Source organism: Pteropus vampyrus, unplaced genomic scaffold, assembly GCF_000151845.1.
Source record: "Pteropus vampyrus isolate Shadow unplaced genomic scaffold, Pvam_2.0 Scaffold11, whole genome shotgun sequence".
Lineage (NCBI taxonomy): Eukaryota > Metazoa > Chordata > Mammalia > Chiroptera > Pteropodidae > Pteropus > Pteropus vampyrus.
This window is the reverse complement of record NW_011888792.1, coordinates 15,360,871-15,483,172: the sequence shown is the minus strand read 5'-3', so window position 1 is coordinate 15,483,172 and position 122,302 is coordinate 15,360,871. Positions and strand designations below refer to the sequence as shown.

The 122,302-nt window shown below is 33.8% G+C and overlaps 1 protein-coding gene and 2 pseudogenes across 2 annotated transcripts; 1 reads left to right on the top strand and 2 right to left on the bottom strand.

The window, feature by feature from the left end:
• Nucleotides 1-15,481: 15,481 nt before the first annotated feature.
• LOC111731956 lies at nucleotides 15,482-15,599 on the bottom strand (annotated as a pseudogene).
• Nucleotides 15,600-28,831: 13,232 nt separating this feature from the next.
• Nucleotides 28,832-100,254, top strand: CHD1 (chromodomain helicase DNA binding protein 1). 2 transcript variants are annotated; one of them, XM_023523550.1, is made up of 37 exons: nucleotides 28,832-29,647; nucleotides 31,717-31,916; nucleotides 50,825-51,026; nucleotides 52,020-52,148; nucleotides 54,077-54,141; nucleotides 56,129-56,278; nucleotides 56,416-56,687; nucleotides 58,136-58,361; nucleotides 58,727-58,827; nucleotides 59,050-59,228; nucleotides 60,091-60,218; nucleotides 60,942-61,158; nucleotides 61,826-61,915; nucleotides 62,952-63,142; nucleotides 63,854-64,042; nucleotides 65,570-65,732; nucleotides 66,572-66,724; nucleotides 69,031-69,102; nucleotides 69,548-69,697; nucleotides 72,255-72,403; nucleotides 72,816-72,912; nucleotides 73,037-73,132; nucleotides 74,889-75,065; nucleotides 78,004-78,164; nucleotides 79,481-79,522; nucleotides 80,535-80,665; nucleotides 81,567-81,705; nucleotides 81,918-82,068; nucleotides 82,601-82,723; nucleotides 83,453-83,578; nucleotides 84,038-84,298; nucleotides 84,657-84,797; nucleotides 89,393-89,571; nucleotides 95,775-95,871; nucleotides 96,874-96,925; nucleotides 97,434-97,644; nucleotides 98,342-100,254. In XM_023523550.1, the coding sequence occupies exons 2-37, from the start codon at nucleotides 31,864-31,866 to the stop codon at nucleotides 98,685-98,687; spliced, it is 5,409 nt and encodes a 1,802-aa protein (XP_023379318.1). In that variant the 5' UTR covers nucleotides 28,832-29,647; nucleotides 31,717-31,863; the 3' UTR covers nucleotides 98,688-100,254. The 2 variants fall into 2 exon arrangements, with proteins under 2 accessions (XP_023379318.1, XP_011376747.1); XM_011378445.2 differs by lacking the exon at nucleotides 84,038-84,298 and having other exon boundaries at nucleotides 28,834-29,647; nucleotides 98,342-99,550.
• On the bottom strand, nucleotides 68,107-68,225 carry LOC111732005 (annotated as a pseudogene).
• Nucleotides 100,255-122,302: the final 22,048 nt, after the last annotated feature.

Below are 122,302 nucleotides of genomic sequence, written 5' to 3'. Positions count from 1 at the left end.
ATACATTTTTTAAAAAAGGAAAAATATAATAATTTGCTCTTGCTGGTCAAAGTAGTAATTTCTTTATCTGTCAATTATATCTCATTCATTTTTGTAACCTTTGCACCTAGGACCAAGTACACCCATGCTAAATTTTTTTTTAATTAATGGCTTCAAAATTATTCCAAGTAGGTGCTAGAGGAGTATAAAGCAGAAAGCAATACTGCAAGGAAAAAGGAAAGCAAAGAAAAATAATATATAATGAGCTCTTACCATATTATATATTCTTCTAAACAGCCTATGCGATAGAAATCATTATTCTAATTTCATAGGCTAAAAAGTAAAGTGATGACCAAGTGCATACAGCTTAAAAGTGGCAAGCCAAGAGTCAATAGCAAGTCTCAATATAAAATCTTTTTACTTCTTTATTTTTTTTGGTCATCTATTTTGAATCATGAGTATTGGTTTCTCAGCTGATAGAGAAGAACGAATTCTGTTACAGAAAACAGTATGAAGAAATAGGTACATGTACATGGGGCATTTGATAAAATTTGAGTTGTCAACTATTTTTGGAGCATAGTTCTATCATCACTTCCTTTGGTGGATCTGGTAGACAGATCGAGAAACCTGTCTACCAGGTGGTCTGGAGCAGGACTTGGGGCAGAGGGTAGAATCACTCATTAAGCAGTTAACCATGATAGTTAACCTGTGTTACCTGATGTGTTCTAAAGCAAGATGGAACTACTATTCTAACTTCTAATGTTTAGTTTCTGAAGTTTATATTAATGGAATCATGAAATTATATTATTTGATGTCTTTTATTGCGTTAAGAACAGTTAACATGAGCTTTATCTTCTTAACATTTTAATACTGTACAATACAGTATTGCCGACTATAGGTGTAATATGGTACAACATAACTGTAGAACTTATTCATCTTACTTAACTGAAACTTAACACCTGTTGATTAATTACTCTCATTTCTCCATCTACCCAGCCTCTGATAACCACCATTCCAATCTTTGACTTTATAAATTTGACTATTTTAGATACTTCATGTAAGTATAATCATGTAGTATTTGTTTTTCTGTATTTGGTTTATTTTGCTTAGCATAATGTCCTCAATGTCCATCTATATTGTTATATATTGCAGGATTTCCTTCCTTTTAAAGGTTGAATAATATTCCACTGTGTGCGTGCATGTATATATATCACATTTTCTTTTCGTTAATCCATTCTAATTCTATTTGAGTTGCTTCCAGTTTATAGTCATAATAAATAATGCTGTTATGAATTTCTAGTATAGTTTTGATGTGTGTATTTCTGTTGGGTGTGTACGTAAGACTGAAATTGCTGTTCACTGAGTGTGTATATGTTCAAGTCTATATATTTATTAGCAAAAGCATATATTGAGGGAGTGTAACCTAGTGGTAATAAACACAGGTTCTAGATCCAGATTGCCTAGGTTCAAATCTTGGCTTTAACATTAGCTGTGCAACTTTGGGTGAGATATTTAGCCTTGTTTACCTCATCTCTAGATTGGGGATAATAAATGTCAGCCTTGCCTCTATGGTGTTCTTGTGAGACTAAATGATTGTGTAATTAATTAACATATAGCAATTGGCTCAACTAATATTATCTAGCCATATCTAGATTCTGCTTTCCTCTGCATTAACTTCGATCTCAGATAGGCTCTCTTTAGGCAGACTCTCCACAGATGGTAGCAAAATTGCCACTAGGAGCTCAAGATTTTTATTATTAGGTTTAAATTTGGTGTAAGGAGAATTCTTCTGACCCCAACAATTCCTACATATAGCTCAGAAATGATCTTCCTCATTTCTATTGCATAGTTTACCTATGACCCAAGCTCTGTGGCTAGGCTAATATTATTCTCTGACTGAATCATGTTATCACTCCTGGATCAAAGCTGGTGGGATCAGTCCCAAACTAACAATGTGGATCGACAATGGAAGAGAGGCAATGCCCTTAAAAAAGCTGATGCCTTTATTATAATAAAGGAGAATGGGCTGGCTAAGCTAAAACAGCAAATGTCCAAGAGCAGAGGAGATACTGTAGGTTTTCTTGAGCAGCTCATCCATGTTTCAATCAGAGATTGCTCTTAGAGGGGCAGGAGACAGGGAAGTAGGGATGGAAGCTATGATAGCAATGAATGTTGTGATTAGCTGAATGGGTAGAGCAATACACTCTTTGAAAATTTCCACTGTAGTAGATCATGCCTTGGGTCTTTATAATATGTAACAGTGGAAATGATATTCTAGAATATAGTTAGTACAGTAATTAGTCTAAAATGGTAGCTGGTGGACAATTGGATACAGAAATGGAAAACTTCGAGCATTGACTGCTGGAAGCATGAAGAGAAAGGTCTCAAATGGGTATGTTATCAGTGTTAGGCAGTTTTTCATAATAAATCATATGACAATGACTAGGGGAATTGGAGGTTTGGTAAAGAGAATGAAGCCTGCCATTTTGTGAGTGCATCTACCAAGACTGTGATGTAATCTTTGAAGAGATGCAAGTATTTTATGAAATCTAGGGTGATGGTTTTACAGAGGGGCTAAGGAGTTAGAGTAGATGAAGAAGATCTTCCAGAATTTCCTAATCTCAAAGAAGTAGACGACTGGGTGGTGCTATAGCATAGAGCATTGTGTCAGAAAACGGAGCACATGAAATTTCTAAGAGCAACAGGAGCATGAGGGTACCATTAAAACCCATGTTTGTATTGCCTTGTTTGAATCATGGGGCAAGATATTTTTTTGACTAGTTTAAGACCTGATTGGGGTTGTGTCTGGATCACACTGCAAGATACTAAAAGGCATAATCTCCACTTGCTATTTCTGCCTAACTGTCTCTGTTATTGCAAACACTGATCAAACAGTGGACTCACAGTCTGGGCCAGCTATCCAGTCAGTGCTCTCTTTAGGTCCTCCTGATTTAAGGCATAAGTGTGGACTAGTTGCTGCTAGAAGAACCTAAATTTTACCATACCCTCCAAGACAGACATGCTAAATTGTTCTGTTAGGGTAGTTAGACTCTTCAAACATAGTCTAGAATATGGCCAGAAACCCCTACATAATTCTCCAATGGGAAATGCCAGGTTATCTAAATAAAATTATTCATATATGTATGCTTAATTAGCAAGAGAGTTTAAAATGTCACTTTTTAGATTCTATATTCACTCACTAAAAAATATTTATTGAGTATTTATGTGCCAGGAAAACTTTTTAAGGTGCTGAGAATACTTTTGTGAATACAGCAAATAGAAATTGTTGCCCTCACACAGCTCACATTCTTCTAGTGAGGTAAAGCAGACATTAAACAAAATAAATAAAAAAACAGTATAGATGGAAATGCCACAATGTCTGAGACTTGCTTTAAAATGTACCAGAAATAAAAGTAGTGGGGGTATAGGTTAAATAAGATAAAATATTAATAATTATTGAAGCTTAGTCATGAAACATGGTGCTCATTATGCCACTCATACACACACACAGACACAATTGTTCATTTGTGATAAATGCTATATAGAAAAGTAAAGCAGAACAGGAGAATAAAAATTAGGTGGGGTACAATTATAAACAGAGTAGTCAGGGAAGGCCTGCTGAAAGGGGACATTTGAACAAAGATCATATGAAATGAGTCAAACATTTACTCATTACATTCAGATGTATATGGCAATGAGGTCTTTTTATTTTCTATAATCTATCTGATCTTCTTTGTGAGCCCCTAACCTTTTGTAAGGCAAGTAAGAAAAAAATATAAATTTAATCCAACCTAGGAAAACTTCAGCCTAATCTACTTGTTGCCTCAAAAATGTAGGATGAGACACAGTCATGAGGCAATGTGGAGACACAAACTATTATCTATAGTAAACACCACCTTGTCAGTTGATTATAGCAGGCCTAAGGCACCCAAGTATTTTCTATAAGTGTGCAAATCTTTACATTTTTATGCCTAGCCCAAGTTTATCATTTTTATGTTCTCATCTTTCTTGCACAATTTCCCTTCTCCTCACCCCTATAACTGCTCTCTGGATTTTCCTCAAAGTGACTCTAACTAGACCACAGGTTGCACTGTTTAACAATTAGTTCATTTTCTTATTGAAATATCATTATCATGAAGAGCGATTCCATTGCCTAGGCCATCTGGAGTGGGGCCTATACAGTGTACCATCAGTTATAGCTTGTCTTTCTTTGGTCATATTCCAATTGTGGTTTTAGCTCATTCTGTGCTTATCATTATAAGAATGTAAACATTCTGCAGTTTCCTCATCCTTATCTATTTTTCACAATGTCTTGGTGACCTGGATTGAATGACTTGATACATTTTGCTTTTTATAACTTACATTAATACAATTTCATTCTCCAACATAAGATATTTTCCTTCCAATCAATTCTACACACCAAGTTGAACACTGATCCTTCAGAGATGAGTCTCTCCCTAAGCACTGCTCCCAACTCCTGTCCATCTCCTCCAGAAACTGACTTAACCTCCTTTTTGCCTCATTGAATCTCTTTTGAAAAATTCCTAGGCTAGTTTTTTTCTTTTTCTTTTTTCTTTTTAGCTCTGATCATAGTTCAGTGTGTTGTAAATAGTGTATTAAAAAGAAATGAAATTGTAGTGGATAGAGTATATCAAAATACATTACAAATTATAAGTTTTTTTATATGAAAGTTTTTATTTCAGCAAAAACATACATATACTGAATATTATACATACACATGAACTGGGTCATAACACAATATTTCCTATTGGGGTTACTGGTGCTTTGAAAGCCTAGGCTTAGCTTTTGATATGTTAAATGCAAGTAAAAGGACTTTGGGAAAACCTTTCGCTCTCTAGGTTTTTGCAAGACAATTATCTTCTTAGAGAGGTCAGGAAAGTCAGCTTTAGAGCCTAAAGCTCATCAATGTCCTTTTTGGTGTATTTTCTTTTGTGTAATAATAGCCTTTGGCTCCTTTTGTGTAATAAGCCTCAAATCTAGGGAGAGGAAGGCTGCAAAGAAGCACCAGGTTGTATCAGTATAATATTGTAAAATATTGCCCTATTAAACATACCAGTTATAAGTCTTGGGCTTCCATATGGATTTGCAGTTGCTTAAGCAAGAAAGACAGTTTTTCTTATTGACCCCAAGACATGTTTGAGAAGATGAAGCAGTGATGGCTTGCAGATCCCTTGGACAGCTGTGGGAGGAAATGCTGGTACCTACAGAACACGCTGTTTCTCTTTTTAACAAACTAGTTCAGCCAGGTGTTTATGTATAAATATTGTGGTCAGCATTCCCCGCCACCCCCATCTCTGGGTTTCAACAGATGTACTTATTCCACTAGAGTGTAAGGATTTTTGTTGACAGCTATACCATTAGTAGCCAGAACAGCATCTAGCATATAATGTGCGCTCAAAAAGTATTTCTTGAAAAGGTTGTTGCTACAAAGTATATTTTTGCATGTATCTTCAAGAAAAGTATGTTCCTAGAATCAACAGTTAGGAGCAAAATTTCCATTGTCCCCACACAGGGATTGAGTGTTAGGTTGTCTGGGATGCAGGCCACTGGGAATGAGAATGACAATGGTGACTGCATTACCTAAAGATGTCAGAACACAGAAATCCAAGTCAGGATCTCAATACTCAAGATTTAAGAACCAGAACTTAGAAATAAATGCTAAGTTTAGGAAGTAAAAGAGGTGAAATGAAGACTCGGGATACATATAATAAATGAACCAGAAATAAGGAATGGGGGCCCAAAATGGTTTCCGCAAATACCATTGGGTGCTTTCTTTTAAAAGCCTACAATTAAGTGGTACACAGTGAGTTGGACTACTTAAGAGGTAAAGGGTTGAAAGAGAAAATAGGAGAATGGTTAAAGGAATAAAATTAGATACGTAGGTAGGTAGACTTTGGGGTAAAAATAGAAAAAAAAAAGTGAGGGCCTGAATAAAGCAGAGGAAAAAATAGATTTTAGACACATTTCTGATAAGAATTTTCAAGACTTGGTGACAAATTGTTAGCACGATATAGAGGAAGAATAACAATAATTAAGGTAATATACTTTGGGGAACTGGGAAAATAGTGATTACATTAAAAAGAGATGGAGGTTCTGTGGGGGAGCAGCTTTGTTACCCTCATGGACGCATTATCTTTAGGATTAGTTTTGAACACAATGAATTTGAAGTGTCTGTAGAAAATTCAAGTTGAGAGTTCAAAAAAATCTTTGGAAATTTTCGTCTAGATCTCAGAAAAGAGGTTAGAGTTAAAGATTTAGGAATCCATTTGTGTGTAAGTATTATTTAATTTTATAGGACTAATTTGAATGCAAAGATTGCTCATGGAATCATATAGGGAAAAGAGAGTGGAGGATGGAAGGATGAGGTTGTCTAAAATTTAGGGATAAATGGAAGAAGATAATCCAGTAAAAGGAATATAGATAAAATAGTACCCAGTGGTATTTAAGAAAATGAATTTCACATCGAACTCTTGTTTTCTTATTGTTTCCCCCATGATTATGCCACATGTGATAGCCCAAATTAATCAGCTCATTCAAATTTCTTTTGTTCTCTTCCTTTATTTCCATATATACATATCTTTTTACTGTTGCACATTGGAATCCCAGGAAACAGACCCTAAGATTCTAAGATCTGCAGGTAGGAGGTCTGTTGGGAGGTGTGGGTTACTCTTGGGAACAAGATCTGTGAGAGGTATGAGAAGTAGGATTGGATAGAGGAAGAAGCTAAACTGTGATGCAGTTGTAACAGAGGACTCAGTTGACCTCTGGGAGCTCTGAAGCCCTTTGGAGAAGTTATGATTATAGCAAGGGTGCCTCGTCCTCGTATCCCACATGGACAGAGAGCGTTTAAACTTGGATGCAATAGCTTCTTTAGTCAAAATCATGTAGCTATGAGCAGTCAGCAGCCAACACTCTAGGCAGGTGTGGCATGAGTGTCTCAGTACTTTAGGAGTTGGAATCTGGGTGTCATAGCACAATATCCACTTTAGATTCACATTTACATTTTTATAGGGTGTGTGTGTGTGTGTGTGTGTGTGTGTGTGTGTGGTGTGTCTCTGTGTGTGTTTGTGTGAGATTTTGTGTGTGTATGTGTATGATGAAAACGATTACTGATAACAGAAGTATTCTGGTGATGTAACAAATATGTTGAGTAAACTGACTAAACCTGCTGTTGTTGCTGAATCTCCTAGTAAGAACAATTTTCCAACTCTATCCCAGACACAGAGACAGCATAGATCTGGATGGAAGAAGCAAATTTGAGGGTATTCATCTCTTCCCTAAAAGAAACATGTCAATACAAAGTCTTTCCTATGCTTCTGATATTTACAGTTTCCTCATATTGCAGCATTATGCTGGGAACTATGTTATATTACTTAGAATGATTTAAATAATAACAAATATAATTTTTTGCCAGAAAATTTCAAAGCCTATCAAAGTTCTTGCTAAGGATAATTTTAATAGACATATAGAGGTCACCATAGTGTACTGGAAGTAACGATTTCTATAGATCCTCTTAACAATACTATATAGTGCAAAACAAACCTAAGAATTTTATGTTTTTTAAAAATATCTTTCTGGGTTGTCTCAAGTCTTCTTTGTAAAGAATTCACATGTATATAACTATTAATATATTAATAGAAAAATAGTTAATGAAAGCTAGGTAATAGGACCGGGAAAAGGCATCCGATTTGTGAATCCAGATAATGTAAATTAATAATTTTTCTATTAGTAATTTTTATTAAGTAATTCTGAGGGGGTAAACCTGACCTTACTCAAGCCTAAATTTCTTCAGATGTCTTCTAAATCCACTACCAAGTTCATAAATAGTTTCCATTTCATGGACACATTAAAGAAATGGTTTGTTGTGGAAATGGGAATGATAGTAAGGACAAAATTAAACCAACTCTGCCATCAAGTGGTTAGGTAAACTTGGAAACATCATGTAAGCTCTTCAGGCTTTCATTTTCTTACCTATAAAATGAGGGGGCTAGATAATTATTAAGGACCCTTCATGCTCTAAGGAATACATTGGAGATATAAATTATTCATTAGCAATGAGTTCAAGTAGCATGTAGCACGTTGATGAAGGAAGTGCTTTTAAAGCAGAATTATAGGATTTTGCCTCTGAAATATATATAAACTATAGGATTCTTGAAAGTAGTCTATGACTGCCCTCTCCTGTTAATTATATGGTGAAGATAAGAAATAAACCAGATACAAAACATTTTTATTTTAAGCTAACATAAGATTCCTACCTCTCCTCTCAATAAATATTCATTTACTCAGAAAGGAAGACATATATTAAAATACTACATTCAGGTGAGTTTGAGCAAACATTGTAAATTTTTACAGTTATTGAGAAAGAAAGCACATGGCTATCATTGCATTAAGAAATTGACCCAAGGAAATAATATAAAACATATTAGACATCATGAATCCATGTATTTAAAGGTAAGTGTAATACTTACAAAACATAAAAATATTTTTAAATGCCATAAAGGAGCAGAGCTGGTTTAGTCACTATTCTGCCTCTGAAAAAGCAGCAAGAAAATGTCTATTATTGCTTGGCAAAATCTCCAAGTTCAAAGATGTATCCCAAATATCTTTAATGTGTCCTGACAACTAATGGTGCTATTAGGTATTTGATTTAAATGTATTTTGTTTTTATTTTTAATTTTTTTGGTGGTTGTGGTGGTTTTATTCCAAGCATCAGAAATCAGCATTTTAAAATTGCAACATGAATTCTCTTACTTCTACATTCAAAATATAACTATTTCATTCATTCATATACTTCTTTTAAAATTGAGATATAACTCACATACAGTAAAATTCACCCTTTCAAAGTGTACAATTCAGTGTTTTTTAGCATAGTCACAAGAGATGACAACTGTTTATTGAATGCCTTCTATGTGCCAGGTTTATGTTCCATTTGATATTTATGTACCAGAAATCAGAGTATTCAATTTACAACATAAACATTCCTTACCTGTGCCAGATAAATCAGGAAATGTTGGGATAATTCCTGACCAGAGCTGAATTTAGCCAATGTGGAAAATGGAATGTGCTTCTAGAGTTAAAGACAATGCAGAGTGCAGAGGCAAGAATTGTTTCCCCTTTGGCATAGCCTGGCTTGTTCATGAACTTAGATTAAATCTCTGGTATTTGCCGGACAGATGTTGAATGGTTTGTCACCAGGTAGAACTGGAGATCATAGAATTTTAGAGCTGGGAGGTGCCTTAGAGATCTATATCTTACATCTCTACTGTACAGATCACGAAACCAAAGACCAGAGAGAGTTAATGACCCCCTCAAAGTCACAAAGTCAGAGCGAAGCTTTCAGATTCTTAGCTAGTACTTGTTCCACAATTTCCCAGCTGTGTTTCTCAGGCACCCAGGATTCTTAGAACTGCCTACAGGACTTCTAGGATGATGGAGGGGTGCTGACTGAAAGAACCTCTGTATCCCACCCTAACTTCAAGTCTAGCATCTCTACTTTTACTTCTTTCACTTCATAAGACTCTAAACAAACTTTTGTTTAAAGAGCGCTTCACTGCTAAAGGATAAATACATGAAAAAATTTAGAATTGCTAAACTAACCCATATTGTCCAGAGGAGATACGTGCCTATTACTACACACAGTTTAAATATTCTATCTTGAAAAGTGCTCAACACCACCTACATACTTAACAAATTTCTTAGTAAATGGTACATGTTTTAGGAATTGTTCCTTTTTCATGTTAGCAGAATTTAAAGATATATATTGTACATGTTTGAAGGACCAGAAAAAAAAGCATTTTTCATTTACTGACTTCACATTTAGGTATCAAAACTACACAAAAAAAAGTACATGTGAGCAGATGATTGTATTTATAAACTGAATTCAAATCTTGTCTATCCACATTTCAAAAACGTGTTTCTGAGCATAGTTTCTATAATATTAAACTGAATGGAAAAGAGTAGCATATGCCCTAAAATACTTTGTTTTTAAAAATGCAGTATTTATAAACAGTTTAAAGTCAAATTATACCTAAAGGAGTAATAAAAATGCTTTTCCAATAGTCTACACAAATATATATTCTAGTACTAGCATAGTCCTCCTAGTAGCATAATATTTATTTCTTGGGAGGAACTGGTCTTTAAGGAGTACAAAAGTCTGACTTGGCATCTGGATTGCCCAACCGGTTATTAAGTGTCACCAAAATGCAGTTGGGTCAAGACAGTGGGGTGCAGACACTATGTCAAAGCTCGTTGAAAGTCTTTTCAATACATTTACTTCTGTAAGAACTTTGATACTTTCTTGGATCACTTACTATATTAGTTTTCTAGCACGGCCATAACAACATACCACAGACTGGGGGCTCAGACAGCAAGAAATTTTTTTTTTTTTCAGAGTTCTGTGATGTTAGGAGCCTGAGATCAATGTGTCAGCAGGATTGATTTCTTCTGAAGCCTCTCTTCTTGGCTTGTCCATGGCCATCTTCTTCCTGAATCTTCACATGGTCTTCCTTCTGTATCTGTCTCTTTCCAAATTTCTTATAAGGACATGAGTCATATTTCATTAGGGTTCACCCTAATGACCTCATTTGAACTTAATTATCTCTTTAAAGACCCTATCTCCAAATGTAGTCACATTCTGAGGTACTGGGGGTTAGTACTTCAGCATAGGACTTTTGGGTGGACACAGTTCAGATCACAACACTTACCGTGTAGCAATAAATACTGCTGGTAAATGTTTAACAAGCAGCAGCTCTTCAAAAAGAAAAAGACGTGAATTGTAGCATTTGCTTATGTCTGTAGTAAAAATTCTCCTTCACAGCCAGTTTCAAGTTGCCAACATGATTCCTCTGAATTCAGAGTTGAGAAGAGATATGTAGCAGCACACCATTTTATAGTATTTGTACCACAGAAATACAAAGATATAAATAAACTTAAGAGCACAGATCAAGAGTCAGCAAACTTTTCCATATAGGGGCAGGTAGTAAATACTTCTGATTTGCTCAACTCTATTGTAGCATGAAAGCAGCCACAGATATGTGTAAACAGATGGGCATGGCTGTGTTCCAATAAAACTGCAGTTTGCAGTTGTCCTTTGCCTAGTGATAATGAGTTGGGGTGATCTAGTGTTCCAATTGCTTCTTCAGCAGCTTTCAAACAGCCCTCCATGTTTCAGCCTTCCTCTCCACCACCTTGATCAAGTTCTAGTTATTAGTTGGTGGCAACCCCTGAGCTTTCTCAGGCTAGATCAGTAGGGAAGTGCACTATTTAGACGTCCCTTTAAGATAGAACTTGCCATTAGGTTGCAATGAGTGCTACTAAGCTAACTGCCTCCATCTGTAGCATTTTCAAGATCTGCTCTTGTTTTCCAGTTGAGGCGACCTCTTCCCTGGTAGCCCTGAGCCAGCGACTAAGCATGATAGCGGTACTAGGGCCTAGCCATTTCTGCCCAATGTAGGATTTCACTAACAGGTAATATTTGCTTCAGAGCTCCACATTCTGTTGGCTGAGATTTCATCAGTTCTGTACCACATCTGAAGCTTTCCTTTCCCAATCTTGCTTCCTCTCTCTTCATCTTTTTTTTCCCCAGTAGACTTCATGTATTCCTAATTTCATGTCATCTTCTGTTTCTTAGAATACCCAAAGTGACACGATCAGTAAAAGGAGTAGTCTGAAAATATAGACAGTAAATGGGGGTTTGGGGAGTTAGATCAGAACTGTCCCACTTCATCAGAACTGTCAATGAACTTCTCATCATAGGTGATATTTGGTAGAATGTGTTGACTCTGTTACTAAAACTTTCACCAGTTTTGACTTGGGAGCTTATTCTGATGCAGAGGAATGCCCTGGCAGTTCAAAAGTGTATATATGTGTATGAACAATGGATACAAGCTATCATTACATTGCACTGAGGCCTACAGAAGGTTAACAAAAACCTGAGAGCAATTAACAAATGAGTGAAAACTCGCTTTGTAGGCCAGATGGCTTCTTTTTTTTCCTTTTACTTTTTTTTTTTCCCCCCCTTGGCTTCTTTAGTAGTTTCCAAAGAAGCTCTTATCTCTTACTCTGGGAAAATAGAAAAAACTTGGACACTGGACTCAGAACTTAACCATAAAGAAGCTTCAAAAACAATTTAAGTCAAGGATAGGTAACTTGTTGGAAAACTTGGGACCCTGACACATGGGATGGGGACAGCTTGGGTGTATGTCCCCCAAAATTCTGGCTCCTGAGATTCCTCTGAACACTCAGAGTCTACAGAGGTTGCCCACCTTTCTTATTAACAGCTATAGCACAGCAGAGAGCCATTGCAGAAAGCACTTCTGAGCAAGGCAACAGAGGGCCCTCTCAGAAACTTACCCCACATCCTCTCATGGCTGCCACGCCAATGACTAGGGTTAAGTCACATGAGAAGGTGCTACGCCTGACCTGTACCCCAAAGAAGCTGCTGCAAGAATTAGTCAGCATATACTGGCCGGAAACAAGGGAGTATTTGAGACTGGATTTTGAGGGTACTTGATCAAAAGAGCTAGAATGAAAGACTGAATGAGGGTGAGCTTATTGATTTGGGGGCATTCTTGGGATATGGGATTTAACACCCTATCCTGGCAGGGTCCCAGAGGATGGTACAAACTCCCTGTTAGGATGGTTCCTTAAAAAAAAGTAATGGTCCCTGCCGAGAGATTTTGAAATGCCTGAATTGCCATGGCAGATAGTGAGGGATGAAATTAAAAAGCTCAGGTAAGTATGCTGGCTAGAATAGATATATAACATCAGAAGCCCAAAGGGAGGAGGATTATGTTCTATGCAAGGGGCCAGAGGATACACCATTCACCAAGGCCACCAGAAATGCCCTGGTGAGACAAAAGACTCACTAAGAAGTTCAGTGACAACCCACCTCTGAAGGCCAGGGCTCACAGTAGAAGATGCTGTCATAGAACCTGGCTTATTAATTGCAGTAGGAATACTGAGACCAGAAGCACATTAGATCCAGTAGGCAAAACTTAATGCCAGAGTCAGGGGGAATCACTGTTATCACAATGATTGGCAAATCACACCGAGACCCACCCTCCCAGTTCACAATGATTGGCAAATCAGAATGACAGCCATGGGAACTCAACCTGGAAAGAGTTGTGGAGACGGTTTATAGAACCTAGTGTCCTAGTGGTAAAATAGATGGGCGAGGGTGTTGCCTAACACTTGTAATCAAAGAAAGCAAGAATGGATGAGGAGACTGAGGGTGGTCACTACAATAAAAAGTGTCATGATCCCTTGCCCAATTCAGAGATCTGAGCCAATTTTAGACCCAGAACCTGTCGACTATAGAGATAGCCAGGTAATGTAAGAAAGGACAGCACAACATTATGACAAGTATACATTATAATGGCTCTCCTAGTCTTTCCCCAAAATTTTTCTCAAATTTTAAGTGGTAATGACAGAGATTAGTGCCACTTATAAGAATCATAAGGATGCCTGGGTGGTGGTCTGTGATGGTTAATTTTATATGTCAACTTGACTGAGCCACGGGCTACCCAGATATTTGATTAAACATTCTAGGTGTGTCTGTGAAGGTGTTTCTAGATGAGATGGGTGGGCCTCATCCAATCTGTTGAAGGCCTGAACAGAACAAAAGGGCTGAGTAAGGGAGAATTTTCCTTCTCTGCCTGACTGTCTTTGAGCTGGGACATGTCTTCTCCTGTCTTCAGACTCAGATTCGAATGAAACCTATACCATCAGGTTCTCCAGGTTCTCAGGTTTTGGACAACGACTAGAACTCTACCATTAGCTCTGCTAGATCTCCAACTCGCTGACTGCAGATCTTGAAACTTCTCAGTCTCTACAATGTGTGAGCTAATTCTTTATTATAAATTTCCTTTTATATATATCCTATTGGTTCAATTCTCTGGAGAACCCTGACTAATATATGATCCCTAGCATATCTTCATTTAATTTACCTGTCTGCCCCTGCAAAACCTGGATGAATCCTGAAGAATGACCATAGACTAGTACAAGCCTAACCAAGTAGTAGCCCTGATTGTAGGTGCCAGACTCAACCCGTTTTTCAAAAGCATTTCATGAAATTTTCATAGAAATTGTTTGCCTTCTTCATTAGTTTACATAATTTTTCAATTATATAATTGCAATAACAAGTACAATCAGCATTAACAGATTTAAGAACAAACATATAATTTCTTTAAATACACATTTCAACTTATAGGAGCAGAAATGTAGGTTGTACTAGAGTAGCTTACCACCTGTAAGCATTTAGAGATTCAACATGCCAATGACATCAGTCAGTGTGTTTTACAGATGGAATGGAGAGAGTTGGTTATTCATTCCAAAGAGTTACAGTGGCCTTAAGATTAAGTGGAGCTCAGTTATGAGTGTGTTTATACTCAAAAAGGACATGATTCTCTTCTCTTTTTTCCTAGCCCCATATGTGTGGGTCGGGGCAGGGCAAAACATGGAAGGTAGTGTTTGCTCTTTTCAACACTAAACAAATCTGATCTTATCATTTGCCTGACACCAAAACTATCATCAGTTCAGGAGTTTTTATTTGTTTGAAAGGCTAACAATCAAAAAGAATAGATTGTGCCTCATCTTTCTTCTCTTTATCCCTAGTCCTTGTTTTCCAGAGGCAAAGACTTTTTCTAAAAAAGTGTTTGGAGTGTTTAAAGCTGTTTCTTATGCTAGCAAGTTCCATTTTTCTAAATAATATATATTAACAGCTTAGATAATATCCAATTTTTGTTAAGAGAGAGTAGGATTTTGTCAGTTAGGATGCCTCAACTTCTATTAATCCTAATCTCAGCCAGTTTAAGACATAAGAAATGCATTGATTTCCACAGTTTCTGATGAACCCGAGTCAGCTTTGTTCAGCGGCTCTAGCTCCATTTCTCTGTGGTTCTCTTAGTTCCCTTCTCCCTTGTGTGATGGTTCCAACCTTAGACTGCTTCTCTTGTGGGGCTAACAATCTATAACAGTTCCTGGTTTCACACTGACACACCCAACATCCAGAGGAAGAAAGAGGTTCATTCTCTGATCTTTCACATTACAATAAGGACATCCCTTTTCTGAATTCCTTGACAAACTCTTAGATCTCTATACTATAGACTGAGTAATATGTTCATTCCTGAACCATCCCCTATGGTCTAGGGAATACCATAAATTTTTTGGCTTAGGCCTGCCCATCTATCAATTTATTAGAGTGGCAAAGGGATTGGATTACACTAATGAATTTAGATTAATGAGCCCAACCGCTACACCTGGACTATGTAGCCATATGCAAAGGGGGAAAGGTGGTGGATGTTGGATCAATAATGCCCACTTCCACAGGGGCATTTAGCATTCACATACTGCTTTCACCCCTACCACTCCAATAAAATTATGTCACTATAATATATTGAAATCGATAATAATGTGGCAATAGGATACTATGATTTTATTTCCTTTCTGTAGAACTTATATGCTTTACTAGTAATTTTTTTTTTTTTTTTTACACCTGTCTTCCTAGGTGGTCTCTCATCCAAGTACTAACCAGGCCCAACCCTGCTTAGCTTCCGAGATCAGATGGGATCGGGTGTGTTTAGGGTGGCATGGCCACAGACACTTTACTTATAATTTTTAATTGCTTTTTAAAAATCCTACAAAATTTACTTTTAACAAAATTCTTAACTTTTCCAAATCTTTCATCATGTCAGCTTATGAAGGAGCTTACCTTCCAGTGGGAGAAAAGACAGAAGAAAAGTAAGACAAGTAAAATGAGGTAATTGTAAATTATGATCATTACTCTGAAGAAAATAAACACAGTAACTAGAAAAAGTAACTGAGGAAGGCCTCTTTAGAGAATGTTGTTTAGAAGGCCTCTCTGAGGAAGTGACATCTAGACCGAAGGTTAACAAATAGCCTGCATGAGAGGAGCTGAGAAAAGCATTCCAGGCCTAGAAACCACCAGAGCAAAAGCCTGTTAGTGCAAAAGAATTTGGCAGGTTTCAGAAAAGAAAGGAGGCCAAGTGGCTGGAACATAATGAGTAGAGGGGGGAGGATGATGGGAGTAAGACTTTGGAGAGTTAAACTGAAGTGAGATTATGCAGGCTCTTGGAAGACCATGGAAAGAAGGTTGAATTTTCCATGAAAGGGTGTTAAACAGTGGAGCAATATGATTTGTTTTATGTTTTTAAAGGCCCCTCTGGTTTCTATGTTGAGAATAGATTTGGGGGTCAGGGGAATAGGGCAGAAATGAAAGTATGAAACACAGGCAGGAAACTATTGCCACTCTCTTCCTTGTAGCAGTTTTACTGGACTGTACTTTTTGTCTTATAAAGATAGTTTTTTAAAAAGAAGTTTGTTTGAACAGTTTTGAAAATATCTAATGAGTTTTACTTATCAATATATCATCATTTAAAATTAGATGTTAGTTTAACTATGAAGACCCATAGGATGTCAAACTTAGACAAAGTACTTGTACTTATTTTCCCTTCCTTTAAATATATCTATTTGTCTTGGCTAATTATTTCAAATGAATCATACAGGCTCATCTATCATTTCACCTAGAAGTTTTGTTAATGATATATATGAGACAATAGCTTCATGTAATTTTTACTTACATTTTTCTAATTAAAGTGATATTAACTAGTCAGAGAAAAAAAATAGGTGATCCGCAATAACAAATAATATTAAGAAACCATAAAGTCAAATTGATTTTAAAATGTTTTTAAAAATAAAGCATTTATGCCTTATTATAAGTGTTATACCAAGTCTCCAAATACTTCAAATTTCAAGTTGAAAAATTACAATCTATGGAGAATTTAAATATGAAAGACTCAGAGAAGTTTCTAGCTAAATGAACATTCTTACTTCCTGAAATTAATTCAAAAATTAGTATAATTTTAAAAATTTAATATGAGAATGCTCACTCCACTGAAGTATCATTAGATTCTGTGCTGTTCCACAAACATAATAAGCATACTCCAGCCTTGAGGCTTTTGTCCTTTCTCTTCATTCTATGTGGAATGCCCCTGCCCCTGCCCCTGCCCCTGCCAAATATCTGCAAATCTCTTATCACTTTATTCTGTTGTAGGCTCACACATCTATTACCTTATCAGAGAAACTCTCCGTGACCTTGTTTAAAATACCATCCCCATGACCTTCTATCCCTCCCAATGTATATATATTTTTCTTCATAGCACCTACCACTACCAGATTTAACATATTTATTTTCTGGCTGCCCTCAAAGGAATATAAGTTCCAAAAAAACGCAGAGATCTTTTTTGTTGCTATTGATTGCTCTATCTCAGACACCTAAAACAAATGGCACAATACACAAATATTCAACATATAGTTGAATAAAATATCTTTATTGAATTAAGACCTATATTCGTAGAATTAACTGATTCTAGGTTGTTTAATAATGATTCGACTATATCTTTTTCAAGTGAAGACTTTCTTTCCTCCTACATTATGAATCCCAGGATCAGGATCTGGGGCCTGTGTCTTCCTTGCCTTCAAGAATATAAGGGCCTTCAAAGCTAATGCCATTGGTTCTACCACTTGTCAGTCCTCTATAGCTGTCTATTTCTAGTCACTCCCTTGCTTATAGCCAATTTTAGTTCCTGGTTTACTATCATATTTTCCCTTTCCAAGACTATACATAATCATTCTCAGTGACTTACAAAATATATATAGATGACCTATCTAACGACAGTCTCCCAATTTTTTTTCCATTACAGTGGTTTTTATTTTTTTCTGGCATTTCTTTTTGGTTCTTTCTTAGAATTCCCATCTCTCTGCTTACACTATCCACCTGTTCTTTTACATGCCATCTGCTTTATCTATTAGAGCTCTTAGCATATTAAATATTGTTTTAAATTCCTGATGTGGCCATTCCAACATTCCTGCCATGTCTAGTTCTGATGCTTCCTCTGTCTCTTCCAATTGTGGTGTTTTGGGTTTTTGTTTGTTCGTTTGTTTGTTTTGCCTTTTGGTATGCCTGGTAATTTTTTCCAGATAGCTGGATTTGTCGTACTGGGTAAAAGGAACTGTTGTAAACAGGCCTTTAGTGATGTGGTGGTGAGATGTGAGGGGAGGGGAAGCATTCACTAGTCCTATGATTAGTCTCAGTCTTTTAGTGTGCCTATGTCTCTGGACTGTGACTCTCACAAGTGTTTCTCAGGTTTGGTTTTGTTTTGTTTTTCTCCTTTAGGACAGGGTAGCTAGAGTCAGCTGGAGTTGGGTATTTCCCTTCCCCTAGGTCAGTCAGACTGATAATACTGTATGTAGCAAGTTAGGTTTTGGTCAACTAGTTTCCACTGAATTCAGGCCTTGTTTAGAAAAGAGTGCTCTGATATATTTCAAAATAATTCCTTTTATAATCCCCCCTGAAGCACAGGGGATTTTGTCAGATATTTACTATGGGAATCGAGTTGAGCTCCTAGAGGTAAATATCACCATATTGTGTGGGCCCCTCTGTTTGATTGAGTCTCCTGAAGTTTTTAGCTCTGATTTGTCTGCACTGAGCCTCCAGCAATTCATCAGTTATACAGTTCAGATTTTCCTATCCTGGACTGGTTCCTACAGTGATTTCTGCTTGTTTCTGCTCAGGTAAACTATGACTACCTATACTTGCCTGTATATCCAATCCCGTGGGCAGAGGTTTGTCCTGTGTCCTCCCCTCTCTTATTCATCCAAGAAGATTTGTTGATTTTTCAGTCTGTTAGGACAGAGTGGCAACTTCCAAGCTGTTTAACATAAAATTGGAAAAAGCTTAATTCTTTAACTTCACCACCTCCAAAAACTATTACTTAACTTCATTCATACCCCGGACTGACTCTGGACCATGTAAAGACTGATAATTGCAGTATCTGTGAAATATCGATTTTGAACTACTATTTAGTCCACTCTCTCCTGTCTGCCCAGCTCACTTTAGCTTAGAAGCCAACCTGGAATTCCTACTGTACTTGCCTAGGAAGTTCATCGTTACATTCTCTGAGGTGAAAATGTCATATTTTTTTCCTGTTATTGCAAACTCCTTCACTCTACAGCTTTTCAATGGATGATCCTACTCCATAAGTGAATACAGAAACCATCAGAAAGGATTTATTTCATTTTCATTCTAACAAGTATTCAAATCTCTCTGCATCTGTATGCACTCATCTTCTCGCCCTTCTTTTCTCTTAAAATTGAAAGAGTGTCATTTTTCCTATCATGGGAAACTCTTGACAGCTATATTTTCTCCTCTTCTCAATATTTTGCTTCTTCAGTTATTTCATTTGTCTACTACACATCATCAAATTTTATTCTCTGCTTATTATTCATGCCAGTCCACCAATATAGTATTTTCTACTTAAAACAAAAGTCCTTCTTTGACTTCCTCCACCTACCATCACACATCTCTCTAGCCTTTCACAGCAAAGCTTGCACACACACACTCACACACACACACACACTTACATATACACATATAATTTTTATAAGAAAATAATATTGAATGTTTATAATTAAAAACAGTAGTCCCCTTTTCACTCTCAACTACCTTCAATATTTCTAGTTTTTTAATTTTTATGTCCTCATTTCCAAATAATATGCTCGTATTATTTATTAATATATTTAAATATTGTATAGTAATAGAAGGACCTTAACTCAAGTGTAACTTTTACTTCCCAAATTTATTTTGGATTCCATCTTCTCTACATCTACTCCAAAGCTACTCCTGTAATCCTAACGGCCATTTATATAGTAGAATAACTTCTTAAGTGGAGACCTAGAGAGTAGAGAACCACTTTCACTCTTGCTAATATTATTCATTTTCTACATAGCAGCTAGGACAATCATATAGAAAGTAAATCAGATTATGTTATCTTTGGTGTAAAAACTTCCAATGGTATCCTCTTGTGTTTGCAGTTAAACCCCAAATATTCCACAAGACTCTGGATCAAAGGAGGTTCCTTGACTGTTTCTTCAATCTAATATCAACTCAAGTTCTCTATGCTTTTCCTAAATTTTAACTATACTTGCAGCTCATCATATGTAACAAACTCTTTCTTAACTTACGGTCTTTGCTCTTGTTCTCCTTCCTGTCCTCCCCATTATTCTTCCGACAATAGACTTCACCTCATTTTTCCAGTTACAGCTCAAAGAAGCTTTCTCTGACCACTCTACTGCTCTTCCCATTTATTGTTCTTTACTCTGATAATATCCTATCTTTTCTTTACAGAATCCATCCCACTTTGTAACCTTATTTCCTTATTCTTCTCTTTTCTCCCTCTCCCCAAATAGTTTTTCTCAACTCTAAGTGAGGAAAACTCTTATCCATCTTAATACTGTTTTCATGTACCTAGCCTGAGGATAGGCATATAAAGTACATCTAAGAAATATCTGAATTAATTCTGCAATCTGTGGATTAAGTATAAATTTAACTAGCTCAACTAGAGTATATGTTGTATACAGCTGGAGTGGGATAGTAAATAACAGGCCCACGGAAGTCTTATAGAGCATGAGTTAATTGACTCACTTCTAGACAGTTTTAGAAAATCTGGCTGCACCCAATTTGGATCCTCTTTTACAGACTCCTTGAAGGCCAGTCCTGACAAAGGACACTAAGGTTCCTCATTTGGGGCAAGGGTACCCACTTTTGGATGGTGCAGATTCTTTTGTACTCAAGAACAGGAAGCGCTTGAGGGGTTGAGATAGCCTGTGGTCTGAGTCTACTTCAGAATTTTATGGCATGCGACTGCTCTACTGTGGAGAATGGCCTGCCAATTTTCTTTTAGGGAGATTCCTTTTGTATTTAGCTAACGCTTAAAACCTTGGTGGGTCAGGTTTCTCCTTAAGTTGTCAATTCTTCTGAACTTCTGTTTCTTAGCAACAGCTGGGACTCTGCCCATCCTCATTGTTCTCTGCTTTAGCCTCAAAGCAAAGAGAAAAAATGGGCATGGCAGCTTGCAGTTTGCCATTTAGTAATATTCTCAGACATAGTGCATTCCAATCCTAGTGGCCAGTAATAGACAATGTGACGGATAAACACACTTTTGTGAGGTATGGAAGGGGATGGGCAGTGGAAAATGTTTTGGAAGAAGCTAAGGAATTAGAGTTCTTTTATATCATTTGCTCCTCCTTGTGAAAGTCTTATTCCTATTGCTGAAATTTCACTTTCTGGTTTTCAATGTAAAAAGTCATTAGAAACAAGATGGCAAAAAAAAAAAAAAAATTGTTGCAATTCATTAGCTCCTTGAATAATTTCTGGATCTCGTTATATATTCCCAGATCAAAGGCAAATTGGCTTCTAATAATTGCCAAATTTGCTCCAATCTTTCATCTGAAAATTTTGTTTCAAATTCCTCATTCCTAATGTATTTTTCAAAACTCCACATATAGTAAACCAATGTACTTGGCATTTTTTATATTTGGCTACCAAGTTCTCTAATGCCTCACCTCAGTGCCTGTATAGTCTGAGTTCTAAGACATCATTGGAGAAAATCTGAATAAAAGATTTACTATTGCATAACAATGGGTAACAAGTTCTCATTTTAGGGCGACAAATTCTTCATTACCTGCTACTGGACCTTAACCCAGCCAGTTTGTTTCTTTGAGGTTTGTTATTCACAGCCCCATTCATAGTCAAACTGAAGCAAGACTCTTCCAATCGCAAATGGATGAAATCCAATTCAGTCAGCTTAAGCAAAGACATTAAATTTTATTATAAGGGTAAATTATGATAAATAATTCAAAGATAGGGAGTAGACTCAATCTTCTAAGGGAACTGAGTTCAGGAACTGGAAAGCTATCAGGAACCAAGACAATTATATCTATGTTTGATGTCAGCACTGCTTCATGAAAGCATTGACTATGAAGTCAAACTGCCTAAGTTTTATTTTAGCTTTAGCACTTACTTTAGTCAAGCTTCTCAGTTTCCTTATCTGTAAATTAGGGATAATAGTACCAACCTCAGAGAGTTATAACACTTAGAACACTGAGTGACATAGTAAGTAATCTGAGATTATTCCTGTTCTGCAACATAACTCTCATTCTCCATGTGCTGCTCCCAAACAAAGTAGCCCTGATCTAACTTAACATGTTTCTCAGATCAGATCGGCGGTCTGATAAACTTTCTCAATCCCAATTGTAAATTCTCAGGACCATCTGATTGGTCCAGATAGGATTCAGTTGTTCATCCTAGCCAAAGCCAGAATTGTTAAATCACCTCATACATATATAGCTGCTGTGGCCCACTCTTAAATATCTGTAAATATTTCTCAGTAGTGGGAGATCATGAATAAAGGCTAAAAATTTTTTAAAGGTTTTTCTATACTTCTGTCAACTCACTGATCCTCTTGTTCTTCCAGTCATAAAAAAATCCCAATATAAGTAACTTGCCCAATGTCATATAGCTAATAATGGATCAAGTTGTGGTTTAAAATTAGGTCTGACTCAAAATCTGAAGTTAACTTTCTAAATAATGCATTAGATTTGTTTATATTTATTGAGAATATATTGAGTAGGACTTGAGATATGACTTCAAGCAGTCTAAAATTAGGTTTCCTTTTTTCCCCTAATTTTTAATTAAAAAAAAATTGGGGCACAGCACATATACACAGTAAAGTTCAAAAATTTAATGTTCAGCTCGATGGAGTTTTTCGTATGAATACACTTATATAACCATCACCCAGATCAAGATATAGTACATTTCCAGTATTTTATAAGGCTTCCTTATGCCCCTTCTAAATCAATACCCATGCCCAGAAAGGATACTACAATCCTGACTTATATCATCATTAGTTTTGTTTGTTCTTGAATTTCATATAAATGGAATTATACAAGATGAATTCTTTTGTGTCTATTTCACTCAACACAAAGATCAACCCGTTACAGTGTGTAGCAGTTTATTCTTTTCTATTGCTAGGTAGTACTCCATTGTATGAATAAACTTCAGTTTGTTCCAGTTTGAGGCCATAATGAATTAAAGTGTTATGAACATTCCTATACAAGACTTTTAGTAGACATTTGCATTTGTCTTGAATAGACTCGAGAAATTGCTGAATTATCGAATAGGTACAAAATCAGCTATAATGGATACTGCCTATCAATTTTCTAAAGTATCTATAACCGATTTGTACCCCACCAGCAATTAGTTTCAGTTACATTCTAATTTTTTTTAAACAAAGAAAATAATGTAGTCTATTTCAACAACCACATCTTAGTTCTGCAAATGTACTGGCTCTTTTTTTACTGGTTTTAAGCAAGGCTGAGTTTAGGCTAAGTTGTTAGGTAGAGTAGATCCTCATTCATTAGCACCCTTACCAAACCACAACCCCCACCCATTAAGATTTCACTAAAAAATACTACCTAGAGCTTGCCATCCTTGATAGTACAGTTTCTCTCAACAATGGGACTATTGTCATTTTGGGCCAGATAATTCTTTGTTGTGGCAGACTGCCCAGTGCATTGTGGGATCTTTAGCGCTATCCCTGGCCTCTAACCACTATATGTCAGCATCATTCCTACTTCACTGTGACAACTAAAAATGATTTCACATTTTGTCAAATGTCCCCCACGTGGCAAAATCTTCCCCTGCCCTATTAATAACCACTTTTTTCAAAATACGTCTCTTTGCTTCTCTCTGTATTTCATCTAAACTAATTGTTACGAGTCAATGCAGTGTTACTACAATGATGTCATAGCCTTTCAATACTAACGGCACACTAGAATTATCTTTTAAAAAGGGAAGCTTTTAAAGAATGCATATATCAAGGCCCCACCTCAGAGCAAAGGAATGGAATCGAAGTAGGACTTGAGCATTTTTAGTGTAAAACTTCTCAGGTAACTCTAAATTTTGGCAGTTGAGAACTACCTTAACATACTACTCTTCCAAGGAATATATGCTTTCAAATAGATTTCTATAAATTACTTTTCAGACATTAGTAGAGCATAAGGCATATATTTGAGAAGTAGAAAGCTTACAGACACTCTCAATCATACCAATTAAGTGACCACTTAGAGCCCATAACTATAAACAGTGGCATCTCATTCCCGAACTAGTATTTTTTAAATATTTATTTCCCTTTTTGAATGATTAATAGTGTTAATTCTTTCAGCTAATTCTTATTGCTAACTCTAATATATCCAAAAGGGCATTTATAATTTTTTAAACACATTAAGTCCATTACCTAAACAAATAAAAATCTGCCCCTCCCCCTAATTCATATTCTCTTTCAAGTCAAAGTCAACTCATCTGAGAAATTTAGACTCATTGATTCAATTTCTTCATTTATTACATTCCACTCTGATCTGGCTTCTGTAACTATTACTCCAACAAAATAATTCTTGCTAAGGTAACCAATGACCATTATATTACTAAATCCAGTAGATATTATTCAGGCCTTATTTTATGTGACTTTTCAACACCACAGAATACTATTCATCACTTCTTCTTTGAAGCACTTATGCCTTTGTCCTCCACTGCACACCACCATTCTGACATCTGCAACTCCTGATCCAGGTTATCTTCCTGTACCTAGCCAAAAATTAATTGAAAGTTTTTCACCGCACACACCAAGGCTGTCTTCAAATCTACTTCACGTATACACAATACTTCATAATTTCGCCCTACACACTTAGTGGTTTTAAATATCAGTCAAGATCTCCCTTCTCAGTTCTAGACTTCTATCTGAGTCTCGTGGATGACTCAAAGGCATCAAAAACTCAGTAAGTCCTAAATTTGTTTCCATACTTACCCATCTTCAAACCTATTACCCTTTAAGTGGATGTCATTAAGTTCCATTTCATTTCATTGTATTTACAGCTTCCCTCCTTGTCCTAACCCTGAATCTGATTCAGAGGAACCAACAAATGCAATGAATATTTTTTTATTCACTCTCTCCACTTTCATAACACTATCTTGGTCCATCAAATTATTTCTAATCTTTTGACTACCTCCTACTGCATTGAAGAATATTGTATCTATTTTGACCTCCTAATCCATTTTTGGAATTTACACCTAGAGTAAAAACTTCAGGTAGTAAATTCCATCATTACTATCCAGTTTAAAATCTTTCAAAGGTTTGTTTCCACTTGTTCCAAGGAAATAACCTACTTTTGTCCCTAGCCTCTGGTTCCTTAATGGCCTGGCCTCCATGCAGCTTCATTGTCCTCAGTTCTGTCTTCTCCAATAGTATTATGCTTCTTGTAGTCCCTTATAGGTATGGTGACAATGTAACTTATCATCCAAACAAGGACACTTCCAAAAGTAAAAAAAAGGCCTATCCTTGGCAAACTGGGATGTAAATTGACATCATCATCTCTCTGGCCCCAGAATTTTTGCCCATGCTTTTACCTGGAAAGCTCGTTACTTCCTTTTTGCCTAACTCATACTAATTCTTCATTTCTCAAATCACATCACTTCCTTTGGGTAGACTTTTCCAACTAGGGTGCTCCATGAATTCCCACAGCACATGCTTCTCCATACTATTTTTGTTATAACTTTGCAGTGTGATTGTTTCCTGCATTAGACTTTAGCTATTGAAAGTATCTGTTTTTGCACTATTATAATTCCTAGTCACCTTCCCCAGCAGTGTTTAGTATGCAACTTATTGAATGAATGTCAATGCACTGGGGACACACAGAGTCTGTGCTCAAGGAGCTCACGATGTAGTATTAAAAAAAATGCTTTATTATAATACAATGACATGTTGCATTTACAGAATACACAATTCGATATCCTAAAAGGAAGGTGAGAGAGCTGACATGTCTCATAGGGTGTCAGTACGACTGTATCAGGGAATTCAAGCAGTTCTTGATAATTTACTTAACCAAATCACACTACAAGAAACTGATTCATAAGATAGATAGACTATATACATTTACAATGAGGATACCTTTCTAGTGACCTGAAGGATGTGTGTGACTAGAGTGTAAAGCGTCTGCTAAGAATGGAGGGAAGACATGTTGGGGTCAAATTGTGAAAAGACTAAAATATTACATATGTAAATATATGTGGTATATTTAAATATATTTATTTAAATCAAGTAAGTGATTTCAGAAGATCTCAAGTTTGAAGGAAACCTACAGAGTCAGCTGGAAACAAGCCCTAATGAACAAAGTGGTGGGGATTAAGAATAAAAGCTGAAGACAATAAATGGTAAAATGGACAGTAAATAAAGGATTTGGGAGAGGAGGAATGATATACCATCAATGCACCAATTTGATATTCTGAAGTTAGCTACTTTTTTTTTTTTTTACTCTATAAGTACACTTAATTTTGTAAGTAGGGAAAGCAGAATCTTTGTATCTACTTAACGCCTATTAGATTTTATCCAAAGTTGCCTCTTAGTATCATCTGCAAGAATCTTTAGTAAAAATCCCTAAACGCACTGGCCATTAACAAGGTAGATGAGCTGTTGGTGGATATCAGAATAAACTAGGAAATTTTCCCAAACACTACCTAGAACCTAGAAATTCTGCTTATCAGAAGAGGGAAGAATAAAAGTGTCAGGCATGTGTAGCCAGGAAAAAATTTCCTAGGTGACTGACTCTTACTCTCTACCCAATAGTGAGAACCATAGTGTCTTAGTTTCTCCTATAAAATTTATGATTAAGAAAACAGAAAATCTACAGTAAATTTTCACTATAAAGTGACTTGGATTTCTCTACAGGTTCTATTTATAGAAGACTTGATAAATTTAAGTATCATATTTGGAAAGCTCTTCCTCTGTTTGGCAAGGACCTGGGGGTTGATGTTGAAGGTTCAGATTCTAGGGTATTTTCATATTGTCCTGATTGTTTTAGCAGTTTCTCATAGGCAAATCTTCTAGGGAACAAGAACATAATTATAAAATTAAAATCCTATCTTGGCATCCAAACATTAACGGAAAAGCAGAGTAATCACTGTTTTCATGTTACAATCTCACAATTACAGATAAGTGGTTTTCAATCTATCTCCACCTAAAGGTACCCACTGGTAACTTGCCCTAGTAAAGCATATCAGAATTCAGGACCCAGAAAGTGCTGTCCCAGATTTTGTAAAAGAAAGTCTTTTCAGAGAATATGATATTTCCCAAATAGGAAATCAGAGAGTAATAAAGACCACCTGATTGATGTTAATTCTCAGGAATTTTTGCAAGTCATGTGTTGAGATTATCAACTTTTTCTATTGTTTTCAGTACCAGTAGGTTGAGATAAAAATGAAACTGAGAATTTAACTGTGCAGATAACAAATGGTAAAAAGATTGTTCCAATTTTTCTCTTACCTTGTATTTCTCTACATTCTCAACAGTCATTCTAAAGGTCTGTGGAGTCATAAAGTATACTAGGATTTTACCAAATATATAAATCTCCAGCAAACCATATATGTATATATGTAGCATACCACATCTAAATGGCAAATCAGTACTTTAAAGAGGTTTGAGATGTGCCTTCAGAAAATATGTAAAATAGGTTATATCCAAACAGTAATGATAAAAATGTAGTATAATTATATTTGAAAACTTATCTGAATACTTCTGATTACAAAATTCTTTATCTCCCACGGTTACTGCTTTTCTGGGGCTTTCATTTTTTTACTTACCACTCTAGTAATCCAAGAAAGAAATCAGTAGGAGGTATAGGAAGTTCATATCATTAAGGTAATTTTATTATACTTTTAAAGCATAATATTAAAAATTAGAAATCAGTTCCTACTTTTATGGACTTCAGAGATAGAGATTTGCAAGACTCTGTTATTCCTCACTACCCGCTATAACTGGGGAAAAAAGAAATAAAGAGACTGAGCACAGGTAACTTTGGAAACTATGGTACTGTTTCAATTTTCACTATTCATTGCTCAGGGACATACATTTTTTTGAATAGACCATGTCTATCTGTTTGCCTTCCCCTACTCCCCAAGGGTGAAGACACCTTTCCATATAATGAATACATTCTTGGAGTTATGTTGTGAGATCTTTTTGACGGTTTTAAACCGAACTGTTTAAAAAGCAAGTACTAAAACCTGAGTATTTCCCACACGTTGAAAAGAATTATTTTGGCAATGTAGTTACCACATTCAAATTCATCTGACTTGGAAAGTGGGCCTTTACGCCAAATCCAATAATTTAAGAATGGGATTAGAAAGTTTCAAAAATTAACTTCGAGTGATTCAAGATTGACTTGTGGACCAGAAAAATAATGATGTGTAAAAGATTTCTGATTAAAAAAAAAATGCTTTCAAAGAGTGAACAGGACACCACCATGCTTGAAACGTAGTGTTTCCTTCGACACGTCTCAAGGGTTGTATCGGAGGCCCGCAGTTACAGTTATGATAGAAACGGTCAACTAAATTGCAGAACGTTAAACTAATATACAGTTACTAATGTCCCTCGAATTGCTTTTTTTGTAGCCATTCTGCACCGTACCCTCTACTCCGTCCTCCAGAGAGGGGTTCCTAGAAAGGTTGTAATAGGTTTTTTTTTTCTGAACCAGGTTTGGGCTACCCACAAACGAATCTGGGAACTGCACAAGAAGTCAACAATTCGGTCTCTATTTTCTCTCAGTCTTCTCAAGTGCCCCGCCCACGCGGAGCATTAGGCCCCGACGGAGCCTCTGTTGTAGGCCGCCTAAGCGTAGAAGGCTGCGGGAAGTGACCACAGTTGCCCAACAGTTGGGTTCCCAGGCCGTCCGGTGTGACGCAGCAGTCCCCTCCCCGCCCCTCAGGACAGACGCTCAGACCCGGCCGAGGCCTGGACGACCGGCCTCAGGCACGATCCGGCTCCCGGTTTAGTACTGCGTTCCTTCTAAGGCTCCCCAAACCCCATCGTAGTCTTCAGCATCTCCCTACCCCCCTGCTTCTCCAGTTCCTTCTCAGTCTCTCCACTGCGACATCCTTGCGCAACCGTCCCGAGTTACAGTAGCGTCCATACCGGCACGGAGCGAGCCTGCAGCTCCCACTTCCCGGAACTAAACTCAGGGCGGCTAAGGGAGGGCGCCCAAGCAAGGATCAGCGGCCCACAACCGTGACCAGAGTCCGGCGGACTTCGCGCGATCGGCGTGCGCGCTCCCATCAGTGCGCGTGCGCGCACTCGCTCGCCGCCCGGCATCAACACCAATCGCTTTCTTCCTACGTCCCACGACTTCACAACGTAGCCCCTCCCACCGCCCGCGCGCGCCAGTCCGAGGGGTTCGGCGTGCTCGCGCCCGCTCACTCGCCCGCTTTCCTCGCGCTGAGTGGGGAAGGGGAGTGAGCAGAGGAGCTTACGTCGCGCGGGAGGTGGAGGCGACGGCGACCTCGGTAGCGGCGGCGGCTACGACGGAGACGGTTACGCTCGGTCTTTCGCGTCATGGCGGCTGCCGGGAGCCGATAAGCGGCGGGAGCGGGAGCGCGCGCGTGGCCGCGGCGACGACGACGGCTGGTTACTTCTTGCTCTTGCTGCCCTCGCCGTTGGTGCTTCAATAATGAATTGATTGTTGGATCCGCTCCGCAGGGGATCGCGCGTTGGTGCCGCGGGCTGGGGCTTCCCCTTCCCCTTCCCCTCCGCGTCCTTCTTGTTCTCCCTCCCTTTCACGGACTTCTGCTTACCCCGAGACTCCCGGAGCCCGAGGACTCACTCGGCGGCGGAGACCGCGGGCCCGGCCGCGGGGGAGGCCGCCGATCCGAGTCGGCTCCCTCCGCCCCACGAAGCCTGCACGCTAGCCGGTAAGAAAGGGGGCGGCGGGCAGGTCAGGATGTGGCGAGGAGGACGGGAACCGGCCAGGAGGAGGGCGGAGGCGGCGCGGTGCCCGGGCGGCGGCCCAGCGGCCAGGCGCCGGGCGAAGGCCGGGGCGGCTCAGCGAGGCCGGCGGCGGCGGACGGGCTCGGCGTGTAGGGGGCGTGTGAGTGGCGAGCGCAGGCCGGCGTTGCCGAGTGCATCCCTCCTCCGGACTGGCCGGCAGCTAAGCGGTCGATCCCCGGCCGCCTTGGCGTGGGGCTGGCGGGGCAGCGAAGGGAGAGCTACGAGGCTCCGGTGGCGAGCATTTGGCTGGTGCGTGGGTCCCACTGCGACCCGGGCTCCCTGCACGTGGGGAACGGTGGGGAGGGGGAGGGGGAGGCGGCCCAGGCGAGCCTGGGAGGGCGCGGGGCGGGTTTGCGGGAAGTTTGAGGCGGGAAGAGAGAGTACGCGACCGGGATGGAGGCCCTGGGAGTCAGGCGGGCGGGGGTGGGGGGGGTGGTGCGTTGGGGTGGGAGGCTGATAGGAGCGAAGCTGCGATGGAGAGATGAGAGAGGAGGAGGAAGGTTTACAACCTATCGAGTAGCGCTTCGAAAACTTAGGAGAAGCAAAGCAACTGCTAAAAGACGGGACATAGAAGAGAAAAGAAGAGGTTTGACGGTTTAGGGAAGTCATTGTTAAGACGCTTGAAAGGCTGGAGAGAGCTGCGTGCGCTTGGAACTTCAGAACTTATGGTTATGAGAAGAGTCTCAGAAGGAGGACTTATTCGGAGAAGGAAGATGCGGGGGGAAAAGGAAGTTGCAGTGTACAGAAAGCCATTTTGAGAGGCTAAAGGAAGGTGAAAAAGAACGAAAAATGAACTTTTTCAAGGAAGAGACTTTTCAGGAAAGAGGCAGTTTGTTAGAATACTTAGATTTTCAAGACTTGTTTAACAGTAAAGCTTTTTGACTACTTGGAATGAATATTTAACCTTAGGAATAAATGTTGCGTGGAATGGTTACTTTTTAGATAACCAGTTCTTGGAGAGTACTTAGTAGTCGTCTCTGGAGAATTAAAATCCCAATCTAGCTGCAGAGTTTGCCATGATTGAGTTGTCAACGTCCTATTTTCCTCTCTCTTTTGTGGAATGGAAATAATCGTAAGAGTGAATTCTCTTTTCTTGAGGTCGGAGGACAGCTCTGCTCTCAGTTGGCTCTCGGTACTTTCTGGCTGGGGAAGGATCTGACGTCTCCTTCCCCCGCTTCTTCCTCTCCCTCCCCTGCCAGAGATCTCCTTTGTTTATTCGTTGATGGCTTGTAGGTGACTTTCCAGTGTTGTGCTGAAATCTTGAAAGGTGGAAATGCTGTGTCTTGGTCCATGATTTTTGCCTCAAACCCCTGACTTAAAAAATATTAGTGTATATTCTGTTACTTTTTTAAAATGGAATCTCTGCAAGTCCAAGCTGGATATATATTTTTTCAGTCCACTGTCGGTTTACCTATAAAAGAACATTTATTTTGACCTATACATTTTTTTTTTCCGGTTAAGATTATAATACCCTTTTATTCTTTTCTCATGTGATCGTTTCAAAACTTTCATTTGAGTATATGAAGTTCTTGGTGATAGGAATTAGTGCTTGATTAAAGCTAACCTTTTTCCTCCTTTCATTTGTTTGATAAAATATTTAACAAGATTCCTTTTTCTATTATTGGGTGTTATATACTACCACTTTTCTTTAGTTATCAATTACATATATTTACATATTTGGTATAATTTGTCTAAAAGTTTTATCACGCCACAAATATTTTAATTTTTTCTGTCAAAAATAAGCAGTTAGTCTAAAAGTTTTATCACTCCAGAAATATTTTAATTTTTCTGTCAGAAATAAGCAGTGGTGTGTTAAATTTTAGTAGTCAGGAATGTAATTAATAGAAGCCTAGGTATTTTGAGTAAAAGACCTCTACCTCTTCCTTACCACCTCTAATCTAAGTGGCTTAGATAGATTTGTGTAAGTTCTAAATAGACTATCTTTTTCTCTATGGGAAATTGTCTTACTTTCTTAATATTTTTTTTTTTTTAGGTGAATCAAAAAGGGTCCCAGGAAGCCTGTGAATGTTGAAGAAAATTCATCTGTGAATTTTTGATATTCAAGGAGGAGTCAGTATTTATATTCATCTTTTAAAGTGGGAAGATTTATATTTTATTTTAGAACTTGTTAATATTTACAATGAATGGACACAGTGATGAAGAAAGTGTTAGAAACAGTAGTGGAGAATCAAGGTAAGCACTTTTATTATCAAGTACTTATTATGAAGAGAATTGAAAACTCGTCTGATTCTTTTTAGTTTTCCTAATAGGCAGCAGAGTTTGCAGATTCAGATACTTTTTCTCTTAGCTATCCAAATGGTAAAAAGTTTCATATACATGAAGCTTTGTTGATAATACAGATTTTAATTATTTTTTTTCCATTGCAATACACAAAGAACAATTTAAATATAAAAAGTTTGTCTTAAATTTCTTTGGAGCCTTGTATAGTGTGGGTTAATAATTGAAGCTAGAGCAAGTAAAAAAAGACATTGAAATTGATTTGACTGGTAGTATACTTTCTAAATAAAGGCAGTACAAATTTCTATGCTCATCTTTTCCTGGCAGTTTGTTTTCTATATCTGTTCTGTCTAATATCTAGTAACAACTAGCCACATGTGGCTATTTAAATTAAAGTGACAAAATATCGAAAATTCATAAGTCAGACTAGACACATTTCAAGTGCTGAATAATCAGTTGTGGCTAGTGGCTACCACGATGGACAGTGCTGATAGAAAACATTTCTATTACTGCACAAGTTATTTTGGATAGTGCCGATGTATTGTTAAAGTATTGCTGCGATGCTCTTTCCCCCTATTTTCTCTCAAATTTGAGTTTTAATTATATACGAATGGGTTAAGAGTCCTTAGGCCATGTGTTTGCAAAGAAGATATAGTTTATGGGAATAAACCATATTATTTTAATGAATAAGAAACCTCTTTAAATACAGAGGCACTACATTCTTCTATAGACCCCATAGTTTGAGTTATCTGCACATTAATAACACAATCCCTGTAGTTACGTACACTTACATGTAGAGATCAAGAATACGAATGTTGGAGTCAGACTCCCTGATTACTCCAGTTCTATTTCTTAGCTGTGTGAATTAGGGCAAATTATTTAACCTCTGAGGCTTTGATTTTTGTACTTCTAAAATAGGAGTTACAGTATTATTTATCTTAAAGTGAGATGCTACACGTAAAGGGCTTAAAATAGTACCTTTCACAGGCACAGTATTTGGATAACAACCATCATAGAAGAAAAGGAGCAGTTATGGAAAACAGCATGATTTAGTTGAACAAGTATAGGTCTAGGAGCTTGAAAACCTGAGTTGACACTATCTCTGCACTAGTTCCCTGAATGATTTCTTAACTGTAAAATAAGGAGAGTGGAAGTAAATGTAGGATGAAGTTTCATCCTATGACGTAATTTACAAAATATAAGGTTTCAGATGAGAGTTTACGTAGAATCAGAGCTGAGAGGCTAAATTAGAAAACTTGAATCTCACTTTTGATTCATATCTCTGCAGGTAGATTGACCTGTAGTAAGTAAATAGTAGAATCACTTTGTCCACATTCTTTTATTCTTTAGTGAACAATGAAATGGTTAATAGGTAGAAATATCTAGAGGAAACATAGGAACCAAACTACCCACAAAATAGGAAATAAGAGCAAATCCTCTAGGTGAGTATACAAAGAAATCACATGCTGTTATATTCTGACCCCTTACCTACTACAGTAATCTATTTATTTTTCTGCCACATCTAGAGCAAATAGGAGTACAGTAAGTAGTAAGTGAAATTTGATAGTATAGATGAAAAAAACTCTGAAATCAGATTTACTTAAAGGACTCTTTCACAGCACACACTTATTTTAAATAGTTCCAAAGCATATTCTCTAATAATTCTGAGTCATTATCTCATATATGGGTTTTATGTACTTTTGAGAAGTGTGGTTGTCGAGTTATCTAGTTCTTCCAACTGCTTTGGTGTTTATCAGGAGGAGGACCTTCTTCTATTTTGCTTTCATTTTCTTCCTTACTGCTGTTATGCTATCCTTTTTCTTTTCTCTCCTGTCATAGTCACTAACCCTCAGGTTCTCACCCAACATTCTCAAGCTTTCATAACAAGACAGTACAGAGAAGGGAGATTGTGCCTAGTTGAAAAAGTGAGAAGGTGAACTTTATAGATATAGGGATTTTTTTTTAAAAAAAACAAAAGTTACCATAGCTATGTGAGGAGAGGAGAAATATGCTCTGCTTTTAAAATTGATAAACATTGAAAATTTGATTTTTATTGGCTAGAATTTTTAAAGGTATTTTTCCTTGGTTAAGTTTATGAAATGAAATAAAGAAGTAATTTGGCATTTTTGGTTGGTATAATTAGCTTTCCACTAAAAAATGCTTTTATGATTCTTTTCATGTGAAAAGCTTATAACCATTGACTGAAAGGAAGAAGAATATACAGGAAAATGTTTCTTAGTCTATGTTGTAACTGTCAGTTTTGAAACTTATTTACTAAGAATGTGGGTCAGGATGCACCTGTACGTCAGTTTCAACTCAGCACAAACTTTATTATTTAACTGAAGTTAAACTTTATAAAGATACTACTGGAAAATTTCAAAACATCATTCCCAGCTGTAAAGATTTGTGTTGTTATTTGCAACTAAGTTTTTCAAATTCTACTTAGATATTTTTTATTTTAAATTTATCTTACTTCAGGAATAGATGTATAGGTAAAGACCAGAAATATATAGTCACATTTTGCTAATTTTTGAATGATTGATGATATGCTTAATACTCATTTGAATCTCTCTTGCCTATAGATTAAATTTTCAATAATGTAATTTAGTCCATGTAAATTTGAGAATTTATTTGAATCACTGTAAGTATATATTATGCTTTTGAAAAATTCTTTCACAGCAAAGAAACTTGGTGATGTGCAGTAATGCCCTTAACCACTTAGAATTAATCTATAGTTGGCAACTGATCTTTGTCAACCTGATTCTTAGAATTCTTTTTTTTACTATAGTTTTTTATAGCATTAATAATGCTTGATTTAGTATATTTACATATGTTTTAAATATATATATGTATGCAAGTTTTATATTTATTTAGAGGGACTCTGTTGCACTTAAATTTCCTTGGCTTATGGAAAATATTTTCATTGTTTTATACAAGAACCTTTGGATCTCAACTTTTAAGGTTTTCTTTGTGCAGGCAGTAAGTAGGAATTAGGATCAATGGAATGTTCTAATGAAAATCTCCTTTTTAGAAATTCAGTCTTTAAAAGGCTTTTTAAAGGCTTTGAGAAGCCCTATAGTCCAAGTGATCTGTTAACTTTAGGAAACACCAAGTCAAAGTTAAATTGAACACAGGCCCCATTTTTCACCATCTATTTCTTAGTGTACAGATGAATGCTACTATGGTATACCATTTTGGAAAACATTGCATTGACGTGGACACATACCAGCAAGATTTCTTGCCATCAGAACCAGTTCATTTCTTTCACTAAATTTGAACAGTTTTTAAAGGCAATGTCAGTTAAAGTAATGTTTCCTGAGCCTGCTTTGCAGTTGCCTCAGTTTTCAAAAAAAGTCAATTCATTCTTAAAAGTCAAAAGTTTATACTAAGAAGCATTTTAAGGAAGATGGGAAAATGTGAAATTACAAAGAATGGCTAGAAATCACTCAGCTAAGGAAACCCATTTTAGAAATTTTCTGTGATGTCATTATTTGCAGTAAAGTATGACTTTTCCATCTCATTTTTTGTTAATTCCTATTTCTCAGTTCAGTATGTGCTTTCTTCATCTTTTCCTATTAGTTTTCTCTTTCTTCAAAAATCCTGTGCATGCTACTGAATCTAAGATCATTTCTTATGCGCTGAAAACTCAAACTGTTAAGCAGGAGCTTTAGTAATAGATTACTCTCTCTCCAAATAGAATTTACAAAGTTAAAGTTTTCACAGAATTTCTTAGGATTGTGGTTAAGCTCAATTACTGTATTTAGACCTTTAACTGGTAAGGATAAGATAATTGTGTACGACTTGACTTTCAAACATACTACTTTTATCTACACAGGCATGAGATAATGTGGGGGCAAACATTAATGTGTAGTTGCCCCTTTTTTAATACTGCCTAAGTATTGCTTATTATAAGATCTTGATGGCTGGTGGCTTACATTTGGTACAGTTCTGTGTTTAAAAATAAAAGTACTTTTTTGTGGCAAAGAGATGAAGAATACATGAAGAAAACATTTCTTTTATGGATAATTTAAAAATATACAGAAATAGAAAAGTTCGAGCTCCAGTTGTGGTCCTTGGACTAGCAGCATTGGCTTTATCTAGGAATTTGTTCAAAATGTACAACCTTGGGTCCCACCCCGTACTTACTGAATCAGAATCTTCATTTTAACTGGATTCCCAAGTGATTTGTTTTCATATTAAATTTATATGCATATATGTGAAGCTGTTTGCCTGAAGTCATTAAGTAGTACCTTGTCACTCTTTTTTGTTATTGATGCTATTATTACATACACTTTTTATTTTTGGGGAATCCCCCACCCCCAAAATGGTGTCATAGGCCATTCCAGCAAGAGGACAGGTACATTTCATTTTTCTAAAAACAATAATACTGGCAAATAATAATTATCGAGCCCTTATTCTGAACCAGGCATGATACACACAGCGCACAGTGCATTACATGAATTTATCGTAGTTCATCATAAAACTCCTGTGGTGTACACAGTATTAATGATTCCCACTTGCCAGAAGGGGAAACCAGATTTATAGCCACTCTTTAATACCTTTTTGAAAAAACTTAACTAAATTCTAGATTTTACTTGGATTTCATTGGTTTTTCCATTCATGTGCTCTTTTTATTATAGGATTCAGTCCAAGCTACCATGTTGCATTTAGTTGTTAACTCTGCCCAGTGTCCTCTGGTCTGTCAGAGTTTCTAAGTCTTTCCTTGATTTCCTTAACAGTCTTGAGAAGTATAGGTCAAGTATCCTGTAGTATGTCCCCCAATTTGGATTTGTCTGATGGTTTTATTAGGATAAACTAGGATTATCAGTTTTTAGAAAGAATATCACAGAGAAGTCCTCTTCTAGTCGCATTGTATGGGGAACATAACTTCCACATGGTATTACTGATCACTTGGCCATGGTAGTATTTGCCAGGTTTTTCCACTGTAAAATTACTGTTTTTTCTCTTTCATATTGTATTCTTTGGAAGCAAGTCACTATGTCTAGCCAATGCTTAAGTGGGTAGGCGTTGGGGCTGGGAATTAAGTTCCATCTTCTGTTGAGATGGAGTATCTACATATATTAAATAGAATTCTTCTGTGAAGAAGTCATTTGTCTTCCATTCAGTCATTCATTTCTATAAGCATGGACTTACATATATGTATTTTGTACTTCGGGTTATAACCCGATAAGTTATTTATTTTGTTGCTCAAATTGTTCTAGGCTTGCCCATTGGGAGCTCTCTTTCAAGATGGCTTCTGTGTCTTTTTATAAACTCCATCCATTTTTGCTCTAGAATCAGCCATTTCTCCAAAGAACCCTGATTGCTTTTGTTGGAGAAAAGAGTATTAGAAAACAAGATTTGGGTGCTAGATATGTTTGTTGCCACCCAGGTGTCACTGTTTCTAGGCCCTTTCAGCAGACGAAGTGGACAGAGCTAGGTAATACAGATATATATACTAAATCACATATATCTACGTATCTGTAATTGTTTCTGTATCTGTCCATCTGTGTAAGGTAAACACAAGTTTCTACTGATGTCTCCAACTCTAATCCTGTACTACAGAATTCATCCCAACTTTCCTTTCTTGCTCTTTTATAACTTCCATCTCCAACAGAGAGAAACCTGGCTCCCACAGTCCACCACCCATGTACTTTAACCTCAGTATACAAGTAAAGAAGAAATAAATTACCAGCTAGAATACAATGTTCATATTTAGTATACAGTTCCTATTATATTTAGCCTTACAGTTCTAGTCAAGATACAGATCCACTGAATCAGAATTTTCATTTTAACAGAATTCCCAGGAAATTTGTATGCATGTCAAATTCATATGCATCTGTATGAAGCTATTTACCTAATAATAGCTTATTATTTAAGCTATTAGTATCTTGCCATGTTTTAAAATTATAAATTTACTTGAAGAAAGATTATGATCTAAAGGTGATAATAGCCAGGTTTAAATTAAATAGTCAGGAATAAATATATTCAAATTGATGGGGCCATATAGGTATGCAAGTGAAATGGAAGGAAATGGAATTAGGCAAATTATTAGAGTAATGTAATGGGCTATATGGGAAGTATACTTATGGAGCTCTTAACTTTGTAATCTTAATGATAAGAAATGATGTAGTTTGGAAAGAAAGTTAGAACAAATGTTATATATTTAGCAGTGTGATAGAGAGAAAGGTTTTTACAGAAGTCATAATCTCCCAGTAAAGAAGTGCAAGTTCCCTAATAAAGAGAATGTATTTGACATTCTAGCTTTACAGTTTTTTACCCTGAGGTTTATTCATTATTATGGTGAAGTTTTTTTATGGTTTAGTCCCAGTTGGAGAAATGAGAAAAAAGAAAACATAGCTGAATAAATGCTGCATGTTTTGAGAGATACCCATGAGAGGAGTGTATACCCACCCATGTGATTGGACTGTTAAGAATGACCAGTTTTAGGTAGAGACTCTAGAAATCTATATTGTTCCAGAATCAAGTTCTTATATATGAATGACTGAGAATATTGCTGTGTATATTTGTGAGTATATTATCTGTTACTGATATGAAGTGACAGCTTATTCGAAAAGTCAACTTTAAGTAACTGTTAAATTGCATCCAAAAATTTCTTTAGTGTGAATGGATTAAGTGAGATCTAAGTTATCATTGAGATTAAAATATAGAGACACTCAAAGTTTTTCGACCTAACAGTACTGGCTTCTGGGATCTAATATCTACAGTATCTCTCAGAGTTGAGGCATAAAGCACAAAAATTGTGGGGAACTCTTTTCTTAATGAAAACCATTCTTATTAGCTATTTTACATTTCTCCTGTTGCTGCTTTCAGAAATACAGTTCTCTGTTCTCAGATAGTTATTTTATCATGATAGAGTAACTGCTATGTGCTAGTACCCTAAAGTACTAAAATTTTAGATTCTCCTCTAAAGTCTTTAATTAAGAAAGAGACCTTAAATATTTATGGTATCAGATAGATATGGTAAATACAGAGAGATACAGTCTGCAGCATTTCAAAGGTAGGAAACAGAAGTTTGATCATAAAACAAATGGTTAATTTCTGTGTCAAGCCCAATATCAGAATGACGTTTAAAAAAATTGTTTTTTTGAGAGATCATTTAAAACCCCAGTAATTGTATGTGCGTTAAAAGTCTTGGCAATGTGACTTTTATAAGGTAAGGCATTTCGATAGGCTTAGGCAAAAAGCAAAGAGTAATTTTTATACCCAGGAAAAATGATGTTAAAAGGTAATAAATACTATGCTGAAAAGTTTTTATGTAAAAGAATAAGGACATTGGAAAAGAGTGGCATTATAGTCTAAATTCCCTCAGCTAAGACTATTCTTGTTTTTGTGCTTGAAGTAGATTATTATTTGATGATTGCCATTTGATGCAAGTACTATAGTATGACTGAATTCTGGGTTACATTAATAAAAGGAAAAAGTTTGATCTGAAAGAAGATTTTATGAGGAAAGAAGAGTTACAATTGTTCATGAGTACTCAAAATATAAATCTCTTTATTCCTTTTTTAGTATGTATTTTATACCAGAGGATTGGCCTAGTGTGCAGTAGCTTATATGTCACACTGCACTACATTGGTCATTTCACTTTTTTTACTAAATGACTCAGGACATGGAGGTGGTTCTTATGTGCAGCACACTCCCATGGGTATATGCAGACTTAGGAGATGCCAAATTACATATAATTTTGTTAGAAAGTAAAGCATATAGTGCTGGGAACTTTGTATTTTTGTGACAGCGTTCATTAAAGTAATTTAAAAGCATATAAATATTTTAAAAATCTTTTAAAAAAACAAATGGATAATCTTTAAAATTGATCTATTAAATTTAGACATTTATTTTGTTTGTGCTAACTTAAATAGTGTGGTTAATTTTAAGCATATGCAAAAGTAGTGACAACAGTAAAAATGAACCCTCATGTACACATCATCTAGCTTCAAAATATTTTATCTCCTGGCCAATCTAATTTCTAAATTCTACCTACTACCAGTCCCTCCCACTCAATTATTTAAACGATTACTTGAAACATCATATATTTCTACATGAGTTAGACTTCCACATGATAGGTAATACCAATGAGAAAAAAAGTTATTAATCTTTACCTACTTGTTATAAGTTATATAATTAGAAGTTTATCATGTCATTAATATAATAAATTGCATTTGTTTTATCGAACTATTAGTGACTTTCAAGTGAATATATGCCCCTATTTCTCATATGATTCCTGAATGAGTACTAAACTTTGAATTTATTATCTTTACCTCATATTCAACATGACTAAACCCAGTCATCTTTGATGCTGAATGCTACCCTTCTTAGCACCTATTTCTAGCAGTTTTATTCTCATTTATTCAGTTAGAGACTTTAAGATGAGAGAATCATATGGTACTTTAAGAAAGTTTATAAGAGAATATTGCCTTGGATTGGTGATCTAGAATGCCAAACGGAATTGTTGTGTTTGTTCAGTTCCTAATAAAGCAGTGATACTGTTTTTCAGAACCATACAAGTAGATACATGCTTTCTAGATTTTTCTGAAATCTTTAATAGTTATTTTTGGTTTGTAGCAAAAGATAAAATGGATAACAAATGTTAACATAATGTAATTTTATAGTATATAAAGGTGGTCTGTCTGATCTTAGTTATCTAACTGAACCCTTCTCATTTCCTAAGTGACTTGCTCTAGGCTAATATATTTTAAGTAGTGAGTTGCAACACATTAGAGTATCATGGTCAGGTATATTTTTTAAGTGAAAGTAAATAATGTAAACTAGAATAAAAATACAGTGTTTTTCTTATAGAGTATTATTTCATCAAACTTTTGTTATGTTTTTACATGTGTGCTTACCTGTGTACTGCATCATGATATAAAATATATTTGTTATATAAGTCATGGTTCAGAGAAGGCTAAGTGAAGAAAACATACCAATACTATGTTAAGTGTACAAATTATGAATACAGATGAAGAATCGAAATAAAATTCAAAAACATGAAAGTGCCTCATTTTTAGGATGATAGGAGTGTTTTATTTTAAAATAATATTCTTTTATGTTTGTATCATATATATGTTGTCTCATTGCCCCTCCCCATTCACCCTGTATCCATTTTCTGTTTGTTCTTTTGTATTACGTAACTGTCCCTCTGCTTTTCAATGGCACATGCCTACCCAGCTATAGATTACATTTCTTAGAATCTCTTTCAGCTAGATATGGCCATGTGAGCAGGTTGTGGCCAATGAGAGATGACTAACGTGGAATTTCAATGTCAGCTCTTACTATATGTCAGGCAGTATGCTTTACATCTTTTAATCTTCGCAATAATCCTTAAATATGTTTATTATTTCCATGTGGCAGAAACCTGAGCCTCATCTAATGAGCATACAGATTTAAATATAATTACGAGATGAAAGGGCTCAAAAGCTAGGAGAAAATAAATCAGGTTTGAACTTCAGAACACCATCAAATTAGCCCTGAATTTTCCCACAAGTGTCTGTCAAAAAATTTTTTTCAAAAACTCTCCCAAGAAGTTCTTTTGAGTGGTGTTGACATTTAAGCAGTCGTTAAGGGAGAAGAAAGCAAAGCATAAAGTGAGAATTTAGTGCAGTATGCTTGTTCCTTAGCATAATCAATACAATTCCTTATATACGTGTTTACTGTATTTATCAGTCACACAGTTCTCTGTTATTTTTGTGGAAAATCAGTTTACCTTCTGTTAATGTATGATACAGCATTCCTACTCCTCCCCAGAGTCTTAATCCATCTATATACTATTACCCATTAAAAAAAAAGTATTCCAGAAATGGCATAAACTAGAAAGAAAGTCTTTATGTACTAGGGACAAAAGAAGTAAATAAATGGATACATTATTTAATAGAATTAAAATGATAAATCATTGATCTAAGACTTTGATACAGGTAGTCTAATTTACATGACATGATTACTCTTTTTTTTTTTTCTTTAGTGCTACTGTTTTGAGATCTTCTTTCATTCTCAGTACTCCTACACCCACTCCAATATCAGTTTCATGACCTTTTTGATCTATTCCAAAATTTATCAGTGTCAGTTTCTTTTATTAGTGATCCGATGATCCGATAGTCAGGAGAGCTCTATACAGTTTTTATACTTTCATTGCCACCATTTTTTTAGAAGGTCACTTATTTAATTTAGTCTTCCTTTATGTTCTATTGCAGATTGGTTTTCAATTCCTATGGTTAAAAAGCAAAGAATACTTGAAAGCTTTTTTTCTTTTGTAATATAGAAGAATCTTTGTTTATTCATTTGAGAATACTTCATTCTCATGTATCTAGTATAGGTTTTCTTTAGTTCAAGGGACCAATTTGAGTGGAGAGTTGTGTACAGAGAAAGGAGGTTGCTATTCTGTCATATGCTGGTTTAGACTAATATAGACTCACTCAAGCACTTTCTACCCACGAACAGATGAAAATGCTAAATAAAATAGAGCATAGGGAAAACAAGTAGGTGCATGGCTGAACTTTAAAGAAAACTTTCACATGCCAACAACAAAAGGGAACACAGCAGTAAGAAGCAGTAAGCTCTGAGCAAACATGGTAGCACGGGATATTTTGAGGGATATAGGCCTTCAGGACAGGAGGTTGGGGTTGGGATTGGAACTAATTTGACTAGAGTTAGATCTCTTTAAAGCTGAGACTTTGGAAGGGTATAGAAAAACTGCCTATACGTGCCTTCAAAGACAGTTTTGTTGTTGTTGTGAGGATAAAATGGAATACATTATGAAAATATTTTGGAGGCTATAAAGAAGTATTTTAAATTTTGTCTTAATTGGAGCGTAAGTGAGAGGCAATAATAAGGGTCAAGCAGATAACAAATAAATGAAACTCTCCAGGTATGAGAAATTTGTTGGGGTTGGGGCACAACAGGTGGCTTGGAGATCATATGCATCATGGAAAGGAACCAGTGCTACTTAGGTACAGATAATTGTGACCATGGTGGGAAGTGAACCCCATGTTTTCAGATTTTTCTGATTCTTCAAAAGAAGCTTTTTAAAATCATTTCCCCCTAATTTTAAATTAAATGACTTGGAGAAAGGAAAAATAGAAAAGAAGAAAAGTAGAAGAAGAGAAACCAAAACCAGTAGGAAAGAAAATTTTGTATGAAAAACTTAGGTTTATGGTGTTTTTGAATAAAAAGCAAAGAAGAGGTAGCATTAATCATTCATTAATTCACAATTATGTGTATTTTCAAAGTCTGTCTAGTAAAACGCTAGAAAGTAGAGATACAGTTGTTGAGTAAAATACTCTTATGCTTATACTAGCTTATGTTAAGCACATACTACTAAATGCTAGGCATTGTTCTAGGTGTCTTATGTAGTCTAGGGGGAGGAGGTCTAGGAAAAGACCAGTTTGAGAAGTGAAGGATGAGTAGAGTTAGGAGTACGAGGGAAGAAGGTGGGGTGAGGCTTAACAAACTTTCCAGGTAGGCAGAAGTGCTTTTACTAAGGTTATAAGGTAAGAAAGCATGGTTGATTCAAGGGCTAAAGGAAATCAGTGAGGCTAGGATACAGAATATAGAGTGGTTTTAAGATGAAGTTGAAGAGGTAGGCAGAGATCAGATTTTAGTCATTTTATCCCAGGAACAAAGATAAGTCATTAAAACTCTCAAGGTAAGCTTTAGGCTGGCTTCACCACAGGATATGGAATGGGGCCCAGGCATATTCAATTTAAAAAACTGGAGAGGGCTCTTGATGTTAGAGTTTGAGAATCAAATGGATAGATACATAGAGTCGTACGTAACATTTTAGTTACATGGAACTCATGAGAAAGTACCATTGATGACAGCTGCACTAAAGCACCTAAAAATGTAACTTGAAAAAACAATTTAAAAATGGATTACATGTCTTTATTATTGAACAGAATATTAATTTTTTCTGGTCACTCAAGTTATTAAAGACATTTGCTTATAATAACCTTGAGGATACTGGGAAAAAATAATGACCTCTATACTAAAAGAACCTGTGCAGATGTAAATTTTGAGAACTTTTTTGATCTTTTTCTTTTGTCAGCTGTAAACCTTGAAGGTAAATCAGAAGGGCCATAAAAGAGGGGTACCTCCTAGCTTGATGAGCCCCCCTGAACAGCCTTCTGGGAAGTACAACCCAACATTTCTGCTTATGTCTCATTTGTCAGAACTTAAGCTGATAGTCACACTTAGTTTCAGGGAGTTTATGCTGTATATACTCTTGTACCAGGTGACCATAACATTAGAATTTATCTTGTTAAAGAGAAGATGACATGCTGAGTTAGGCAGCTAGCAGTTTCTGAGGCAGCTGTTACATACAATTGGTTTTTAATTTCCCTTAATATTTTACCTTTCCAGGTTTCTTCGGAAAAGCTCTATGCAGTTTTTGTATTTCCATCTGTCTAGTCTGTCCATTTTATTGGCCGATTGTATAATAGATACTTTTATTTTTCAAGCTACTGAATGTTTACTTACTTGCCTGTTTCATATTCATTTAGCTTCCGTGGCTTTTAAATTTCCTGGTCTTTGTACCTTTTTACTGCCTGCAAACAAGATTTCACATTATTGAATATTAACGACAAAAGCTTGTGGTATTGGAATAATATTTTTTTCTTATTAACATTTTTACTTTGAACTAATTTCCAATTACAGAAGAGTTACAAGAATAGTACTAAGAACTTGTTTATATACCTTTTGCCAGATTTAACTTTAAAATTTTTGCCACATCTCTATATCTATATATATTTAATATACACAATATATATGTAGTACATATTTTTTCCTGAATTATTTTAGAGTAGGTTGCAAAAATCATGCCCCTTTACACATTAATACTTCAGTATATCTTTTTTAAGGATAAAGGTATTCTCTTACATAAGCCCTGTATAATTATTAAATTCAGAAAAATTTACACTGAAATAATACTTTAACTTCAGTCTGTATTCCAGTTTGGGCAGTCATCCCAGTCATCTTTCAGTATAGGGTCCGGTCTAAGAGCACATACTGCGTTTGGCTATCATGTCTTTTTAATCTTTGATTAAAAATCCCTTTAATCTGGAACAGTTCCTCTGTCTTTGTCTTTCATGACATTAGCATTTTGAAGATTATAGGCTAGTCATTTTATACACTGTATTTCTCAGTTTGGGTTTGTCTTGTGTTTGTTTATGATTACATCCAAGTTATGCGCCCTCCTACCCTATGCACTCTGGCTAGAATATGTATAAGTGGTGATATGTCTTTCTCAAAGGTATCATGTCTGTATTGTTTGTTCGTCCCCAATAGTGGTGATACTAGTTTTGATCAACAGAACAAGTTGGTTTCTGATTTTTCCACTGTAGTTTCTAATTTTTTACCTATTATAGCTAGTAAGCAATTTTTGAGAAGATACTTTGAGACCATGCAAATGTCTTACTCATCAAACTCTCTTCCTAGGTTTAGCATTTCTTGATGATTCTTGCCCAAACCAGTATTTTCTGTGATGTTTGCAAAATGGAAGTTTTCTAAAACCACTACCCCGTTCATATTTACCAGTTGGCATTTAGAGTTCTATCAGAGTCCTCATCTGTCTGTCTGTCTATTTACCTACCTACCTGTCATCAGCATGGACTTGAGGAATCCTGTTTTATTTACTAGTTAATAATTTTTGCTCTTTTTTGAAATCAGATTTGGCCAATGGAAGCCCTTTCAAATTGTCTCCTATGCCCTGTTCCTCCCCACCGTCCTTTTGATATGCTCCCATCTTTTTCTTTTTTCTTTTCTTTTAATATTTTGCTTTTGGCACAGCAAGATTGATTAGGTTCCTTCTGTGCCTTCCCTGCCCCAGCCTTAGAATCTACCGTTTCTCAAAGGACTCCTAGTTTATGTAAGTGTGGAATAATATTTAGAAATCACGATCTGGGTGCTAAATAATTGTAAATTTAAAGCTTCAAAGAGGATATGCTTACATTTGTTGATAAACAACAAATCAAGAGATACACTGCCATAAATGCAAAAAAATTTATGCAAGGGGCCATTTTTTAGTATCACTATTTGCAATAAAAAAACTGGGAGCAAACATCATCATCATTGAGGGTCAAGTTGAAACTATTTTGTGTCTGCAAAATAGTGTATATAGTTGCATAAAGAAATGGGGGCTGTATCTACTTCTGTGAAATGATCTCCAGGATACAATGTGTGACAGATGCTCCTCAACTTATGATATGATTTAATCTCAGTAAACCTATCGTAAGTGGAAATTAGCATAAGCTGAAAATGCATGTAATATGCCCAACCAGTCGAGCATCATAGCTTAGCTTAGTCTACCTTAAAAATGCTTAGAATACTTACATTAGCATTTAATTGGGCAGTTATCTCACTGCCACTGCCAGGTGTCATACCACATATTGCTAGCCCGAGAAAAGATCAAAATTCAGAATTTGAAGTACAGTTTCTTCCGAATACTTAACATTTTTGTACCATTGTGAAGTTGAAAAATTGTAGGTCAAACCATTGTAAGTGTGAGACCATCTATTACATATCATTTATATAAGTGTAAATATGATTATGAAAGGGGATATAAGCAATCTTATTCATAATTTGCTTGTATTGAAAAAAGGGGAAATAAAACTTTTAAAAATAATTACTAAAAGGGAGAGAGGACGTAATGTAGAGGAGACAAAGATAGAAGCTGGACTTTGACTTTAACTTTTGTAGCTCTCAAGTTGGATCCAAGTAAATAATCAACATTAAATCACTGAATAAAAAGCAGTTTCTAAAAATGAAAGCAAATGACCCCAATTATACCAAATTGATAGCCAGACAGAAATAAATTATTTCAGTTGAATTTATAGCAGTGATTTGATTATGGCAGTATTCCTGAAGGACAAAAAGAATGGTAATTTTAATATTTAGTAATCATATTGTTAGTAATAATGATATTGTTATTTTGAAACTATTATACATCTTTAAGATAAAGCAAATAGTTTTACTAGTGTCATTTGGAACCAAACAACTTCAACCTGAGTGATGCTTAACTATAAAATCAGAGAAGTAAAAATCCTAGAAATATGAATTGAAAATACTAGTATAAATTCTTAATGCATTGTCTCTAAAAATACTAATATCCTAGCTCATTCCATTGGAAAAAAATCTTAAAAATAATGACTAATCCAGTAGTAACAGGCTCAGCTAGTACTCAGCTTGCAATTTAATTTCCTATTTAAATAAAGCAAGGTTTTTAGGGCTTTTTTGATGAAATGGCAGAGTTACAGTCTGAGGCAAGAAATACACAAGATGAGCCTAGTTCATCTTGTCAAACCAGAAAGTGAGGAAGCTGTCAAAAGCTACTTTGAAGTCTTTTTCAAAAGGATTCAGGAACTAATAAAAGGTTTCCTATTGACTAAAGATGGGACAATTTGGGCATCCACAGTGATACTGATAATGGATTAAACTAAAACTCATCAAATAATTTTACATCCTTGAGTTCATAATAAGACTTGAAAACAACATAATTTTATCTAAGTACTCATGATAGTAGATTTTCTTTCGTGAGAAAGGTGAAAAAAATTAAGTATTTTTAATCTATAATTTATTACTATTGTACTATAGACATTTAATATAATTAATAAGGATAACTCTTAATTACATACAGATACTTATTTTGTATAAAATGTGTCCCTAGTCCCTGGGCTGCGGACTGATACTGGTCCGTGGCCTATTAGGAACTGGGCCTCACAGAAGGAGGTGAGCAGTGAGTGAATGAAGTTTCATCTGTATTTGTAGATGCTCTTCAGTGCTAGCATCACCGCCTCAGCTCCACCTGAGATCATCAGGCATTAGATTCTCATAGGAGCACTGGTCCCTGGTGCCAAAAAGGTTGGGGACCGTTGAATTGTATATGCATCCATCCAACCATGAGTCATGTATTAAGCTCTTCATTTAGCCCTCAACATACAAAGAGCAACAAGTGAAAACTCTAGAAACATATGGTAGAATACCAAAGGTGTAGGATACAAAAAAAACCAAAATTACAGCGATTACTACGATGTGTTCTCATAGCCAAGATGATAGTATGAATAGGATGTTTGTGGAGTGCTGAGAAAGGATACCTAATTTCATGTTCATTTGAGAATGGAGTCAGGAGATACTTGTTAGAGAAGTACCTGTGAGGTGAGCTCAAGTAGGAATTATATAGTGGGGGGAGAGGGAAGTATTATGCAGAAGTGGAAAGTGGAAAGAGAAACTGGCTCTTAGAGAATTATAAGTAGTTTGCTATCACTAGAACTAAACATTTAAATGGGAAACTGGCAGACACAAATTACTGAAAGGCCTCATAGATCTTTGAACTTTGTTATAGAAACACTGAAGACTTACAAAAGAAATTTACACCACTCTCAGGCTTTTAATCTAGAAATAGAATTATTTTGTTAGGAAGAAGCTTTTTATCTATTTAGCTCAAAATTTTATGTTTGAATATAGATCCGCCCCCCCAACCTGTATACAATTTTCTTTCAATTTTTAGGATTTTCTTTTTAAATAAACAATGTAAAACATTTACGTGGTTCAAAAACTGATGACTTATTTCAATCCGTGTTCCCTCCCTTCCCTTCTCTGTAGGTAGCCATTTTTAACTTAATTGTTGTTTCATGCTACCATTATTGCTTTTTTTTTTTTAAGTATAAGCAAATATGTATAAATGTTTTCCCCTTATACAAAGGAAGCATACTGTAAACATTGTTTTGTATCTTGTTTTTTTCTTCACTATATCCTGGAGACCACTCTATTGCAGTATATAAGGTGTTTTTTTACTGATTCTTTATTCTTAATCCTACTAAGATAAATGCTTCATACTTTTAATGTCTAAGATAAAGACATTCTAATAATAAACTTATGCCATTAGAGTAGCCTAGATTCAGGCTATTTGCTTTTATCTCCAGGCAGAACTACTTGTGACTAAAGAAAATGAAAGATTCCTACATTCACTTAAGAATTTTGATTTATTAACAAGGAATTTTGACAAGCTGTTCATTCTGAAAGGCTAATCAAGATATAATTAAGAATATAGGCTCATAATAGGTCTCCAAATTCAGTCATTTAACTACTTTTTAAGTATTTATTGAGCACCCACTTATGAAAGGTGCTATGGTAGATACTCTGGAAAAAATAAACAGTACCCTCAAGAAGCTGATAGGCAAATAAAGTGATACCGCTTTGGCCTAGGTCTTCTTTCCTAAAGATTAGTTCAACTGCACTTTCTTCTAAATGTTCCCCTGTTATTGTACCAACTTGGTTATATCTTCAGTGCTCGCCATACACCTGGATCAATTATCTTAAACATAACACAGAATGGTATTTATTGATTGACACGATGGTCTCTCCATACCAGGCTAGAAGTTTTTTTAATGTTAAAGACTGTCTCATCTTAGTCTTCCCAGTGCCTAACATGATAGTTCTCAGTAAAGTTTATTGAATAAGTGAAAGATGTCTCTTACATAGTGGGTTGAAGGAGAAATGAAATAGTGTGTCAGGAAAAATATCTAATTTAATTCTTGCTGAAATTTCTCTCAAGGGACCCAAGTAAAATATGGAAAGCTTTTTGTTTTTAAATTAAAAGGCACTTTGTCGTTTTTGGATCTCAGGACCATGTGATCAGAGGGTAGACGTGGCAAAAATGATTTTGATAATCAGAGCCTTTAAGAGACATATTTTTACCATTTCTATGAAGAAAAATAGTCCACTAGATTTCCAGATTTTAAAAATATGCATATATTTGTTTACCCTTTAAGCATTTTGATTTATACCTAACTTTTGGAATCAAAGGTCTTCTTGCATATTTTTAGGTCTGTATTTTCATGTAGAAACTATTAACTCCTTGCTTTAGAAAAGGAGAAATTATTTTTAGAAAGGAATTATTTTTAATATTGCAGTCTATTTTTATAGAGTAATACCTCCATCTGGTGGTTTTTCTGAAAATTACAGCAGAGGACGTGAAGCTTGAGTTTTCTACATATACTTAAACTACCTCTTGTTCCTCATAAAGCCAGATAAAATAACATCAAAAGCTGTCTACCATGTGTATCAAAAATTTAATGCCCAAGTTTTCAACAAGTCAAATGCGAATACCACGTGACCACATTGCTTTGAGGATAATAATACTTTAAACAATCTACTGTTTAGTTCAGACCATGTCTAGACTTCCCTGTACTGAAAATTAGTAATAGAGAAAATGATACTTTCTCAACTATTCATTGCTTTCAAGTATGTGAACGTGTATAGAAGTCAAGAAGATCATGAGAATTTGCTGTTATTTCAGATTTATTACTGTAGAACCATGACAGAATCAATGATATTCTCAGAGAAGTAATTACTGATTTGATTTTTTAATACATTGTATTTTATCATAGCCTAATTATAACAAATTATATTTCCCTGGAATGATAGAACATAAACTTGAAGTAGAAACTAAATATAAATTTATTTTCTACCTGTATGAGAATTTTCAACATGTTTTTTAACCTTTCCTTCATATAATTTCTACTTTAGATTTACCACAGCTAAAAGCCTTTTAAGGATATTCCTGTGGCTTAAACTTCCCAAGTTTCTAGCCCAGGATTTTGTACTTGGTATACTATGCTCATTGTCTTGGAGGAAGATTGTGATCCGATTGCTTATGTTTTAGCCCAAACTATTCAAAATCTATTAACCATGCCAGTTATTACTATAGTAAACACTAATTCCTTTTTCTATTTGTTTAGCTATAGAAGATTGAAATATGAAATAATGTTTAATGATTTGGGACTCTCTGCTGACTTTTAAGAAAAATTCAGTTCCTAATGAATTTTGTTTGAAATCTGTTTATTTTCAAATTGTAGCCAGTCGGATGATGATTCTGGGTCAGCCTCAGGCTCGGGATCTGGTTCGAGTTCTGGAAGCAGTAGTGATGGAAGCAGTAGCCAGTCAGGTAGCAGTGACTCTGACTCTGGATCTGAATCGGGCACTCAGTCAGAGTCTGAGTCAGACACTTCACGAGAGAACAAAGTTCAAGCAAAACCACCGAAAGTTGATGGAGCTGAGGTAATAAATAAAGAATCTAATGAAAGGTAGATTTCTTGTATTGCTTTGGGAAAATTTATAACATTAATTCATAGCATTCTTAATCTAGCTTTTAGAAAACATTAATTTTAAATGTTAAAATTTACTTTCAGTGATTCTTAAACTTCTGGTTAAATAGTTGAGAATAATTGACTTGGAAGAGAAGCAGTCTGTAACTATAAAACAGCAAGTACCAAATAAACACATACAATTAAACCCTTTTCTTCGACTTTCTGAGGCAGAAATGTGTTTCATAAATATTTGATGTCTCACAGGTAAAATTAAAGGCTTCGTGAGGTCTTTATTTAATCTTACAGTGTCTAATCTCTGCTTTCAAGATCATCAAAGGAAATACTTTATTGATATAGCAGGAAAACTCTGCTTTCCTAAAGGTGGTAGAATAGGCTAAGGGACATTCTGTTTGTAAAAAGCTACTACAAGATTTACTAAAACTTGTCTGCACCTCATAATAGTATACAGTAGTGTTACTTAGGCTACCAGTCATGATAAGATTCTTGGGCCAGAATAGAAATCAACACATAGTTTCCATCATGGAGAAAATATTAATACCAAAAAATAAAAAATGAAAGTCAGCAGAACTAAAATTGTGCTTAGTGACATGGTTAATTTACATTCTGACTCAAGCTCTTCATCTTCATCTCACACCAATTAAAAAAAAATAGGTAGCCACACTTTGAGTAAAACTGGTGTCTCATATTATCACTTTGTTTTTGAAAATAATATTTGTAACACCAAAGGGCATGTTGATTAATATTATCTACGAAGCTCACAAATTTTTTATATGCAACTAAAGCTCAACATTTTATATTAATTATATTGCATTAATGTTGTATTGCATATAATGTAAAGAAGATAGTGTTAATTTATTATTTGGAGGCACTGCTTTTCAATAAATTAACCTCTTTTCAGCTTTTTCAAAACTTTATCCTTCACTGGTTCATATTTCTATTATAGTTTTGGAAATCTAGCCCTAGTATTCTGGCTGTTCAGAGATCTGCAATGCTCAAGAAGCAGCAGCAGCAGCAGCAGCAGCAGCAGCAGCAACAACAACATCAAGCTTCATCTAATAGTGGATCAGAAGAGGTGAGTTTTCATTATGAACACTATTATTTTAAAAGTAGACATGCTCAATCATTAAAGTAGGTGGGTACTTATGAAATTAATTAGAAGCGTTACATTTTTAAAAAATAGGAAATAATGATATTTAAATATATTTATCAAGAGTCTTGAAGTATAGACATACTTTAACCAGTAATTCCACTTTTAGAGATTGATCCAAAACAGGAGGTAGAAATTTGTGTGCATTGGCTCATCAGAGCAAAACTAGAAGTAAACTAGATGTGAATACTAGGAAAATAGACATAGACAAACACATGTATGCACACATATATGAAGAAATATTGTATTTAAGTCATATTTGTACAGGTTAACAGAATTCTCAACGTACTTTTAAAAGAATAGGCTACAGCTGTAAACAGTGTAGTTGCTGTGTGTGTATGAGTACATATACACATGTGTTTGCACAAAAACATTGAAGAACTATATTAAAACATATCCAGTAGGAAAGAAAAACATTAAAATTCGATGTACCAATAATTAGGGTTTCTTTTCAAGGCCATACTAGGCAACAATAATGATCTCCAGAGATGATTGACATTTTTTTAAAATTGCAGTTGACATTCAATATTTTATTAGTTTCAGGTGTACACCATAGCAATTAGATGTTGACGTAACTTATGAGGTGATGATCTGGATAAATCTAGTACCCACTTGGCATCATACATAGTTATAATTGCCTATATTCCCAATGCTTTACATCCCTGTGACTATTTTGTAACTGCTAATCTGTACTTCTTAATCCTTTCATCTTTTTTACTCAGCTCCCCCCGCCCCAATCCGAAAACCATCAAAATGTTCTCTATATCTGTGAGTTTGTTTCTGTTTTGATTGTTCGTTTGTTTTTTAGATTTCACATATAAGTGAAAGAAATCATTTGGTACTTGTCTTTTTCTGTCTGACTTTTTTCACTTAGCATAGTTCCATCCATGTTGTTGCAAATGGTAAAACTTCATTCTTTTTTATGGCTGAGCAGTATTTCATTGTACATATGTACCCACATCTTCTTTATCCAGTTGTCTATAGATGGACTTTTAGGTTGCTTCCATATTTTGGCTATTTGTGAAATGTTCTTCTTTGTCTCTTGTTATAGTCTTTGTTTTAAAGTCTATAACTTTATAGACTTTATATAAGTATTGCTACTCCTGCTTTTTTTTATTTGCAAGGTATTTCATTTCCATTTGCATGATATATCTTTTTCATCTCCTTACTTTCTGTCTGTGTGTGTCTTCCAATCTCAAGTTCAGTTCTTTTGTAGGCAGCATTTTGTGTGAGTCTTGTTTTCTTCTCCATTCAGCTTTTGATGGGAGCATTTACCTCATTTGCATTTAAAGTAACTGTTGATAGGTATATAGTTATTGGCATTTTATTATATTTTTTACCTTTTTTTCCCTTCTTAAAGAAGTTCCTTTAACTTTTCTTGTAATAATGGTTTGGTGGTGATGAACTCTTTTAGCTTTTTCTTGTCTGGGAAGCTCTTTATCTGTCCTTCAATTCAAAATGATAGCTTTGCTGGGTAGAGTAAACTTGGTTGTAGGGCCTTTCTTTTTATCACTTTGAATAGTTCATGCCAATCTTTTCTGGACTGCAAAGTTTCTGTTGAGAAATCAGCTGACTATCTTATGAGAAGTTCTTGTATGACTTTAAAGTTTTAAACAAAATGCCGACATTGTAATATTTACCTAATTTCACTGGCTGTGTTATAAATTTCCAATAAAAGCGATATTAATAACTTTGTGTGCTGATGGTATAATTATAACAAAAAACATGGGAGAAAAAAGTTTTTACAGTTACTGTTATTAGCAAAGTGAACGTGAGTATGGCAACAGAAATTTGATGTCGTGGTTAAATTGTAATCATTAATAATATTAATTTTATTATTATTTTTTCTACAGGATTCCTCTAGCAGTGAAGATTCTGATGACTCATCGAGTGAGGCCAAAAGGAAAAAGCATAAAGAGTATGTCACTTTATTCAACTGATAATTTACTTTCATATCAGGAAAATTCTAATGATTTTGTATTTCATTCTTTATGAGAAATTGTTGCCATAAGTGGACTTTTGTAAATTCTTGGTTCATGGCATTTTATTAGGTTAATTTAAACCATTAATTCTTAACATTTATATTTCTATGTTGACTTGAAGTTTTTGTGCCACTCATTTATCTCCTATAATATGTCACTGCTACATCTCTCCTATATATTTTTAAAACTTTAAAGATCTGCTTATTCATGTCAGGAAATCTAAACTTTGGGAACTTATATAGGAGTGTAAGGGACCAGGTGATGATGGATTTGGGGCGATTCAGTTAATATATATCCAGTTAATAGTTATCCTTACTATTCATCTGCAAAGAAATTTACTTCCTTTGTAGAACTCATTTAGGAACTCTGTATAATTTCCTAAAGCTCTTGACCTAGAAAGTTTTAAGAGTACTTTGAGTAAAAGTTTTAAGAGTACTTTGAGTAAAAGGTTCTCAATTCAGATACTTAGATGGTTTGAGTTTTTTTCTCTCATTTATCAAAATCATTGTTTAGTTTTATTATCTCTTATATTTCGATTGTCTTTGATATTTGTCTCTTTCACTTTAGTGTGTCTAGCTTTGAATTTGTTGTTTATATATTTCACTTTATGTAATCTTAATTTAATGCATCTTTAATGTGAAGACTCATATCTTTTACTGGTTTCTGAAAATTCATTTGTATCTCTGGACATTTTCTCTCTGTACATTTGGTAACATTTATATTGTATCTGTCTTGGATCATGTATGTTGTATTTATCTGTTGTATCATCCATCATATCCTCCGTGAATCTTACTGTATCATGTTTTTTGTTTCTTTATTGCTGTGCTACAGTCTGGCTAATTTCCTCAGATGAGTCTTCTTGTTTACTAAGTACATTTTCAAATACTATGTCTCATCAGCTATTTAACTCTTCCTCCAAGTTAGTAATTTCTAAACTCAGCATGAGTACAAACAAAGAATATTTTTAAAAACGAGTAATTTCGGATGATGGACAGACTTGCTTGGATCTAAAAATCATTATAATTTATATTATTAAAAATATAAAATGGAGACCTTTTTATGTGTCCTGCCTATTGCTACTTCTGATGAGTAAACTCTGAAAAGATCTCAAGATACTAAAAAAGATTTGTTTCTCTGTTTTTATCATAAACCAGATTTTATCATATGTACTTGCTTATGTAACTGTTAACATAGTCATCGATGTAAGAGGTAGAGAGCAATGGTGTAGAAGCGGTAGCTGTGAACAGGATAATAGTGCCTATGTAAAGACAATGTGTATTTTTCACTTGAAGTTTATATTATAGCACAATATTAACATGTGCATTCAGTATTTTTTCTGTACACGTTGATTGGAATTAGACTGAATAGACTAAAAATGGTAATAAAGATAGTCATTGAATATTAAGATGGACTGATTTTTTTAAAAACATTTTTCTGTACTGTATTTTAAGTTTCTTAATGAACATGTGCTATTTTTAAATAATCAGTTTGAAGGGAATAATTTTTTAAATCACGATCTCCAAAAATTAAAAGAAAAGGTATTTGAATCTTTTTTTTTTTGAGAGGTCAAGTATAATTATACAAGATTTTCAAAATTAAACCCTATGACTCTTTAAATTAATATACTATGTTTTCATCTATAGTGATAATCAAAATAACTTTTGCTTTTTTGCCATTCATTGAGGTATAAACTAAATAATTAACAAAACTCTGGAGTTGTGGGAGAAATCTAGGAAAAATATCTTCCAGCATTTCTCTTTTTCTACAGACATTTAAATATTTTTAGTATGAGTGAAAGCAACAATATTTTTAATATAAACTATAATGTAATTTAGTTTATTTGGTTATTTTTGTGTTTTATCAGACAAAAATTGCTATATGATGTAAGTAGAAATAAACATACTTTATGTATTTTATATACAGTGAAGATTGGCAAATGTCTGGGTCGGGAACTCCATCTCAGTCTGGTTCAGATTCAGAATCTGAAGAAGAAAGAGATAAAAGCAGTTGTGATGAAACAGAGTCTGATTATGAACCAAAAAACAAAGTTAAAAGCAGAAAACCTCAAAATAGGTAAGTATAGTATGTTCTCAGTTTGATGAGGAAAATTGTTGGCAATAGAAGCTATTCATTCTTTTTGCATATAATTTCTCAAATCTGGTCTTATGCCACTGTTTCTATAAAACACCTCTCCCCCTGGTCTTCCCTAGGTCTAAGTCAAAAAATGGGAAGAAGATTCTTGGACAAAAAAAGAGACAGATTGATTCATCTGAGGAAGAGGATGATGAAGAAGATTATGATAATGATAAAAGAAGTTCTCGTCGCCAGGCAACTGTCAATGTTAGCTATAAGGAAGACGAAGAAATGAAAACAGATTCTGATGACCTACTTGAAGTCTGTGGAGAGGATGTTCCTCAACCTGAGGAAGAAGAATTTGAAACTATAGAACGATTTATGGATTGTCGGATTGGGAGAAAAGGAGGTATTTTTTTTTTTTTTTTCAATTCATTGGTGGTTTCAATAATAATACTAGTAGAATGAATAAAGTACTTCTTAAAGATGTTTGAATATTGAAAGCCAAGAGGGTAGATTAGATTTTCTTCTGTTTTACTTATTTACTGTAAAATATACTTTGCTTATCTTGAGTATTTTTTTTTTCCAGAAAATACCCATCTGACCTCATTTCATATATTGCATGTAATTAGAAAATTTTTAGCCTGTGTATTTTCAGTTTTTCTGATGCTATTCTTATATAGTAGTTATTTGGGTTCTTTGAATTTCACAAATGGTTTGGTTTTTAAAAATATTTTAAAATTTTATCTCAAATATATAGGTTATTTTTAGTTACCTTGCAGTGCGTTTTTCTCCCTTTCTGTTTTGAGATATAATTGACAATACAGCTTTGTATACATTTGAAGTGGGGACAACATAATGACTCACATGTATTGTGAAATAATTACCACAGTAAGTTTAGGCAACATTCATCTCATATAGATACAGTTTTAGAAAAAGGAATTTATCTCTTGTGTTGAGAACTTTTAGAATCTACTGTCTTGGTAATTTTTCAAATATACCATACAGCAATGTTAACTGTAGCCATGTTGTACATCACATCCCCAGTACTTATTTCTCTTATAATTGGAATTTTGAACCTTTTGATAGCTTTAATCATATTCCTTCCACCTCTGGTAACTATAAATCTAATCCCTTTTTCTGTGAGTTTTTTAAAGATTTCTTATATGAGGTTATACAGTATTTGTCTTTCTCCATCTTACCTATTTCATTTAGCACAAAGCCATCAAAGGCCATCCATGTTGTCACAAATAGTAGGATTTCCTTCTCTTTTATAGCTGAATAATATTCCGTTGTGTATATATGTGTGTGTGTATATATGCATGTGTGTATATGTATATGTATATATACGCACACACACCACAACTTCTTTATTCATTTATATGTTGGTGAACACTTGGTTGTTTCCATGTGTCGGCTATTGTAAATAATGTTGCAGTGAACATGGGAATCTAGATGTCCCTTTGACATAGTGATTTCATGCATTTTTCAGTTTATTTGGCTATTTTTATATTTTATCAGAAAATTTTAATTTTTTTACATAATTTTAAATTATTTTAGTTTCTAATTATCAGTCTCCCAATTATCAATTATTGTAAATTGCTGTATGCTCTTAGGTATGCCACTGTGTTGACCCTGTTTTTTCTAATTTTAAAACTGAAGGGATTAAATGATATTAAATCTTTCTGTTCTAAAATTCTGAATGTGTAATATAGCTTCACATAAATTCTTGAGCCCTGACACTTTCCTTATTTAAGGGAGCATATATTTTTCTGTTCATGTTCTTGAATTTTTGAGTTGAAAGGAAGTAATTCTATAACAGAAATTACAGAGAATGTATTGTGCTTTCTTTTTCAGCTACTGGTGCTACTACAACCATCTATGCAGTTGAAGCAGATGGTGACCCAAATGCAGGATTTGAAAAAAACAAGGAACCAGGAGAAATCCAGTATTTAATTAAATGGAAAGGATGGTCCCATATTCACAATACTTGGGAGACAGAAGAAACCCTTAAGCAGCAGAACGTTAGAGGAATGAAAAAATTGGATAATTATAAGAAGAAAGATCAGGAAACAAAAAGATGGTAAATGTTTTATACTTATTTTTTTATAGATCAAAGCTTTTTCATTGTTAAGGAATACCTTGTAGGAATCAAACTTAAAATAACTATTTATATCCTTATTTGTATTTTATCTCAAGGTAAAAGCTCTTCAGAATAGCCATACCTAAATCTCTCCTTGATAACAGTCACATAGAATGTGTCTCATATATTATTAATTTTTAAAGTTAAAAATTAATGATGCTTTATTTCTTTTTCAATTTCTTTATTTAAACTGGCTCACATGATAAGTGGCAAAATGGGAGATTTTTGGCTGCTGATAGTGTTTGGGGGAATGGGTTATTTAGGGAAGATTCTGAAGTCTATTCCTGGATTTAATAATCTTTCAGGTTGAAAAATGCTTCTCCAGAAGATGTGGAATATTATAATTGCCAGCAAGAACTTACAGATGATCTACATAAACAGTATCAAATAGTGGAGCGAATAATTGGTTAGTAAGAAATGATTCTAATTAAACTTTTATCTTTTCATGCTTGAAAGGATCTGAAAAAAATCTTAAATTTAACACATCAAATACAGTAGCTTGCTCTTACTGTAATAGAGTATTGTAAATCAGATGACTAATTTTTACTTGTGTTATTTTTACTACTTATTATTCCTTAGATAAGATTCAGTGTAAAAAAAATAACAAAATATCTGATTTTTCTCACAGCTCATTCCAATCAAAAGTCAGCAGCTGGTTATCCTGATTATTATTGCAAATGGCAGGGCCTTCCATACTCAGAGTGCAGCTGGGAGGATGGTGCTCTCATTTCCAAAAAGTTTCAAGCATGTATAGATGAGTATTTTAGCAGGAATCAATCAAAAACCACTCCTTTTAAAGATTGCAAAGTGAGTAGTATTTGACATTTTTAATTATTGAAAATGTATTTATGCATCATAAATATTACAAGCCCAGATAGAAAGTTAGATCCTGATTTCAGATAGGCTAAGGAAGAGAACTGCTCGGTTGGTAGGTCTTAACAGGAAATGATGTTCCTGTAATTACTATGTGATCTTAGATGTGGTACTTATAGCCTTGGTGAGCAAAACCATGTCAGAAAGATATACTGAATGGGTGGTGTTGTGGTGAATAAGTTAGGGATACCAAATAGGGAAAATTCCTTGGAAACTTGATATATGTTATTGATTTAAAAGGTAGCAACTATTTTCTTTGAAGGCAAGAGAGGAAAATAGGGAGGTACCCATAAGAAAGTATCCAGGACTATCTTGCTTGATATATCTTTGTACTTTAACTTATTATTAATAATTTTTAGGGTATAAATGCCACTGGAATTGGTTTTCTTATTGCAAGATCAAACTAAGCTCATAATGGTAATGTAGAAATCAGAAATGAAATGAGAAGTTAAAGCCAGTTTTATGTTTTATTTCTAGGTCAGGGTGGAGCACTGGTTAAAATGAATGAATTTAACATAGCTGCTGCTTGTGGAATACATGAGACCCAAATATTTCAGCAGGAACTTAACTTATCTCTTTAATTTTTTTTATTAAAAAAAGAGGGCAAAATATTTCACTGTACATTCTTGTAATAGAAAATAGTCTTTGAATCTTCAGATATATTTTGAGTCATAGAATTTCTGAGCTTGATTTGAGATGAAATTTCAAAATTTATGGTAAAGGCCGAGATTTTCATCTTTTAATGTAATTTCTTGCATTTAATAATTTTTCATGTTAACATTTATTTCTATCGAAGGTATTAAAACAAAGGCCAAGATTTGTAGCCCTAAAGAAGCAGCCATCCTATATTGGAGGACATGAGGGTTTAGAATTAAGAGATTATCAACTGAATGGTTTAAATTGGCTTGCTCACTCTTGGTGCAAGTAAGTATATTTTAAGTCATCTGTTTAATTTGAGAGGCTAAGAATTTTACAAATACAGGATTTGGAAAAGATTTTTATCAACATAAAGGATAAGACCCTTTTGTATTTATATGTAAGTCTTTGAATTTCCTTGTATATAAATAATATTTATTACATACTAAGAAAATCCAGTGGAATTGTGAGTTTAATCTGATTGTCTCAGCACTTAAAGTTATTATTGAACTTAAAATCAGAATATAAATACATTCCTATCACATACTAGTCCTGTATTATTTCTAATACCCATTTAGCCCTCCATGTTTTTCCTTCTTTCTACGTCCCTTGATCCATTATTGGCAATATAAGATGACCTTAGGGTGCAATTTATTTTTTAACTTTATTATAGCTATAGTTTTTTCTGCTATATGTTCTTCCTGCTTACTTTTTACTTAATATATCTGGACTCTACTACTTATAGATGAATTGGCTACATAATTGATTAAAGATAATACTGTCAATCTTTAAGCTTCTTCTGGTCTAAAATGGTAAACTCCACTTTTCTTACACTATTACAAAGGCCTTTACACTTATTATTTATAGCAAATAAAAGTGGTATATTGTATATTAATAGCTATCAGATTGATTTTATTTAACTGTAAAAACTTGTACATAGACTATGTAAAAAGTTTTCTTTGTAAATTTGAATCTTTATTCCATACATGATTTTTGTTTTTAATTTTTTAGAGGAAATAGTTGTATACTTGCTGATGAAATGGGCCTTGGAAAAACAATACAGACGATCTCATTTCTGAACTATTTGTTTCATGAACATCAATTATATGGACCTTTTCTATTAGTAGTACCACTCTCTACTCTTACTTCCTGGCAAAGGGAAATTCAGACATGGGCTTCTCAAATGAATGCTGTGGTTTATTTAGGTGACATTAACAGCAGAAACATGGTAAGTTGTTTCTTCACAAATTTAGAAATCTGGGCTTACTTGTCTTTGAGGACAAGGATTTTATTTGTCTTTATAGTCTTAGTTTGTAGCATAGAACTTGCCACAAAGTAAGTGCACGATACATTTTTAATTGTCTGTACTAAATAATTTTTGGTTTAGTGTTACATATATATATATATATGTATGTATGTATATATATTTTCTTATGGAAAGTTTCAAATATACACAAAATCAGACAGAAGAGTATAATAGATCTCCTTGTGTGCCTATCTCCATCTTTACAATTTGAACTCATTGTCAGTTTTGTTTCATCTGTACCTCTATATGGTCCCTTCCTCCCAATTATTATGAAGCAAACCTCAGATATCATTTTATCCATAAATGTTATTAAATGAGTTAATCACTAGTGTTTTGTTAATGTCTTTCATTGAAAAGTGTATAGTATTAAAAACATGTCTGCTTTACTTTTTATAGGAGATTTTGATATGTGGTATTTATATCTTACGATATGGTCAATTTAGCTTGCTGGACTATATAAAGAATAACTTACACTTATTACATAAACATAAGTTTTGTGTGTTATGAATGGATTTAATTTTAGATATTCAAGTAAAAGTATACTTTTCTTAATCTGTATCTTAAAATTATCTTTAAAATTTCTTGATAGATAAGAACTCATGAATGGATGCATCCCCAGACCAAACGGTTAAAATTTAATATACTGTTAACAACTTATGAAATTTTATTGAAGGATAAGGTATGTTTTACTTATATTTTTCTGATTGATACCAGTTTTTCCTTTACAAAAGTGTAGGTGGGATGAGAAGATAAGTTAAATTATGGGTCAGCAAACTACAGCTTGTAAGTCAAATCTGGCTTATTTTTAATTACCATTGAACTAAGAATGATATTTACAGTTTTTAAAAGGTTGTAAAAACAAATCAAAGAATATGCGAGAGACCACCATACATTTGTCTACAAAGCCTAAAATATTTATTGTCTGGCTCTTTACATAAAAGTTTGCCAACTTCTGACTTAACATGAAACTAGTTAGACGTAGCATCTGTTGATTTATAAAAGGGGGAAGATAGATAGCTAACAGTATTAAACTACTACTGGGTGAAGCACTGCTAAATGTGTTACAGATGTTGTCTTATTTAATTCTTTAAAGTTAATATCTCAAGTTAGTTCCCATCTACTTTGCAAGATATTGCTATCTCTACTGGAAAAAATTTAAGTCTCAGGTTAAAGAACTTGCCTGAGTTCATATAACCATTAAGTGGCAGAATCAGGCTTGTCTCTGTTTTAAGTCAGAGTCCCATATTTATGTATTAGAAATCTATAGTTCATAGAAATCATCAATGAATTATACCTAAACTTGGAGTAGGACATTGTTCTAAATTTATATCATGTTTCTTGGAACCAAAGTGACATTAATAGAGGCTTATACTAGACTTAGGCCAAACATTTTGTAAAATTTTTAAATAATACTATTGTTTTTCTTCCTTTATTTCCACTATATAAGCTAGTAAAAACTTTCACTTGGTATTATGCCCTGTTTTCTAATTGCTAAATTAGTCATGGAAGGAACTTTATTTTACATGTTGAATTACTTGATTTGAGTATTCCACTAAGTCTTGAAATAATGTAATTTTTATTTGAAAATTAGACAGAAGTTTGTTTTTAATTTTAATTTGCCTCATTCTAATAATTTGAATTTAGGTCAAATGAAAAAACTAAATTTGAGTTCAGTTTTTCTCTCTAAATATTAACTGTGTTCTGTTCTTTTTAAGGCATTCCTTGGAGGTCTTAATTGGGCATTTATAGGTGTAGATGAAGCACATCGATTAAAGAATGATGACTCTCTTCTATATAAAACTTTAATAGACTTTAAGTCCAATCACCGTCTCCTTATCACTGGAACTCCTCTACAAAATTCCCTCAAAGAGCTCTGGTCTTTGCTTCATTTTATTATGCCAGAAAAGTAAGATAATACGGGATATACAGTTTTAATGTTTTGTATGACAAGTTTAGGAGGAAAACAATTAGTGTATATAATAAGGTCAGTAAGAAGTTTTCTTGCCATAAAACATTGGACCATAGATTATTAGTAAGGGAAAAAAAGGAAGTGTGATGGAATATTTATATTTGCAGTACTGTTTTAATTTTTTTATTTTGTAAATAGGTCGAGCCCATATATAATAAATTAAAACAGTTGATTTTGCCCATGTTCAAAATAAACCTTGCTTAAAAAACTGAAAACAGCATCATTTTTAGTATTTAACAGCAGTAACAATGACAAGGTACTGTTAATCTCGTTTTTTAAATGAGGAAAGCTAGACCTGATAAGATTACATAACTTGTTCAAGGCCACATACGTATTCTCTTTCAATAGTTTCAGAACTTTAAGATTATATTCTTTGGGAAACATTTTAGTGATAATTACTCCCATACTTGAGAATATTTTATTTTTATTCAACTCAAGGATAATCATAATTTTTGTAAAACAACTTTATATATTTAATCTTTATATAAGTATATAATGGTCTTCTTGGAAAGGTTAGTTATTAAAAGTGACTTAATTTTATCCAATTTTTTCCTAAGAATCTATACTTTGTTTACATGACTACCCTGAAAAATTGCATGTGCATTTTGAACTTTTTTAGTGATTCTTCCATTTTCTTAAATTTGTAAGGTTTTCTTCCTGGGAAGATTTTGAAGAAGAACACGGCAAAGGCAGAGAATATGGTTATGCAAGCCTCCACAAGGAGCTTGAACCGTTTCTGTTACGAAGAGTTAAGAAAGATGTGGAAAAATCTCTTCCTGCCAAGGTTGAGCAGATTTTAAGAATGGAAATGAGTGCTTTACAGAAACAATATTACAAGTGAGTTTTAAACTGAGCACAAGTTCAGAACATTTAATTCTAAATAACCTCCCTGTACTTGTCTCATTGAGGTATCTCCCTCCCCCAAATAGGATCTTAGAGCAGTAACAGCTCTTGAATTTTAGAATAGGTTTATTCCATGGCCTTTTGGGGCAAAGAGATTTAATGGCATGTCCAAACCAGGGGTTATACAAAACTAATTCACCTTCTAAACACATCATTTATTTTCTCTATATACCATTACCTTATAGAGGGTTTATTTTTAAGTGTTCAGCTTTCCATGATGCGAAGATATTATGTAATTATGACAATTATGTAATTGACAGAGGTAGAGGCCAGGAAAAAACTTTAAAAAAATTTTTAGGCCTTTTTGATATTAATTTTAATTATTTTATATAAATTAGCATGTCATGTCTATATAGTAACACTTCAGTGAGTCAAAAAAAAAAAAACCTTTCCTAGTATCTGTTTAAACATATAATTGCATAAAATGCATTTCTACATGCATTTGAATTCTCAGAAACATTTTATGGTAAAATCTGTAAGTACCATACTTTTAAAAATATCGCATAAATTTTAAGTTTTTGTTATGGAAAATTTCAAATGTATATAAAAAGAAGTTAATAAACTCCTATTGCTCAGCTTAGTTATTTTTAACTAACAGTCTATCCTATTTTATCTGTAGTCATTCCCTCTTCCCCCTATCATTTAAGGCATGTCAGAGATAATACTATTTCAAGTCCCTTTGAAGACTAACCTTGTAAAAAGGAAGAAAATAAAAGGTGATAGGTAGAAAAGTAGGTCATAGTGAGAGAAAATGTTACGTATAGTTTGGAGTAATAAAATAACCACCTATAATTTTTCTAAAGCTTGCAGTTAGTGTAATTGTAATTTAGAGCAGGGGTTCCCAACCCCTGGGCCATAGACTTGTACTGGTCTGTGGCCTGTTAGGAACCGGGCCACATAGCAGAAGGTAAGCGGCAGCGAGCAAGCGAAGCTTCCTGTATATTTGCAGCCGCTCCCCAGCGCTAGCATCATCGCCTCAGCTCCACCTCAGATCATCAGGCTTTAGATTCTCATAGGAGCACCAGTCCCTGGTGCCAAAAAGGTTGAGGAACGCTGATTTAGAGAAGGCAATGTGGCTAAACCAGGTATCCTCATGAGGTTTCTTTTACGTCTGTGCATTAACTGCCTAATGTAGTAAAATTTATAGGAAAATTATGATAGATAATACAGTTCACCATTTTTAAAGTAAACTTTTGGGGGAAAGAGTTAATACACTATACTCACTATGTTACATTAAGTCTCTACCATCTATAGTTAATGGTTCAGATAACAAGTTATGTGTTCTCCTTGGTCATTTGAGCAGGGTTCATCAGTCTTGTGAACAAGATTTTGTCCATTATATATCCAGCTGTGAACTTTATAATGGTGCAGCTTGGCTTTGGTGCTTGATTGCTTTTTATGGTTTTAGAATTCATCCTGGTAATTGTTCTCTGTTAAACATTATTATTATTTTTTAAACAGATGGATATTAACTAGGAATTACAAAGCCCTCAGCAAAGGTTCCAAGGGCAGTACCTCAGGCTTTTTGAATATTATGATGGAGCTAAAGAAATGTTGTAATCACTGCTACCTCATTAAACCACCGGATAATAATGAATTCTATAATAAACAGGAGGCCTTACAAGTAAGAATATTAAAATATTATAATTTTGATAAATTCTAGAAATGTTTATTTTAGTTATAACTGAAAATGGCATAATGACATAGTTTGATTAGAAGTTCTTTTTGGTTAATGGTATAACTAAATAATGGTGTTTATTATTTTGTAGTCTTTGTAAAATGCCTTTGATATTATAATTTATCCAGTTGATTATTTTGATCATTTTTTTAAAAATGGATGTGATTATGGGCTGTCATAGTTTATTCAGCAAAAATCTCTTAGTGTATTCTTAATTGTGAAAACAATTCACTAACAGTGATTATGCTGAATTTGTGACATGGCAAATGGTAGTCTTAAGAAGGACATCATGGCTTCAGATCTTCCTCTTCCTCTCATGTCTAGAAGACCAAATGAGAAGTATAAAAAAAGCATAGTTGCCATCTAGCCACAGTAGTGCTTTGAAGTGCTGGGGTCATGAAGTTCTGTATGTATAATGAGAACACATTTTCTTACTCTTAAAACCTTTGGTTGCTTTGTTGCTACTGCTTCCAGTATATTTTTCAGCTTAGATTTTTGGAGAAATAATGTAATAACTAGCAAATAGAGTGAAACCATGCCATTTTTTTTCCTCTTGAAAATACAACAAAAACCTAGCTGCTAAAATGGCAAGGAAATTTTTAGCCTAAATCGTAGAGCAAAATGATAACAGTCCTAGAAGATTTTGAAAACTAATAAACTGATTTCTAACATTCTGAAAATTTAAAATCTCAGTTTAAAATAAACTGAAGGGTTAAGGGGACATTTGTTTCATTTGATTCATTCTTTTAACATATTGTAACAGTTGTAATTTATTGTTTCCTTAGCACTTAATCCGTAGTAGCGGAAAATTGATCCTTCTTGACAAACTGTTAATTCGCCTGAGAGAAAGAGGCAATAGAGTTCTTATTTTTTCTCAAATGGTGCGGATGTTAGATATTCTTGCAGAATATTTGAAATATCGTCAATTCCCTTTTCAGGTAAGCATTTCATTTTGTCATTTTTGTCAATGTAAATTTTATCTAATTCCTAAGCATGTTCTTCAGAACTATGAAATTCTTTCGTAAATGGAGATTTTTGTATAAACTACTTTTCTTTTTAAAAATCTGTTTAAAAAAATTGTTTGTAATTATTCCCTTTTTCTTCTTGACCTTAAATTTAGCAGCAAAGCAATTTTTCTTTTCTCTAATTTTTATTTTCTGTTAATTCTATATTTCTCTTCTGTGCTCAAGTTTAAAGGAACAGCCTTATGTATTAGGCTTTAGTCTGAGGAAGAAAAAGAGCAGTTCTTGTACGTTACCAGGATTATTGGAGATTCTGAAAATTTATGTGCTCAAAATTATTCTAATGTATAGTTTGCTGAATAAAACTAGATAACTTTAGGGAAGATATCAAAGACCAAAATGGGCTTTAGTCCATCTGTTTATTTTGAAATTCATTCAACATAAGTAAAGCTAATACAGACGAGTGTTTAATGTTAGAGTCAGGTGCTATCTCAGTACTTTACATCTAATTTTAATCCTTATAGCAATTTTACGAACAGTGCCTGTAACAGTGAACACTGGGTATATTTAGTGTAGGCAGTAGAGTAGAAGTAGAATTATAATGATCAACCTCAGCATACATAATTCCTGCTCTGTTGGAGCTTACAATTTGGTGTGGGAGATAGACATTAAACAGGTAATTACAAACAAATAGAACATTATATTCTGGAAAATCCTGCGAAGGACAAGTATTTGGTGATATGAACATGAAATATGTAGTCATTTAAGGGAGAAGGGTAAAGAGTAGCATTTTTTTTTAAACAGCTTTATTGAAATGTGATTTTCATACAATTCATCCATTTAAAGTATACAATTCAGTGGATTTTTAGAATACATTCACAGATATGTACAACTCACCATAGTCAGTTCTGGAATGTTTTTACCACCTCAGAAAGAAACTACCCTTTAGCTATCACGCCCCCATCCCTGCCCCGCCCTATCCCCATCACAGCCCTGTGTTGGTTTCTTTTTAGTCAAATTGTTATGTGTACATGGTTAAGCAAAAAAATAGTACAGAAGTACTTGTAAGCAACTGTTCTCTGCCCGTAATCCTTTTTTATTTCCAGATCTCTTTCCAGAGAAAATCATTTTTAACTCTTGGGTTTAGGTCATGCCTCAGTATACGATATGCCACTATTTTTTTTTTTTAAGTATTTTTTTTCCAGTTGTAATTTTTAGTGAAAAAGAAATAACATTTTAATTTTTTTTTATTTTGCACTGTTTTTTTGTTTGTTTTTGTTTTTGTTTTAGGCACTCTTGGTTGACCTCAGAGATTGCAAGGACCTTGTCAGCTTACAATCCCTTATTTTTATTTTTTATGCCTATAGCACCTGGTCTTTTTAGGTGGTCTCACATCCAAGTAATAACCAGGCCTCGCCCTGCTTAGCTTCCGAGATCAGCCGGGATTGGGTTTGTTCAGGGTAGCATGGCCATAGACTTTTTTTTTTTTAATTTTGGATATCTGTTGTTTAGCGAACGTTTAGTAAGCACTCAGTGTAAGTGTTTTACTACATTCTCTCACTGAATCCTCTGTACTCTATGAAGTAAGTATTACCATTATATCCATTTACTGAAGAGGAAACTGACGAGGAGAAAAATCATATCACTTCCCCAAGGCACCCAGGAATACTCAGGTGTGGGGGCACTATAGCCCATGGTGCCCCAAATCAGTGATTCTCAAACTTTAGCTGGAGGGCTTTTCCAGGACCTCCCTCTAAGTTTCTGATTTCAGTCAGTCTGGGATAGAGCTCAGTAATTTTTGTTTGTGAGTTCTCAGGTGACACTGATGCTGTTGGTCCAGTAACCACACTGGACTTAATCAGTGTTTTTAAACTGTGGGTTATAACCTTATTAATGGATCTGGGAATCAATAACATTTAAAAAAAGTGAAGTAGGTTTTAAAATATGAGAGTATATCACAGTACATTGTGTCATGAAACTTTATTTGAGTGTACAGCTATGTAATCATTCACACATAAAATATATTTCTTATAGTGGGTCTCAGGCAGAATGACAACTTGTGCTATTTACTATTCAGGAAAGCAGTCCTAGTGGCTAAGAGCACAGACTCTAGAGACAGTGCCTGTGCATTGTTTTACTGCCTAATAAGTATCTTCTACTCTTAGAGCCTTAGCAAAAGCAATGGTTCATTTCCATACTTACTTGATTTTATAATTGATTTTAATTCTTTAAAAAAAATTTTAATTCTGTTATATATAGTATTTTAATGTGTTTTATTCTAGAGATTAGATGGATCAATAAAAGGGGAGCTGAGGAAACAAGCTCTAGATCATTTTAATGCTGAAGGATCAGAGGTAAGAATGCTTTTAAAATTATAATTGTGTTCGTCATTATTTTAGTCTTTCTTCTAATTTTTTAAAAGAGCCTTATTGGTGCTAGCCAGCTTTGATTTGCAATTGAGGTTTTTTAAAATCAGAATTCCATGTTAAATTTGAAGAATTTTACGTTTTTTTATCAATACTATTTCAGCATAATAGTTAATTTGCTTCACAGTAAATTAGCCCACTTTTATTTAGAATTTTTTTTGAATTTGGTATTTATTATTTCCGTGTATAGCTGTATTTTGGAGTCTCGTTTGGTTTCGTTAGAGGTTTATATATTTTATTAATATTTTCAAAAACTACCCTTTGGTTTTATTGGTTAAAATGTAAAAAACCAATTGTATAATTCTCATATTGATTATTTATAGTCATAGTTTAAAATAATTTTAAAATAATACTTTTTAATAATTTTTTATAGGATTTCTGCTTTTTGCTTTCCACAAGAGCTGGGGGGCTAGGAATTAATTTAGCCTCTGCTGACACTGTTGTTATATTTGATTCTGATTGGAATCCACAAAATGATCTTCAGGCACAGGCTAGAGCACATCGAATTGGGCAAAAGAAACAGGTATTTTCATTTCCTCTATATTACTCTTTTAGAATCTTTTTATGATCACTGTGATATTGGTTTATCCTCTTAAGATTGTTGGAACACAGCCATATTGCTATTTAACAGATAGGGTACTGAGGAATTCAGATTTACCAAAATCATCTGGAAGGTCTGACAGAAATAAGATAACTATGTCTGAAGAGGATCAATGCACTCTCTTTGAATCATGCATTCTGTTTTCAGCTGTAGAGTAGTGTTTTTCATTTGACTATAAACTTTATAATGTCTTCATTTACTTTTTTTTAACTATTGAAGAGATTTTGCTTAATACATGGCTACCTTTTTGTTAGCCTGTATTTTATACATGTGCCTATAAGACTCTCTGTGCAAAAAAGCCATTCTCATTTTATAGTTTTTATACAACTGGCAGTTGTAAAAGGCCTTGAAAAACCATCTGTCATCCTTTTGATGCCTTGGTCCTTGAGTTTTAATTCCTTTACCTGTCTAGAGTAGCGCTTCTCAGACTTCTCCGAAGCAGGAGATATGAACAAGTAGCACAAAAAGGCTTAACACATTTATAACGCTTTTTAAAACATATTCTCTACCGAAGAAACATATGCATAATTTAAAACTAAAAAAGTCGAATAATTTTCATAAAATTTTCTCATCAAGAATGTATCATGCTTCTTTCTATAAGTTTTTATAACCTTAAAAGAAAGCTTGGTTAGAATAGTGGTTCTCAACTTCGTCAAAGTGACCTCTTTTATAACAAGTGTTTTTAGTACCCTTTTCTATCTTGAAATGGATATATGTAATTTGAAAAGTCAGTCTAATGTTCTAACAGTAATTTAGGCAAAAAAGAGTTGTTCTCAAATAATATATATTTCAATATATATGACTAGGATGTAAACAGTAAGTTTTGAGTTGAGAGCAGGATTCATTCTCCATAAGAAGTATAAAGGAAGGAAAGAGCGGGGGTTTATTGGTACAAAAGAGGATAAAAATTAGATAATAGACTGATTTGTACATTGTAAAGAGGGGTACTTGAAGTAGGATAACAATATACCAAGAAAAATTATAGGCTGTTAAAAGAGGAGAAAGAAAATAAGATATTCTCACAGGTGAGCTTGGCGTAATGTATATGTGAAGAGTCAAAATATCCCTGTATTATGAATGAGATGGGCAATAGTGATTAATTCCACTGAACAGATCTCCCTCCTATATTGAAATCCTCAACACATACCATACTTAGTTCCACTTATACAATTTAAAGACCTTGGTCACCACATTTTCTAATAGGTGATACAAAATAGAGGGTATATTAGGAAAAGAACAAGTAAGAGAGATACTGTAGAAAGTTGCATGGTAGACCTCTGGAAACAGTATCTGAATAAGATCATAAAATAATGGCAATACAGATTTCTTACCATTATGTTAAAATTTTTTAGACATAAAAAGTTTTGTCTAAAAAAATTTTTTAGACATATTACGAATATGGAATTCACTTTTATTAATAATTATTAGTGAGATAGTCTTTATTATTGTTGATGAAATATAGTAAGATTCTTATGCTTCATGTGCCTGCTATTTAAGTTAGTATTTGGTTCTAAATCTGACAAAAAGAGCCTCAGATCTCCTTAAGTATTTGTATGGAGCAACTGCAAAATGAGTAGGTATAGGTGATGAATACAGATGTGTTATATTAGTGACACCAATAATGTCAGCTGTTGGAAATGATAATTTTTTGATAAAGATCCAAATGAAACAATATCTAGTTATCTTCTGATTTACGCAATAGTTGCAATCCTGAGAAAATCAGTGTGTATTGTAACTTTGTAAAAATGCTTTGTGTTTATATTAAGATAGAGAGAATTCGGACTTAAGATAATTTTAAAAGGTTTTTAAAAATCATTTGAAAGATTTGAGTGACACAGGATAATTTTTTACTGTGTCAGAATGTCCAGTTTAATGCAGAATGTCTAGCATCCCAGGTTCCTGTACTCTAAATACTGGTAAGTTCATGCACTCATTGTGAAAACTAAAAGTGTTCTTAAACATTTTCAAATTATCTCTGTATGGTGGTAATGTTTGTTACAGAACCACTAACTTTAAGAAATAGGGCAAAATTACTATATATTAATTTTTGTGTATTTTGGAAAGCTTTGTTTTATGGCAGGGCTTTATCATAACTTGGGGGAGTGAATCATAGAATTTTAGATTATGTGGAATGATGAAACGTTAATCAGAATTGAAGAAACTGGTGTAAGGCTGTTATAACTTTACCATTTTTTTTCCAGTTGAAAGATAACTTAAAAATTAGTGCCGTTCTTTAAAAAAAAAAAAGCAAATACAGTCTCTAACCAAAATGTAAGAAGAAGGGACATACCTTCAAAATAATCTTTAATTTGAAGGTTGAACACATCGCTATTTATTTTTTTAGTTTTCATTTTGGTTTTAACTGGTGAAAACTTCATGTGGGATGAGCTTCCATCTATATACCAATATTTGGGCCCTTCAGAATAGCAAATAAATCTTTTTTATTTCAGTTTATGTTTCATCATGTTTATCTCTACAGGTGAATATTTATCGTCTAGTTACAAAGGGATCAGTTGAAGAGGATATTCTTGAAAGGGCCAAAAAGAAGATGGTTTTAGATCATCTTGTGATTCAAAGGATGGACACAACTGGGAAGACAGTACTACACACAGGTTCTGCCCCCTCAAGGTACTTACTGTAAAAAATGTCATTTTAGGATCCTACTACACATTATTTTTGAAGTGTTACATACTGTGAGCAGATCATTGAAGTACTGTATTTAGCATTATAATAATTTTTTATTTATTAAAGCACTAAACTAATTTTTCTAGTCGAAGGCATACATTTAGTACCTGGTTTCACCACTCTAGTTTTGTAACCTTCGGGCAGGGGAAGCCATTCACTATCTAGGCTTAACATTCTTTAGTTTTAAAATAAGTGTATTGCTAATACATTGCCTATCTAAGTTATAGCAGTCATGTACCTGTTGTAACTGGTGACTATGCCAATAATTAATAAAAGTGCTACATAAGTGTTAAATTTTTAATTGTGGGTATTAAGTATTTTTATTTGGTTTTTTTTTTTTTTTTTCTGATTTTAGTTCTACTCCTTTCAATAAAGAGGAGTTATCAGCCATTTTAAAGTTTGGTGCTGAAGAACTTTTTAAGGAACCTGAAGGAGAAGAACAAGAGCCCCAGGTAAAAAAACAAAACAAAACAACTTGCTCAAAATGTGTTGTTTTAAACCACATTTAAGTCGTAAATTATATTTGCTTCAAAATATATTAAAGTATATTTTTAAAAGATTTCTTTATAATTATAGGAGATGGATATAGATGAAATCTTAAAGAGGGCTGAAACTCATGAAAATGAACCAGGCCCTTTAACTGTAGGAGACGAATTGCTTTCCCAGTTCAAGGTAAATTTTCTGTTCGATTTTCTTTATATAAATTGAGAGGGACTGATTTCAACTTCTTTAAGCATAATCAGCAAAATAATTTTTAAATGAAAGTGTTTCTTAATATTTTTTTCTCTTCAAATTTGCTGTGGTGTATAAAATTCTTTTTTCCTTATTCTGACCAACCAGTAGCAACCCGATTTGAAAGGGATGAAATCATTTATGAATAATTACATTTGGTAAATGGGATGGGATGTTATTTTCTTAAATTAGCACCTAGAATAGTGCTTGGCACAGAGCGTGTCCTCAGATATTTGGGTAATATGAATGAATATGATCTCTTACGTAGATTTCCATGACCAAAGGCTTTTAGCTGATATTTATTGGAGAAGTTTTCGACATTAGATCCATTTAAGCATTATCACAAGTAAGAAAACTCAAGTAAATCATTCAGGTAAAGAAAGCAATAAGCTTTTATTAATACTTAAAATACCCCTGGTTTGGTGAGGGTTAAAAGGTTGTAAGGAGTCTTAAAGCAACACAAGTCAACTGACCTCAGAAAATAAGTTGTGGGTCAGTTGTTTAGTAAAGAAGCAGATTTCTTTATATCCTAACCATTTTCCATGAATCAAAGATTTTAAAGATCAGTTCAATTTGTCATTTGTTCATTCAGTGAATGTTTATTGAGCACCTGCAGTGTGCCATGCACAGGGATACAGCAGTGAATAAAAACTTGTAATTTTAATGGATCACTCTGGCTACAATGTAAAGGATATACTATATTGGGGAAGGAACTGAAGCAGAGAGATAAGTTGTAAGACTATTTTGGTAATCCTGGTGAGAGGTGCAGGTGTCTGTCTGGAACTTGTACTGACTATATGTATGATCTAATTAACTTTATACATGAAGTTAAGCTACTTGCTTTTTAAATTTGACCAATCGAAAATTTGAAAAAAATTCACTGGTAAGTTAACTAGAGTATATATTTACTGTCTGTTGATTATTTTTGTACCAAGGAGTTGATACATAGCTGGCTTTACAGGTATCATCATGTTGAAATAGCAGACATGAGAGAATAAACACTATATTTTGAGCTCCATTACTTATGTAGGATAAGCATAGTTTTCTTGTCTTTATCCAGTTATCTCTGAGTTTTTATATACTAATATTGGAAATTAGTTTTAATGAGTACTTTATGTATATCAAGCTGCATAATTCCTTAAATATTTAATCTTCACAAAAGTTAATGAGCTGTTACTATCCCTTTTTTTAGAAATGAAGAAACTAGGGCTTAAGGAACCTTAATAAATTTATCTAGGGTCTCAGAACTGTGTCTTGTTGGTAGCTCTTTAGGTACTATTTTTATGATTATAAGAATAAGAATTTTGGATTGTTCTACAGAACTTGGTAGTTAATAGACTGGTGTAATTCCTGCAGAAGGTGAATTAGCATGTTACTTCTGCAAATTACTTTGTTGTTCTGTTAACTTTCTCTAGTTCTTTTGTAGGAATGATTTTGTTGAATAGCAGGACGAAGAATCATTCCTGGAAGAAAATTCTTAGAAATCATTTGGTTTGATCTACTTTGACCTAAACAAACTTAGTGTAACATTCATATTTGGTTTAATCCATAGTTATATATTCATTATCCTGAGGATATTTAACTTTTCTTGTGGTGTTCTGGTATGCCACTTCTTCTCCCCCTAAAAAAGAAAAATAAAATTTAAGAATGAGATCTTCTTTAATGCTTATTCTGTTAAAATTTTGGAATATATCAGGTTGCCAACTTTTCAAACATGGATGAGGATGACATTGAATTGGAACCTGAAAGAAATTCAAAGAATTGGGAAGAAATCATTCCAGAAGATCAGAGAAGGCGATTAGAAGAGGAAGAAAGACAAAAGGAACTCGAAGAAATTTATATGCTCCCAAGAATGAGAAACTGTGCTAAACAGGTGACTTTTTAATTTAAAAGATATTTTCATAATGTAAGAGTATTCACATCTGGACTGATCTTTTTTTGTTTATGAGACATATGGATCTGTAGTTTTCTTGTAATGTTTTTATCTGATTTGATAATCCTTGCCTCATAAAATGAGTTTGAGAGTGTTCCTCTTTTATTTTAGGAAAGAGTTGTGTTATTAATTGATATTATTTCTTTATTAAATGTTGAAAGGCATTCGTCAGGGAAACCATCTAGGCCTGGAGTTTTCTTTGTTAGAAGATTTAACTATAATTTCAGTGTCTTTTGGAAATATAAACTATTCAGAATATCTCTTGAATGAGTTTGGTAGTTTGTTTCAAGGAATTTGTCCATTTTATCTAAGTTGTTGAACTTACATAAAATTGTTCATAATATCCCAGTATCCTTTTAGTGTCTGTAGGATATTTGATGATTCCCCTTCTTCTATTCCTAATATTGGTAATTTTTTCTGGATCATTCTAGTTAGAGGTTAATTTTATTTATCTTTTCAAAGAACCACCTTTTGGTTTCATTGATTTTCTGTTTTAAATTTCATTGATTTCTGCTCTTTATTATTTTTCTTTTGCTTTAAATTTTTTAGTGTCTTAAGACATAAGCTTAGACCACTGAATTAAGAACTTCCTTTCCTAATATTAGCATTTAATGCTACAACTTTTTCTCTAAGCACTGCATTTTCTGAATCTCTAAGTTGTGTTTTTATTTTCGTTTATTTCAAAATATTTTCTTATTTCCGTTGTGACTTCCTCTTTAATCCATAGGTGCTGTTTGTTTGTTTGTTTTATCTTCTTTTAAAGTATGTTATTTAGTTTCCAAATATTTGGGAGATTGTCCAAGTATCTTTGCTAACAGATTTCTAGTTTGATTCTGTCATGGTCAGATAGCATACCTTGTGTGATTTGATTTTTTAAAGGTTTGTTGGTTTTTATTTTACAACCCAAACCAACAAAATATTAGACTTAAAAATAATGGTAACAGTGCCATGCCAGGCTATATTGGATCCTTCCACAAAAGGAAAAAAAACCTTAATACTAGATGTTTTTTGCATTAACTTTTGTTTTTTACAATATTGCATTATAAGATTAGTTGTCTTGATTACTGAGATTTTTTGGTGTCTCCTTAAATTTTGATTGAGGCAAATGAGGGAGGGACTTGCCTTACACTAGTCCTTGTCCTGCTACCCCTCTTACACAGTGATAGAGGTTTTTGTTTTTTTCTTTTCATAGAAATACATTAGGTTTCCTGTGCCCTCATAAGGCTTAGGTGAGATAGGTCTGGCAAGGTTTCATGCCTATCTTCTCAAAAGTGACTGCTTCCTTTTTCCAGGGCTGCATCACGAAGGAAAGTTTTCTCTAATTTTCTGCCCTGGTTCTAGTCTTTCTCATGAGCACTTGATGGAGGTTCATGGAGAATCACCCGAGAGTGGGTGCAGGTTCTTGCTGTGTCTTTGGTTCCTGGGTATTCTGTAGCGCTCACGGTAGCCCACAGTCAGCCTTCAGCAAATTTTACCTAACTTCCTCTTACCTATTTGTATGGTACTTAATGTCTGCCATTCATGCTCTTCACAAGGATTCAGTGTCTGGGTTCTGTCTCTTCTTACAAGCTGCTATATTTCCATATATTTGAGACTACCAGATTACCTTGTGATTTTGATGGTTTAAGAAAAGTTACGATTTTGTAGATTAGATTTTGTAAATTCTGATTTTGATGTTATGATGGGAGCAACCTACTAACTTAACTACAACTCTGGGCAAAAATGGAGCCAAATAATGTGTGTTTGGCTTGAAAGTGACCATGTATGTAGTTTCTTATTTGTGTTTATTTCTTCAGACTCCATAATGGTTTCCTTTTATAGTGCATGGGAAGCACAGCATTATATTAGATCTTATGAAAGGAAGAGAGGAGGTTAGAACAAGCAAGAACTGAATGTCTATCCTTGACTTTGAATAAACTTTCAGCACATTAGGCATTCACAGTATGTACCGAGACTTTGGAAGACCTCCAAAGACTTGCAGAAAATATGTTTCGATTTATCTGTTAAACAACTAATGGATGTTACAAGTAGGCTTTTATGTGGGTTCAACTGGCCTTTTATATCTAAAATTATATATGAAATACATATTATGTTTATATATATATCTGATCAGCCTAATTAGAATATCAATAATCAATAAGTGGATATTTAGGAGAACAGGAAAAAAAGACACACAATTAATCTTAATCTGTCCATCCAGAGATACCACCAGCAATATTATGATATGCATAATTCCGGTATTTTTTATATGTGTCATTGGCCCAATTTAATTGAAGTCATTAATTTGAAACTTAATTCCTTTCCTTTGACAGTATATAATGAATGTTAATTATTCTACAACACAATTTGTAATGACTTCTCAACTTTTCATCATATAGATATAGTATTACCAAATTGCCTTCTCTCTCAGCTTAAATATCCACCAGAGGTGAATTACTATTCATTTTTCTGTACCATAACTAATTAGCTATTATCGCTTAGTTGGTATTGGTCAGGTTGATTGATTAGTAAAAGAATTGCATTTTATTGTTAAATTCTCATCTTAAAAAATGTATCAGTGAGGTTGTATAATTTTACACTTATGTTATTTGATTAACTGCTTGTTAATAACCTTTTTCATATTTTTACAAAAGGACAGTAGGCATTTTCCTGCTGATTCATAACAATGCTTTAAGTATTTGGGCTATTAATAACTCATTGTCATTAACATGCTATATTTTTCTCTATTTTGTTTACTTTTTAATTTTGTTTATAGAATATTTTTGATATATAGAAAAATATTTGAATTTGTTAATTCTGTCAATCTTATAGTGTTTTCTTTGCTCTTATAATGGAAACCTGTTTTAAGCTTGGGTAAATTTTTGTTATCAAATTCCAGATTAGTTTCAATGGAAGTGAAGGGAGGCGCAGTAGAAGTAGGAGATACTCTGGATCTGATAGTGATTCAATCTCAGAAAGGAAAAGGCCAAAGAAACGTGGAAGACCACGGACTATCCCTCGAGAGAATATTAAAGGATTTAGTGATGCAGAAATTCGGCGGTAAGATGACTTAAGACCATTTTACTTCAACCTGCTTTTTATTAGAGGGTGCAACTAAAATAGAGAAATCCCATGGGCTTCAAAGATTAAGATGAAAGTTTTAGAGGAGGCAAATATAACTGTACAGATTGGGTGTTTCTGCTTTTGAGTGTTCATTATAACTAAGAGAAAAACCAAGTTTGGCATCTGATCTTTGCATATTATTTATTTATTTATTAGTCTATTCAGACTGCTAAATTTCTTTTAGTTTTATTAATGTGTTCAGAATAGTAGTCCTTTTGAATATGAACATATATTTCAATACATTAGGTTTATTTAGTAAATATACTCACTGAACTTATGACTCCTGACATTACTATTTTTATGTGGGAAGAATTTAGTTCTGTAGTTTTCTAGCTTTTTAACTCTGAGGTGATTGGCTTTTTGAAAGTAACTATGTTACAATCACTTCTGATATGTCCAAGTAGGAATTGAGGTAAGGTTGGCCATGCAAGATAAGTTGTAGTAATTTTCTTTCAAAATATGTTTATGTCTATATACAGATTTATTTAAGGGGAATATAATAATAGTTTAATTTTGTTTATGTAATATTTTTGCTTGTGAAATTTGTAAAAAGGTTGTTTATTGTTGTATTTTGAGAGTTTGTTGTTTCTTTCAAGCCATTGTAACTCTTTTCTTTTACATCATAGACCTGACCGATAAAGTTCTTCCTCATTCTTTCTACCAGAAAACTAAATATATTGTTAGATTTTATTAAGGGTACTTTTATGACCACCTGATTTGCTGGACTTTGTCTTTAGTTGAAGAGGCATTTCAACTTCTACTTTCCTGGATATTTTCTCTCATCCATCAACCACTTGGGTAGCTTTGTTCTTAAATAAAATTTTTATTTTTCCATCGCTGGTACAATACCATACATCTGAATTAAACCTATATTCAGTAAAATTTTATCAACACTTGGAATGTGGGGAGGTGTAATATGATTGACAATTCTGGAGCCACTTCCCATGGTAGTCTTGAACCTTTTTTGTCTTGTGAAAATAATAAAGTAATTTCTAAAATAAAATTTAGCTTCTATTGTTTTATTTATATTGGTTTATAAACATCATCCTGGTTGTTAAAATATGTCTTGTCTTGATATATTTTAATGTTTTAACATTTTGATTTCTAGCATAAATTATTCATTTTTTTTTAGTAATGGTGCTTTGAATTAATTTTTCCACTAACAAATATTTTCTTATTTCTGTGTATTTATAAATGTATTTTTTAATAGATTGTGAAGGCACCATTTAAACCAAATAATTATTTTCTATTAGGTTTATCAAGAGTTACAAGAAATTTGGTGGCCCTCTGGAAAGGTAAATACATTTATTATTCTCATAGAATGAGTTATGTGCTTGTCAGCTTTATTTGTTTATACTAATATTCAGTTTAGCTACTTTGTTAAATTTGCATTAAAACAGGCATTTACAAAGTTAATCTATAGAAAATAAAGTTCACGTATATTTTTTAAAAATGTTCTTGTACTATCCTTAATTCATTCTAGTCTCACATTTTATCTGCAAATTAAGGATTCTATGAAAGACATGTTTGTAAATTACTTTTCATTTTTGTAGTGTAAGATATTTTTCAAATGTTTTATCTCGGTGTTTTTTTTTGTTTTTTTTTAAGTTATAAACTAGCAGATTCATTCTTAGAGAAGCTGAGTTGCTAACAGCCTTCTGGCTTAAAGACTGGTTTTATTTTAAGTTATTGGTTAATCTAATTATTGATGATTTGGATATTCTTTGTCCTTTTTTGTAGCAAACCCTCTGGATATAGAGTTGTAAAGACTCAAATTTGTTAACTCTGTTTTTCTTTTTTTCTCTCCAAAACTCCCTCTTAAAGATATTTTCTGTTTTAATTTAAGGTGACTTTCATGCAGTGCAATGAAAGACTTGCATAATTGTTTTATATGATGAAAAAACATTTTGAACATGAATATTAACTCAGCGCATAGTAATAAAAAACAAGTTTTATAATCTTTTTCATTTATAATTATCATCATGCTTAGCCACTTCTTTTGAACTTAAGATCTGATCAATTATGAAAAGCTTTTATAGGATTATTAATATAATCTTTAAATCTGGAGCATACCATTTGCTCTGTATTTAATTGGTTAACTTTATTATTATCCTTCAGTATATAAATGGATCGTTTACCCACCAGATCTTAATAGTTTTGTGTACCCTGTGCCAGTTATGTAAATTAGAATTTGTAGGACATGCAAATGTGTTTTGTAGAACTTGAGATTAAGTGAAACTTTTTCTGTCTTAAATGGCACCACTTTATTTTGCCTATTTACCTGAAAATTGTATTATTTTATTACAGATTAGACGCAATTGCTCGAGATGCTGAATTGGTTGATAAGTCAGAGACAGACCTCAGACGACTAGGAGAATTAGTACATAATGGTTGCATTAAAGCTTTAAAGGATAATTCTTCAGGAACAGAACGGACAGGTAATACTAAAATGAGAGTGATTTAAAGAAGTAAATGGAAGTTTCAAAATATGCTTTTATTAAGTTAGGTAGATATTATTATACCTTATCTATTCATCAGTCTTAAAAGATGCTTTACAAAACAGATCAGTGTCATTCCTGGGTAATAGGAAATGAGGAACAGAATTATATTATTGAAGGCGATAGAATCTATCTGCCTGGTATAATTCTGGCTGGGAGGTAACATCGGGAATTAGTTGTACTATATTATTAGCATAGGTGACTGGGAAAAGATTATAAGAATACACAATGTGATATTGGTTTTGGGTATAGTTACTTCACTTTGCTTATTTTGTAATTCATCTACCTAAATAATATTTAGAAGACATAAAGGCGGTCAAATATGTGGTGACAGAAAGAAATCTAACTATTGGAGGTAAACACACAGTGTAAAACATATATATGCCTTACTTTTAAAGTGTACAGCTGAAACTTACTGGATTTCGTTAACCAATCTCACCGTAAAAAAATTAATTAATTAAAAAATATTTAGATGCGATTTAGTAATCAGACATACTGGGGGAAAAGAGAACACTAGAACTTTTATTTAGAAGCTGGCCATATTTTAATAGATTGATATGATATATCTTGTACAATTGGTAAAACACTTAAATATGTGAAATGCTTTTTATGAATTCTTACTGCTATATTATAGTCACTAATTTGTATTTAAAAATCTTGAACATTATTAACTCAGTGCATAGTAATAAAATTTTTGCCAGCAAATCTCCCCTTAATATAAATAAGTAATGTTTAATATAGGTAAATAATATGTATTCATATAAGTAATACCATATGTAGCTTTTTTATGTTGTAGAATTATATAGTTTATACTTTTTTATATTCTTTTAAAAAAATTAAGGTGGTAGACTTGGAAAAGTAAAGGGTCCAACATTCCGAATATCAGGAGTACAGGTGAATGCCAAGCTAGTCATCTCCCATGAAGAAGAATTAATACCATTGCACAAATCCATTCCTTCAGATCCAGAAGAAAGAAAGCAGTGAGTTATTTACTTTTTCCATTGTAAAATATTCATTGTTATTCAATAATTTGGATATAAATGTAGGTTAAAGTGTTTTTTATGTCATTGTGTCATTGGTGAGTTTGACTCATGTTTTTAAACATAAAATACAGTATTTTAAGTTATATGTTATTCAAAATTTTTAATAAGCCAATTATAAAGTTGACATTGGTTTTTAACTTTAATGCTAGGTATACTATCCCATGCCATACAAAGGCAGCTCATTTTGATATAGATTGGGGCAAAGAAGATGATTCCAATTTGTTAATTGGTATCTACGAATATGGATATGGAAGCTGGGAAATGATTAAAATGGATCCTGACCTCAGTCTAACACACAAGGTACTTAAATATTTGATTCTGTTGATCATTAATGTTGAATTTAATTTTTGCTTTTAAATTACGTTAGAAATAAACTCAACCAGGAGTCAGAAAATCAAGACTCTAGCTAGCTGTGTGACCTTGGCTTCTTTAGCATCTGGTGTTCATGATGGGGTTGAATTTAAATGATCTCTTGAGATTTTGCTTTATCTCTGAAATCATATTTTTGTTATTGAGGTAAAAGTGTATAACATTGGATGCTAAATACACTATTGTATATTCAAAAGAGATTTCCAGCCTCATACTGTATGTTCTCATTTTGAATGGAGGGATTTTTTTTCTTGTGTATTTAGAATTCATTTCCAGGGAAGCTAAATCTTTGGCTGTGGCATAGGTATAAAAATATGTGTTTTGCATGCTAGGTTGTTTATTCCTACAAACTTAAAGAATGGTAACTTAATTATACATATTTTTAAAAATGGATAAGCAGTTTTTAGCTTATAAATTTCTCATGTTTATTAAAGACAACCTGAAAAAATTAATTGCTTTTCAGATTCTTCCAGATGATCCTGATAAAAAACCACAAGCGAAACAGTTGCAGACACGTGCAGACTACCTCATCAAATTACTTAGTAAAGATATTGCAAGAAAAGAAGCTCAGAGACTCTCTGGTGCAGTAAGTTAAAATTCAAATACTTAAGAGTACTTTACTTTTCAGTAAGATAAATCTATTTCATTGATTACTGTAGACATCCAGTTAATATGAGCCTATAAGTGTATTTTTCTGTACTTTAGTAACATTATTTGAATATGGTAATATTTTGCCTTAAATTATCTCAACATTCATGTTAATACCGATGAGTCAGAAGTGGGGTTAGTTTTTTTTCCCCCTAGTATTTGGAGAGGGAGTGGGGCAACGTACTTAGAATGGAGTACTTTTCGAGCGGTCAAGCCTCCATTACTGTTTTGGGGTCTCTAAAAAAGTAAGAAAAAGACGCTAAAAGAGGTAATTAGAAACTACAGTGACCTTTAAAAATTTACTTGTGATCACAATGTTATAACTACCTACATACCGTTAAAAATGATTTCTAATGCTATATCTGGTAGCACTGAATTTAGTTGAATAACTTAGGATAGTGAAAAACCCTCCTTCTATTTCTCTTTACTTCTCATTTTTTTTAATGAAAAAAATGTATGTTAATATTTATTATTCACATTAATATATATTTAATTCATTAAGTTTTATGACTTTCATTGACTTTCTAAAACTGATGTAGCTTATTATTAACAGGCTAAGAATTGGCTAGGAATATTTTTTTTAGCTTTTTAGATTTAGTATTTAAGAAGTATTTTTTTTTAAAATGGAATCTGTGGAGTTGGTTAGAATAAATATAATTATTTTTAGGGAGGTTCAAAGAGGAGAAAAGCAAGAGCTAAGAAGAATAAAGCAATGAAGTCTATAAAAGTGAAAGAGGAAATGAAGAGTGATTCTTCTCCCCTGCCTTCAGAAAAGTCTGATGAAGATGATAAGGTAAGAATGTGTTTTAGAAAAGCAACCTCTTTATATAGAAAGGGAACATGGCTTGTTTTGGTATTCTTTAAATTTGAAATATGAACTAAGGTCTGAAATTTTATTTTTATGTACTGAAGTTTTCTTTTATAGTTCAGTATGTAGTCTCATTTACAGACCAGTATTCTACCCATCCAGTAGAATATTATATATCACTAGGGAATAGAGCAAAGGTCCTTCCTTTTCAAACATTTGCCATTTGAGAAAGGTTCTGTCTCCTTTAATTTTATTATGAATTTTGAATAGAACTGGCTTACCTTAGTTTTTATAGGAAGGTAAACATTGCATGTATCATTATTAATGAGATTCTGGGTTATTTCTTTCAGAATCCACATACATGCAAACCATAGTCATGCAAAGAAAAATTAATCTTTGTCAAGATTTGGTTAGTAATACATTGGCCATACTTGCACTTTCCAGGATGAGATCACTTCTGTGAAACATCCAAATAAAAAAATTAAAACAGAAAGAGACAGTGAAGAAAAACCTGATTCAGATGTTTGTATAAAGAAGGAACCAGAAGAAAAGAGGGAAGCAAAAGAAAAGGAGAATAAAAGAGAACTTAAAAGGGAGATAAAAGAAAAAGAGGATAAGAAAGATATAAAGGAAAAAGATTTTAAAGAAAAAAGAGAAAAAGTAAAAGAAGCTATGCAGAAAGAAAAAGACATAAAGGAAGAAAAGGTACGCAAATCATAATGTAAAATTTAGATAGTTACACAATCAACTTACATTTTAGGAAAATAAATTGCCTATCAGCCCAAATTAGCCTTAGTAATGTAACAGTTCTTTTAAAATACATGTGGGTGTCTAGTAGAGGAGAAAAATAGGTTCGAATCCTTTTTTTAAGTTCCTTAAGGTAATATTACTGAGTAGTTTTATTTTTAGTTTCCCCAAATAAAATGGGAAAAGATAAAATAGATAAGAATAATAAATGTAAATAGCAACTGTGAAATATAATAAGAGAGTAATTATTTTCTGCAGGTGTTAATCATTTTGTTTTTGTTGTTAGGTTTCATTTTTATTTTCTCTTTTTCTTCAGTTGAGTGAATCCAAGTCTGATAGCAAAGAAAGATCCAAGAAGTCTGCAGTGTCAGATGCTCCAGTTCATATCACTGCAAGTGGTGAACCAGTTCCCATATCAGAAGAATCTGAAGAGCTGGATCAAAAGACATTCAGCATTGTAAGTAGTAGGCTTTCTGGTTATTAGTAGTAATTCTTATAACATTTAAATTGCAATTTCATCTTTTGGAGCTTTTAATTTAGAAATGTATTTGAATTTGATAGTACTGCAGTTCAGATTAATAAAAATGATATATTAAATTTTGAAAGGTATCTTAAATTTAGAATCAACTTAGAAAAACTTTTTAATAAAATAAAGACTTTAAGAGGAGGTGTGTAGGGACTACTTAGAGCGACTTTTAAACCTTTCAATTCCTGAACCTATCATCTATATAAAAGTAGTACTTATCTACAGTGAAGGACTAGGTTCTTTTCTAGTCTTTTGCAGTCTAGTATTTTTAGAATATACAATGAAAACAAGAAGTGAAAATTTAAAGAATATATAGAAAATATATGTTTTATTCCTAGATTAAGTAGACAGAAAATTGCACTGTCAAATTGATAAAATAGTTTCTAAAATTTCTGTACCTATCCCCTTGTGGACTATCACAGGGTTCATACACCACACTTTGAGTAACACTGGTCTACAATAAAGTGGTTTTACATGCTTCCATGCTTTTTTTCAAGTAAAGGAGAGTCTATCTTGTCCTTTTCCCATATGGTTTAGTTACTGGATATAATCAGGAACCCACAGTTGTCTCAACTGGAAATTGATTCCGATATGAATTTTGAGGAAAACTTTATAGTGAGGTTGCAGTGTTGGGAAAGCAGCGTGTATGCTGGTTAAATATACTGACTCTGAAGCCAGAGTGCTGCTGTTAGGAAAGTATGAGGATTAAATGAGTTGATACATGTAAAAGTTTTCAAAACAGTGCTCTGCTCAGAAAATTGTTAGTGGTTGTGTTGGATGTTGTTATTGAATTCAGAGATGCTAGTAGATTGATAGATGATTGAAAAAGTCCAGATACAGAACAAAATCAAGAAAGAGTAATAATGTTAGAGAAAAAAAGACTGATTATGAGACAGGTATAAATTATTAGGACTTGAATAGAAAATATATAATTACAGGTAGCAATTGAAGGGAAAATTTATAGTCTATAAATATCTCATTTATATGTATGCACAGATATATGTATATACATGGTCATATAAGAATCTTCAGGGATTTCTAGAATCTGAATCTTATACTGTATGGAGCTATTAACATAACCCCATCACTTGTTAGACTTAGGTGTAATCTTAAACCGGTTTTATCACTGGTATAATCAAATGCTGTACTCGAAAGAGAAATTTTCACATTTTAAAATTATGTTTGTGTTTGACCTCTACTATGCCATTCTTGATCCCAGCTCACCTTGTCCCATTTTCTTCTATTTTGTATCCTGACTAGAGAGTGTTGATTAATGAAACCATTTATTCTTTTCCTACTAATCCTGTGACATGCCTTAATTTAGCTTTAAATATTTTTTATGCTCTTTAAATATAATAGTTCCTGCCAGTTTTCTTTCTCACTTTTGGCTGTTGACATCCATCCAATCCTGAGAATATTGGGAACATTCAAAATAAGCTGTTCTTGCTCCTGTCTTCCATTTTATTTACTTGAATGTATACCTTATCTCTGGATTTTCATTTTTCTCTCTTTATGTTCACATGCTGGGATTCCTTAGCACCTTTTTAAGGCTAACCTTTCCATTTGTGATCTAGATCTTCATCTATCTTCTATCCGTTTTCTATTGATTTTTTACACCCTCACTGGGGTGGGTTGGAGTGGAGAGTGGTAGTGGTGTGCCTTTACTTTTCTGAGGTGAAAACATTGAACGCTTTTGAATTGCTTCCCCTACTCTGCCTGCCTCATTACTGAGTTAGGTGAAATTGCACCTCTTGCCTCTTTTCTTTGCCCACATTTCCTCCTTAGCCTTTTTTTTTTAAAGAGTCAAAAAGGAAAGTTTATTAGAAAAGGGATAACACTCCATAGACAGAGTGTGGTCTCTTCTCAGAGGCAGAGAGTGAGTGGGACAGTGAGAAACAGTGAGAGACAAGAGTAAAGGCACTGAGAGGGACCTCTCCTTAGCCTGTTGACTTGTTAATATAATGCTGAAAAGGAAAATTGCCTGATGTACCCAATGAATTTTTTTCCATTAACTTTCATAAGTAATCTTCAAATCTCTTGAATTATGGAGAGAAAGAATTGAATAGTCTTAAACATAGACTTTGGAGCCAGACTTCTCAGCTTACATGGTTAGGACTTTACTGCTATATACAGTTGACTCTTGAACACACAGGTTTGAATTGTGCGGGTCTACTTATACTCGGATATTTTTCAGTTGACCCATGCAGTTCAAACCCAAGTTACTCAAGGTCAATTGGTGGTTGGGAATCTGTGCATATAGAGGGCCAGTGGGTGCCCCTAACCCCTGCATCATTCAACGGTCAGCTGTAAATTTTACTTGGGAATAGCTCTGATTATTAAGTTAAGGGGCCTTTTCTCAATATTTACTGTGATATCTTTGCCTTATTTGACACCTCTTGATTTTCCTTATGTCTTACAGATTTGTTTTTCGAAATATCAGTATAATTTAGCACTTAAGAGAGTAGAGTTTGAGGTCATACTTGGTTTGACAGATGTCATTTCAAGCTTTAATTTCCTCTATAAAATCAAGTGGTATTGTGAAGGTCTGTTGTCAGAATCAGATGAGGCGCATTTTCTAAGTAATGCATAACTTCTGATAACTTTACAAGTACTTTACAAGTATTTGTCATTTTTCCAATTCCCATCTCCAGACCTTGACTTCAGCATAGATTTTAGTCATCAATTCCTCTCCTTTTTATCCACCTACAGTCAATGAGCAAATCATATTAGCTCTACCACTGGTTCAAGCCTCAGCTATCTCTTTTCTGGATTATTTCAATCGCTTTATAGTTGTTCTCACTGCTTCCACCCTTCTCATCTTGCCTGTATGCCCTTTTATACCTCAGTTCATTCTTCACATAGCAACGAGAGTGATAATGACTGTTATAGGGAGAATAAAGTCACCACATGTTACTTTTCTGCCTAAAATTCTCAAATGGCTTTCCCTCTCATATAGGATAAAAGATTGATAACAGTAGCCTAAAAGATATAGCATCTGGTTTAGTCCCCATCACCTCCTGCTAGTTTTCTCACTCACTTGGTCTCAGCCACACTGGACTCATACTGTTCCCTTGACCAAGTTTAGGACATTTGTTCTTGCTCTTCTCTTTGCTCAAAATGGCTTACTCCTTCATTTTCTTTAGATGTCTACTCAAACATCATCCTTCTCTGAAATCTTATATAAAGTAGAAAGTTCCATACTTCTTCTTGCTTTATTTTTCTATATAATAGTTGTCATCCTCTAACACACTGTGTCTTGTTTATTGGCTCTCTTCTGCTAGAGTACAGGTATAAGGCAGGGTCTCTGTTTATTTACTGCTCTTTTTATTGGTTCTAGAACAATACCTAGAAAATAGTTTGTACTCAATTTACATATTTTGAATAAATATTTTTTCTAGTAGATTATAAACTACCAAAATTGAACAAGAAACAGGAAATATAGAGAACAACTATGAATAATGCTAAAAATTAGAAAGGATATTAAAGATTTTTCCTTTTTAGAAAAAGACATCAGGCCTGGCTGAGTTCTAATTTATTTAAATAAAGAATACAAAATTCCAAAGCTTTTTAAGGTATTCCTGACAAAAGGTGGACAACTTTTCAAGTTATTTGGAGTAAAACTGATTAGAGTACTTAGATACAAATCTGCAAATATATATATACACTTAATTTATAATAAGAATGACCCTTCACAGTAGTGATGTGTGAGGATTTCTTTTTTAAAATAAATGTTGTTGACTCAACTAAATATATTGTCTGTAGTTGATCCATTCTTGCATTCCTGGAATTTACTACTTGTAGATATAATTATTGTTAATTATAAATTTGTTTTGCATTTTTATCTATAAATTTTATCTATAATTTGCTTTTTTTAGTAATATCTTTATTCTGGCTTTGGTATAGGTTAGTTTTTATTACAAAAATTGAACTTCAGCTGAATCATATAATTTGAGTATGTCATTCTTTTGTTAGCATCCCAGTGATAATATAGGCCAGGGAAAAAGGTTGGTTTCTATCAACCACCAACTCCCTGACCACTAAAATATGATAGTAGCAAAATTCATTATTAGCTGTTTTGTCTCAAAGGTTTAGAGGAGTAGACAATTTATACTTGCAGTCATTTTGATTTTAATAACTTACCAGTAAAAACCCTTATTTTTTATATTTTATTCTATATTATAGTGAGTATAGAATATTAAACTCTGAAATATTTTATCTTTTAACATTCTGTTTAAGAGTGCTTATAATAGAGTGGTACAGTGTAAAAAGTACCATTTTTACAGACTGTAAAAATCCAAAGCTTTTACTTACACAAAGACTGATTTTAAATAATAATGGAAAGCTTTGCTTTCTAGAGAATCTGTGGGGGAAACTCCAGATATTTAAGAGCTGTGAGGTGAGATTTAATTCTTATTTTAGCATCAAACAATGTTATTTTTACTCATGTAAATATCATTGAAAGAAGATCTTTGTTGAATTCGTGTTTTTAATACTTGTATTTATGTTTTTATTTTTCCATTTTAAAGTGTAAAGAAAGAATGAGGCCTGTCAAAGCAGCTTTGAAACAACTTGATAGGCCTGAGAAAGGCCTTTCAGAAAGAGAACAACTGGAGCATACTAGACAGTGTTTAATAAAAATTGGAGACCATATCACAGAATGTCTGAAAGAGTATACGAATCCTGAACAAATCAAGCAGTGGAGAAAGTAAGTGTTAAATTTGTGATTATGTAACCATCTATTTGTCTCATATTTCAATGTATTTTTCTACTTCTGAAGTTTAGATAACTTATATAATGTTTAGAGAGGTAACCTGAGGATGATTGTTTTCATTTTTTTTCCTTTAACTTTAAAGCTTTTTATTCATAAGTGATTGCTTAATTATGCATCATAATAAATCACAGTTGGAATCTCTACCTTTAAATAAGAAATAGTGAAAGCTGTTTCATTAAAATTCAGATTACATTTTATTTTTAAAAATCTTACATAATATCTTTAGAAATTGGTATGCCAAACAAATAAATGTATTGTTATGTAAACTTAGCAGTTCATCTTCTGGGTATGAGTATAAAGCCTTGTAAAAAATAATATCCTCAAGCAATGTAAAATGCAGAATTCTATTTTCCCCTTTATTTTAGAAGCAGCAGCAGTACAGTTGATCTTAAAATTCTAAATCTGCACTGCTTTACTATACAGATCACTTAATGATTACCAAATCCAGATCAGTATTAAACCAAACTACTAGACAAGTTAGGAAAAAAATAAAATGAGCACAAACCAGTCACTGATATCAGTTTATTAGTCTGCTGATTTCTCTGCTATATGCAGTGCCAGCTGCACATCAAAACAAAAACTAATACCGTATTTCTGGAGGATTGACAATGATTAAAGTAAAAAGGGTGGGGGGGGATTCTATACTTTTCTCCTTTTTCCTTAAACTCAACCAGGACCCATTCTAGAGAGAGGAGATAAAAAGTTAATTATGGTCACTAGGCTTTTGAAAACAAGTGAAACTGAGCTATCAAGGTTAAAGAAATTAAAGCCATGCATGGAACAATAATAATAGCCTGAAATCATGTACCTGTAATGCCATGGAATGATCACTAGAGTTGATATCAGAAGATGTGCTTAGTCTCCATCTTGCCTAATTTTTGACTTTGTGGCCTTGAACAGTTGCCCCCAGTATTTTCATCTGTGAAATGGTAACATCTGTACTTGAAGCCCGTTATAAACTGTGGGGCACTACATGTTTTCCAATTATTGAATGATATATTATGAGGAATGAGAGATAATAATCCTAAAGTACTATATTTATACCATTTGGCTTAATCTCTTACTTTGGTTTGAATATATGTACTGGAGCTTTAATGCTTTTCTTAAATACCATAAAACAATTATTTTGTTCTTCTCAAGCTCTTTCAACTCACGACGGTTCCCAAAACACAGAACCATAGAACAAGAATACAATAAAGTTCAATTATATATATTAAGGTTTAATGAGAATATAGCCAGTTCTCTGTCTTTCTGTATTCAAGAGCCAAAGTTAAATTTTCTGTTAGTAGCTCCCAAACGTGTTCTTGATTGTTTGTGATAAAGTTAGGAAAATAAAGGCAATGCAGTGAATTATTCTTAAAGTTAAATTTAGTTAAAGGAGTATGTTAAAAGTTCTCCCCTACTTTTTAGTGTAAAGGAACCTGGTTTCTTTTCCTTTTCTTTTTTTTCTTTTTCTTTCTGTCTTTTTTTTTTTTTGACATTCAGTATTATATTAGTTTCAGGTATTATAGTATAGTGCTTAGACTATTACATAGTTTACAAAGTACTCCCTCCTCATAAGTCTAGTATCCACCAGGCACCACACTAAAAGAGCATGATTTCTATCCAAAAGTATGTCATTGTGTACTACATACTAGTTTTTAAGACCTTACAGAATTTAGATTTTTGAGGTGGCGAAGAGGGAGGAATCTATTTTATTTGCTTTCTAGGTTAGAAATAAACAACATCTTATTGAAATTACATAGTGGCTAAAACAAATAAATGCTATTTCAGATTTAGTTTGTTATTAGAAAAGGGGTGGGGATATATGAAAGAAAAGAGACCAATAGCCAGGAGGCTTTTCTTCATGTTTGTCTTTACCTCCAAAGGTTTGATCCCTCTTTTTACCCAGTTGGCATATTACCTTTTTGTTTTTCCCCCATTTAGTTTCCTTCTACTTTGACTTCATATTCCTTGGTGCTTATTCCTGCTGCCTGCCACTGTCTCTGGTTATACCAGATTTCTTTAAAGGGGAAGAGAGAACAGAAAGACTCCAGTTGAGAAATATATCAGAAAGTAAATTAGCGTTTACTCTGAGTGCTGTCTCAGAGTAAGATTGTGAAAAAAATCTTGGGAGCAAGGAAAAGAGTTCCATATATTAAAAGCTGTCATTGAACTGCTGACTCATCTTACCCCACCTCACCCCACCCCACCCTAAGAACACAGCTATAGTTATTGATTTTACAAAATGAAAGAAGACACAGACCTTACCTGTAATTATAAAGATAGAGACTTGACTCATAATTACAGAGCAATTGATGTTAAGCAGTTTTTACAGTAACTAAAATAAACTGCTTTATTTCTTACTCAGATTTTTTATACATCTGTTGACCAAATGAATATTTGGTATGGAAATGGAATATTAGTTTTTATTTAAAAATCACTTTCAATCAAGTGATAATCTTAGTAATATAATGTATGTTTTTATTTCATTTGTCTTTCAGAGCACTTACGTATTCTTTATTCTAACTGATCTTTTTAACAATGTCATGTTTAGGAAATCCAAACAATTTACTTCTATTTTATAAAAGAAAAAATGGACTCAAGTGAACGGCTTTGTTGGGTTGGGAGTGGGGTATGGCTAAGAAGGCATCCAGGGCTGAACTTTAAAGAGGGACTCACTCTTAGGTTTGTGTAAGTGCTAATGCTAGTCCTAACTCTGGTTTTGGCCAAGATTACAGAGTTCAGCAGGTGATATAATTAGGAACAGAATCTAATTCCTGACTAGATTTTTCTAGAGGAAAAATATTTTAAAAAGAAATTTATTATGAACTAAGGATGCGAAGTTTATTAATTCTGTACCCTTTACTCTTATGAGTTAACTGTAGAATGTAGATGAATTAGTCTGTTAAGTTCATTTAAGGGCTAGATGAATTTTCTCAGCTGTTGATTTCATTTCTATCATATATCAGTTTTCTCAACTAAGTTTGATTTTAAATTTTATTTCCAGGTTAATATCATGTATATTATACATATTTATGTCTTCTGGTGACCACCACCCTTACATAGTATTATTCTCCCTCCCACTTTCATTAATTTTCATTTTATTTATTTATTTTTCATTTTTTTCTTTTTTTAATTATATAGTATTCTTAACGATTTAAAGATCCACTGATTCTTTTTTGCCTTTTGCTGTAGTTTAAAAAAAAAATCTTTAACAAATGTTTAGCTATTTTGTGTGCTAAAAGAATCCAGTGAACTCTGTGAACACTGCAGTCATTTTAATTTTATAATTGCTGTTTTGATATAATGTCAAACATTGGGTAATAACAGGATTTGGATAATTAGATATCAGTTACAAAGATTTTATTTAATATTCTTAGTGTTGAAGCTAATGATTTAATTTTCCCAACTGCTACCTGATGACAGACTTTTCTAGAATTTGTGTAAAGAATTATCTTTCATGACTTGGCATTAGCTATTTCTTTATCCTTTCACACCTTTGATAATTACATGGAGTGATGTAGTCTAGAGAGTGCTTCTCAGTTTCTTGGACTATTTCTAATCCCATTGTCTTTTAAAACTCTCCATTGGTAAAATAACTTAGACATTGGGAAGAAGCAAAACCAAACTTTCTTGATATGTTTTTGAGTTATACGGTGTATGTTAGTTTGCAAAACTCAGCAAGTGTAAACTTTAAAAAGTTGTGAATTTTACTGTATATAAATTTTATTTAAAAAAAAAACTAAACAGGTATTGACTAGTTAATGATATGAATTCAGAATTTATTTCAATGTTTAATTATTTAGGAGGAGATATATTAATACTTGCATTTTTCTTTGAAATGCATCAAAATTTAGATGGATTGACAGGGATAGATGTGTGAAATAATATGTGCAAACATAAATAAGAAGGCAAGCATAGAAAATATTATTAGGATCTAGGTAGTAGGTATATGGGTGGGTGATCATTGTAAAATTCCTACATCTTTGATGTATGTTTGAAAATTTTCATGATGTTGAAAAAAATTAAAATGATCTATGTATATGTATTGTGAAAGTGTTCCATTAGTTTAAAGTAGCCTGGTAATATCAGTCTCGAACCTTAATATGTTGCAATTTATTTAACTAGCCTAATTTTACAGGCTATAAAGTATCACTATGGAAGCAAATTTTGAGAGTATTATGTATATATACGTGCATTAAATATAAGGATATGGCTGGCTGCTCTTTAAGTTGCAGTGCATTCTTAACACTTGCGGTTTTTTGTAAAATTGTAGGCCACAATATTGATGAGGTGTCATTATATGCTACAGTTAAGCAAACAACCTTCACAAACTAAATTGATAATACTAATGGTATTATATAATTAGTAAAACAAAGCCACAACAGACTTAACACTGATAAGAATTCTTGTGGAAAATCACCAGATGTCCATCTCTGTATTGCACATGTGCTCTCTTAATTTTGCAGTTAGTGGATAACTCAGACTTACGCATTCCAAAATTTACTAACACTTAGCAAGGTTTTAGTAGTTTACGAACCAGCAGCTATTCACACATGTCGATGTCCAAAATCAAAAGGCTGCAAATTACTGATCTTAGTGGAAAGAGAATTAGGAGCCTGTCTTCAAGCCTTACTTAGCTGTATGAGTTTAGGCAAATCACTTAGCCTTTGTACCTTATGTGCTTATTTTGAAAATTAACTTCTATATTTATTGCCTTCCTAAAGGTTGGTTATTTGTGGAATTAAATAATAGAAAAGAGTTTTGAAAATATAAAACTTGTATAAAGTACCTGAGATCAGTAGTATCACATTCAGTCAAGGCTTTATAATCTCCCTCCCCCCACATTAATTCTCCCCTCCCCATGCATTAATTCTCCCCTCCCCACTTCCACCTCTGACCTATGTATGTTGCCATTTCCCCTTAAGAACTGGATCTCTGAAGGCGGGGCGTCTCCTCCCACACACTCATGGCATGCACCCAGGGCCTGCTGCCTTCAGCACACTCAGGGGGCCTGGCACACCCGGGGTATGGTCAGTGGCTCCACCTGGGACGCAAACCAAGGACCTTCTGCATGTAAAGCAGACGAGCTAACCACTACACTATGGAGCCACCCCCAAGGCTTTATAATTTAATGTGTGCTTTGTAATAATAAACAATAGAAGCTTGATATTTGAGAGAAATATGTCTCAGCCTGTTTAGAAACGTCGAAATTAAATGCTTCTGTGTAATATTATTTCTCCCATAAAATAGAATGAAGTTATTTTCTACTAAGAATTTTTGCTCTTAGACCTTCTTCCTTCCATCAGTGTCACTGGAAGATGGCTTTCTTTTGGGAAGCCATTATTCATACACGGAGGTTTATTTTCTAATCCCTTAAAATCTATTGCTTAACTTATTAAAGATGTTGATATTGGGTAGTTTGCTGAACTCCATCATTGACTAAAGAGTAATTTCTCTATCCTGTTTATATAAGCAAGATTCAAACTCATACTTTAACATGCCTACTGAAAAACTAATCATTTAAGAAAAAATTGCGGCTATGTGAAACCATTATTATTTCTGTGATGGCAGATAGACTTCAACTCAGGCATCATTGATTATGAGTGCTGAGGAAGCTGTGTTGAGAAGTATTCACAGGCTATATATGAATTTATCATGGAAGAGTACTATGATCAGTTATCTTGAGATGGGAAGAGAGGCCTAAAGATACCATGTTATACCTGGTATCTTTTTGGCTTTTAATGTATTGTTTAAGACTCTTCTTTCACAAACTGAATCCATATTATCTGATGTTATCTTTACTCATACTACTAATATAGCTTGTTCCTTTTATACCTGTCCACATCACATCATGAGTCCCTTCCCGATTTATAAATTTATATCTCTTTGGTTTCAAATTAGGATTGATTACTACTTTATCACTCCAAAAATTATAAAAGAAGGGATTTGAAAGAAAAATAAAACTTAATGTTTAGTTTCATTTGGAGTTTTATCTATATGCGAAGTTTTTAAAAACACTAGAAATAATCTCCTTAGAGTTTATTTCATAGAGGGCTAAGTATGTGTGTCTGAATATTTCTATCTAGAGAGAAGGGATTCCATGAAAAAGCTAAATATTTTCCACCAGACTAATTTGCCCTTTCTTTTTCTAGAAACCTGTGGATTTTTGTATCTAAGTTTACCGAGTTTGATGCAAGAAAATTACATAAATTATATAAGCATGCTATTAAAAAACGGCAGGAATCTCAGGTAAATTAATGCATAACTTTTTCTTTTAATTTATGTAATTAAACCGAGACATTCTTCCTTAAGAATTCAAGTTATGTAGAAGAAATGAAGGGAATAGAAAATTACCATTAGAGCACCACAATAAAAATTGTTGCAGGTAAGATCCTCTGAAGGAAGCTAAAATTAATGGACAAGAAAATAAGATACTGGCATAGTTTAAAAATATCTCCTCCAATATGTTTACTAATTACAAAGAGAAATAATAACTTTTAGAAACCTGCCTGACAACACTGTAAAGAAGCGATAAAGATTAACATCACCAGTAATAAGATATTGACATCGTGAACCCCCCGGTATGATGCACTTTGAAAGGTACATCATTTCTGTGGAATTCTTGGCAAAAATGCATAATCTCAATTTGATCATGAGAAAATATGAGACAAACCCCCAACTGAAAGATTCTACATGATAACTGTCTAGTACTCTTCAAAAGTGTCAAAATTATGGGAGAAAAAACTGAGGAGCTGTCCCTCATTGGAAGAAACTAAGTTAGATATGAAAACTAAGCGTAATTTGGAATTCCAGATTAGATCCTGGAGCAGAAAAAGCACCTTAGTGGAAAAATATGAAATCTGAATAAAGTCTGTAGTTCAGTTAATAGTGTTGTACCAATGTTAATTACTTAATTTTGATCATTATACCATGGTTACATAAGATATTATTAACATTAGGAGAAGCTGGGTGAAAGGCATATGAGAACTTCCGGTACTATTTTTGCAGCTTTTCTGTTAAGTGTAAACTTATTTCACAGTCAAATGTTTTTAAAAAGTCATTGGACAAATAGTTTATGCTTTAAAAAATATATCTGCAAATCATACATTTATATATTCTAATATCTTATGTAAGGACTTCTTTCAGCCTCAAGTTTTTCCTTTTAGGCTTCCCCCCCCCCCCCCCCGCTCCTGTTTTGTAAGGGTATTTGAAGCCACTTCAAAGATTCTTATATATGTGTATTTATTTTAGCAAAATAATGACCAGAACAGCAACTTGAATGCTCAAGTGATTCGAAATCCAGGTATGTCTTAACTGATTGTTTTAGGAAGTAAATTTAAAAATCATTTTTCCTTTTTAAGTTTGTTTTAGGTAATACTTACATTATTATATTGAATCTATTATCTTAAACAATAATTCTTTTTTGCTCATTATTAACCTTTCCAAAAATCAACCTTTTACCAGTTTCTAGAAATTGTAGAATTGTTAAAATGATGATAAAAACAATTTAGAATACAATAATGCATTCTTTCTGTACAAAAATCATAAAAGTATAATCTATCTGAGAAGGAAATGAGCCATATATTTTTCTATTGTGATTTTTCACATTTCACAATAAAGCGATCCTTTTGTAAGCTTAATACTGCTTTTATAGATCATTTCTAAAGGCTTTAAATGCCTGTATTTGGGACCTGATTTTATCTAATTGGAGTTGAAATAGGAGTACTTATAATCTAGCAGCAAAGTTACTTGTGTTTACGTGTATTTTTATTTTAAGTGATTAACAAAAGTTGGATTCTTTTATCTAACAGAGGTAGAAAGAATAAAGGAGAATACAAATCACGATGATAGCAGCAGGGACAGTTATTCATCTGAGAGACACTTATCTCAGTATCATGATCATCATAAAGACCGACATCAGGGAGATTCTTACAAAAAGAGTGACTCTAGGAAAAGACCTTATTCTTCTTTTAGTAATGGTAAAGATCATCGTGATTGGGATCACTACAAGCAGGACAGCAGGTAACTTTGACAATCAGTTTTGAAATTTTGCTTATTCATGTCTTCTCTATTTTATATTCTGTGTTTGACCTTATTAGCCAATTCAGTCTTCAAGTAATCAAGCCTTATGTGAAATAAAGGTGTTTGTTTATAAATAAGAAAAACCCAATATATAGTACTTTTTTTTAATATTAAGAACTGGTCTATAAAATCTTTTTTTTTTTTTTCAAATTATAAATTTAGAATCAAAATACAGTAAGAGGAAAGTGTAGGAAGTTCTGTAATTATAAGACACAGATTCATTGTTGATTTTTGGAGAATATTGGCTCAAAAACTCTTCAAATGTAATAATAGGGTAAAATAAAAGCTTGATGGAATATGGCTGAATTTTGGTGGAGGGGATTCTGTATTCTGTTTCATTAAAAATTAAACTCATGGGGGAAAACTAATTTATGTGAAAACATAATCTGGGATAGTCCTGAAATCAGGATGTTTTCTATGTGAATCACTTTAGTTTTATGAATCGAATATTTTTTTCCAAAGGCATACAGGGATATTTCTAGTGATTTTTAAGCTCACTTACGTAGTTTTGTAATGAAACACTGAGCTTGTATACCATTAAAAGTATGCTTTAAAGTATTTTTGTGTTTTTTAATAAGATTTTATTTGGAAACATTTCATTTGCATTATTTAAAATTTCTAATTTTTCTTTTATTAGATATTACAGCGATAGAGAGAAACACAGAAAACTGGATGATCATAGAAGTAGAGATCACAGGTCAAATTTGGAAGGAAGTTTAAAAGATAGATCTCATTCTGATCATCGTTCTCATTCAGATCATCGTTCTCATTCAGATCATCGGTCAAGTTCGGAATATACACATCATAAATCTTCCAGGGATTATAGGTATCACTCAGATTGGCAAATGGACCACAGAGCTTCCAGTAGTGGGCCTCGGTCACCACTAGAGCAGAGGTCTCCTTATGGCTCCAGATCTCCATTTGAACACTCAACTGAACACAAAAGTACACCTGAGCATACCTGGAGTAGTCGGAAAACATAACAAAAACTGATATTTTGTCTTTCTGGACTTTTCTTTTAGCCATATATCATAAACCAACACAGTAATTGCCTTACATGACTTGAAAGACATAAACAGATCTTCTATCAGTAGCAGTATTGTTACTTCTTTCCAGGATGCAAGGTCTATTATCCCAACAGAAGAGAAAATATTTTTATATTTAAGGATTATGCTGCACTGTACTACAAATATTGTAGTACTTTTTTTTTTTTTTCTTTTTTAAAGAAATGGAAAATGTTTACTATTACAGGGACCTCAACACTGCCCTTCCATGTAGGCTGGATAAAACTGTTTTTAGGTCAGTGATTTTAGACTGACCTCCATTTAAATTATGTTTGTATATGAACTTTACTCTGACCTGTGATCATGTTTCAGGAAGGAATGAAAGAGAGTTCTTTTCTTAATAAAGAAAAAACACTCAAGGACTTTGTTCACTTTCCAAAGCTACTTGTTTACATTGTACACTGCGACCACCTTGCCGCTTTTCATCACAAGCTTGAATATTTAAATTCTGTACTTATATCTGTAAAATAGCCAGGAATTTCCTGTTTGTGATCTATTATTATGCCTTTTTACATACACACACACAAAAAAATGTAAATTATTGTAAATGGATTAAATGAGCTTTCCTTACTTCCTTCCCCTTCTCAGGCTTTTTTTGACTGTTCCTTTCCCTACCAACTCAGGCCTTCTTATTTAAAAAAAAAAAATCAGTGTAATAACACTTTTTAATGATTTGTCTTGATGGAATCATTGTTTAGAATGTAAAAAATGGGGAAAGGGGCCACTTAATTCCATTAGTCCTCTTTTTATATTGACTATTTTATTAGATACATGTGTTTTCATTTTCTTTTTCCTTTTTTAGTCAGTATTGTGTTTGTAATAACAAAATGGTAAGATAACATGTCAGCTCTAAACTGCATGCTCTGGAAACATTTTCAGACGCATTTGGTTTAAAAGGGTAGGTGTATGAACACTTCAGAATCCAAAATGGCCAAAAGTTATTGTAAATCCATTTGTTTTCCCTTTTCATGTGGGCAATAATGTCAAATGTGCTATGCAGCCAGGTAACATTTTAGATAAACTTGATTGACTTTTAATATAAACTGTTACAATGCACACTGATTGTATATAAAAACCTTATATATGACAAATTAAATTTAAGAAAAAGGATTTGTGGGCTCCTGTAATTTTCTGCTGCATTCTTATTCCCTCAAGCACTTAACTCTTTTTTTTAATAGTAACATTTAGCTGCCAGCAAAAGGATATTTTGGTAAGCAGTTGAATATAATTAATGTGTAGCACTACAGCTAAACCTATTTTGAAGGCTATATGACTCTATGAAGTAAAATTTAGATCATTGAAATTTTTGTTGGACTCTGGTTTTCTGCAGAGATTATTTTAGAATGGCTTATATTTATTCACAGATTTTTATTTTGTTATATTCAGTGGGAATTTTTGACTTGTAGCATACACTCTTGTATGTGTGCTGTAATGTAACAAATTTGAATCTTAACTTTTACAAATATATTGATATGTTTCAATAATATTAAGTGTGTCCCTAATTGATTAGCTGTGGGAGCACTGTACAGAAATTTGTTTATAGATGTGTTTTTAATATTTTGCTTTTATCCAATTAGGTCTAATTTTTTACACTTTGGGTACAAAACGAAGTTTTGTTTTCATTTTGTTTGTTTTAAGCAGTGACTCCTCCTTAGATAGTTACCCTGAAGAATGATGATCTGTTTTTCCTGGTAGAATAGATAACATATAAGGAATAACTCAATTTAAAAATATCTAATTTATCGTTAAGTACAAAAGTGATAAAACAATTTAGTGCCGGTACACATTTTTAAAGCTTTTTCACTTTTTTCCACATTTAATATAAGTGATTATTCCACAAGATAGCATTTAACAAAAAAAATTGTAATACTTACTGAAGTCATTAACAGAAAACAGATCAGGGTTGGCGTTTTTAATTAATTACTTTGTAGCTGGGACATTTACATTATGTCCTGTTCTGCAGATTTCATAAAAGAACAGTATTGCGTTTTTTTGAGACAATGGAATGGGCTCTTAATGCTACATTTAGTTGAATATTTCAGTCAACTAATTAGCTGAGCTGAATGAAAAATCTGAAACTGTATGTAACTTTTTAATTGATGGAAAACATTTTCATTATTTGGAAGAAGTCAGCAATTATACAGAAAAGGAACAAGCCATAAATTTATTATGACAATGGAGAAGAACATTAGTGCATAGATATAACAGGGAACATTATAAAATGTGCTTAATTTTTGTCCTTTACATGCTCATTCTGCTTTGCCTTTTTATCCATTTGTGTTTAATATTTCAAGGATGAGAGATTATGCATAGTACTGTACCAATTAATCCTCCACTTTAATAATATACAATAAATGATTCTTACTAAAAGCAATGGCCTGTTTGCTTACAAAGAAAATATTTTTGTTTAGGATGTATTAGAAAATAATTTTCAGACTGGAAAGCTGTGGAAAAGTGAAGCGTGAATGATTTGTTTATTTCAGAGTGAGTGGCTTAAAGTTAAACCTTTACAGTTTTGTGCAATGTAGTAGATTGCATATATGATTTTTCTTTTGTAATGTTTTTGTAGTTAAGCAGTGAAAGTTGTGTATATTATACTGATTTACACATATTCCATTTTCTTGGGATTTATCAAGAATATATAGTAGGGGTAAATGGCATAATTCTGATCTCTATGCTGACTAGAAAAATGGTTTTTGAACCATAAATAATAATTGCCATAGCTTTATGACAGTTTTTTGGGGAGGTAGAGGGATGAAAAAGCAACTAATTTTTAAATATGGGATTTTTTTTTTAGGTTATCCCAGCTTCATCTGAAACTTAAATGTGAACTGGTAAATGTGACTTAATTGTTAAAATTTAAGTACTTTATTACTTAGCAAATAATACAAAAAAAATTTTGATATTTCTGGATTGACATTTAAGCATATTAATATACCTCTATCAAACATTACTCAAATTCAAGATTCAATTTCAAAATACAAACAAAACTTGCATATTCACTTTATGCACGATTTGTGATGGGTAGAACATGTTTAAGGGGAGTCTAGGCAATAGTGCAACAACAAAAGTCTTGAGACAAAATGTCAAAACTCGTGGGTTAAAATTCTTAAGGTATGTGATTTTAAGTTTTTAAAAGAAAACAATTGAAATTATATTTTCTCTTGGAATGACTAGTGATTTTGTAGAATGCTTTATGCTAATTTATTTTTAGAACCTAATAGGTTTATTTTATTACAGAAAATCTTTTGATTCTTTTTAAAGACCTAGAAGTAGAAAATAATAAGTGTGTTAAAGAATAGAACATGAGATTACTTGGTGGTAAATTAGGATTTGAAAAATACTTTTCAGATTTTTATACATATTTATACAAATTTTCCAGTGGGGCTTGATGTACCAGATTCTCTATCCTAAATGACCATTAGCTACCTTGTCCTTTAGTTCAAAACAAAACAAAAACTTCTATTTGAAACAAGATTGGTAGTTAAAACTCCCAAATGAATGAGACGCTTTTAATTTTATGTCCCACTCTACATTTGAGTCTTGATCTAAATATTAAAGAGGTATAAACAGCAAAAAACATAGCTCGTAATGATTCTATTAAATGAGCTAAGAATGTTGATTGCATTGATATTCATGCTTCATCTGACAGAAATGTGGATTGTGTTGTAATTTCATTATTGTAGGCTAGTATTAGGTTTTCCATGTGTTGAGCAAGCTGTGGAATTGAACTGATACTCTTGTTTTTACAAACTCTGTTTACTTTTTAAGTCTTTGTTTTGTCTCTGGTGTTCACTATGCTCAGTCTACATGTGGTTTTATTTCCTTTACTCAGGTTTTGCCTCTTGCCTAATTCTTTTTACTTTCGGAATTTCTGTGGTATTGCTATCATACAACTTTTGATTTCTGTCTTCTGTCTCAATAGCTTTACTATTTTTCCTTTTTCCATTTCTGTGGACTATCTTCAGGTTCAACCACTCCCCTGAACTCATCTCCATTTAGATAGCTAATAGGTATCTAATTTCAAAATCTGTACAACCAGATTCAACCCTAACCCACCAATGACTAAAAAAAACATTTTCCATAATCTTTGATAAATGAAGGTACTAAAGTTCATAGCTCTCTAATCTGGCACTTTCCCTGTAGCTATTTCTGTTCTTTTTTCCTCTTTCATATTACTCCCATTGCTCTTCTTAGAATACACCAAAGAATACTTCTCAGTCTTCGTATTGTTCCCTGTATTAAGAATGCTTTCATCCCTGATTTGTACAAATTTTGTTTCCTCACTTAATTCAAATCTCAGCTCAAATGTCATCCCAGGTCTCCAAATTAGTGTCTTTCCTCTATCATTTTTCTTCTAATTTTAAGAGTATATTTGGGCAAAAATCAGTTAGAATTAGGCAGTGCCAAACCAGAAGTGGTTAGGAATGCTCAACCAACAGAATCTCAGGGATAGACTTTTACTGAGAAAAGGCCAAAGAAACGCAAGGAAATTATTGATTGGCTATAGCTTAAAGCATAGTTGGTAGTTTGTGATTGCTTGTCCTTAGTGTATACATGTAACGTTAAGGCATTTACAGGCTCAGATTTTGGTTTGGGGAGGTAGAGGGTGACCACAATATGAGAACCACTTCAGTCTAATGGTCTTGTTTAACAATTCTGTGTTAAAAATTCTCCACCATGGCCACTGTAATTCAGGATTATGTTTAATAAAGTTAACTTGCTTGTTCAGCCTTAAAACAATTTACCTGAGGTCTCACTCTCACATAGGACCCAGTTCAGCTTAAGTAGGACCAAGTCTGACTCCGGATCCAGTATGACTCAAGCCAGTTTCCGGTCCCGGTCTGGAAAAAGAAATGCTCAAATAAAGTCTGAAGGCTTATAACGTAAAAGTGAGGATTCCGGATTCAAGAGGGATTTACCCACAACTACCTGCAGAGATGGTGAGAAAGCACCAAGCTCAAGAGGCTCAGCAGGTATCCTTGCCTGGTTGCTCATTGTTCCTGGGGCCATGGCGGGCGGTGGGGAGGTGGGAGCGGGGGGAGAGGGGAGTGGAGAGGGAGAGTCTCCTTTGGTTTCCTTTTCTGACACCAGGACTGTCAAAAGAAACAGGCATATTAAAAACTTTAAGAATTTATTTGAGCAAAAATTTATTCCAATTGGTCAGCAACAAACCAGAAGTGGTTACGAGTGCTCATGCTCCTACCATTTTTATATTATCTTGCTTTTTCTTCTGGAACTTACTAATACTTGTCTTAGTTTGTTTTCATTTGTCATCTACTCCCTCCTTGCTAGAATGTAAGCTCCATTAGGGCAAGGACTTTTTTTGTTCACTACTGTGTCCCCAGCCCCTCAAACTGCCTTATACCAACTGTATTTTTTTTTCCCCATTATTTTGATGTCTTTCCCAGAAATGCTAGGTCTCATAAATGGCCTGCATTACCAAATTTTTTGTCTTGCCATCTTTAGTATTATTGGAAACTTTTGTATGCCTTATCAGTTTCTCTAGTACTAGGGTGTGTTTACTATCTTCTAGTTTTTAAACTTGACCAGCAAGAATCACCTGAGGTACTTGAGAAATATAGAAATACCTAGGCCTCATTTTGGGGAATTAAAATTGGCAGAGAAAGGCCTCAAGTAATGTGATTTTAGGGATTTTAATATTTAACTTATTGACTTGAATAGTACAGAGATTAATTCCACTGTTATAGATAATACACTTAGGCTTATGCTTACATATAAATGGAAAATTGGTTTCTGTAATTTATGGCTATTTGGCTATTTAGGAAGTATAATGATACTACATGAAGAGATATTCAGCAATGTGGTATGTAATAGGAAATTATAAAATGTTTTGATTTGTGTTTTTTTACTTTTTGAAAGAATATTTGTTTTTAGATAGCATGGTACACTATCTTTTTTTACTTAATAAGAAAATGAAAGAATACGACTTGTAAAGACACTATAATGCAAGAGAAATATGTTGCATTTCCAATGTTTTCAAAGTGAAATAGCAAAAAAATCCCCTCTCTTACTTGCTAGGTACTTGCTATTTTCCTCTGATTTTAAAAATTTAGAGCCAGGCTGATTCTCAGTGTGGTGGATTCCTTAAATAAAAATACTGATTTCATCTAAAAAAATAAAAGTAAAAAATAAAAAACTTAGGTCATGTTTACATAAGGTGAATTCATCCTTTTTAGGTAAAATTTTATTAGTTTCTAAAAATTTCTAAGCTTTTAGAGGTTGTACATTTAGACTATTGATCAGAAATTTGCTTAATATTCAACTCAAGAAAAATATTTTCCCTTTGTTCATAGTGTTTTCAAGTCAATTGTGCAACCACCAATGTATTTAAGATATAAAATATTTCCAACCTAGTCCATGCAACCACTGATTTATCTCTAGTGTTTTACCTTTTCCATAATGTCATGTAAATGGAATCATACAGAATTTCAGATTTTGAACCTGCCTTTCACTTAGCATGTTTTTGAGGTTCATCTATGTTTTTGCATTTATTATTAGTTCATTCCTTTTTATTCATGACTAATATTTTTGTATCGGATGTACTACAATTTGTTTATCCATTTACCAAGTGAGTTTCCAGTCTTTTGGCTATTATGAATAAAAATGCTATAAACATTCATGTACAAGTCTCTGGGTAGACGTATTTTAATTTTTCTTTGGTAAATACTTTGGTAAATACCTGCAGCCTTTGCCTTGCAATTGGATTATCCACGCTGTCATCTAGAGTTAGATTTCTAGATTGTATGATAAAGTGTATCTTTCACTTTATAAAACTACCAAACTCTTTTCCAAAGTGGATATACCATTTTACATTCCTACCAGATACAGATGGGGGTTTTATTACTCTGTATCCATGTGAGCATTTTGTATTAGAGGTTTTTTAGCCATTCTGATAGGGATGTAGTGGTAACTTAACTTGCATTTCCCTAATGACTAATGATTTTCAACATCTTTTAATATTATTAAAATGTCATCTTTATCTCTTTGGTAAAGTATCTGTTCAAATTTTTTTCCAATTTCATAAAATAGAATCGTTCATACAAATCATCCATCAGATTAACTGCAAATATTTTCTCTGAGGCTATGGCTTGTCTTTTCATTTTCTTAACAGTGTCTTTTGAAATGCAGAATTTAAATTTTTTTCATAAAGTACAGTTTGTCCATTTTTTCCTCTTATAGTTAATTTCCTGTGTATAGGAATTGCCTCACTTGAGGTCACAAAGATTTTTCTCCTATGTTTTCTTCTAGAAGGATTATACTTTTACGAATTGCATTTAAGTCTATGATTTTTGTATATAGTGTGAAGTATGGATCAAAGTTGTGGGGGTGGGGTGTGTTTTGTTTTTAGAATATGTGTATCCAATTTTTCCAGCACCTTTTGTTGAAAAGGCTATTCTTTCCCACTGAGTTTTTTTCCCCTCTTTAATTCTCCCCCCCGTACCCCGCCCTGCTCCCCCTGTCCCACTTCCACCCCTGACCTATGGATGTTACTGTTTCCCCTTAAGAACTGGTTCTCTGAAGGCGGGGTGTCTCCTCCCACATGCTTGCCGTGTGCACCCGGGGCCTGGCACTCCTAGGGTATGATCCGTGGCTCCACCTGGGGCGCAGGACCTTCTGTGTGTAAAGCAGACATGCTAACCACTACACTATGGAGCCACCCCTTCCACTGAGTTTTTATTTCACCTTGTTGTAAATCATGTGTATGGGTCTGTTCCTGGGCTCCCTATGCTGTCCTATTAAATTATATTTCTGACCTTATGCCAACACTGCACCATGTTAATTACTGTATTTTATGATAAATCATGAAATCAGATAGTATCACTTCTCAATTTTGTTCTTTTTGAAAATTGTTTGGGCCTTCTAAATTCCTTTGATTTTCCACATATATTTTAGGGTCAACTTGTCAATTTCTATCAGAAAGCCTACTGAGATTTTGATTGAGATTATATTGAATCTATGATTGAGAGAATATTGACAATGTAATAATATTGAGACTTCTGACTTATTGACACAATATATATCTATTATTTAGGTCTTTAAATTCTCTTATCAGTGGTTTTCAGTATATGACTCATGCACATACGTTGTTAGATTTACCAGTTAGTAGTTCATATTTTTCTATTATAAATGGATTTTTGATATCAATTTTTAAGTGTTCACTGATATTTAGATTTGACCTTTATTCTGTGACCTTGTTATACTCACTGAGTTCCAATTGCTTGTTCCAGATTCTTTGAGATTTTCTACATAGATTATCATATCTTCTATGAAAAGGTTTTATTTATATCCTCACAATCTTTATGCTTTTTCTTCTTGTCTTAATGTAATATAATGTTGGTAAGAATGGTCAGAGGCTTTATCCTTGTCTTGAGTTGGGGGGAAAACTCAGTTTTTCACCATTGAGTATGCTATTAGCTGTAGGTTTTTTTGTAGATGACCTTTATCTTGTTAAGGAAGTTCCCTGTTAACCTTAGTTTTCTGAGAAAAGAAAAAATATATTTTTTATTCTTAAAATAACATTATAAGAACCCATTCATGGCGTATGTGTACCTGTTGTATAACTTCTTTAATCATACTCAGATTGGAGACTGCCACCCTCATAACCTGAGAAAAATCACAGTACTTGATTTTTATCAAAGAAACCATCAGAAAACAGCTTTGTACTATAGTGAGATCTAACGGTGAAACCGAACTATCCCAGGCTGTTAGTTAAATTATTTTGTACCAGTGGGCATTATTACTGTGTTTCTCTTGAAAATTTAAAATTTTCTGCAGTACCCCTATGTTTTTGCTGCATTTGTAAATTACAGCACCAGCCAACACTCAGCCTTTAAGAATTTATGAAAATTTAACTGATTCATTCTTACCTGCTTTATCCACTCTCTTTCTGTCATACTATGTCGAATATATGGTTTGTGCATATCAGCTTCTCTTGGAGAGTTTTGTGCTGTAGAATTCAGTTTATTTGGTTGCCTGGTGACCTCTGCTCTCTAATAGTTTCAAGAAAAACTATGATTGTTATTAGTCTAGAAGGAATGTTCTCTTACAGTTATTTACATCCTAAGAGGGAAACTCTAGTGGGTGTGTTAATTTTAAGTCAACTTTATTGAGGTATAATATACTTATAATAAATTGCATTCACTGTAAGTATACAGTTTGGTGAGATTTGAGAAATGTATACACTAATATAATTATGATATAGAATATTTCCATCACCCTAGAGGTTTTTGTTATACCCCTTCTCAATCAATCCCCATATTTAAACTGTGGCCTAGGAAAACAATTATTATCTGTTTTAAATTACTATAGATTAGATTTGTCTAACTAGAGTTTAATAAGTAAATGAAATCATACGTTATGCATTTTTTTTGTCTGACTTCTTTTGCTCAACATAGTGTTTTTGAGATTAGTTCATGTTATTGCTTGCATCCATAATTCATTCCTTTTTTTTATTGCTTTGTAATATTTGATTGTGGATATAATGCTCACTGGGTTTCCAGTTATTAGATAATATGAATAAAACTTCTATGAGCATTCCTTTATAAGTTGTTTTTGCATGTTTTCATTTCTTGGGTAAATACCTTGGAAAAGAATTGCAGATTCATATAGTAAGCACTTATTAAATCTTTTTTCCTTGGTCAATGCCATGTTATAATTAAAGGTGAACAAGCTGATTTTTCATCCACTGTAAAAGCCAATCCTAATTTTTAAAATACTTTTACTATATCTACATTTCATAAAACATGTGAGATGTAGTCATCTCTACAACAAGTTGCTATTTATAATGCAACAAAAGATGGAATTCCTGTTTCCAAAATTCTCTAGCTCCAGGTTTGTACTTCATGTGTTCTAATCATTATAACCACCAGAGGGCAGTATGAATTCACCCATTTAAACTGAACTCCCTTACTTTTGACAGGTGTTCTACAAAATTTTTGCTCTAAGACTTCTAATTTCAAAACTCAGCAGTTTAAGTTGATATTTAAAAACTTTCAAGATAAGTATATAGTTTTTGTATGTTGAAACAAAAGATATGATTTCTAGTATGTTTTAAATATTAACATTTAAAAATGAAATTTATATCGCCTTTTCCATATAGCTAAAGAAATCTAAATACAATGGCAAATCGATACCCATCACTATCCATTTAAAAATGACATGATCGGTGCAGAGAGAGAGGGCTCCAAGGGACTTGTGCTTTGTGAGTGGTGCCCCTCTACCCCTACCCTGCCTGGTCTCTCTTTGTATTTAATTAATAAAACACTTTTTTAATCCCTAAAGAAATATGGTAAAGCTTTCTTTTGCAACTGAAAATTTGTATTTTCTGACTTTCTTCTTAACTCGTATATAAATTCCACTTCCATCACAACATATATACCTGTAGAGTTTTTGGATCACCCTCTTATACTTCCCTGAAACAAAACAAACACATATATGTATGTAAATTAAAAAATAGTTTAAAAAAATCTCAAGTGACCTTAATAGTTAGTCATTACTAATACATAATCACAATAGCATAAGTATATTATAAACATTGATAATTATTAAACCAAAAAATAAAATTGTATTTGAAATGTAGATATTAATGAAGTGGATAAGGATGTATTTATTTTAGAATGAGAGAGGATTCAGCATCAATTTTACTTCTATCGTTTGGAAAAATTTGAACTCCTCCCATGTTACATTACGCCAAAAGTCACACAGTGATTGATTATTAGAAATGTTTTAACGGTTAGTTGATGACTGAATTAGATCTTCCTATTTTGTGGTAAGAAAAACTTTAAAGCTGCTTGATTTGTAAAATGATTGTTACCCATTATTGGAGTCATTCACTTGCTTAAGTAATATTTGAATTGTCTCTTGGCTTGAGGCTCCGGAGGTTTTACAAATCGACACTGATCCATGCTAAGACTAGGGATGGGTGAAGGAGATGCATTTCGTTTGAAAATTGGGAGAAGAGCAATTATAAAGAGAGTGGAGAAGGAAAACAAGCATAATCTTCAACCCCAGGGATGGCTTCAGGCAGAACAATTTTAAGAAATACTACATATGAAATGAGGATCTGGAGATCACGTGCAGATTCCCCTTATTAAGTCTTCACATGAGCTAATTGGAAAATCGTCCTGACCAACTTAAAAGCAAATGAAAACACAGGACTTTTTGCACTTAGGGATCATTGATATCAATTGAGTTGAGAATATGATGAAAACTGAGAAGTATGCAAGCACAAAATTTTATTTTTCTGTAAGTAAACATCATTTTAAGGCTCAGGAAAGAAATTTCTCTAAATCAGTGTGTTTATTTGTCTGTACCTTGTAATTATTGTTCATGTGAGCATACATATGATTTTGTATTTGGCATTTTAACTGTTTGAAACATTTTAATTTTTATTAAAATTTAAAATACACATAAAGACAGATAGCTCCACAAAGCTTTTATGAAAAAGAACAGTTCTGTGTCTTATCCTCTTCATCCCTGGCTTTGTTTACCTTCCTTTTTAACCCTCTTGCCTGGTTGTAACTGACATCATAAATGTGTCCCTACTTCCTCACTCTTACAGTTTTAGGCATTAACTGTTAACTCTCCATTATGAAAGATGAGGACTTACTTCCATTTTACTTCTAGCTGCACCCCACACAGAGCTCCCATGCCCCAGTCTTTCCTATGTAGATGTAACTTTGATAGGAACAGTGTTGACTTTTCTCATAACGACAACTATGAAAACTATTGGCTGCCAAGCCACACAGCACACCGTGATTACTGTGTCCTGCCCCCACAACATTTTGTTTTCCTTGGAATTTGCTGAGTGTCTTGTTTCTCATTTACATAGTTTTCTACATGCTCAATTCAGTTCCAAACTCTCCCTCAATTTTATGTTCAGACACATTAAGCACTCTACCAATTTTATCTTCCAAAGTCTTCGTTCCCATTTGGGAGGATGCGCCTCTGACCGGCTGCATGGCTGTGGCCTAGGGATCTTCCTTCACCCAAGTTAGGGATTCTGGTGGCCGCCCTCCTCTGTTAGATCCTCTGGTTCCTGCATCCTACATGTTCCTCCTTGGTTTATCCCCCTATCTTGGTGGAGCATATTCTACAACAGCATTCTGAGGAAGGATGAATAGGAATTAAGTTTTTGAGAGAGAATTTCTTAAAATGTTTTTTTCCAAACCTTAATTGATAATAGGGAGGCTTTATAATTCTAAGATGGCAGTCATTTTCCCTTTTTTCTAATCAATGTGTTTAGTAAAAAGTAATACTTTCCAATCCTTGTCCATATTTATGGCATTTTTTCCTCCTTTAATCCATTTTGCCACAATCTGATCTGGAAATTCTTTTGTTTTTTAAGAGAGAATTTTTATAAGAGTTTGGGCCAAACTGATGACATATGCAGGGGAGCAAGATCTCAGATGCTCTGGAGAATTACAGTTTTGAGGCTTTATTTTTGCATTTAAAATTAAAGGATGATCTGGAAATTGTTTAAGATCATATATACTTCCACCTTTGGAAGAATTTTGGAAATTTTTAAAAAGCTCAAAGCTTCAAAAAATAAGTAAATAGAATTTAGATTTCATCACTGGAAGAAATAAAGAATTGTTCTTCGAATTACCCTCGCAGTCATTTTCTGTCTCCCATCTACTAATTTTTCACTCCCAGGAACTGGTCTGCTCACCAGCCCCAAACATACCTCTTTTCACACTTCTGTGCTTTGGCCTCTACAATTTTGGGGCCTTAAATATATCTATTAGCAAATGCTTACTTGTCCTTCAATTCCCGCTTGAGTTCCTATTTTCTTCATGACATTTTCATCATTTACTTCTTTATATGCCACTTGATATGCAACGTTTAGCCAACAATTTTTAGGCAGATCAAAAACAAAGAATTCATCACAATTTTAAAAAGAGAACAATCCTTAAGACATTAATGATCTTTATTTCAAACCATGGAGAAGAATAACAGTACGTGCAGTCTTTATGAAGGTAGCACAGTAAAGTTTCATATCTGAGAAATTTTTTATCTTGAGTTCTGTGTCAACTGAATTAGAAAATCACATTTATGTATCATTAAGAATGCAAGCAACTGTTTGATCACAATCAGTGTTCCATGTTTGTACTGAACAAGAACCTCAAAGGTAAAGAGAGATTGCTCTGCGAAGATGACTTTCATCATTTTGTTGAACATGTGTAGGTGAGTTATCACACTAAAAACCATAGCAACAATAAAAATCTAAAAGGTTGATTGCTTTGACATATGCAATTAAACCTGTAGGTTTCATTTAGTTCTGGAACATTTTCTTCATGTTCTGTTTTAGCATTTAGGTGAAGCCAAAGTTTGCCCAATATCGTATCATTGATTTCATTCTCTGAAGAATAAAGAAAAAATCAAGTGCTTGCAAAGAGTCAAACTCAGCAATGCAATAATTTAAACCACAATTTTGTCTTAGGAAAATTTACACCTTATTGTAAACATAAAAACCTGTGGGATTTTGGTCTTAAACTGTTAGAGCCTGGCTAAAATGCTGTCTTTAGTGGCACTTTTAGTGTCATGGTAAAGTGTTTTAATTTCATCTCTCCTTTCAAAAACTCACACAAGCAACTTTCTTTTCAAAAGCCAGTCTACTGTGAGATGTGACAGCAGAGTCATTTACTTACTCATTACTTCTTTGCATATCATGAAGAAGGGAATTATAATCATCACCACAATTTAATTATTATTAATAATTTTCACAGTTTCATTCAGTGCTGAATCATGGTTGAATGTCATATTTCCCACATAACTTTTCTCTGTGAATAATGCAGTATGTACATTGACAGTAACATATAAATTATTGGCAATGTACATCTCTTCCTTTCTGCACATCAGCCGAAACGTTTTGAGATACACATTTATAGTACATGTCAGGGGGTCAGCAAACTCTTCTATAAATGGCTGGAGTTAATATTTTAGGCTTTGCAGGCCCTGCATTCTCTATTGCAACTACTCTGTAGCATCGAAGTAGCAATAAAAAATATATAAGTGAATGTGTCTGTGTTAAAAATTTTATGTATGGACTCTGAATTTTTAATTTCATATAATTTTCCCATATCAGGAAATTCACTCTTTAAAACATTATTTTAACCATCTGAAAATAAAAAACCTGTTGTTAATTGGTGAGCTAACAGGTGAGGGGTCAGATTTGGCCTGTGAGCCATGGTTTGTTAACTCCTGGCCTGTCATGGCTCAAAAAAGAAAGCCAATTATCAAAATGAAAAGCCTACTCTCATGTAATCTGGGTTTTCAATGACAATAAATCATCAAATCCTTCTACCTTATATGTACTGCACAGGTGCCAAAATCTGAACCAGACCTTGACCATCAGTGATTAACAATGAAATAAGTTATCTGTTAGCTCACACAAAAAATGATCACCCTTCCACATACTATATTGTAATATAATGCCCTTTACATTATATAACATCTAACAGTGTCCTTTGAAAAGGAATTTTACCAGTGGCTTAATTTTTATTTGTTTATTGGCAGGCAGATAAGAATATTTAATTGTTGATGTTCAAGTTTTGTGAGAAATTTGTTCCATCCTAGACCAGACACTTTTATTCTTTTGATTCAAATTATAGCCAAAAAGATCCCAGCACAAGCTCAATTGCTCTTTGAGGAAAGGATGTATTCATGAGAATTCACCAGAGAGTGTGCCTGTGTATAAATCTTGATTCATGTCTTTCATCAAATTTAGCAAATATTCAGTCATTATCTCTTTGAATATACCACTCATCCATTCTCTAGCATTTCTTCTCGAAACTCCTATTTTATAGATGATGGACCTCACATTCATCAGCCATGTCTCTTAAACATTTTTCATTTTTTTTGTACTATAAACTATTTTAAGGGTAAAACAGAAATTATAGAAAACAATATAATTCACATCAGTAAGTCAACTTTGTCAAAAAAACAGCATTTTGCCATATATGTTGAAGTTATACATATTTTTGAGAGAGAAAATATAGATATAAATTGAAATCTGATACCTTCTTTGAATTTATTTCCCTTCTTGCCTTAATAATTCAGTTTTAAATATTTTTAAATATTTATCCTAAAATTTCATATCAAAGGTAAATAGTTCAGATACATCAACCTTTTTCTTCATGTAGTTTGCCTTTTGCTTTTAGTATATTATTTAAGAAATTTTTAATTTAAGATCATAAATAAATAAATCTATATTTTCTCCTAACATATAAAGAGGTTTTTGTTTTGACATTTATGTCTTTAAACCATTTGAAATTTATTTTCATGTAGACTGAATTAAGGATACAATGTTATTTTTGCATGTGAAGAAGCAGCAGTTCAGGCACATTTAATTAAATACTTCTTTTCCCATCATATATCAAGTTCCTATGTATGCTTTGGTCAACTTCTTGCCATCTTTTCACTAGCTTATTTTTCTCATTCTGAGGCAGTATCACATTGTTTTGTTATGGTATTCTATAAGTCACTGATATCTGGTAAGACATATTTGAACGTGTTTTTCTTCAAAATTATTCAGCTTTCTCTCCAGTGTAATATATGACACTGATCTTTTTTAGGTTTTAAAGGCCTCACAACAATAAAGGGTAGGAGGTATATAAATATGAATAAATATCAGTCTGTAGTTTGGTCATTTATTTGCTCAAAAATAATTTAAGCAAATAGCATTATTTTGCATAGTTTTATAAAACGGCGATTGATTTTACAAGAACGGTCATTATGCATGAAATCCTCTAGGGCTATATGCCAACATAGACAAGTGTTTTAACAGATAATGCACAGGAACTGGTGGCAATGGATCAATTTTGCAATAAAGTTCACTTACCTTATATTCGTCACTGTACTTAACCACACTTTTTTTTATTGGCTTCTTGTGCAAAGTCATTACAGGTTTAGCTCTCCTTGCTCCAGCTCCTGGAGATTCACATTCTATATTCACACAGGAGTTCTGCTCCCTATTTATAGTTCCACTTTTATTCCGAGTCACAGTATTTACATTATTATTTTTATTACTCCTTTAAATCTCTGATGAGCTATTTTTTAGCTATGGATAGATTTTCTTTGAATTAGGATGATAATAATAATAAATGCAAATTTAACAAATTTAAATGATGATGCTCACTTGACTTGAAAACACCATGAGCAAAGAGACAATATTTCGATTGAGTTGAATGCTAAACAAATTTCTGATCAATAGTCTAAATGTACAACCTCTAAAAGCTTAGAAATTATTAGAAACTAATAAAGTTTTAGCAAAATTTATTATTAATCTTACATTTCAAATTCATGAAATATATGTGAACAGTTATAAGTTTTAAAAAATGTTTTAATTGCCAAAGAGACCCAGAGTCCTTCCTAAACCACAAGGAGCCAGCCACCCAGGGTCTGAGGTAACCACTTCAAAAATCACTGTCCTGAGGCATTTACTTCAGAGTTTAAAAGCTTTCTACTGTGTTTCAGAGCAGTAAAACTTTAACAGCCTGAAGACATGTAAGTTGACAGAAGAGCCATACTAACCTCAAATGTAGTCAGATCTAGATTTTGACATGTATTGCCTTAAATTTCACTTTGTCACCCAGGAAATCCCTGTGATGCCACCATACTAACCATATGCTTTCACTGAACAACAGCTCTTTATCAAAGGATAGTCATTCTTGCAATCAGAGACGTTTGTGTAAATGTTTAAATCATTTTTTAAAATTTTCAGAGTAATCATGCTTCTGGTTTCAAAATTTCTAGAAGTACTAAGAAACTTAAAAAAACAAAAAAACAACCCCCCCCCCCCACACACAGTTTCCATGACCCTCTCACACCCAAATCCCACTCTGTAAAAGCAACCACTTACAAATTTTAGCTTTTGTTCCTCTGGTATTTACATCCATATTTCTACATATTTATTGCTTTCTCTTAATTAAGCATTTTTTAAGCATTTTTAATTAAATGTTTATAATAACAGATAACAATTTTTGCACTCTTACATCGTTCCTCTACTGTTCTTTTCCAATATGGTACAATCACAAGTTTTAGTTCAATTCATATGGTGTTTCTGTTACTATATTCAAATCTTTCTCCTTACTGGACCAAGTAATACATAATGACTTTTCTTTTGCAACCACCCCCTCCCACCTTCACCGTCACCACCACCCTTGCAGGAAACAATTGTTTCATGTTTTTATTTGCTTGGCAAATCTCTTCCTCCAAATTATTCTACCTTCTCAGGTATTTCATACACTTATTTTCCAGTTCTCCAAGTGATTTCTTAATTCTGTTATCATATTTTTAATTTCCCAGAGCTCCTTATTTGCTCTTACAATTTGAAAAAATAGATTCCAATTCTTTGACTGTGGATATGACACACTGTATGTCTGAGGATATCCTTCATGCGTTGTCCCCATTTGCACGCATGCGCTAGCTCTTGCGCACGCTCTTCACTCTCGCTCTAAAGCTTAGGATGGGGATAGAGATGGGGCTTGGTCTCATTCATCTACAGTGGTGTTCCTTGACTTGCTAGAGATCCTAGGTCTCCTGCGCTCAGAGGCTCATTGAAAGCTTTGTATGCACAGTTGGTCTTATTGACCCAGAGGGTGAGCTTCGCTGTCAGGCAGCAGGGTGTTCCGTTGTCATATTTTATGGGTCTCCCCTAATGGCAGTATCTTTAGGTTGCTTCTCTGGGCAAGTTTTTGAGTGAAGAACTGGAGTCTTATTTCTTCATACATAATTTCCCCATGTTCAGTTGCCAGAATCGCCCAGACCTTTCTTGGCACCAGACTCCCCTCACTTCTGAGACTCTCAGAAGTGCCGCAGGCCAAATGGACATGCTTCCCAGCGTGTCTCTCTTCATCTTTACTTGTATTGGACGTTTCTTCACTCTGATGGCTCTTCCCTTATTCACGTCTGACTTAGATGGGGTTTAAAGATTATGGATTTATTTTAGAACTTTGAATAATCAACTTTCTTTTCTGTTCTCATTTTTGAGCTGATTTAAAAGTAATTAAGGAGTCAAAAAGTATTTTCTTTGCTATTTTGTACCTGATAGTGAGATTAGTCTTGTCCGAGCCAACAATGCCTCCTTCGGCCTTTGAATTGTCCAGTCAAAATCAAGGACGTAATATAACCCCAGGAGAGAAGCGCTGTGCATTGGGAGAAAAGAATTCATTCAAGTTTACCCAGCTAATTAACCCAGATTTCCCATAATTTTCAATAATTCAAGAAACTATTCACAGCATGCTACATAGCAAACCTCAGAAAGACTCCTTGAAACAATCATGGGAAAGGTGTTCCTGGGTTCTCAAGATTTTGGAGACTTGGATTACTTATTCTTAGGTAGCTAACAGTACTCTTAACCAATACAGTGAACAACTGAGGCCATTCACCAAATAGTAGTTATGTCTCATTATATCACACGAGCTGAAAGCTGTGTGACCATTGCTGCCAGCACAGGTATAGACACCACAGACAGCTTAATAAAGAAATGGGTACGTATCCCTCAGAAGGCAGGAGGACGTGTGCCATAAACCATCAAATCACTGCAGTGCTTTCCCACCCAAGTGACTTGGATTAGATCATATCTTAAGGTCTTCAAAAATCCAATAAACATGTTAAAATCACTTGAGTATAAGCACATATCTATATACCTATATCTATATATCTCTATCCCCATTTATATCTATATCTATTTCTGGTATATTTGACCCTATTAGGAAATAAGGATATACATATAAGTAAATTTTTCAGTTAACTTTATTAATTATTTCTGGATTGCTAAATATTTTTTATTTCCCAAAAAGATTTTATTTATTTATTTAATTATGATGGTGACATTGGTTAATGAAATCCAGTAAGTTTCAAGTGTACAATTCAACAGTAATGCATATATATTTTACATTATATGTTCACTACCCATAGTTAGATTTCTTCTGTTACTGCATATTTGACCCCTTTTATCTCATCTATCTTCCCCCACCCCCTACCCTCTGATAATCACTCATCTATTGTCCATGTCCATAAGCCTCTGTTTGTTTATTCGTCACGTTTGTTTGTTGCTTTTAGGTTTATATCCCATATATAAGTATCACTGTGGTTTTCAACTTTTTCCGTCTGGCTTATTTTGCTTAGAATGATTATCTCGAGATCCATCCATGTTGTCGCAAGTGGCAGTATTTCATCTCTTCTTATAGCTGAGTAATATTTCATTGTATATATGTACCCCATCTTTATCCAATCATCTACTGTAGGACACTTTGGCTGCTTCCATGTCCTGGCAACTGTGAATAATGCTGCTAAGAACATTGGTGTGCAAATAAAAAAGATTATACTTAGTTTAAACAATACATATTGTCGACATAAGAAATGTCCAAACCTATAGTAAATTTTTATGAGCTTTTATGAGCCAAACTGATGACATATGTGAGGGAGCGAGGTCTCAAATGCTCTGGAGAATAACAGTTTTGCAGTTTCTTTTATGCATTTGAAATTAAGGAAGATTACATGAAGGTGGGAGAAAGTAAGGGGGGATTGAATTACAGGATAGTTAACAAGAGTATGTGCTCTCCTGAGTGTGGTTATGCCTTATTTTAAAAGTGTGTTAACCTAGAAGCACATAAAAAAATGGACAGGGCTTGCTTAAGGCAAAGATAAGCCTTTTGCTAATAAGTTATATGCCTGGGATGTGACAACTCACCATGACCTGCCCAGTTAGGAATTCATGATCAGATCACCCTGTGAGGTTACTTTCCATAGAACCTCCCTTTTTTTTTTTTTTTGCATCTACAATGTGATAACTAATCTCTTAGTGCCTCAGTTTTTAATTATCTATAATGTAATGCCCTTACATGTGTGAGAAGTGGATCACACAATCTTAGCCTTGAACTTTCTGGTACCATAGCAAGATAGTTATTATTATTCATAGAACCCATTACTTAAAAACAAGAGATAGTGTTATTTCTCATATTATGAACAGAGAGAAATACATTCCCAAGTCTTAATATCTATTATTTCTACTAAGTTTCTCATAGTTAATGAAGTAACAGGTTTTATTGGGCCATATCTTATCATCCCCTCAGTCATATCATAATCCACTGAGGGCAGTCTGGGCTGTAGAAAAACTGTGAAAGGTGGACACTTGTCGGTTACACACTATATGGCCTGGCTTCGTCTAGGAGTAACTCTGAGAATGTCATTAGGAATGAGTAGATGCTTATCTTCTAGGCCTCAGTTATCTAAAATTAAAAACAAAAGGCAGGAGATGGTAATGGAACTTGGTACATGATAAACAGTCTATGTCTATTTAATAAAAAAGTGAATGAAATCCTTTATTTCAGCCATTTTTACTGAAAAACTTTACATAACGGACAATACACATTTCACCTTTTTATTTGGTAGATTCAAAATATAATTTAACTTTTCTCTTGATGACTTAGTTCCACTATAATGAACATCAGTGATGGACTCAGGGGATGTTGAGATGTATGTGTCTTTGCTCCCCAACCTTAATTCAGAATGCTGTGTCTTTTATTTTGATGTATGTTTCGAAGTTCTCACTTCTGCATCCAAGGCAGTTGTCTGGTTTATTTTTGGTGATTGCCAATGTGCCTGTTTCTACCAGTCTTCTTTTTACCCTCTTCACATTTGTTGTTATTCTTATGTTGTTGAATATGAAGTTGTTTGATTAGGTTGCAAGAATCGTGTCTAAAATAAAAGTAAATAAGCCCTGAGTTATGGCCAGAGAGAGTCTCCTGTGAATAAAATGCACAAGATTTTGTGCATGTATTCCATAAGATTCTTTTTGTGGCTCAGATGGCTTTTTATCTATTTATTTATTTATTATTGGCTGAGTTCTGGATATTGAATTTGCCAGATAAATGATCTTGGGACAAATGCAATATTAATCTACACAGGGATACAATGGTATTTTGAATAAGGTGTCAATGAGAGAGCTTTCTTATTAAATATTTCATGAGAAAGAGATTGCAGAAGTGCTGCTGGGAAAGTCACCTTGTTGTACATTATAGATTACTTAAGTAGGAGTCCCAGGTGAGTGGGGACCAGATAAACCAGACTGCAGCAGTGAGTCATTGGTGTATTTTGCCAAGAGGCGTTGAAGGCCCAGGGCTTGAAGCTTGAATGTCCTAGATACCCATCTGTACCCATCTGAAACATCACTGTCCTTGGAGAAAGAGTTTGGTGGTTAGTCAAGTCTTCTCTTTATCATTTTCTCATTCCATGGGTGGAGTGAAAAGAACATGTCTTTATTCTCTGAAATTTGGGCATGTTGCATCTAATTTCCTCTTAATGATTTCATTGTTTGCCCTAAACATTTTTAGGTACCTAGGGATATTTGGGAATGTCACAACAAAATACGTGGACAATATAACACAATATGACCTTGAAGAGTTCATTTTTAGCAGCATGAATAAGGATAACTGAGGTCAGTTTAATTTTTAAGCAGGTCATTATAGTTCAGTAAATTTGATAAGTAAGATTTTTAAGAGAACAAGGGATGTGTAGTCTGTAAAGAAGCAAATCCCTGAGATTTTTTTTCTCAAAAAAATGTGTGACTTAGCGTGACACAGAAAAGAACACATTGAGAGGATTTTTAAATCCTATTTGGGCATATTCTTTCCATTTTAATCAGATAATCATTTGCTAGCAAATGCTGCTGCCAACTTGATTAATGAAAAAGAGTGTTTGGAACACCGATCCATTTATTCCTCTAAAAAACAAATCATTTATCTTTGTTTCTGAAATTTCTTCCCACATGCCTATCACCTTGGTCCCTATCAAGTTCTTCCCAAAGATCTAAATGCATCTCTTTTCTGTAAAAAACGTGCTTCATAGTGGATGATCATTGCATTGTCAATTGGCTTGTTCCATTTACTTTAAGGTCATGTTAAAGCTACTATATTAATCCAACTATAAATAAATTGCTTAAATTGAGGTCAAAGATAGCCCCAGGAAGTAACCTTCTACACTGAGCCACCTGAGCCCACTCCTAGAATTCATTGACCAACGTGTCCAACTCATGTTCACAATCGATTCAAAGTGCCCTCCAGTGAACCAGCCTCCTGCTACTTTCTTTTTAACCTCATTGTTCAGACAACATGGGAGCTATCAGGATCGTCCATACTGATAAATAGCAGCCAGACTTACACTGGGGATGGGAGCCAGGAAAGGAGGCTGAATCTTCGCTTATGGAGAACAAGAGGTGAAGAAAGTATTCCTCTTCATTGTACTAAAGTTGAGTCAGGAGGAAGTTCTTGTCAGGAAAAACTGCAACCTTCTCACACACTTTTCTCTCTTCCTGCCATGCCAGAACTTGTGTATTTACCATTGGGAATTTTCTAAGCCCCCACTTAAGTAAATTGTCTTTTTAAGAAGATTAAAACATGCAGGGAATAGAAATTTTTGAGCATAAGGAGAATATTTTGGTGTTTTCCAAGACTACCTAATGACCCTGTTCAAACATAAAGAGTTGATAAGAGTTTTCTCAAAGTTAATTTATGTTAGTTATTGTCAAAATTATTACTATTTCTGTTATGTGGAGCACTAGCAGAAAATATCGACTTTTACAATGATCTTGTCTCTAGTGATGGGCAAACAAGAGATGCTTGAATCTGTTTAAAAATTAGTGCAGGTTAAAAGGCAGCCTACTCAAAGTTAATTCTGTATTTTGTGCTACTTATTCTGGTGCTAATCGGGGGAAAAAATCCAAAATAAACACACTGAAAACGCAGGGACACGTCAACCACCACTGAGACTAATTCTGATGAAGAGAATATTGTCTGTCCTTTGGCATAGGTTGTAAATTTCAGGAAGGCATGATTTCTGAATTATAAGCTTTGAAACACTAAAAACATTATATAACTTCAATAAATTAATTTCAGTTGAATTGATGAAGAGCTGAAAGGATATGACACTAACATATAAGCATTTAGATTTATTGTCACTGAAGACTGTTTGAATGCGTTATCTTGCTCTGGATAGTAAAGACTTGTTTCTGCACTATGTTGGGTGTGGGTGTGTGTGGTATACGAGTTAGACCCAAACCAGTACTTGTTTAAAGATCTGAGAGGAGTTCTTTTCCCAATTGAGGCCTTTCCTTCTTTCTCTTAGGAAAGTGTAGATAGAATAATCTTGTTTGCCAGATAGGCGATGACTTAAATAATTAAAAGTTTTAATACAAGGTTAAAATAATTTGAAATAAAATATTGCTCAAAACAAGACTTTTCTACCTGTGGCAGATGGCAGTTTCCAAGAATATCTAAGGATAACTCTAATCCCACATTATCTTCTGCAGTGTGATCTTGATAATCCCTCCTCAAGAGATAGAGTTTATTTCTCTGTTTTCTTAAAGTTGGATAAGGCCCATGACTATTTTGACTGATAAAGTATGGTGGAAGTGACCTTCTGCTAGTTCCTGGTGTAGCCCTTAATTGTGCTATGATCTACCCTGGGTATTAAAAAACTGCTTCTGCACTATGCTCTCTCTTAACATG

Coding starts and splice junctions, on each gene's coding strand:
- CHD1 (XM_023523550.1), top strand. CDS start 31,864: ATGAATGGACACAGTGATGAAGAAAGTGTTAGAAACAGTAGTGGAGAA. Junction 66,725..69,030: donor ATCGTCAATTCCCTTTTCAG/GTAAGCATTTCA, acceptor GTTTTATTCTAG/AGATTAGATGGATCAATAAA. Junction 72,913..73,036: donor GAGAAGAACAAGAGCCCCAG/GTAAAAAAACAA, acceptor TTATAATTATAG/GAGATGGATATAGATGAAAT.